This window comes from Cheilinus undulatus, linkage group 21, assembly GCF_018320785.1.
Source record: "Cheilinus undulatus linkage group 21, ASM1832078v1, whole genome shotgun sequence".
In the NCBI taxonomy this organism is placed as follows: Eukaryota; Metazoa; Chordata; class Actinopteri; order Labriformes; family Labridae; genus Cheilinus; species Cheilinus undulatus.
Genome location: NC_054885.1, coordinates 15960491 through 16062274, shown reverse-complemented (window position 1 = coordinate 16062274; position 101784 = coordinate 15960491). Strand labels below are relative to the sequence as shown.

At 38.9% G+C, this 101784-nt stretch overlaps 1 protein-coding gene across 1 annotated transcript; it reads left to right on the top strand.

The window, feature by feature from the left end:
- The first annotated feature begins 14694 nt into the window (after positions 1 to 14694).
- On the top strand, positions 14695 to 99622 carry mybpc2a (myosin binding protein Ca). Its single transcript, XM_041777731.1, has 29 exons — positions 14695 to 14764; positions 38338 to 38373; positions 38503 to 38511; positions 48049 to 48132; positions 48234 to 48382; positions 50228 to 50345; positions 50582 to 50630; positions 57184 to 57240; positions 58669 to 58838; positions 59108 to 59240; positions 63007 to 63131; positions 71315 to 71420; positions 72433 to 72602; positions 75710 to 75875; positions 76333 to 76439; positions 76517 to 76546; positions 79165 to 79304; positions 79547 to 79706; positions 82289 to 82393; positions 82514 to 82702; positions 82842 to 82976; positions 85340 to 85507; positions 85832 to 85920; positions 89545 to 89740; positions 90723 to 90862; positions 94632 to 94791; positions 96694 to 96830; positions 98796 to 98982; positions 99246 to 99622. Exons 1-29 carry the CDS (start codon positions 14743 to 14745, stop codon positions 99278 to 99280), a joined length of 3372 nt encoding a protein of 1123 aa, XP_041633665.1. The 5' UTR covers positions 14695 to 14742; the 3' UTR covers positions 99281 to 99622.
- The last annotated feature ends 2162 nt before the right edge of the window (positions 99623 to 101784 follow it).

Sequence of the window (101784 nt, the reverse complement as noted above, 5' to 3'; positions counted from 1 at the left end):
CTACCTCTCCCTTTGTGAAAATAATACAAAACATTCTTGCACACTCAGATGTAGTCAGTCTTGTCAACTTTAAACATTGGCCAAGCACCAACAGAGGATAAGAAATGCAATAATACATTTCTAAAAGGAATAATATTCCACGCCTATAAATTTGATGCCGATTATGAAGTTAAGCAACTCAAATCTACCAATAACTAATACCTCAAATATTTGAAATGTCCAATTTCACCAAGGGCTAAAGAAGTACAGTTTAAAATGATCAACTGTTACTACTCTGTAGAGGAAACACTTCAGAGGAGATTCAGATCTGAGGTGGACAGTTGTGTTTTCTGTGGTTATGAACCTGAAACAATAGACCATCTGTTTTGTTCTTGCTCAGTTACATCAGATTTCTGGCACAATGTAAACTAGAATGGCCGTCTGAGGCAGCAGACCCACGCCTAAGCAGCGCCACTGAGAAACTCACGCTCCCATTGATTACTATGGTGTTCAAAATCTCGAAGTCCAAGAAAAACCGAACAGGTGCGAGGATCATCACCAAAATCTAACTGATTCTTCCCTGTCAACCTCCCAATATTCCCTGAAAATTTGGTGAAGATCCGACTTTCCGTTCTCAAGTTATCTTGTACACATACAAACAAACAAAGACATGGAACCCTTTCCATAATCCCCTGCCTGCCCCCTGCTTTCATTGGCGTGGGTAAAAACTGGCAGCAAAACACTTTAAAAGAACAACAAATTATACTGTAGAATGATGGCATAGCTAGTAACATTTCTACTGTAGTAAGCATAATTATATTCATAGGAAAATATCACATCTGTATTTGCAAATGGAAAATCATAAACCTTTCTTGAAAAATTATAAATTTTAAGAATTATTTTGCATCATTACAAATTCTGATTAATACAAACCGGCTGGTGAAGATGGTGTATGACAGGGGTCATCAACTCCATTTACAAAAGGTCCAGCTTTTTCTTAACAGATGCTGTGGGGGCCGGACATAGAAATAAACTTAACTAAAATTAATATTTTGGTTAAATTAAAATATTCTTGTAAAAATATTATCTCTTTTAAATATGAACGGAACTTTAAGCATTCTAACAGAGGCAATATCCTTATCACCTCTTATGTACTTATCAGCTATACTGAAGCCAGCCTCAAGGTGGTGAGTGAGATATTCTAGCTACATATTTCTATATGTTTTTAGCTATATTTTCTGCCCTCTTGGTGTCTATCACTGAGTTTGATGCTAATAAGCTTTTGCACTCTCAAAGAGCCTTAAAAAATACAGCTTTAATCTAGACAGGAATGATAAGTATTTATTTACCATGCCAAATTACAGAAGGACAATTTCTATTTGCTTATTGTTGGAAAGTCTCTGAGTTGGTGGTTTTATTTAAACTTTTCAACCTTGTCCTCTGGGGGCCAGATGGAAAATCATGGGGGGCCTGATGTGGCCCCTGGGCCTCCAGTTGATGATGGATGGACTTAAACGCCTTTCAACAACCTGTTTTCTGTTTTATTTTTGCTGTAGACTGACACAAAAGAAGAAAGCTAAAGTTTGGTGATGTCAGTGGGTCACAGGCTTGATGTAGCTATTGTAGCTAAATATTAAGTCTTTTTTACTTCAATCTATTTTAAGTGTATTTGGTCCAACATTTTTGCTCATCTAAAAATGAAGTGTTCCATTATTAATAATGCTGTCTTCTAAATTATGTTTCTGATCCAGATGTAAATACCTGGAAATAAAAGTTGAAATCTTAATCTCTTGTCTCATATTCATATTTTGATGGCAAACCCAAATATTTTAACCTGACATACCATACATCCATCTGGAAAACCTTCAATACTATGCATTTGGTAAAGGGCAGAGGATTTGAAAAAAACTCGGAGTGTGATTGGATAAAAGTTCTGTCTGTCGCATCTTTACGGGCCAATCAGAGCAACAAAACATGTGACGTAGCTGCGACCGAGGAGCGCGTACGCAGCTACTGAAAAGAGTAACGCGAACCATGGCGACTATAGACATGTCAGCACACGACTTTTGTCATTTTTGAAAAGAAAACAACTCACTTCTGTTCTTTGTTCTTCTTTTAATAATAAAATGTCATCAAGTTCTGATAAAACTGGCTTTTTAGCAGCATCCACGCTAATCTCTTCCGCCATAATTGCACAGGCCTCTTGTTGCTGCTTGCTTACGTCAGGACTCCGCCGCGCCTGAAAGTACTGCCCCTCGTCACTGATTGGTCCTGTCACTTTCTAACCAGGCCCAAACAGTTCAGATGAGAGCTTTGCAGGATGGACTCTCCAGTGAGAAACCAGGAAATGGGCGTATCCATCTGCTTTACAAGGTTACAAATGTTTTCAGTCTTCAGCAAAAATAAAGGAATCAGCCTCACTTTTTCAGTACTTTTGGAGGGGAGTGTATGTTGTAAAAGCTCATTTTGAAGGTTAAAATGTTTACTGGCTCCTAAAGTGCCCTTTTGAATCTAGCTGACTATTAATTTCAAGACATGTTCTCAGTGTTTTACAAGCAGGTTTATCTGAAGCTCCTGTGAGTAACGTTTTTTGTCAGAGGGATTTTAGTGACCCCTGTGAACAAAGCATTTATTTCTGTAGGTATTATTAGGGGTCAGACACTTAACGGACGGCAGGAACGACAGACATTTTGAAAACCAAGCTCCCCTCTTATAGTCTTATTTGTAGTTCCAAGCCATAAAGAGACACCAGATTTAAGATCAGTCTGTTTCATTCGCAGCTAAAACGCCTCATAGGAACTTTAAAGGTGAAAAACGCCATCCAAACACTCTCAATGTGTGCAGGCTGAGCTATTTCAGATATGACGACCTACTTTTGCACACTTTGTTTACAGATACCTTAATCTACATCAAATTGCATTTGATTTTCAGTATTATCTGTCACTGAGTGGTACAATGTTGTCACAGCTGTCGTCTTTGAATTAGTATATTTAGCATTTTGCTCTCACAGTAGGTTCACGTCTGCTGACAGAATTCAACTAATGAACCAGGTTATGAATTTATGCTGCTGTCTTGTAACCTGTCAGAAGAAATTTCTGGTGCATTTTCAATTTCTTCCTCTTCTTCACAAAATGAAAAGGCTGATTTCTATTTTGGGCCTGCTAAATTTCAGCTTAGTGGTGCTCCATATTCTGCCTGTAGCAAAGAAGGCAGTATGAGATGAATAATTCACCTCAAAGACAAGTTAAGTTGTTCAAGTGCCTAAAAATGTAATGTGCTCATTTTAGTTTTAGACAGAAAAGTAACATTTTGTCTACAGAACATTCACGTCTGTAAAGTTCATGTTGAACCAGTGGTTTAATTTTAGTCCTATAGCATATGTTACACTGTTGTACTCTTCTTTCAAGTCCAGTTGAGGTGAGTAATGTTGAATTTCCTGAATGCACTGACATTAAGCTGACCAGCAGAGGCTGCTAACAGACCACAGATAGGCTTTAACCTTCTACTCACTCTCTCCCCCCCCTCAGCCCCTCTCCAAGTGCCGTGTTTTCAGCGGGATTATAAATATTTATGTCCTGTGATGAAGAGGATTGCTGTGTTCTCTAAACTCTTTAGTCAGCATTCTGCACTTTACTTCAGCTGGGGTTTTCTGTTACCAAAATGTCTATTTAAGGAGTAAATGTGCAGCGAATCAAACAGAGCAGAAAACTGTAGATGCACTTTTAATCTGTGGACATGGAGCATGTCTTGTCTTTATAATCGACTTCATTGTCCTGCTGGGACAGGCTGCCCTTCATTACTGCAGCACAATGCAATCCAGTTTGACTTTCACATTACGACTGTGATTAAAAAACAGACAAAAAAAGCAAAACATTCTGTTGTATTTGAGCCATAGCTTCTGTCCTCAATAATAATAATAATAATAATAATAATAATCTTCATCAATGAGGATTAATGAGCCCATCCCAGAAGAAGCCATGCAAGCTCAAGCCATGACATTACCTCCAAGGATCATGAGCAGATCCTTTCTTTCTATAAACTTTAGTCTTTCCATCACATTGGTAAAGGTTCATTGTTGTCTCATCAGTCCATAAAACTTTGTCCCAGAATGTTTGAGGCTCGTCACTGTACCTTTCATCAAATTCCAGCCTGGCCTTCCTGTTCGTATTGCTATAATGAGTGGTTTGCATCTTCCGGTGTAGCCTCTGTACTTTTGTTTATGAAGTCTTCTGTGAACAGTAGATTGAGATACCTTCGCTCCTGCCCTCTGGAGGTTGTTGCTGATGTCACAGTTGTTTAGGGTCTTTCTTTACAGCTCTCACAATGTTTCTGTCGTCAACTGATGCTGTCTTCCTTGTTCTACCTGTTCAACATCTGTGACTGAGTACACCAGTGGTTTCTTTCTTCTTCAGGACATTCCTAATGGTTGCATTGGCTATGGCCAATTTTTGTGCTGTGGCTCTGATTGATTTTACATATTCTCTTAGCTTCACAATTGCTTGTTTTTTTTTACCCATAGACGACTCCAGTTTTAATCATTTGACAGCACTAATATATGTAAATATAGATATACATATGGTTCAGACCTGAAACTTCAGTCTTTGGGTTGTTTGTGGACGAGCCGGTTCAAAGAGCCGGCTCTTTCATGTGAGCCAGATGCCTTTTCAGAACAGTTATATATGACTTTATCACTTGTATTAATAATCATTTTTATAAATGTTATGTGTGTCTGTGTGTTAGGGATGATATTTTCTGTGCATTAAAGACTCATGAGAAATGACGTAATTAATGTTTTATGTCATGTGGTTCATACAACCCAGCCAGTGACCAGATTTCATCTGACCTGCAAAATGTTTTCAGGAGAATGTACATTTTGAAAATAATAAGATCAACTTTTCATCAAGTATAGAGCATAGTTGGAGTAAAATACCTGTCTAAATTTCAATCATATGTTGTGGTCACTGTTAGAGTTGGCAGGTCAAACGAAGCCGCACTTTTACCCGAATGAAGAGCTGTTTTGGAGCTGAATGAGCTGCCTCTTTTTGCTGAGCTGAGACAAATAATCCATGTCACTGAAAAGAGCTTGATTTCCCATCACTAGAGCAAATTTCAGTCCTTAAAACACTCTTTAAAATGTAAGGATTGATGATGAATAAGTAAAAGACTTCAGCTAACGTAGGTCAGTTGGTCCAGCCTTACACCCCGTGAACTTATTCATACATACGACAAATATTTACAACTATTATAAGCAGATCTCTAAAGTGTAAATATCTGCTCTAAATATCAGCAGAAATTTTATCTTTTTAAAATTTTTATCTGCCAATATGGATAATTCACTTTTACAGCCAATCTGTCATGGTACTGACAAGCTTTACACTTTTCAGTTTGGGAATTTAATTTTAAAGCACAAATCTACAAAAGAAGGGGAGTGGTGTAAAACATACAACTGTAGGTGTCTTAGCCAACTTCTCCAGTCATCCCTGGTTTTATGGCAGCAACTGAGCTCACTTAGTTCCCAGCATTCCTTTAGCTCAACAGGATCAGTAAACACTGAAACCAATGAGAGGAACTCTGCTCCTCTGGTGTCTGCGTGCACTGAATTCTGGCAAATTCAAATTGTTACCTCCGCCAAGGAGGTTATGTGATAGGCAGAGTTGTTAGTTTGCTTGTTAGTTTGTTAGCAACATAACTCAAAAAGCCATGGACGGATTTTGATGAAATTTTCAGGAAATGTCAGGAATGGCATAAGGAAGAACTGATTAGATTTTGGGAGTGATCTGGATCACCATCTGGATCCAGGAATTTTTTAAGGATTCGTTACTATTGGGAGATAGGGCTAATGGTGGAGGTCAGCGCTCTCCGAGTTTTTCTGTTTTCCCAATTTTCTGTTTAACAGTCTAAGAGTCAACTATGGGACAGGATGTCTGACCTCAATGGCAGGGAGCCCAAAAGTATGAAAGTAGAGCAAAAAAGAAAAGATGAAGAAGAGGGTTTGTACTGAGTTTGATTGATGTGATCTGTTTCTAGATGCTTATTTCTGGCTGAGGAGTTCTGCTGACACGCAAGAAAAAAACCCTCTGTGGGTGCAAGAGAGAGGCATCCATCATTTTCAACTTCAACATTTGTGCATCCAATTGCTGAAAAGTAGGTTTGGATCCAGGGTGTGATCCTTTAGAGTTTGGAAAAGTCATGAATTACTGTAAGTTTTCTCACAAGTCTCCCACATACACTGTTATTTCTGAGTGCATCCTTTTCAACATTCAAGGTCACAATAGAAGTTATTTTTTAAAAGTTTTTATTAAGCTTTAAGTCTTCAGATCAAACCACATGCCTTAAGTTATAGCTTCATATAATATAACTCTATCTAATATCTATATGAGGCAGCCATGATTTCAGGAAATGCATGCATTTTTTCTGATATTTACACCTTAAATACCAGTAATATAATATGTTTTTGAAGTTGAAATTGTTTTTGATGGGCTTGTGTTACAGTGCATCTCTGCATGGCTCCTGTTGTTCAGTCTGCATGGAGCATATGGCGACTGAAGCATGTGGTTCCCCGGGGTTCTGCCTTTGAAACTATGCAGGCCAATTCAGTATGTGTCCCCCCCTCTTACTGGGACAGGCCATTACTCTCTGTCATCGCCCCAAACAACGGTGTCACCTTACTATTCTTAGTCAAAATATAGAAAGCATCAATGTATTTATGTGATACAGCGGCATGAAGACTTTCACTTTGAAGGAAGATCCTGTCATGGCCCGTATCAAAAATGGAACAATATGAGAAACGAAGACGAGTCAAAATATTCAAAACAAGATGATGCTTCCTCAGTTTGCCAGTCATGACCCAGTTTATAAGAGACAGCCTAAACACAGAGGGACACTACAGAGACACTCATCCCTTTGAATCAAGCAGGGTTATAAACACTGGGCAAAAAATGTACCTTTTTCCTTTTTTTAATTTATGTTGAATTAAGTGAACCTCAGGTTGGTTTTATAAACACAGTGCATTATTTAATCCCCTTATTCTTTTTCAGCTTTGTTAGGTTGCAGCCTGATGCTACAGTCAAATAAAAGTGTTTTTATTCTTGTTGATCTACACTCAGTGCCCCATCATGACAAAGTGAAAACAGAATTTTAGAAATTTTAGCAAATTTATTAAAAATAAAAACTGAAATATCATATTGACGTAAAAATTAATACCTTTTGAAAACACTTGAAATTTAGCTCAGGTGCCTCCCAGTTCTCCCAGTCTTTGCTGAGATGTTCCTACATCTTGACTGGAATCCACCTGTGGTAAATCAAACTGATTGGACATGATTTGGAGAGGCAAACACCTCTCTATAGAAGGCCTCACAGCTGAGAATGCAAATGAGAGCAAAAACCAAACCATGAAGTCAAAGGAACTGCCTGCAGAGCTTAGAGGCAGGATCGCTGCAATGCCCAGATCTGGGGAAAGCTCCACAAAAGTTCTGTTGCACTGAAGGTTCCCATAAAAACAGGGGCCTCCATAATTCTCAAATGGACAAAGGACAACCAACACTGCAGCCCGCCACGAATCTGGGTTTATGGCTGAGTGGCTGTCCTTCGTGCATGAGCTCCTATACTCCCAGCTGCCCTTTAGCAACCGCCTTATACAATTCAAAAGTGGGGCACTTTTTAAATATATTTTATGTTGTAGAAAAATATGTTAAAATCTCTTGAGCTCATGTTCACCACAGACCTTATTTCAGGGATTTACAAAAAAAAATCCCATATACCAGGGGTGTCTAAACTATGGCTGGGGGGCCAAATGTGGCTGTGGACCATTTTTGAGGGGCCTGCAGCAAATTCTAAAAAATCAAATGGTATCTTGCCCACACACATGAACCTGAAACATGTGCTTGACTGTATTGTACTTCTTAGTTTCAGTACCATGCTAATCCTGTAAACAAACATTTTAGAGATTTATTTTTGAGGACTTTTTATGTCTTTATTTTAGAGAGGAGGATAGTAGACAGAGTTGGAATAAGGAATTTTAGACTGGAGGTAGAGACCAGTGGGAAGGGTGCCACAGTCCAGACTTGAACCCAAGCCACATGCACATGGTGGGCAACCTAACTGCCAGGCCATCAGGCCTCAGGCTTGGCCATGTAAACAAATATTTTGACCAGAAGAATTTATTTATGTTTTTTTTTTTTGGACGCACACTGTTGTTAAACATAATGAAACCAAAATAAAGACTGTTTTTTGATTTATTGTTTTTTTGAATACAGCAGCAAATGGCCAGAGGGGTCAAAAGTATTCACATTCATTACTCAGGTAGAAGTATAAATACTAGGGTTTAAAAAGATTTCTGTAGAAGTTGAAGTATCAACTCAAGATTTTTACTCAAGTAAAAATATAACAGTACTGGTTTCAAAACTACTTAAAGTATAAAAGTAAAAGTAATGTAAAGGGGAAAAAATTCCATGAAGGACAAAAGCTCAGGCCCGCCAAAGGGGCCAATTCCATTCTAAAATTCCATTCCATTCTACCATTCCATTATACATTCCATTCCATGCCATTCTACCATTCCATTATGCATTCCATTCCATTCCATTCTACCATTCCATTATGCATTCCATTCCATTCCATTCAACCATTCCATTGTGCGTTCCATTCCATTCCATTCTACCATTCCATTCCATTCCATTCTACCATAGTGCACTACCCCACCTCCCCAAAAAACATTTTTCTAAAGGCCATAATGACTATAAGTTATATTAAAATGTTAATGTTGAATAATTTGGGATGCACCTGTTTCAGCCATATTTATGTCCATTGAAAATGAAGGCATTTTAGTACAATGCAAATATATTCAAGAACCATATACAGTATGTGTACTACCAACCTCCTCGCTGGTGCTTGGTTTGGACATTTCGCTCCAGTTCTCTTGAGTCTCTGCTACGGACATCTTTGTACTAGGCTACATACGTCTGCTATTTCCTTGCTGGAATGTGACGTGATTTGTCATGTTCGAAGGTGCAATGGATCACGTACAAACCAATAGGCTGTCAGAATGGTATTATGTTGATACTTCTCATCCAACCACAGTCAAATTCACTCTATCCGGATGGCGCGATTTATCTGGATAGTTTTTTGTTTTTTTTATTCATGTTTTTTAAACGATGCCAAGCCGGAACGTAAACAAGCTGAAATGAAATAAGAGTAACAAGGCTATTTTTAAAATGTAAGGAGTAGAAAGTACAGATAATTGAGTGAAAATGTAAGGAGTAGAAGTAAAAAGTCAGCTGAAAAACAATTACTCCAGTAAAGTATAGATACCCCAAATTTCTATATACGTAAGGTAACAAAGTATTTGTACTTAGTTACTTGACACCTCTGCAAATGTCAGAACCAATAGCGTTTCAGAGGTGGAGCCAGTGGTAGCCAGGGCCAATCAGGGCATCCCCAGCATTCCTAAAATGATTGGCTATTTCCTTGTCAGCTGTTAAGTAGCTATTTGAGCATACTCAATCACTAAGCATATCTTAACCTATGTTAAATTGGTTTAACTAACTTTAATATCCTCAAGGTGAGGTATATGAAAGTAGGCCCACCATCTCTGTATATTTCTGTATGTGGCCCTCAATGATAACAGCTTGACACCTCTGCCATAGACATCCAGACAAGGATCTAGAAGTGGTAAAATAGCAGCTCACTTCCCCATTTCGGGGCTCATTCTTACACCACTCTGCATCACTCTGTACCATTTAGCTCACATGTAGCTATAGTGTAACAGCAGTTTAATCAGAATTGGATCACATTTCTTTATTGAATTAAGAGTAAAGAGCATAACTGAAATATTACTTGGATAACTATGGCAATTCTAGAGCTAATACATGCAAACAAGCACTGACCCCTGGGGATGCATGCATTTATCAGACCTAAAACCCATGCAGGGTTGCCGCTTTGGTGACGCTAGATAACCTTGAGTCGATCACTGACCCCTGTGGTGATAACGTCTTGATTGACTTTCAAGGGTACTTTGTGTGCCTACCTAACCCGGGTCATAGGAAAATCAGGGTTCGATTCCAGAGAGGGAGTGTGAGAAATAGCTGCCACATCCAAGGAAGGCAGCAGGTGCCGAAAAGTCCCAACTCGGGCAGGCACATATTGACAAACAATAATGGAAAATACGTTTTGCTCTTCTACTGAATTGCTTCAGACTGAATTTTATCCACCAACAAGCTCCATCTTAAACTATAACAGCTTCAGCCCTGTGAGCTAAGGCTATTACCGGAGCAGTGCATGCTTATTTCTTCTCTTTGTACTTCTCTGATTGTCCCATCACAAGTGACAGACAGAACATTCGTCCAGTCACCTTCAGAGAATGTTTTAAAAAGCTGTGCCCTTCCCAAATGTTTTGTCTAGGAGGTTTCCTGGATGAATGTGAAATATATCCCATGCAATGGATATTTGAAACAGTTTTTCTGGCATGCCAGGTTGGTTCCCCTCTGCTGTGATTGTGCAGTTAGTCTCACCTGTATTTGATTGTCCCAGATTCACTTGTGTCTAATTATCCCTGTGTATTTAGACTCTGTGGTCCTGCCCTTCTTTGTCAGTTCACTGTACAACTCGTGCCTTTCCCAACTTTTGTTCAGAGAAATTTTTGTTGGATTTTCAAAGTAAGGTGTTGCCTCTTTGGCCTGTTTTTAGTTCAAATTATTTACTTGAGGGTGGTAGAAAAGGGTTTTATTTCTATATGGAGGTGGTACCACATCTAGCTTAAGTGCACAAAAACACATTTTAAAAGCTTCCGTTCTTGTATGATTTCACTTCTACAACCCTTAAACACTTATTGAAACACTATATCTTTCTTTTAACTATGTTTTGACATATTGAATTTCATCCCAATGAACATGCTAGTGACAGCTTGAATTTGTAAGCCTGTGTGTATCATTCGTGGGAAAGAAGCTGAAGGAGACCTGCTTCTGTAGGCTTAATATGTACTTCAGTGAGGCTTAACTAATGCAGGCGATAAATAACTCTGGTGTCATCCTGTACACACAGGATCACTGGATCATGTGGGACACCTATAGTTAGTCTCCTATCTCTGCTTTATACCCACAATATAAGAGTCATTTCAACCTTTTCAAGGCATTTAGTCACAGTATAAATCACCAGGGATGAACCGTGAAGACATCAAAAAGATGTATTTGAGATAATTCAGCTTAAATATCCAATAATGTAAAGTTAGAATGTACATTAGGAGGAATAGACTCAAGGACCTTTTATGTCAAACAGCCCTCTATAATCTTCCACGAGGGGATTTTGCTCTCCTTCAACATCTGAATCTCAAGTTGCACTTGCCTGAAATAGCTGTTCTTCAATCTCTGCCTGTCTTTCTGACTTAAGTTCTCACTCAAATTAAACCCTGAAAGACTGTTTATTATTATTGCTAAGGTTAGGGCATGCAGGAAAACAGCACAGAATTAAAAGACAGCTAAATGATTTGAATTCATAATTTAACACTGATATTAATTTGGCATCAAAGAAAGAAAAATGAAGGCATGCGTGTATTCTGTTTTTGCTGTGTCATGAAAATACACAACTTGCAAATTCCTCGCATAATCATACACTCCTCAGGCATGTCTGCGATGGTAGAGAGGTTCAAACCAATCTAGGGGCTCCTGAGGTCACGACCTGCTGCCGGTGTCTTTGACCTTGTTCTCTCACATCCCTGCCGAGGGCTTTCAGTCCCATAAAATACACCCTGATGACAGCTACAGCTACCGCAGGACAAATGGGATTGTCAGAGCCTGCAGGAATGCAAGGCTGCTGCTGCTTTGCTCTCATTTTCATTTCTCTCGTTGTTTCTCCCCCATGCTCTTTAGCTAGGGACTGTGCCAAGGTTTCTGTAGTGTGGAGGTGGGAGGGGGGGTGATAACTTTTTTTTGACCCCACTGTGAGTTATTGGCAGTTGAAAGGTGTTATGACTAGTTTCTATAATGGATCCAATCTATCTCAAGCCACCATAACTGCACAAAATATGGGGCAAACGCATGAATTCTACACAGCACATTACTAGATGCCATTTAAATTAGGTCTTTGATAACATTAGAATTACTGTCCTTTTAATTTGCATGGAAAGGGTTTTATTTTCCTCCAAATGGTTGTATAATGGCTCAGCATCTCTGCGTGCTGATATTTGCACCTACAACATGATAAGGGGAGCATTAAAGCTGTGCCTTTGGACTTATGTAAAAAAGTACACTTAATTGTGCAGCTTTGACAAAGCATCACACTGTTTGGCTGCACAGAGATGGATACATATTCAAAAATGTTTACGCAGAACCGCCAACTATAACCATCAAATAGCAGCCTGGGTTTGAATCCGGCCTGAGGCCCTTTGCCGCATGTCTCTCCCCCACTCTCGTCCCTGTTTCCGAGACTATCCATTGTCCTCCTCTATCTAATAAAGGCCCAAAAACAAATCTTAAAAAAAAATCCATATCTCTTGTCTCTTTGGCATTTGTTTTTTGTACTTTTCATATAATATTCTGGTTTCCCTATACTATAAGCCCACTTGCATTTGTAAGAATGACTTTTTGTTTCTGCTAAAATCACTACACCAGTAACAAATGGACAAGTGAGGATTAATCCTTAAGCTGCTGCCTGAAGCCTTTGTTATCAGTGCCACTGTTCAGCTCATGTCTTTACAAGTAAGGCATAAAGTGCTGCTTATGCTCTCGTGATCAAAAGTTGAGAGAAACTTTGAGTTTACAGCACCATTCAGTGCTGATTAGGATGACACAGAGTAGCCTGGTAAGCTAACTGTTGATGCTAACTGCTAGTTAGCCTGGTGTCGTGTGTCAATTAAGATTGGTGTTACTGTAGTGTTTTACCTTCTTACAACTTACATGTCTCATGTCCTCCTGACTTTCTAGCTTTTGCAGAAAGCCAAAATAATCCAGTCTATTTTCTTTAAGCCTGGTGGCTGTGAATAAACATTATGATCCAAGTTACTGCTCTGAGTGCCATTGTTTTGGTTGCTCTGCATCATGCAGTTTTACAACTGCCACCATCTGCTGGCTATTTTGGTAACTGCACCATGGTGGTATGTATTTTAAAACTGAGTCAATGCCACACCCACTCATGAGAAACAGGATCCTCTCAAATTAAAAATAAAAGCTAAAACCTGAATAGAGGACTTATCGGTCTGCTATGCAGCTATGTTGCGTTTCTATTTTTTAAGCCACCAGAAAAACAATCACATTTATGTCATGACAGGCAGACAGTTGGAGTGTAAAAGTCTCAGTTTCATTTTCTCATCATGTATTTTACTCTTCGGGCATTCTTCATATTTTCTTTTCTGAGTTATGTGAAGTTTTTTGCTTCTATATATCAAAAATCTTTGTTAGGTTGCTGCTGAAAACACTCCATTTCCTGATACTGCTCTTCAAAAAAAGCCTTCAATGATAAGCATTGGTAACTTGACATGCCAGATCTGGAAAACCTTCAATACTAAGCATTGGGAAAGGGCAGAGGCTTTGAAAAAAAAAGTCGGAGTGTAATTGGATGAACGTTCTGTCTGTCACATCTTTACGGGTCAATCAGAGCAGCAAAACACGTGATGTAGCCGCTACCGGGGAGCGTGTGTGCAGCTACTGAGGAATAACATGAACCATGGCGACTATAGACATGTCAGTACACGACTTTTTGTCGTTTTTGAAAAGAAAACAACTCACTGCTGTTCTTTGTTCTTTTTTAACAAAGAAATGTCAAGTTCTGATAAGACTGGCGTTTTTGCAGCATCCACACTAATGTCTTCCGCCATAATTGCACAGGCAATTGTTGCTGCTTGCTTACGTCAGGACTCCGCCGCACCTGAAAGTACTGCCCTTCATCGCTGATTGGTCCTGTCACTTTCTAATCAGTTCCAAATGGTTCAGACGAGAGCTTTGCAAGATGGATTCGCCAGTGAGAAACCAGGAAATGGGCGTATCCATCTGCTTTGCAAGGTTAAAGCATTGGAGTATACCTTACAAAACTTATCATCGCAATGCTAACAGACAGGAGAGGTTGAACTGTTGCTTTGAGAGAGACAAAGCCAGAGTATGCTAATTTAATCATCCAGGACTAAAGACAAGTGAAATATGGATTCTAACACATGACTTGCACTGGAAATGGGATGTAGGGGGTTTGAGGGGTGTAAGCTTGTTCTTTATTTGATCAACAAAAAAGAGACCATCTTTTTTTCAACAAAGAGGAAAAAGTGTAACCACTTCACTTTTCTGAAGTGTACCTACCCTCAGTAAATATTTCTTTGCACTCCCTTGAAAAAAATATTTATCATGTCAAGTCTTTGGTTAAACACAGAATGTGTCTGAACTTCAGCCACTGTCCCACCTTTCAAAGTTCAGACTGGCAGAGGTGTTGTTAATGTCCATTTTGCAAGGCCTAACGAGTTAATCAGCTGGCAGGTTGTCCAGTGGATCGGACTTTGCCTTATAGCTCTGAATCATTTTACCACTAATGGTGTCTTCCTCCTCCTCAAAGCTCTGCAGCTCTAGCCAAGGTTTCAAGTGACAGCTATTCTGTCGCTCCTCTCCTTCCTTGTTCCACTTGATGGGGGGCAGGATAAAGTGACTGGCAGTACTGGTGTGTGTGTTTAGGTGGTGTGTGTGTAGGGGGGGTGATGAGGTGATAAAAAGGGATGAAGGCGGAAAGCACAGAGAGATCCACAGACAAGGAGGGAGGAAGACACGTTCAGAGGAATCACTATAAACAGACACAGAAATGCCTGAGCCCCAGAAGCCAGGTAAGCTCGTCGGACCGGGAGGATCACACTCAGAAAACTGGCTGATAAAAAAAAAATATGTGGCAGCTGAGGGTGCAGAGAGATGTTCAGATGCAGAACAGAGAAATCGACAAAGATACTCTAGCCCAGAATTTGAAAGTATTCCTAGTACAAACGTGCAGAAGAATCTTTGCATCACAAAAACATTTGGCTAAAATTTTACAAGCTCGTTAACAGGTTATTGGTATTGCATCAATGCTAACATAATCCCACATGTCAAAAAAACCTTGATATGCAATTTATTAGCTGGCATGGAAGTCAAAGCTGTAAACTTTAACGAGTTGCATGTTTTTTAGTTTTCATTAGCCATTTAAAGCTTAAAGATGTCTTTAAATTCAACTTCATTGCTTGTTACATAAATATAATTTGTATTTTTTAGGGTTTTTTTTTGCAGATGATCAAGTGATAAAGTTATTTATGTCTATTGAAGCCAAACTCCAAATTAACCTTATTTTTAAGTAAACCCAGTTGTTGGGAAATTAATTTTCCTGCTGTCTCACATATTCCTGGTTGAAGTCATGAATCTTGCAGCATAGACTACTTCAAAATTGAAGTAAAAGACCCCCTCTTTCCTCACTGAGATTTCAGCTGTATAATGTGGCACAGCCATATGCAAAATAAGTTAATATCCTCTGCACTAAAGCATTAACCGACCGTTGATAGAAGCTGTAATATGTGCCATTAAACTGTACAGGCTGACGGCGCATGTCGTAATGTTTGTGTCAGCCTGAAATACGTTCTGCTGCCTCTGTCAACAATGACCTCAAAGTGCCGTAAATCAACCGCTCGCTCGAAACCAGAGGAATGAATGCATGCATGAGGGACAGGAGGGAAAGCAGGCAGGAGGAAGAGGAAGAAGAAGAGGAGGTAGCAGATAAAAGCAGAGAGATGAGCAGGATGATTTGTCAGAGGAACCTCTGCCAAGTCAGGTGTAACTACCTCGCGTCGTATCTCTGCACCTCAGACGCCTTATCTATCTGACCCTGATTGCCTCTCTCGATCTGTTACACCGTCTCCCCTGCTGGCATCCATCTCCCGGTGCCAATCTGCTGGAGGTTCTCTGTATTATTGTGTGAAAAGTCAGATCTTTTCCTTTTTTTTTCCTTCGGAAGTCTCTCTGTCATGTGCTGATGAAAATTCAGACATCTTTTTTTTCCTCTTCGAAACTGTAAAACAAAAGCTGTCGTTCTTAGATCCTGGGAAGCGTTTCCCCTCCAGAGCACTTACACCCTTCAGTAATTCCACCCCTACATTTCATTACATCTTACAAATGTGTCACCAGTCCAGTGACCTGACATCACACATATCAGGTTCCTAACAGCACTTTACTACCTTCACACCGGCTCCTCTTGTTCTTGTGTTTCCACCCATCCCGAATTGTTGGCCCTGTCTTGAACTTCATCACACTTTCTTAGCTTTGGAAGCCCTCTGCCCCTGTTGATCAGCTGGTCAAAGGCTCATGTGATCCCACCACCACCCCTCTCCAGTTGTGTCACAGTTTTCTGCCTCAGGAATCAAGAAGCCGAGGGGATATGGAGGAAGCACGCATCCCAATAAACAGCCACGAGAATAGTGGTGGGACGGCGGCTGTGGCCTTGCAGATCCACAAAGGGAAAGACGCCTCTGGGAAAGGAGGGGTGCATGTCCGCTTTGTTAGCCCCTACTTGACCTTTTATAGTAAAAAAAAAAAAAAAAAAAAAGCTTATCCATAGCAGAAACAACAGACTGATTTTTAACTTTCTGTTACACTACCAGAGGCCATCATTCCTTTTTCACTCCCATGCCTCAAAACGTACTACAACATTTCACTTCTCTGCAAAATAAAACCAACGATGTCCTAGTTTTAGGTAAGTGGGCTCTATTTAAATTTCTTCCTCCATCATTACACAAGCCTCAAAACAGAAAGTAAACCACAATTTGTGAGGCATGATTTGTTCTCTTTTGTGTAAAGTAGGCATTGGTCTGCCTTGAAACTTGACATAGTTCTAAATAAGTCTGAAAAGAAGGAGACAAATGAGCTTCTAGTTAATCAGAGAATAAAAATCATAAAAGTTGCAGTGTGGTAGGATAAACCTCCACCAGGGAAGTGAATGCACATGTAGCTGTCCAAAAGTAGACACAGGCAGAGAGATGTTGGTCATCATAGATGCTGTGGCATTCGTTTTACCAGATTATGTGCTAATACACTAGAGCAGGGGTTTTCAAGGTGTGGGAGTGGTGCCTCCTTCATGAAAACATTCTAACGTAGCAAATGTAGCTTGTGTACCTCATTCATCTATGTTAGTAATATCTATGTTTGCTAAAGCTCACATTGCTAAAGCTAACTTACAGTAGCTACATTGGTTTATGTCCAGCCATCCATCCATCCGTTTTCTATACCACTTATCCCGTTCGGGGTCGCAGGGGAGCCTATCCCAGCTATCATTGGGTCAATCGCAGGGCTGACATATACAGACAGACAACCAGGCACACTCACACTCACACCTACGGCCAATTTAAGTTAACTTTACAAGCCTTCTGGGGCTGGCTGCCTAGGAGCATCCCCACATCATGATGCTGCCACTACTGTGCTTCACAGTGGTGATGGTGTGTTTGTAGTGATATGGCAGTGTCTGGTGTCATCAGACATAGCATCTTGTCAGGTGTCTGCACCATTTTGGGCTCATTAGACCAAAAGACTTCCCTCCACATGACCATGGAGTCTCCATCATGCCTTTTTGTGAAGTCTTGCTGAGATTTAATTCAAGTTTTCCTCAGTAGTGGATTTCTCGTTGCCATTCTCCCATAAAGCTTAGATGAGAGTAAATACTCTAAGAGGGAAGAATACTTTATCTAGTCACTGGCGGACTTTGTCTATGGATAAAGTTGAATTTTAAAATAAACTTCTAAAACAAGACATGTTGCTGCTTTTCACTGTTGAACTGAATTGTGACCCCAAACGGAGGTAAGACCTCTGTGAACCATCATACCTCTACTTTGTAAGCCTTGATTCCTCCTTTTTGATTGAAAACAAACGTCTTCTGCCATGATCTGCTGTCTAGTTTCAGATGTAAAAATATGGAAGAAGCTTTAACTAACACAAAATTCATTCTTATTCGCTCCTAAGAAAGAACTAAGCAGCTTTTTGTGCTGCAGTTAAATTTAGACATATATCTGAAGTCTGTGGTTTGAGTAACCACAGACAACAAGGCCATCTTTTTTCATTTTTGTTTTTCGGCCTAGCAGTTGTTTGGCAGAGATTGAACCTCCCGTCTTACTGTCAGCGAAAGGCTAGAAAGAAGCCAGTAGCCTGTCAGCCCCTGCGTCTCAACCCCTCAAATCCGCACGTCTCACAACGGGTCCCGTGTAGCATTACCTCATACCAAGGCCATCATCAAGTTCCCACAGGTATGCGCTCGCTGCTTGATGGATTACAAGCAGATGTAGAGTCAACAACTGCGCCATGAGGCTCTACAAAGAGTGCCAAAGTGAACTGATCCATGATGTATCATTAACAAAGACTCACTGAACATGGACCAAACACTGCTGCCTGAATCCTTACCTTATGCTAATAGCTTCCTCTTTGGTTTAAGAAAGGCCTTAGCCTATTTGGAGCACACGCTGGAGGACAAAAGGGAATGAATGGGAGGCCAAGTTTAATGACAGCTTAATACGGCATTCAGAGCCGCCTTTGTCTTCCGAACCACACTGATTCTTCTTACCTAAATTGAAGTTGCACTAAACAATTGTTTTCCTACAATGAGACTCCTTATTCAAATAATAAGAGCTTGTTCAAATCAGCAGCAAAGTTTACAGCACTCATAAAATCTAATCTTCTGTTTCACACCCCTTTATTCCTCTTCCAGGCCTATTACCAAATCCTTTCCTTTCTGCTCCCTTGTTCATCCATAAATCCTCCTCCTCATGTGTGGCGCAGAGCAGAGGGGAGGCAGGGGGAGGGACACATTACCGGTGGAATCAAAACAAGCCATAATTCTTCTCATCATCTCCATAGCTCTGTGTTATATACAGTACAGCGCTTCCATCCCTCACATTCCCTCCATAGGCTTGCGTGTCTGCTCCCTTCGGTTGTCCGTCACAACACACTTATTGCACGACCCTGACGACATGCATACGGACCGAATAACGCAGGAATGTCAGCGCCTTTAAAGGTTTATCAACTTGTCCCAGCGGGAGAAACATTATGAGTGACCTTTTTCTTTGTAGAAAGGTCTCACTGGAGCTTGGCGCACGCTCCTGGGATCAAGATCAAACAGAGAGAGAATGCAGATCAGAATAGTGTCATAAAAATTTTGGAGTGTATCCACATATGCTAAAAATATCAGAGGCTGTATTCCTCAAACTTCTAAGCTTAAGGTTTATTTTAGGATAGGAAGACTCTACATGAAGCAAGAACTCCTTGAGTTGAAGAAGCTTCTTTTTTTTAACTCAGTTAGGAAATCTTTACTATTCTTTCCAGAAGTCTGTAAATTTACATACACAGTTAAGTTAAGCTACTGTTACAGTACTTATAGGAAATATTCACCCACTTAAATGTTTTACCCTTTCACTGATTTTATAAAACAATCATGGTTGATATAATTTGGCTTTGTTTGCCCAATTTTTTTTATAAATCTCTCATTAATGGCATAGTGAAAACAGATGATTACAAAGTAATGTCTATTTAACAAAAAGATGCAATGTAAAATATGTGACTGCATAAATATTCACCCCTCAATTATCATTATTTATAATTCTATTCGGTTCTTCTTTGCAAAACGGTTCAAGCTCTGTCAGATTGCATGAGGATTGGCTGTAAACAGCCCTTTTCAAGTGGAGCCACATATTCTCTTTTGGATTGAGATCTGGGATTTGACTCCAGAGCATTCCCCTTATTGCCTTTAAACCGTGTGTGTAGTGTTGAGTCTTGCTGGAAAAATAGTCTTCTCCCAAGCTGTAGTTCTCTTACAGACTGAGTAAGATCATCCTCCAGGATTTTCCTATATTTGGTCGCATTCATTTAACCCTCTGCATTTACAAGTCTTCTGGGGCAGCTGCCAAGAAGCATCCCCACAGCATGATGCTGCCCGCAGGCGGGGCGAGGGGGTGACTAATACTGCTTTCCCGCTAAAATTAGCGTGTAAAAACGGGGTTTTTAAATGTGGGTAAACCCGCTAAAAATCGACAAGTGACTCCTTTACCATTGCCAGCAGACCCAGGTCTGCTCGCCAGCAGACAAGCATTGTTTACAACTAGGTAAACAATGGAAAGGAGCGTGGAAGCCATGGACAACCATTTTTCGTACTTTGTACTTTTATCCTTCTTTCAAAATATACAAACTCAGCGCAGACTGAACGACATTTGAGGGCTGATGATATGAAGGTGGATGGAATTTGTTGCTGAGATAGCAAAGAGTCGCAGAAAGAGGAGACAACAATCGGAGGCGAGCCGATAAAAATCCATGTCCATTGCAGGGCCAGTTGACCCGGGTCTGAATGCCGATTAGAGCCTTTCCAACTGCCGACAGGAGCAGGTTGTTAGCGTGTTTAAAGTGTGGGAAAGGGGTATAATGGGGCTTGAGCCACAAATGTTTTCTTAAAAGCCCCAAATCTTTTAGGTTGGTTTAAAGTATGCTGCTGATAATTGTTATGAAGGAAAAATGCAAAACAAAATAAGTTAGAAACATTTGGGCCTTGCTGATTATAACAGAGAAATTTAATTCTTAAAGCCAAACTTTAAAAAGATCTTTTTACCAGTAAGAACTCATGCATTAACTGCAGTAATAAAAGTACTTTAAACATTGTTCTAAAAATACAAATCTCTGCATTTTTGTGAATAAATTAATTTCCATGATTCTTTTGATACTTTGTTTGAAAAGTGCAGTTTTGGTTGCAAACTTTTACAGTAAATAACTAACCTATTCTACTTATAAATCACACATCGGACAATTTAGCACGAGTGTGAGACATGAGTTTAGAATGATTATGGCAATTTTAATGCAATTAAATTAGGAAACAAACTATGTAAGACTGCAGGAATTTTTTTAGGTTGAATTGCATGATTTTTGTCAAAAATAGGAATTAGGTTTTTGGCAATTTAAATCCAAATATGTGTTTAAAATTGCAAAAGAATTGTGCAAACAACTGCCTGATCAGCAAAAACTTTCTTAGGAAGTGATCCCCTGGACCGTCTCTCTTTTGGCTTAGTCCAGGATATTAAAAATGTCTGGCTCTGCTCCTGATGCAAACACTACCGTGCTCCACAGTGGGAATGGTGTGTTTAAAGAGATGTGCAGTGTTTGGTGCGTCTTTTCAGATGGCCAAAAAAAGCCTCATTTCGCGTTTCATCAAACCAAAGAACTTTCTTCCACTTGACCATGAAATCTCCCACATGAATTTGGTGAACTCTAGTCCAGCATTAATCTGAGTGGTTTCAACAGTGGCTTTCTCTTTTCCCTTTTTATTATAAAGCTTAAACAAATCTGGACAGCAGCTGTTGTATGCAGAGTCTCTCCCATCCCAGGTGCTGAAGTTTGTAACTTCTTCAGAGTAGTCATGGATGGTGGGCTTTCTCAGTAGTTCACTTCTTGCACAATCACTCAGTTTGTGAGGATAGCCTTTTTTTTTAATCTCCAGTCTTATTCTTTTCAATCACCTTTCTCTGAGTTGCATGGAGTGTTTTTTTGTCATCATGGTGTGATGGTAGCAAGGAATACTGACCTGAGACACATTCACTGCACCAATTCAAAATTTAACTCAATATATCCAAAAATAAAAATGCTTTTTTAGTCAAAAAATACTGATAACCTTTTCAGCTGCATCTATTTTTACACAGCTTATCTTAAAGCATGGTTTAAATTGTTTACAGATTCTAAAAATAGCCTGAGATAAACATGCTTTCCATCATTTTACTGTTTCATTTCTTCTGCACAAACTCAATAGACATCAATATTTAATTTGGATAAAACGACTTCATACAAATTTCAGATATTTTCCTTTAATCCATAAATCCTTCAAAAACATGATAGAGGATGACATATTGTGGCAGATTTCTCTGTTGTTGTCTGTACTGGTGAAATAATTATAGCTTGAGAAATATTCCTGCCAAAACCTATTTTCTGCAAAAACACAAAGCGTAGAGTAGACAAGTTGGTTGAGATTGTTATACCATTGTTTTTTGGAAATTCACAAGAGAAGAAAGCCCTTAAAATATTTAACACATTAAATATATTCCCCCTTTCCCCCCCAAAGTAGCTGAAGCTCAGCAGCCAAAAACAAAAAGTAGGTCATGCAAATATGCAAACATCTCTCCTGCTTCATTCCTGGTCAGCATATTTAGAGCTGGGAGTGCTCAGCTTTTACACTGTGTGTAATAATAAGCTTCTCAACATGAGAGGCTACAATGTTTCTTCATATGATGCCAAATTACAACAAAAGCAACATCATGACAGTACATACAGACCAATTTTAGACTGTAATATGTTATACTGTGTAATTTCTAGAGACCCAGTGTTAGTCCCCAATAACCAAGCACATGGCAGTGACGGCAAGACAAATCTTTACTACTATCAGTAGAACCAGACTCAAAAGTGAACAGCCACCTGGGCTCAGAAAAGTATTGAAGAAGAATGACTAGAATTTCTGTTTTACTTTTAAAGACAATGTGAGAGTGGCTGATAATCATAGTCGTGACATCCGGAGTAAAAGCACGCCCACAACTGTGACAAGGAAGTAGAATTAACCAAAGCCTAGTTACATACATTATTAATTAATACCTCTGACTGTGTATCCACATGGACAAGCATTTCCATCGACACCACTGTACATAAGTGAAGCCAAAATACCCCTCGCAACAGGAGTTATAATACGCTGGTGATGTAATTCAGAACTGAGACATGTCTACATAACCGGCACAACATAACTGGCAACTGATCAGAAGCATTAGAGCAGGGGTTCTCAGCAGGACCCCATTGGGGGGTCGCGAGACACTGAGAGGGGGTCTCCAGATGCCTTAAAAAAAAATAAGAACATTTTTGAATTACACTGTTGCCACTTACACCAATTTTTCCCAATTTTAACCCATTTCATCACTTTTTCCCACCAGCTTTACCAGTTTCAACACAATTTTGCAACTTAAAACCAGTGTTAATTTTGTTCACTAAAACTATGACTAAAACTATCTGTCCACAGACTTTTTTCCATGACAAAAACTAGACTAAAACTAAGAAAAATAGATCTGTGATGACTAAAACTGACAAAACTAAGTTTAGTTTTTGTCAAAATGACTAAAACTAGACTAAAATGTAATTTAGTTTTCGTCTGACATTCAAAACCCATGATATTTCTCCACTGTGGGTAAATGTGTCAAAATGCAATGCATCTGTAGCTATTCTGTCTCTCAAGAGTTTTAGTCGACTAAAACTAGACTAGAACTAAAAATGATAGAAATTACTAAAATGGGACTAAAACTAAAATGCATTTCATTTAAAGACTAACACTTAAACTAAAATTAAATATAGCTTCCAAAATTAACACTGCTGAAAACCATTTTTTTGTCAATTTTAAACCCTTTTGCCCACTTTTTTTGCCTGGTTTTGCCACTTCTAAACCAAATCTTGCAACTCTCTGCCTATTGTTGGCTCTGTTGGCACATTATTGTCACTTTTAACCCTTTTTACCACTTTATAAGCCACTTTTCATAATTTGATATGCCCATTTTTGCCAGTTCATGACTTTTTCTACCTCAGCTAACCCTTTCTTGCCAGTTATTATCAATTTTCATCCCATTTCTCGAAATTTCCACCTATTTTTGACAGTTTCAACCACTTTTGAATCCCTTTTGCCACTTTAACCCATTTTTGGTTTTCTTTTCTTTTTTTGTAACTTACTGCTGTTCTTTGTTCTTCTTTTAACGAAAAAATGTCATAGCTGATTGGTCCTGTCATTTTCTAACTGGGCCCAAATGGTTCAGATTGGAGCTTTGCAAGATGGATTCGCCAATGAAAAACAAGGAAACAGGCGTGTCCATCTGCTTTGCAAGGTTAACTTACTACACAAATGAATTAAAATTTGTTTCTTTGATAATAGTGTTTATTTTTCAGGTTAAATATAAAATTCCACAGCTTAATTTTACAGTGGACCATAATTTTGCTGGCCCCCAGTTTGGCTGGGCCCCAGAAAGCTCTCCCATTTTTCCCCCCTAATGGGCGGTCTGGTCTGCACATGACTGTTCTTGAATGTTCATGGCTGTGTTCAGCCACCTTCAGGTACAGGGGGGTCGATGGTCTCTGGCACCTTCATTTTGGGGGTTGCGAGCTGCAAAGTTTGAGAACCCCTGCATTAGAGAATCATATTTGTTGTTAGTAAGCGTGGCTTCAGCTTATTATTCCACCCTAAAGCAGATTTTACTGCCTCATTTTACATGATTTTCAAGCTTAATTTAAACAACTTAAAAGATGTTTTTCACAACTGAAATTTGGTCTGGTGGTTCAGAACATAGCCAGGTGCCACACAACAAACCTAAAACAAAGATTGTTTATCACTTTACAGGGACTTTAAGAAAACTACAGGTATGAGAAGCCATGCACTCTTTGACTCTTCATGTTGTGAAAGTACACAAACAAGTGTATGGGATGTAATGACGCCTGATCATTAAGAGAGGTGTTAATTTGAAGAAGGCTTTTAAATTCTGGGGAGGATAATACTGGAGAAAAATGATCTCTCTCTTCTGTCTATCAGTACATGAGCTGCATGTCAAGCCACCATTTAACTGTTACTTTAAATTTATCCTTTTACCTTCTCTGATGACGCACTATTAAGAACGCGCTGAAATCCTGTGTCACATCATCAAGACAAATTGGCTTGGCAAAAGATGGAGTCAAAGTGAGGGCAGAGGCTTAAGGATACTCCAATTCTGCCAACAGCGTTGCTCTTGATCCTCGTCGTAAAAATGGTGAAACTCCATCAGTCACGCTCGGCCTCCCTTCATGAATGCCAGCCAACTTCCAATAATACCAGTGATACTAATCCACACATTCAGGATATAAATAGATTGTTTGAATATTAATCTTTTCTTTATACTCTACTGCTAATATTCCCCAATTTTGATGTACGTTTTTGTATTATGCAAATACAGAAGCAGATCTAAGTCACACCATTAAAGTACAGCAGTGGCAGCAGCTTGGTCACATGTGATCATTATGTAGGAGCGAGTGGCTTTTACAGAGGGATTAAGGTGCTTTTAAACATTCAGAGCGTCCCTGCTGAATAGTGCTGTGTAAAAATGGAAGCAGAATGGAGTTGAAGTTACTAGAGAGATCACTTACAAGGAGAGCGTCTCCTTAAACTAAAATCTAAAGAAAATCTAGTAATAAGAAGAGTCATTTTCTTATAATTTGGGGCCCAGAAAACCCATGTGTCTGTTTAACTTAGAACTGGTTTTCTGTAAAAATGTTCTTTCTTTAGAACAAGGCCAGAGACTCCACTGTGTCTTAGATGTAAGAATAAGCTTACTGCAGGGAAATGATGGATATTTTCCCACCATATTTGATTAAAATTGCATTCCTTCCCTGTTGTTTATAGGTATAATTAGTGCTCTTTTTAAAGGTTGTTTCTCACCAGGCCTCAGTGAACTCAAGTATAAAACACTTTATATAGTAACTATAAAGATACCCAGGTTGATTGTAAATCTTTGTGAAGACAAATTATCTGGGAAAAAAAATATGATTTTTAGAAGAGAGTCCATCATAGGTGTTTGACATTTTTATTGTTTGATGTTACTTGATCACCAAAGAGGCAGGACTGTCTCTTTTACTGTTTATGAAACAGAGCTACTCTTGTTTTTACAAAATATTCCTCTTTGGTTCGATTTTCTGAGCTGAGTGCTAAGAAACAATGGTTTAAAATTAACGTAAAGTCATATGAGAAAAACAAGTGAGCTATTAAAGTCCCCATAGAGTGAGAAAAAAAATCAGTATTTTAGGTTTGTTGTATGACAGGCCACAGTGTTATGAACCACCAGGCCAAATCTCAGTCATGAAAATTATCTCGAAGGTTATAAAGTGAAGCTTGAAAATCATGTAAAATGAGGCAGTAAAATCTGCTCCAGGATGATGTGGGCATGTCAGTTGAATGAGCCGAAGCCACGCCCACTCACAGGAAATACTGTCCTCTCAAATATAAAAAAATGCCCCATCAGAGCAGTTCTGCATGGCTCTGCGCCAGAACACAGATAGAAATTGTGGATTAAATTAACTGTTTTCTGGCACAAATCTCTCAGTTATGATCCTATGAATGACCTGGATAAACCATTCATTATTACGACCTCATATAAGGACCAGTCTGGGAAAAAATAAATACATAAAGAGGATCTGTTGGTTTTCAAGAAAAAAATTGTTGAGTTAAAAAGTAGTTAATATCAGAGGGAAAGAAATTGATGCGAAAAATTTACATTTTGAGTTTCTAATGTCAAAATTCATGACTTTTTAACCCTGATATTCCTATTTTTTTAATTGAAAATATAAAAATGGAGACACATGTTTGGACCTAAATTTACTGTTTTCTGGTACAAATCTCTCCATTTTGATACTTTTAGTAACTCGTAGGCCACCGCGGCTGATAGATTTGGGAAATTTACCTCACAATGAACAAAAACGCGGCATGTAGCTGGCTGTTAACTTTCAGTGAAGGCATCAGTTAACAACAGACTGTATTGAGATGAACTGCTTGGTGATCTTATATCAATTTTTATTTGGCCTGCTCAAATAGAACCAAGCCAGGAAAGAGGCAAACAACTTTCCAACAGTCTAAATCAAAAATTCAGTCACAAATAGATCTCAGTGTTTTCATATGTTTACAGCTACCTTATTCCAACATAGCTAGTGTGTTAAGGCACAAAATTTGGATTTCACTTTATACTTTAAAGAATATATAATGTAGCTCTGGTTCATGAACTTTGAGGGTTGACAGTCTTTCAGAGCAGCACTGACTTTAACAAGTTACTTGCTGTAGCTGTCGTCAGCTACACTCTCTCAAACGGACAGTAACATGAGCTCATAGTGTCACCTGTGACTGACACACTTGTCCAGTGTGGAGGGGTGAAGGGCACCAGGCTGCAGTAATAAAGTATGAGCAAGGGGAATATGTTACCACCAATTGGTGTTGTGCTGAGCCCAAGAGGAGACTGCATGGGCCTCAGTCTCTAGTTAACACGTCTGCTGTTGCCATAGCTTACGGTTGTAGACGCGCTTAAGTGACTTAATGCATTCAGCAGTCCTCCAACATCAAGATCAGGCAGTAACAAAACCACTTAAGTGGTGCAATTCTCAGCAGCAGCATTAGACATCTTGCAAAGAGACAGCTGCTCAGTATCTACCATCATAGCATTCATAGAAATACATATAAGGAGCACCGCTGCCCACTTTGGCTTCGTTCAGCCATGAGAGAGGTAGATTTTTGAGATTCAAATGTTTGGCTTGGCCAGACTCCTTTCGCTTAACCGACTGAACAAGCAGAAGACGAACGCAGCAAAGGAAGACAGGGAAATGTCAGGAGAGATTAACGAAGCACATTCCACAGAGGTTACCCTTCAAAGCAACACAGGAAGAGAGAGCAAAAGAGAGAGGGAGAGGAAGTGTTGCTGTGCAGAAGATGAGCACAGAAATGTAAATTTCATTGTTTTTTTTCTCTTTCAGTTGGTATTTTATCACGTACCAAGAATAAACAGGAAAGAAATAGAAACGTGCGGTTCTCCTAAGGATAGTCAAAGGAATAAATTATAAAATCACTACAGTTGATAGTTGTGATTAATCAGTGTAACTGCATGCTTCAAATTCAATTCTTAAGTCCATGTTGAAAATGTATCGACAAAAGAAACTGTACATACTGTAATGACATGAATTAAAATACATGTACTTTAATATGAAGTTGCCCACCTTTTGCAGCTACAACAGCCACTCTTCTTGGAAGGCTTTCCACAAGATTGTGGAGTTTTTGTTGGAATTTATGCCCATTCATTCTGTAGAGAATTTATGAGGTCAGGCAAGACGAGAGGGCCCTGTTCAAAATCTCTAGTCCAACTCAAGGAACCATTTGCTGTATAGTCATTTCGGTACTTCGTGGTCTCCCCCTACTCTCCGTCATACAGTAGAACCAGAGTGATTTCTCTCAGCCAACAAGTGCCATGGAAATGAGATTTATCTTGACAGAATTTCTTTGGCGCATAGACTGTACGGGGAGATTCTGAGACCGAGGACTGACTTGTCCGAGCAACAGCGGAATAAACCCCCCCATGGAGTCCGGATACTGGTGGTGGTAGCTTGAAGAATTGCAGATGTTTAGGACTTGATGGCTTATGATTCTGCAAGACTGGTGGTGATTGGGGTGGTGGAGGGTCACGCGAGACATCAGCATGAGAGAAGGGGAAAGAGAGAGGCATTTTTAAAAAGGAGAGCAGAGCGATGATTGGCTAACGATGAGGGAGATGCATCATGCAATTAGTTAGATAAGGCCATGTGACGAGACAGCTGATTTCCCTGTGTCATCCCACAATTAAAGCCCACAGACAGTGATGTCCCATTGAATGGGCAGCTTCAGCAAATATAGTCGTGGTGAGTAATAAATTAGAGAACTAAGATTGAAAATGTGAATTCACATGGGCCTGAAATCCCGATCAAATGCTCTTTTAAACTGTAATGAAGCCTTACTCCACCAGTAGCCTGTAGCTCCAGTTAATGAATATCCAGATATCAATAATTAGGTAAGTTGTAGTGGGGAGAATTAGTTCAAGAGTACTGCATGAAAAGCACATCTGTGTGATTCAAAAATGATAATGCATACAAATCTATGTTGCTTCCAATCACTGATATATCCCAGGCTGTTATAAATCAATGCAAAAATTTTGCTTGACATGTAGTATATTGAAAATATTTAATTTTTCCTGTAATTTTTCATCAAAAAATATGGTGGCATCACGACAAAAAAAATGTCATTCAAAGGGTTAAAAACTTCAATAATTTAGTGATGGGTCATTCATGAACGAGCCGGTTCAAAGAGCCGACTCTTTTATGTGAACGAGAAGAGCCGGATCCCGTTTGAGAGGCGTTTTATATCATAACAATTTTGTTTTTTTTTAAATGTATGTTGTTTGTGTAATATATGATTGATTAGCAGGAATGCTCTTTTCTCTGTACACTTCCACAGGCACATCTCGCATTAGGAATACAAGCTAGATGGCCCATCCAGTGAGCAGATTTCATTTGACCCACAACGGGTTTTGGGGGGGGGGGGGGCAGTAAAGTATATTTAAAAAAATAATAGCATGATATTTTCATCAATTCAAGAAACTGAGCACAATTGGACTATACCAGCACAAATATCAGTCGTATGTCATGACATTGCTAAATCTGGCCGGTCAAATGAGCATAACTGGCACCCGACTGAATCCCTAAGGGTTAAGCAGATATTAATCTGCAAGAGGAACACAGACTGGTGGAGCTAACTGCTAATATTAGCCACACTATACACAGCATATTAGGGTCATACTATACCTGCTGCCCCAATGATCCTGTGTTGAATTTACTGTTCTCTAAGCATTTTCTCCTTTTTAGTCTGCTAAATGGAATTTAAATGGGTGTTTAGCTGAGTGGGTAAATAGACACCTGGGAACCACCTTAGAAAATACCACATGAAGAACATTAACTACCAAACCTACATCTGGTGTATTCCTCCGGCTTCACTGCCCGAAGAGAGAAAGTCAGAGGAAACATTCTCCTTCCTACAAGTCACAGTATCATTCAATGATTTGGAAGCTTTTTTTTATATTTAAAATAGTAGCCTTATATTTAAATGATCACACTGATACACTATCTTTCAAAGCACAGAAAGTGTGCATAAAATATGACTAACTGTGTAATCCAATGTAATATAAATAGACCTGTCCATGCCTTTTAGCAGATGCTTACATCCTAAGCACCTTGAAGACTGAAGAATGCATACATCTTTTAGTATCCATGCTTGGAAACAAATCCCCAACCCAGACAGTGTTAGCGCTCTGCTCTACCTACTGAGCTTTAAAAACCAACGTATACTTACTTCACACACAAAAACCATCCACATGTCCCAGCTTTGGTATTATGACTTAACCTTAATCACTTTATAGCTGGAGTCATATTGTAAGGCACTAAAGCTCTCAAGTTTAAAATGATATCAGTGATAAGCTTTGGGAAATAAAAACGGTCTATAATTATGCGCCTGAAGCATCCAGTAATGTGTGTATTTAAGGAAGTATTGACAGCGATTGGTCAGCGAAAACGGAGTAAATAAAATCCTCTTTCAACAAGCATCTCGAATGGTATTAGGTAAATATAAATGGTATGTCTCATCCCCTCTTCTGAAGAACCCAATCCGGGGGCTCTTAAAGTGAAGCTTCACGCCATCCTTGACCCCAGCTGGCCTGAAACATTCTTCTTCTCCCTCCCGTTTTCAGTTTCCACCTCATGGCCCTCCATCTTGCGTAACTTTTTTTTTTTTCCCTTCAGAAGAATTAGATTAAAGTAGGACAAAGAAACGGTGGGACAAAAAAGTGCTGAGAGAGGGGATTTGCATTAAGTGAAAAGGAAGAAGGAATGGAGACCGCCAGAGACATTATCCATTTAAGAGATACCTGGAAGACAGAGAAGCAGACGGCTTTAGAGTGAAATTATCTAGGACAGAGAGGAGCGCCGATGAAGCGTGGACGGTAATGAGAGCGGAGATGGATCCACACGGACAGAGTGTTCATCAGCCGTGCATTACCTTCAGCATTAGAGCTGAAGGTTCAACAGTCACAGTCATCCTGGTTGGAACTTTTCTCACAGCTTGTCCCACACGATGAAACAGTCAGGCCTTTGAGACGAGAAGAGACGCGAATGGGACCTCATTGAGAGTTCTGAAGGAGAAATGGGTAACTCACAGATAATGAGAGGGGGAAAAATACATTTTTAAAGCAGCACTAAGCAAGATTCATTTATTTTGCACCTATCTTATCACTCAGGATCACAGAGTGGAGCTTCAGCACAGAATGATGACACCCTTACTAATTTAGATGCTGAAGATTTTGCTTTACAATGCATTTTGAGCTCTGAGTATGAAGCTAAAGGCCTCAGATTAATCTTTCTACTAATCATACCCACACAGTCCCATTTTTCTCTGACGTCAAACACAAGGTGGCCAGCTCTCAAAATGTTGCAGGCTATTGCTGTGTTCAAGTTATCGATTATATATTTGGGCTAGGCCCCTCATCTCCAGGGAAGGACAATCTTAATGCTTCAGCATACCAGGACCTTTTGGACAATGCTATGCTTCCAACTTAGCGGTCTTGCTAGGGTGTTGTTAGTTAGCAAGTGATTAGCATACATACTGGTAGTTGTAGATTAATCTAGTACCTTCCTTTATAAAACAGCTTCTTTTAATTTATCCAAGCTGATTTTAGAGTAACTAGTAAGAATTTGAGAGCTAATTTTACCGCTTCATGTTGTTGCATGATACCATAGAGATGGCAGAAATTCCTAGCTAACTTAAATGCATCTTCAGATGTTATAACTGTTATAATCTCTTTCTCAAGCAAAGTTTTTGCCATTGAAAAAATGTTATTTTTATTGCCCAAAACAGTCTGTTTTCCACACTATTCCATTATTTCTACCATAATCTTTCATATTAATGCCACCTAAGGTAGGCCAACTTAAGTGACTACAAGTGACAAGTCCTCTTACATCATGATCAGTATACCTTATATTGTGCATTATGGTTGCTTACCACGGATGGGCCTCTTCTAACTGAGTCAGTAACTTCACTCATGGTGCATGAGTGAAGTTAGGTTTTTAATTTAAAACAACTCCACTGTTCAGTCTTCAGTAAATGCCTTAAACGTGTGTTTAATCAAGATAGAAAGATGCTTGAGTTGATGCCCACAGTCAGGACTTCTCTAATTCAGTCAATAACTTCACTCATGGTGCAAAAGTGTGTTATGCCCAAAGGTAGTCTGGGAAACTTCTGCAGATTAAGGGACAACTGCCAAAAATTTGTGTAAAATTACAAAAAAAAAAACCTTTAAAGTATTGATTACTTAAAACAAAAAAAGGTTCTAAAAACTAATAAAATAAAGCTGATATGGCTATTATAGATTTTTAACAACCTTAAACTGTACAGTCTTACAGTGACAGATTAAAGGGTGCAGACTAGGAGAAAGTGCACTTCTTGAGAGTCCAGTTCCTTTCAATGTTGTTAAATCAGCAACTTCACTCATGGTGCAAAAGTGACTAATGTCCAAAGGCATTCAAGAAAAACAGTACAGATCAAAGTGCAAGTGAACCCCAAGCTCAAAGCTAACTCCGCCCACTTCAAGATTTCAAAAAATGCAAAGAAAGTGAGCAGTTTGGTAGTGAGGAGGGAGGAGAAAAACCCTTTTTTGTTTGTTTTTATCGGTCGGGTTTTGCCAGATGAAGCGGAAAGATAGTAGGTTTCTACATCACGTAAAGCCCCGCCTTTTCAGAAAAGATGTTTCAAAGCAGATGTTCATTCAAACTCATTAAAAGTCATAATATGCAGATTTTAATCATTTTGGTCCAAAAATAAAAATAACACCAGCATTGATGTGTTTTACCACAGTTCAGTCAGATACTTCAGTCCACAGCTGAAAAAAAATGTTAAAGTGTTTACTTCTTCTTTAAAGACCCTGTAAAGTGAAATCCAAAACTGGTGTCTTAACACTCTAGATATGTTGGAATGAGGTTGCTTTAAACATGTGAAAACACTGAGATCCACATGTGACTGAATTTTGGATTTAGACCTTTCCTGGCTGGGTTTAATTTGGGCGGGGCCAAAATGTGGGCTTGTGATGTCTTGAGCCCACGGTGGGGAATGACTCCGCCCCTCTTACACTTCAATATAAAATCACAGGGCAGTTCATCTCAGTACAGTCTATTATTAGCTGATGCTACTGCCTTTATTGAAAATTAATGGTTAGTTAAATGCTGTATGTTTATTGTGAGGTTAATTTGCCAAATCTATCAGCCACAAAGGATCATTTAAAACATCATAATGGAAATTTGAGCCAGAAAACTCACTTTGTCTCTTCTTCTAAGGTCAGCAAAGGTCAAGAGGCAGGCTAATGGTGTGAGGGCTTTCCTCAATTCAGATTTCAGATCAGATTTATATTTGAGAGGATTGTATTTCTCCTGAGTGGGCCTGGCTTTATCTCAACAGACACGCCCACACCATCCTGGTGCAGATTTTACTGCCTCATTTTCATGATTTTGAAGCTTAATTTTATAAACTTGGAGATGTTTTATTTGACTGAAATATGACCTGGCCCTTCATAACACAGTGACCTATCATACAACAAACCTAAATACAGATTCATTTTCACTTTACAGGGTCTTCAAGCAAACACCCAAGCAATCCTGATGGGCTTTAGCTAAGCTCCTAGTTCTACATTAAAGAAATAAGGTGAAATACTACTGCCACCAAAATACAAAACTGGATTAGACTGATGCAGAATATGACATTACTTCGACAAACAAATACAGTTTTAGAGTGTGAAGATATAAACGTCAGTCTTGTGTGTATTTTACTCTTTAGACTGTGGTTTATAATAACCATGATCTGCACATTGGAGTTTATACATATATCCAAGACTCACCTTTACTCGACTTTTTTCTCTTTTTAGCTTTTCCATTGCGCTAACATTGTTGTTCATCATTAACTTTACAGCAAATTAAATTCCTATTATTTTAGGACATTCAAATTCATTTCTGTAAAAAGCTTTGTTGTAACTTAGAACAATTTCTCTTGGATAACTTAAAAATAAATATATTAATGCGCACATATGTGGTACTTTTGATCTTGTGAGGAATTTGCATTTTTTGCATTAATATGTTTACCAGATTCCATGGCTGACATTGTTTACTATTTATATATGAAAATAGCATGCTGAGAAGTGGAAAGCTTATGAAATATATATGAAAGAAGGATCCCGATAATGAACAAAATCTCTTTGTAATCCAAAACTCTTTTGTGGAAACTGAATTTTCCTGCACACAGAACACTGCTGGAAGTAAAAGGAAAATCCACAGTGATGGCTGGGAATCTCACATCTTTCCTTTTTGCAGTGAGACAGCCGCCTGCCGCGGAGTACAAACATCTTACATTACATCTAATGTTTGTTAGAGTTGGCCTATGATGTTTTGTCTGCATATTTTTTAAGTTTTGATGTAAAGAAAAAAGGTTCAGTCTGAATTTAAATGAGGTTATTTTTTACTGTCTCAAAGAAATTAGCAAGTCTAATCTCCTCCAGCTACTCAAGGTGCTTTTACAGTGAGTGTGACCGAAGTATTTGTTTTATTCATGCATTGTTTGGAAGAACTTAGAATAATTTGGAGAGAATTTTGCATCAGCAGAGTGGAAGCTTCCATCAACACTGTCAAAGAGTGATTAAAACGCTTCGTAGAGATTCTCCACGACCTTTATTTTCTCTAAAATCTGCATGCTGTTTGTTAAAATGATCTTCCACTGTGCGGCTACTTGACAGTTAATAAATAAGCTTTTAGTGAGTGTTAATTCAGCGATAACTGAGACTCAAACATCGGAAAAAGTAAGATAAAACCAGTTGCATCAAAGCTCCCGAGAGGAACTGCTCCCCCTGAGTGAGATTCCTCTCTTTGCCAATCCTGAAGAGTACATGTGGGAGTAGGGGTTTCTAACTAGTAAATCTCAGCCTCTGTGGCTTTGGAAATTTAAAGAAGAGAATGTTTCTAATTGTTGATTAATATTTATAAAAAAATATTCATTAATTTTTGGAGATTTAACCCTCTGAATGCAAGGTTTTGTCATGTTGCCACCATGTTTTTGACAATTAAAAAACAAAATAATTATTTTCACTACATGCAAAGTACATTTTTTTGTGTTTAGTATGTCAATGATTAGCAGGAATGTTGATTTTTATGTATTATTATTTTTTGCATGTTCAGCATGTTTTTTTGTCAAATACCAAATATGGTCATAATGATGTCATCGGGTGGAGAGTTGTAAAAATTTTCCATTCCCAGACAAAAGCCCAGATTGACACCTAGATATAATAAAATACATGTATTATACTTTATTGGAAGTGAGAGCAAAAATGAGAGTTTGGATGGGTGCCAATGGTGCATTTTTTGCACTTAACAGCTTGAGTGTAACTCTTGCTTGTAAACAGCGTATTTTAAACTTACTGTAGGAGCTGAGCAGGAAAAAGCAAATAGAAATTAAACAGTCTTGCCAGAATTCATGCCATATACATGAACACAGCCAAAGTTATCAAAAATTAAGAATGAAAAGCGTGTAAAAAGCCCATAACCCCTCCTAAGGGTTAATGTTGCTTCTGACTCTTGTTTTGAGCTTCTGGTACCCCCAGGTGCTGACAACCAATGACCTGATTTGCACCTGATTGTCATCAACTGTGAACATTGGCCCTACTGCAGAGGTCAGTAGGTTAAGATCAAGGATATTTTTTAATAATTTTTAGTATCCCCAAGGGGTGATTTCACTTTCAACTCCTATTCACCTTTAAAATGTGTCAGTTTCATCTTATCATGGTTAGTGATGATCTAAGGACTGTTTCCTTAGGACCAAAAGGGGTGTATTTTGCAAGTTCTGGAGGAAACCGGGAGTTTAAAACGCCCTGGGCCATTGCTGATTGGCCAGATAGTGTGATGTCACTTTCCGTAACGTTGACTCATCTCCAGTGACTGGCTGAGAAAAATCCTTCTGGTTCTACTTTATCACAGAGAGTTGGGGCACTTTTTTGCACATTGCAAAATTCAAAGCACAATTATTTTTAATAAATGCTGACATCACTTTTTCTCAACGTTTTACTTTGATGTGTTTTTTTGTTACCACAGTAAATATCATACTGCGGACTTGTTACCGAGGTATTATCGTACCATAAGGTTTGGATAATGTTACATAATCCCTATAGTTCCTTTAATATCCTAACGCATTTGTCCCTAAGGACAAAAAATGTCAGCTTCCCAAAAACTGTCATAAAAATAAAATATATAATTTTTTTGTCCAACTTTAAACAAGTTGGTATTTTAAAACTACTTCGACCTGAAATATACATACAAAATATTATTATATTTTGGGGGATTTTAACCCTTTAAAGCCAGGATGTTTACACACCTCCACAGTTTTTTTTAACTGATTAAAAAAACGTTAAAATGTCCATAAAATACATTTCAAGGATTTGCATATCATTTTTATCAGGGCCTGAGATTTGTCAATGATTGGCAGTACCACTGATTTTGATGCATTGTTTTTTTTTTTTTTTTTTGTTTTTTTTTTTTTTTTGCAGTGTAAGATTAAAAGAATGCACTTGAAGTCCTTACAACAACAAAAAATCGGCTTCCTAAAATCATCTGTAAAAATACTATATATTCATATTTTTTCCGCTTTAAACGAGTCAATCTTTTAAAACTACTTAAGTCTGAAATATATATATATTAAACATTAATGATATTTTGGGGATTTTAATCCTATTAAGGCCAGTATGTTTACACACCTCCACTGTTTTTAGTAGGACAAAATCGCAAAAATTAAAAAAACACTTTTTTTTTTTTTTTAAACAGACAAACCATTATCTAACATCAATGTTGGCATATGGTTATCATTTCCATAGCAAGGCACTCTGGTGGACAAATATAAAATTACAAAATTAAAAGCTAGTAGTCCAAAATGACATTTCAACATAAAGGAATGCATTAGTTTCTGTTAAGATAAATGTGGGATCAAAAATGGCATTTTCAATGGTTTCCAATGAAATGTTTTTTGTCGCGAGGATCAATTGTGTCATTTTTTTTTGCATAGCTTTGCTATTTTAAGATTATTTAAGGAACTGAGACAACAATTATATTTTTCTTTATTAATATCCTCTGGCAAATTTGAGCTATGTTCATTCAACACAGCCAACATGGCTTGAAAATAATAAAAAAAAAACTGAATGGGACATGATGTCCCTAGGCTCTCTTAAGGGTTAAAACATAGTTTTTTTTGTATGTAACTGGAGCAGAAATGGGCCTTTAATGTAAAGCTACAGTTTTGTATCAAAAACAACTTCTTTGCAGAAAACTAATGCTGCTTTAAGAACCCTTGACATAAAGGGGAATCAATCATAAAAACAAGAGGAAACTGAAATTTACCGACTGATTGCCCTCTGGTTTACAGACGAGGGGGAAGAAAGATGCTTCAGCAGGAACCCGTATAAAGTGTTTACAGCCTGCTGCATCACGGATCCCCACATGGATTGAAGTGCTGAGAGAAGCATTAACAGATTGCTGCCTGAAAAACAAACCATATCCAAAATAGACGTGTTGCCTCCCCCCACCCCTCCACCCGCCAGTATGCCAGACATAGTGTGCCAGCCGTGAGTGCCAAGGCCGGGCCTTGATATCTTAGACCCACTGTTAAGTAGACTCATGGGACTTTGCTCTTCAGTGCCAGTTGTGGCTTGTTGTTGGTGGTCTAAGAGAGACGATGGCTGTCAAGATGATATCCTCATTCACATCCTGGTGTAGGCCTTTTAATGTGCTTTGCTGCATTGACAGAAACCTTACTTTAACGTTTAAGAAGCGGGTCTAATGAGGGCATAGACCTGCCGAATTATTGAATACACGGTTTCAAAGTGAATGCTGCCGAAGCTGAATTATTACAGCGCAGCTGTGTGCTTTAGTTTGTCTGGCAGACAGAAACTCACGCCTAATCTGCCATCTCATTAGACACCCTTGAGCTTCTGCAGTAACCTAGATCTGGGATCCTGGAACTTTGATGTACTTATCCTATCAAAAGCATTTTTGTCTTAAGGCTGCCCCTCTCAGAATTTTTTAAGCCCAATTATTCTCTCATGATCTCTGAAAAACGTACTTATATTTATCTCAGCCACGCTGTTTCTGTAAACCATGCCTCATTTGAATCATGCACTATTCCCCTGGTGGATTCCAGTATTCTCTCTCTTGCCAGAAGCAAACCCTGCAGAAATCACAGAGAGGTGCAGAAAAACGAGGTTGCCCGCATGAAGCTTCCCTTAGCGGATGCTTTTGAATGTGTGTTTATGTTGTTAAAATTAAGCTGTTTGCTTTAAAGTGTATATTTTGTGCAGGTTTGTATTAGTTAAGGTGTTTCCCTTCTATTCCTAAAGTCTATTTGTGATACTATGTGGGTGCCACATCATATTAGCTGACAGCCTTCATCCTCACATAAAACTGCTCAGTCCACACTTACATGAAAATGCCTTCATTTATATAAATTCAAAGCAATGTGTCTGAGATAAAACAAGCAGTGCGTAAGTGCCCCTTGTGATATAAAGAAATTATTATTAGTTCTGGTCTCCTGAGGATTCAGATCAAAAGATGCAGCTCTTCAAACAGCTTAGTGTGCCTCACCTCTAAAAGCCGTGACTATCCAAACTGCCGCTGCTGCTGCTGTTGGTGTTGTATGATATGAAATAATGAGGATGTACAAATTAATTTACATAATTGTTGTTAATTGCAGCAGCCGAGGGCGATGAGGCTACAGCACCTCCTGCTGGTAAGTGCCTTCATGGCATCTTAATAAGCAGATCCAATCCATGCACATTCAGTGATCAGCTTTTAATAAAACTAAAACAGCTGAATAGACAGTTTGTAATAATTTCTGTTTTCCTTCTCTCTTTTTCAGACCAGAAAGGTAAGAAGCTCAACTAAATCCACTTTTGCTTTGTCCATTTTTCATCAATTCATCCTCCTCTTCATCATTATCTTCACCATAACAACCCCCATCCTCTGAATAACGTGTGTCATTCCACTTGTTCAGAGAAGTCAGCTGAAGAGGAGGGTAAGACTTGCAAATGAAACAAACACAGAAGCAGTGAACTTCTGTGGTAATGGGACTGAGAGTGGAGACGCATGCTCTAAGACACATACATAATATCCTTTTATTAGCTCTCAGGGCATGTTATACGTTTATTTTAAGCACCAGAGATGCTAATTAAATTAGGTGTCGAGAGCAAAATAGAAGGTGTTTAATTTATGGGTGAGGATCACATGGTATGAGAGCATATGTGAGTGCGGTTTCTATTTTAGCAGCGGTAAAATTTTATTCTGCCCATGCACACACTACATGCAAATTAACTTTCACATTTGTCCTTCAGCAAACACTATAAAAATGTCTTAGCATCCCTCAGTTAAACCTTGTGGGAATTGATAGATAGACGCTTTGGCTGATGCTATTTTAGTTACAATGAAGTAAAATACACAAAGTTTCTACTACATGTAGACAACACAGGATACAAACTAGAATGTATGAGTCACGCAACTTTTCAGATTGTTTGAAGGCTTCCTTCTAAAATATGGCTATCAATCAGTGATTGGCATGTACCTTGTACTATAATATAACTATAACTATAACTATGTATACACAAAAGAATGTGTAATTTATCTTTATGTACAGATATGAATCTAAAGTAACAAGATGAACACAACGCAGTGCAATATGCTATTGTGTATTATGCATTGATAATAAAATTAGCAAAAAAAAAAAATGTGTTTGGCAGATTAAGTCTTTGTGTTAACAACACTTCTTTGTGATAAATCATATACTGTTGGAAAGCCTGTTTATTTCCCTTTTAAGTGGTGCCACATTTGTAAAGAGCATGAATTTGTGGGATGAGCAGCAGAGCTGAGTATGTGGGTTGCGCCCATGAAAAATTTGCCAAATCTTCTCTGCCAGTGCCAAACAGCTTGGATGACTTGGATGAAGCCTAAAGAAACAATAAATATTGCACATTTTATGATCTTTTCATTTAACAAACAGCCTCAATACTGTGTGGAAGACCCATATGCAGCCACAACAGCCTGGCACCTCCTCATGCAGGTCAAATTCTGGAGGTAGTCCCGATAAACCCAGCTCTGTAGGGGTGAGCGTTGTCGTCTTGGAGGACAGTGTTCAGACCGTGGAGATTTGGGGTTGCCACTGGTTGCAGAATAACATCTCCTTATCTCTACGCATTGAAATTGACTCAAGCATTGTTATTCCAGTGAGGGAGATGCCGCCCCATACCATCACACTGCCTCCACCAAAAGTGTTAGCCTATCGGTGCAGCAATCAGCATGGCGTTTTCCTACAATCCAACTACCGTACACAGAATCTGGGCTCATCGCTGGCACCTAATTATCAGCAGCTGTGGGTACCAGATGCTAAAAGCAAGAGTCAAACGCAACAAAGAGGGTAGAAAAGATTTGGAAAAATAACTCACATACTCAGCTCTGCTGCTCATCCCACAAATGTATGTTCCTTATACACGTGGCTCCATTTAAAAGGGGAAATAAACAGGCTTTGTTTAGATATTGTTACAACAAAGAAATAATATACCAAACACAAGTGTCCGTGCTTTTGTACTAAATGGACTTATGTGATGATAGTAACCTTAAAAAGTGTTACTTAATGTATTTTTGGAAACCCAACATATAACATAACATAACACTGTATGGCATACATTAATGTTATGTGACTTATCTTTACATGAAGTTATGCAATATATCCTACCATAATGAATGTAAGTTAAAGTAATGTACACAGCATAATGGAACATAACTACATTAAATCTTACGTCACCTACACTATAAAATTGAAAATACACAAAATATTTGTCAGAACTGATGACATAAAGGTTTTTAAGTAGTCGAAAGAAATTATTTGAGTATGACTCAAGTTTCATTATGTGATTTACATGTTTCTTATTCACTGCAGCTTCCCCATATTTTAAATTTTGAACAACCATGCCGCCCAAAGTAAGCTAATTTGATCAAAAGTCATATATTATGTAAAATACACCTTTTCAGGCTTTTCTAACAAAAATATGTGCCCCTGGCCTGATTACACCCCCCCCCCGAATCAGAAAAACCCATTCCCTCCCCCTTCTCTTTCTCTACCTTTCAGAAAATGTGTGCTGAAACAAGCCGTTCTCAGATTTTCCCCTCATGATGTCATGCGGGGAGTTAGCATCGCCCCCAGGTTCAGTTGGCCCTACCTTCTTGGGAGAACCTCGAGCCTCATTGATTAAGCCATATCCATTTCCTGAGAGGGGCGGAGTCAGGCAGCTCACTAACATTTAAACCAAAGACTCATAAACATCTCATTCTGAGCAGGGCTGAAGACAGAGGGTTTTTCAGACATGCAAAAATCAAACACTTCAGTGTTTTTTCAGCAGCAAACTTCCCAGGTATGTTTTGTGGACCTCTGAGACCAATATAGTCTTGTCTTAAAGGGGTAAAGTATGTGTCCTGTAACAACAAGTAACAGAGTAGTGAGGTTGCTCCCCAAAGGTGGAACTTGTCAAACTGAGAGGGTAACTTCACTCATGATAATAATCTGAGTACAATAACAAATACAACTTAATAAATCTTTATTATACTCAATGCACTTTTAGTTTTAAATAACATAGTTAGCAAGGACTGTTTACTTAAAACCACAAATTAGTTCAGCCAATTCAGAAAAATAGAGCTAAAATCACTATTTTGGATTTTTAAGTTGGCACAGCTGATTTTTAACAACCTTTTACTGTTTGGTCTTTCAGTGTACTATAAGACCCAGGTAGAAGTACAGGATTCAATTTTTATTAAACTAAGTGGAAGTTTAAGGGAATTAAAAAGGTAACAGATTATTTAATTTAGGCTAATCTTAAATTCAGTGAAACGCAGGAGAATAGCATTTTAAATAATCCTACATTCACCAGTCTATGTACATATCAGACATGAAAGGAAGAGACAGGAGATAAACCAGGTAGTTAGCTGTCATTTGCTTCTCTACAGCCGTTCGCCACTTCTTCAGCTACTCGTGTCAAAGTGTTTCCAACCTGCCACATGATACTTTACTGTTCTCTGAGTGTGAGAAAGAAGCCTGAGATGGATTCAGAATGGCAGCTTGAGCCTCTTCTTTCAGTTCTCCATGTGCCTGAAAGCCTGACCTTTAAGACAAATGTACAGTTGAGGGTAATGCATCCAGCTAAATGTGTGGAATAATTGTGCGTGGGTGTAATAGCCTAAAGCAGAGTGACTACATGATATGTGAGATCTATAGGCTCCATGTATGTATAAATCAGGTAGAATCATGTAGTGCACTCCAACATTGCACATATTTATTAGTCAAACAGCAGAGAACGATGCATATGTATGATTATGTTGATTTTCCCTGCTGGAAGCATGCATCTGTAATATGTAATGAGTCCCCAAAGAGTGAAAAATACCATGTTGTTGCACATCCATGCATAGAGTCTATATGTGAGTGTGTACACTGTTCAGTTCACCTTTAGGGTTTAAATGTCAAGCCACATTATGCAGCAACTGCACAAGAGTGAATAAAGAAGTACATGCATTTCTTGCACAATGCTGAAAAGGCCTAAAGCTTTTGCCATGCTGATGTGTTTGGAAGTGAACACCAACCTGAAACTGCGTTAGCTGCTTTGCTAACCTGTACCCTGTTCTCTCATTGTGCTTCTGTCCTGTTTTTCCACCTGTTAACACTGACAGCATGATATAAATAAGACATTTGCTGATAGAGCTGTACTCATAGTGCTGCCTCACTCCTGAACTGAAATATAACCCGTGTGTTCAGACCGAGGTGTGAGTGTGAACATTTGAACGTGTCAAAGTGGCGAATGTTGTAGAGTTAAATGAGTGAAGTGATGAAGGCCTTCTATTAAAGTCCCTGTAAAGTGAAATCCAAAATTTTTGTCTTAACAAACTAGATATATTAGTATAAGGTTGCTGTAAACATGTGAAAACACTGAGATGTATTTGTGAGTGAATTTTGATTTAGACATTTAGACATTTTTTACCATTTTCTTGGAAATGTTTTATTTAGGCAGCAGAAATGCAGCAACCCATTAGGTCACTGGATGCTATGGGGATTTCTCCACCTTCTTAAAGCTACACAGATATAAATCACGAGGAGTTTATCTAAATAAAGTCCGCTGTTAACCAATGTCACTGCCTTCACTGAAATGATTGTGAGATAACTTTCCCAAATCTATAAGCCATGGTGGTCTACAGGTCTTTAAAAGTATCATAACAGCAAGATTTGTGCCAGAAAACAGTAAATAAACGCCCAACTCCTTTCCCTGCTCTGGCACAGAACCAGGCAGCTTCACTCTGGCCATAGTTCACCATAAGGTCAGGGTGCAGGCTAATTGCTGGAGTGTTTGTCTATTTTTCACTTACAAGGTGCAGTAGGAACAAACATCTTACCTGCTGAAGGTGTGTTTTAATCCATATTTCACTTGTCTTTAGTCCTTTAGAGGGTTAGAAGTAGCAGACTGTGGCTTTGTCTCTCTCGAAGCAGCAACAATCCAATCCCTCCTGTCTTTTAGCTTTGTTAAAGTAAACCATCCAATATAGATACATTCTATTCCTGCCTAGTGTATCAAAATAAAAGTCTCCAATTCGAATCATAGAAGACTTTTATTTTGAAGAGCAACATCAGGAAATTGAGTGTTTCCAGCAGCAACTTATCAAAGATGTCTCATAAACTGGAGAGAGACATTACTGCGCATAACTCAGAAAATGAAACATTAGGAATTTGTAAAGTGTTAAAATACAGGAAGAGAAAATGAAAATGAAACTTTTTAGCTTTAAACTGCATTGTTTTAAAAAAAAAAAAATTGAGGATATTTCTCATGAGTGGGCGTGGCTTCAGAGCTTTCTGATGATGGGAATTGACACGGTTTCATGGCGGCCGGCACTAAAAATAGACCTGCAGCGTATCACGAATAAAACAGAGTGGAGTGGTGCTCCGAGGCACACCACTGCTGGACTGGAGCGCCCGCAGTGGGACTGCTCTGATAGACCAAAGAGGGCGCAATTTGCTCCGCTGGTGGAAAGTGGCGTGGTCGCTGTATGTGAAAATTGGAGGTCAGACATCCTGAGGGATATGGAAGAAGAGCCTCTGCTCTTTCGCCTTAAAGGAAACAAGTTGAGGGGTTCGGGCATCTGATCAAGATGCCTCCTGGTCGCCTTCCTTTGGAGGCTTTCTGGGCCCTTCCAACTGGAAGGAGACCCCAGGCCAGACCCAGTACCGTTGGAGGGATTATATATCTCATCTGGCCTGGGAAAGCCTTAAAATTCCCCAGAAGAGCTGGAAAATGTTGCGAGCGAGAGAGAGATGTCTGGATATTCTTGTGAAGAAAATGGATGGAGGGATGTTTTGATTCCCGTGCATTTTTTTATGCTTCATCAGTCAAACTACATACATTTTCATCACCTTAATTTTTATCAGAACTTTTTGTTACATTTACCCTCCATAGTCTAAGATCCGCTGTTTGTTATAGTCTAATAAGCTTTGACTTTGTTCTTGCTGTTTCAACATTAATCTTGAAATGTATTTTAACCTTAAATTTCAACATTTCGACTTTATTCTCCAAGTCACAGCAATATTTGTTCCTTTACCCTTGGCTCTATTCCTCTTATATAACAGTGAAGATTATTCTATGGCTCTTTCACCCCTTAAAAAGCTCAGTTTTTTAACGTACGGAAATTTCAGCAGAAAAACCGGACTCCATGTGTGAAGGCCTTAAGCTTGTTAAATTGGTTGCTGTTCATATACAGCATGCATATATGGACGGTGCTTGGATTGCATTAGATTTGCTCTCCCACTCATTTCATCTGCTTAACCTGAGCTCATTCTTCATTAACAGATCCGCAGCCTGCACTAGGTAAGCGCTCATGGGTAGTGCGTTTGTCTATTTGTCTCTTTGTATAACTGTGTGTGTGGTAATGGCATTTGTTTCACATTTTCCTCACTCATAATCACACATGCACACATTTCTACAGTCCAAGTTTTCCTGATGAAACCAGGTTTAATTCTTCATTGTCCACCTGACTAATTTCCGTGTTCCAACTGTTTGTTGTTTTTTTCACTCAGCGAACAATGAGCCTAGGGATGGTAAGGAAGAGTCACAACATGCTGCTTGGGTTTTTCTCTTTCCGTGCCTGTCTTTTTTACAACCACATTGTGTGTTAGTGGACATGTGGATCTGTGACTGAATGTGACAGACTGAAACTGTTCCTCCCAGAGGGCTGAGATTGCTCTGGTGACGGCCATCATTTACGCTTATGATCAAATGTTTCACTCAGCCGACAGACTCATTTGGGGACGATCAGTGGTGTGGAAATATAGCTGTGAAATAACTTTATTTATGTAAAAGAAAAAAGGGCCTCTCAGTGATTTGATGAAGGAAAGTCAAAGCAAAAAAACAAAAAAACAAAGACACAACTTAAAAGCAGCTCAAGTCACAGATAATTCATCAGATGGACTGTCAGATGAGACAAGGTGACAGTGAAATGAGTAAAGCAAATACAAATAGAAGAAAGAGATGTCTATGAATAAAAAACACTCTTTTAAACCTTTGATTGCTTCCACCAAAGCATCTGAGAAACGTTTCAGAGGGAACTCTGGAGTGAAGTGTCAGTTGTAGAAAAAAGGGATATATCCTGGATATATCATTCATGAGTGTGATTTTTAAGGATACTACATTATAACACTGCTGTATAATGTGACCTCTAATACACTTGACTTCTCACAAGGTTGAAGGGATTTGAGGATCTGTGTTCTTTCTGGTACTGATCTAATGAGAAATATATACATATATATATGTAAGACTCAAAAAATAACTGTAATAACACAACCAAAATCCACAAGGGTGTATATGTAGGTTACAGTTTTGATAGTAGGAGATGGGGTATTTGAAGCCTGCTATTTTTCTGCAGTGCCTCAGTGCTGTGATTGCAGCCAAAGGTGAATCTACTAAATACTGACGAATTGAAGGGGTGAATACTTCAGTCACTGATTTTACATTACATGCATATAAATATACAATTTTTTTTTGTCAAAAAAGCCAAAATATATTGACCATGACTGATTTATAAAATAATAAAAGGATATGGAGAGGCCTATGAATATAGCCAAAAAAGAAATGCAGTTACATGTCGAAACAATGCAAACAAACATGCCTTCCAGAAATTGAAGAACATTTTCAAATGAGTTCAAATGGTATTTTTTATCCATTTTATAAGAAGTATGCATGAAATTTGTTAAATGTAAAAAGAAGTTAATTTAACTCTGAATAGTTATTGTTAGCATCTATTTGATGCATTTCATTACTGTAAAATGATAAAAACCAAATGACAGATGTAAATGGTGACCAAAAAAAAAAAAAAAAAACTAAAACCATGCAAAATGGAGATACAAGGTTTTCGTCAGACGCCAGCAATATAATAAAAAAAAAGGTTAATATTCCAGTCTCATGTTATGGTTGTACATTGTTTTTTTTTTGTTTGTTTTGTTTTTTTGGTGGGCCCCAGAAGATTCCCAGGTCTTGAGTTGGGCAGCAACATACAACGTTTGGGAAAGGCTCACCTAGATGAGAGGAAAAAGAACACTCAATGGCTAAAAACTTAAGACAGTGTCTATGAAAATGACAAAAGTGGGGTTTGCATGAGTGTTGGAAATCCCTTGGAGTGGCTGACTGCACAGCTAAGAGACCAAACAACACAAGGTTCAGGGACATGGATCTTTTGAGACACAGACCTTTGTATTTGAAGTGGACTTTGACTGTGACACCAGCAGACAGGCCTGTGCAATCAAGCCTCTTCACATGCCAGTTGAAATTATTGCCATGTCCTGATTCTTCCCAGTCATCAGATTAATGTTAGCATACTCAGTGTTGCTCTGTGAGAAATTCGAGGGAATTAAAGGACGGGTTTTATAAAATATTGATTAATATTGGGTTGATATATAAATTGCCTTCATTATCCAAAATATGAACAGTCTGCAGGGGGGTCTGAGTCAATTAGTCCCTCAGGGCTTTAGCATAACATCTGAAACTTCTATTCCCACAGCCAAGGACAGTGCCTGGAGTTAATTTCCCAGACACAACAAGAGTAAACATTCATAGGTGTCCCCTGGGTGCCATTCTGGGGATCAGCTTCATCCACTTAGCATTTTAACTGAAAGCTTTTAAATCATGCCGAACACCTGAACCAGGATCTGTCCTCAAGGACACTTTGATTAAAAGATCAAATTAACCGAGCCCATAAAAGCAGAGAGGGAGGACGAGGCACTGCCGGTGTTGCTCTCTGAATTTATGGAGGTGCATGACCTTATTTGACACGTGACCCTGGATCCATTCTCTCCATACTCTCGTCCAATGGATGCCCACCCAGGGGGGCCTGCTCACCGTACTTGATTGGTGGACTCTGTCTTTACCTGCTTGACTGTAACACTCACAGAATGTCCTTTTTAGGATGCGAGACATACAAGGTTTTTTTGTCCACTTAACAGCGTCAACAGACGTGATTCTTGAAGATGACTGATGGAGACATAACTCATTAACAGTTGTGTGTTTGTTGAAGAAAACTGAAGATCTATTTCATTAGAGTCAGAGGGAGAAATATGTGTTTCTGGAGTGTGAGCGCACGCTGATTTAATGTGCGAGTGTTCCTTACCTACAGTCAGGATTATCATTGAGCCAATTAACGCCTGCGTATTACAGCACAGCAAAGATACAGTACAGACTGACGTGTTCCCCACTCTCTCTCTGTCTGTCTTCCCCCTCTGACGCAGAGTTGCCTCCTGATGGTAAGACAAATGAATACGTCGACATCTCTGTGTAGCATATCATCTGACAAGCAAACACCTTACAGAGGTTACATCAATTTAACTGCGAGAGAAACAAGGGAATGGATGAAAGAGCGAACTTGTTTTTTATCGGCGAGATAAGAGCGTGCAGCTTCAGCGTATGTTCTGTCAGGGTGGTAGAAGATTGCTGAAAGTCAACCTTAATGTGATGCCTTCAGAGGAGATCTGAGGTGTTTCTTTATTCCCAAAGGGCCAGTCTGTTCTAGGGGCCTCCTTGGTCGTTTGTCAGAGGGTCCCTCATGGTTAATGCTAGAGTAAAAGCAAAGGAAAAGGCATTACGCAAACTCACTGGATGAGTTTGCTTCACAGGAAGACTGCTGCTCAGTTTTAATGCTTAAAATACAACAGGAAAAATCCCTGTAGTGGAATCTAATGGTCTGAATAGGTTTTGGAAAGTAAAAGCTCCACAATAAAAACAGGCCTACTGATTGGGACGGTTTGCTTGGTCTCCTCTCGTAGTCTCCAATCTGTTTGTCGTGTCTTTATCTGAGTTCCAGCTTTAATTTGTCCACATTTACCCCTCCTCCATCCCAGAACATGTGCCAGGGGAGGATCCTCAGACATCTGAGCTGTCTGGCCTGTTCGTGTTGAAGCCAGAGAGTGTGACGGCAACCAAAGGTCTGGAAAATTCAGGAAGAAGAATCCAAAACACTACATTAAACGTCTTTAGATACAGACTAATTAACTGCTGCTCATTCTTGTTTTGTTTTTTTTGGCAGGTAAGGACATCACATTTGTGACCAAAGTTGACTCCTCAAACCTGTTGAGGAAGCCCACCATGAAGTGGCTGAAGGGGAAGTGGCTGGACCTGGGCAGCAAAGCGGGGAAGCACCTGCAGTTTAAAGAGACGTACGACAGAAACACTAAGGTTTGTATGTTGTCACCGTGTGAGGCTATAAAATCATGGTAGATCATTGTTTTAGATATCATGGAGGGCTGAATATGAAAACCTGAATATAGCAAAAATCAAAGATTTTGTGGATTTAAACTCCATCTGGATTCGTTGTTCTCAGCTCTGTGTTGACAATAAAAAGATAGCATTTTCATCAGCTTGTTTAGATTTTACTCAGGGTTTATTTTTTGAAAACCCCATCCTATCTGGTTTTTAGCCTTATAACTATGCAGGGAAAAGAGAGAGCTTACCAACCCTGGAACTCTGTCTGTAGGAGCATAATGACGCTGAAACAACATCTACAGTGCTGTGAAAAAGTATTTGCCCCCTTTTTGATTCTGGATTTTTTTGCATATTTATCACACTTAAATATTTTGGATCATCAAAACAATTTTAATATCTCACAAAGACACCCCAAGATACAACATGCAGTATCTAAATTACGATTCCTTTTATTGGGGGTGCTGCACCTTAACTAAGTGCTTAGCAAAAGGGCAACAGTTGATAGAAACAGAAATTGAAAACAAAGGAATACAATTACGACATAAAAAACAAAAGAGGTGAGGGAAAATGTAAAAAATGAGAAATTAAAGATAATGTTGATGCATTGAAAAATTAAGATGTGTATTAATAAAATTATTTAAAGTCTTTGTCCTTCAATTTTGAAGCCAGACTGAATTTTTAGTAATATGTTTGTAAATGCAGGAGGGACTGCGGGAATATGGGGGCCAATGCGTGAACCATCGGGTATCTAAACAACCAAATTGAGAGCTGTGTCCACTAAAATGAGTTAAGAATGGGTTAGAAGTGGCAAAATTGGCAGGAAAAGTGATGAAAAGGTGTTAAAGTATGGCAAAAATGGATTGAAAGAGGCAAGAGGGGTCAAAGATGATCAGAAATGGGTTAAAAGTGTGTTAGAAGAATGCAAAATGGGGCAAAAATTGGTGGAAGGGCAGTTAAAAGTGACAAATGGGCAAAAAGTGTTATAAATGTTGTTAAAATTGTCAGTAAAAAATAGTGAAAGGAGGTTTAAGAGTGGTAAAATGGGAACAAAAGGTGCCAAAATGGGTGTAAAGGCACAAATGAGATAAAAGTTGTAAAAAAAAATTGGTTAAAAGTTGCCTTAATGGGTTTGAAGTGGCAAAAATTTGCAGGAAAAGTGGGGAAAAGGGTTTATAGAGAGGTAAAAAAAAAAAGTATTGGAAGTGTCAAAAAGTTTTAAAAAATGGTCTTTAAGTGGCAAAAATGTTGGAAAAAGACACATAAAGTGATTAAAATAGTCAAAAACAGGCAAAATTGATTAAAAGAGGCACAAATCAGCTACAGTTGGCAACATTAATACAACAAAGGGGCAAAATCCATGGAAAAAAATGTGGCAGGAGTTAAAAAAAGGGGAAAAAAGTATCAAAAATGGTTTAAATGATTAATATGTTGCTAAAATGGCCAGACTGAAGTAGTGAAAAGGGGTTTATGAGTGGCCAAATGGGCAAAAAGTTGTAAAATGGGTTAAAAGTAGAGATTAAAAGAGTCAAAAAAGGAGGGAAAAAGTTGTCAAAAGGGATTAGAAGTGGCATAAAAAGGCGCGAAAAGGGATTTAAGAATGCACTTTAAAGTGGGAAAAGTGTCATAAATGAGGAAAACAGTGGGGAACAACACACATGCACTGATATTAATAAATCACAGCCGGGGAGGGCCTACTCTCTGGGTTTTTCCTGGGCTCAGTCACTTCTCTGGGCATGCCTGCTTGTACGTGTATGCTGGTGTACACTTTCATTTGTTCCTCACACATTACACCCCCTCCTCTCCCTCTCTTTCTGTCAGATCTACACTTACGAGATGAGCATCATCAAAGTAGTGGATGGAGACGCAGGTGGCTACCGCTGCGAGGTCACCTCCAAAGACAAGTGCGACAGCTGCACATTCGAAGTCTCCGTGCAGGGTAGGTCTGGAGACACGCAATCTCATTATTGTCATCTTCCATCCAGCGTCTCCAGTGTTAGTATGTAACCGGCTTTGTCAGCCAATAACTCAGTGAGTGCGCTACATATTAGGTCCCATCATTTAGCGGCCTAGCGAGGTCATCACTCCATTATTCCTCCGCGGCTCGGGCCCCGCTGTGTAATGAATTAACCTCACCGAGCGCTCACCAGGCTTTCTCCTTCTGTCTGGTTTCAGCCGTACAAGAGGAGCAGCAGGACAACATCTTGGAGGCGTTTAAGCGATCGTGAGTGTCGGTGTCGGAGAGGGTCTGCTCAACATGTCACCCATCACACTGTCGCACATATGCTCTTCTGTAGATTGCCGCCTCTGGGCATCTGTCAGTCTAAACCAGCGTCTCTGCCTGTGTATTTGTCCGTCTGTCTGTCCCTCAGCTGCAGTCGACAGTGTGCCCGCCATTTTCTGTCTTTTACGTCTTTTCTGCTTCCTTGCTTTTCACCTTACCTGGAATTCCTCATAGTTTGGCAGCTTATCTTGTGGTCACTCTTTTTATAAGTGTCTTGTTTCCTTGATATTTAGTCTCTGCTTTTGTGAAGTCTGTGTGTGCATCTTTGTTTTTTTACTAGCAGTAAAATCAGCAGCACTGACACCTTGAGACCTACATTTGTAATGTGTGCTTAAAAATATAATTAGGGCGTGAGCAGAAACTCAAAGTTAAGTGAGAGACACAAAAAGAAGGCATCACACTGAGCTTTTGACAGGATGTCAGAGTGCTTATTTGCAGAATGCTGATATAAAAAGAGAGAGAGGGTGAAGCAGAGATAAAAGAAGTGAGAAGTTTGTTAAATCTCAAATAAGTTCTTGGAAACAAACGGATTAAGTGTTCAGCCTTGTTACGTGGAGGTCACCCTGCCAGGAGGTACGTATGGAGAATCCAACTGGATACTCGTGTGTCTTTCTTTTAACATTTATGCCAACAGCACAACAAATTCACTCATTATTCCTCTGGACTTTTTTATTTAAAATTCCAGACTAAATTGTCTATTTCAACTCAGCCGCTCATGTGCCCGGGGCAGATCAGGCTTGTTTTTTCTTCTTCATGTTGCCGATTAGCTGACTTGTTGGACGGCTTTAAAAGGGCTTCAAAGGGAAACAGAAAGTAGTCCGTGAAGTGCATACTGTGCAGCGCTGGCATTATAGACCGCGAGCGTTTCTTGCACCATATGAAGAGCAGCATTTCCTCTCTCGTCTGTATTCATATACTTTATGTCATGACACTACTACAAAGAGCTGGGTGCTCAAACATGTGGTCAACTCTCTCCGATACAGTCGAACCAGTTTTTCTCAGCCAATCAATGAGATCAGCAGTGGCCCAGAGCATCTCAAACTTCCTGTTTCCTCCAGAACTTGAAAAATACAGTTCTACTTCCTTTTTTTTGGTCCCCCCAGAAAATGTCCTGGAAAATCCTAACTAACCTTGATAGATTGATGTCACACATTAGAAAAGCGAAGAGTAGTGGTAAATATCATGATTGTTTTTTTCTGTAGGGTTTCCAGCAATCCATTGAATTTTAGCATGAAAAATGTAGGAACTGTTTTTGGACATACACCCATTTAGGGGTGTAAAATGTTGCCTGTTTTAATAATTATTAATAATAAGACATATGGCCAACTCATAGCAGGCCATATTGAGGATAATTTCTTGACAAATATTTTATTATTATGTAGGATAAAAGTACGCTTTAGTGTAGTTGCATGTTGCCACAGGTTTGTAAAAAAATTAAAGAGTAACCCAGTTGGTAATATGACTATTGTAAAGAAATTTTCAAGGTGTAAGTGATGACATAGGTTCATTTTTTTGGTCAGTTTTATGACTTTATAACAATTTTATTATACTTATGTGGTTTATATCAGTTTTTATTTTTACTCTGAGCTTTGTTTTGCTATATTTTTTTAGAAATCTAATATTTGTGATTTTTTTTTATGTTTTCTGGTGGAATTCTAAAGAAAAATAAGTGGTATAAACAGTGAAATATATGCGATTTTAGTCAGTTTTACAACAGTATATCCATTTTAATAAACTTAGATGACAAGAACAAAGCCTCATAGTGTTGTAATGTGTATGTATGAAGAGTATGCACTATGCGTCTTATTTGGGCACCTAAAGTCACAGGTGGGAACTCTAACTCAATGTATGACTCAAATGCGAATGTGTCTGACATCAATAATGACAACAATCCACCAGACGCATGAAGAAAAGAAGCCCAGCAGGGATCACTGATGAACTGGCAACATCCAAACACAACTAAATGCTTTATGCAATACATGTAAATACTTTGCCCAAGGGCATGATGGGAGAATTCCCCCTAGACATCCCCTAGAATTGAAATCAATTGGCTCTTTACAGAGTTGAACTAACACTGGCGGATCAATACTGTCAAATGACTCCAACACTGAAGAGTATTTCATTCAGAATGGAGTTAAAATCCCACTTAGGGAGTCAAATCAACTCTAATATGTTAGACCCTGAGATATCAACACTCCAGTTCTTGCTGTTTTAGGATGTTATGTGGAATCATTCTCTCACTATGAGCTCCAGTGTAGTCAACAGAGGTGGAAAAAGTACAAGAGTATTGTCCTCAAATGTCATGTCATGATTGCCAGCTCTATTAAGAGAAAGATCACAGAGATCTTTGCTGTGTGTGTGCTGTAGGAGGCGAGGTGTCCGCTGGTTGACTTAAATTATGTTACCAGCACCGGAAGTGGGGATATTTGTCTTCATTTTGTTCAACAGAAGGAGACAAAGATCCTGTTTAGCTCTTTCATTAACATTTAATCCATTAATTTCATTCTGGGCATTTGGATACAAACTGGTCATCCTTAATGCTGTGTGTGACCTTGTCGCAGTGCATACTGAGGGCAGTTTGTTAGATAGGGTATGAAGATGATCTCGGATTCTTCATACAGACTGGTTAGGTAGTGTTGACACATCACATACTGGCATGCACTTTGAACAATAAGTACAGCTTATTTTTATGTCCATACAAACTCATTCGTAATAATAGGAATTATGTCTTTTTTCAGAGATCTGTATACTTTTGCTCAGCACAGTAAAGAGAGTTTTCAAGACCTAAACGCTTCTTTATGTGGTAACAATTTTATGTCTTTTGAAAAAGAACAAAAATGAACTAAACGAAACCAGCTCTTGGACAGGAGCCCACTCCCATCATTCATACAAAAGAGACAGTTCTTAAAACCAGCTCTCTTACAAATCACACATCACTACTTGCTTGTCACATCTCGCCTTGAACTGGGATGGCATTTCAATCTAACCACAAGCTTTATTTTCTAAACAGTCTACCAGCAATAAGTATGTTTGTAACAAAATGAGGGGGAAAAACTGTTAAAGAGGTGCTACTAGCCTCTTAGCTCATTGCTGATCCTGCCCAATTAATTCATATTTCCAAATTCTTTACAGCACACAAGTAAGGGATACAAACCTACAGTGAGCCTGAGAGCCAAGTAAATTATGTATCATTACTGGTTGTCATTGAAGACGTATAGAGCTCAACAGTGCCCACTCACTTTTTCAGTGGCGCTGGTTCCTGAAATGGAATTCACCACTCAAATCCTCCAATCAATTTCATACAACCCTTATTACAACGTTTCTAAAGTATGAACCGAGCTAACCAGCTACCTGAGCACTCATCGCTATAAAGCGTTTCGGTGCAAAACCTGCGTTTGAAATCGGACGAAAAGGCAAAGATACAAGACTGTGCGTATTTGTTTACAAGGAGGAAGGAACTACGTGTCCCACAATCCATTGCAATTTGTTTTAATAGCTGTTAATAATAGCTTTTCCAGCTTTAGTACCACATCTTGTTTCTACACTTATCTTTATTGTAGTGATTATATTTGAAATGACACTCGAGGATTATGGGTATTGTAGTATTTTTGGCTGAGGTTGCAAATAAACCATAAACATATTGCAAACGTTTTCCTCTAAATGAGCATATACCATTGATTTGCAATCAAATCTGCTACGGAGAATATGAACGAGATTTTTGCTTCTGGAACCAAACTGTTGAGCCCTGTTGTTAGTGTATAGCGTGAATGGACGTACTAAGTGCAGTTAAAACGCAAAGTGCCCCCTCTAACTGACTGTTACTGTGAGATGGCGTCCCTGTCAGAACAAAAGTTGCTAGACATCATTTTCCAGTTTTAGATTTCTTTTTGTTAATTTCATCTTTATGCAAACACAAAGTCTGGCAGTTACATTCATGAAATAGCTACATTGCAAACAAACCACATTAAGCAACATTTCATAAATATAACCCTGGGGTAAATTACGCATATTCAATAAGTAAAATGGTAGCTCACTTTAGCTTTAGCTACTGTAGCTACATAGTTAACGTTACTATAGGGTGGCAGGACGTCCCTGATTTCCAGGGACAGTCCCCCTTTTCAGAGACCTGTCCATGTCCCCGGTTTAACCAGTGACTTTTTAAAAAATCTTCCACAAAGTTCAGAAGATGCTGCAGCTCTGATTGTGATTGAACACAGTTTATCAGCTTCTTCCTTGATGACAGGCTAAATAAATTTCCCTCTGAAATGTTTTAAAACTGTCTGCTTTGAAATAGTTCAGAAAGTGTTCTCAAGTTTGTCCGTAGTCTGGATGCATCGCTTGGATAATGAGCTGGTCGGCTTTCGTGTCAGTAGTCTAATGTTCCTTTGAAGGAAAAATCAACTTACATTTTACGAGCTACACATTTTTTAAGCTGCAACTACCGGAAATGTTTGGCTTTCATAAGTGACACATTGTCATAGTGCCAAGGTAGCTCCTTATAAAAAATATAATAATAAGAACAAGAAAACCCTAAATAAAAGACAGTAAAAATTGCTGGATTATTCCCAAACATGTTCACATGTGTGGAGGAGGAGATGAGTTGACAGTTATGTAGCAAAGTTGTGTTAATAACATTTTATTTAATCATTTGATCCTGTCAGTTTTCACCCAAGAAATCTGGTCACCTATGTAAGCCAATGTAGCTATGTTAGCTTTAGGAAAGTGAGCTTTAGCAGACATAGCTTATACTTTCATAGCTACATAGACAATGTAGCTACATAGATTAAGTAGACAATTTTAGCTCCATAGCTTCTGCTTTATTTATCATTTTGTAATTAGGCTTTGCAGGTCAGGTTTTTATTTTTTTTATCTTTGTGAATCCAACCTATACCTTAAACCTTAATCTGACCTAACTGGGGTTTATTTTTGAAAGTTTTTATGTTCTGACAGATGCCATGACTCACAGTAAAGTTCTGCAAAGGGGGCATCTACAAGCTACGGTTTGCAGCCAGACCCCTTTTAAATGTAATGTAGAAGCACTGCTCATATTAATATACTGGCAACAGTGGCACAGCCATTGATATAACCTAGTGCTGCATTTTTCTCATGACTGCTCAGCAGTTACTCCCCTGGGCAGACCCACAAAGAAATAGCGTGTAATCATTGTTTTCCCATGTCAAGATGTCTTAGATCTTTGGTAAGCCAAAGCTGCTCGTTACCTCTCATTCTTTTCCTGTCATGGGTGTGCGTGCAAAGATGCATGGAGGCTGCCATAACCCAGAACCCCAACCATGACCGAGCCAGAGTTGAAAAATATAGTCACACCATAGGAAATGTAGTAAACCCTGTGGACGAACTCAAACTGCACCTCTCTTTCTTCAGTCATTGTTGGACATTGGTCGTAATCTAATGCAGCATTCAACAATTCTTCAAAGAGTGCACAAATTGGTTGAGCTTAGCTTTTGTCACGGCTGCAGTGCATGTAGTTACATCAATTTTCAGCCCACCCAGCCATGTGCTGATCACATGTAGGACAGCGTTATCACCCCAGGGAGAGATACCTCCCATCAGGATAGCAAGGACAACACGGATGGATGTTATCCTTGGATGAACCGCTCATCCGTGGGACATAGACAATCGCACAGAGCTGCTTTGAATTTATTGGCGTTTATGTTGGTCTCTGAAGGGTTCAATGAGCCTCGAACACGCCAGGAAAACACACTCCACACTGCAAAGGAGATGCCAAAGCTGCTCACAGCAGGGGAGCAACACACATTCAAGCCCGTAGACTGTTACTGGCATTTGCCACACACAAAGCACTTGTCACCTTGTTGAGCACAAGAGGGGTGACTGATGACTCGGGACCATGTGAGTCAGACATGTGTGTGAGGGGTAATAAAAGGTTTATGTAGCGACACAGCTCAATTCTTTACATATTATTCTGCATGAAAATGCTTTTTTTTCTTCTATTGTGTGCACATCAGACCTTCATATCTCAAATAACGTCCATGCTAATGACAGCTTAGCCATCCTTCAATCAGGTTACATTCATCCACATTTAACTTCTTGTGATATTTTCATTGTTTGATGCTATTTCGATATTTTCAACCTGTATGTTGCTTTTATGTGTTTGTCTACTGTGATTTCTGTCTGTCACCTGTATTTAGGGCATGATGCTAGCTTTTAGTCCTCATCAAACGCTCTGCTCTATGTTCTCACTCATCCTATTTTTGCATCTATCTGAACACAGGATGAAAAAAGGGTAAGCTTTTATTCATTAGATCTGCTGTATACTGCTGGATTTGCTCATGTTGCCTTTGTTGGATTTATAATTGTGCCTTGTAATTGATGTTTCTATGTATTTATAGCAGTGGTTAATGGGGGAAAAGGGGGATTTATTTTTTTAATTTCTATGTACTAATGATGTTTTGTGTTGTAAATAGCATGGGTTTATAATCCTACCAAGATAATTTCTCAAATCTCTTAATTCCAGTGGAGATGCAGGTGAGGATGCGGGCGACCTCGACTTCAGTGCCCTGCTAAAGAAAAGGTAAGATCATCTTCATCGCTCCATACATAAAACAATAAATAGCAACTAGTGAACTGATGAAAATCACCAAAGTTTACATTTGAGAGGATGCTCCCAAGAGACTTTTTTCCCCGTCTAGTCATGATGCATATGTGTACCAATTTTCATGCATATTGCTCATACCTAGTCCCTTATCTTGTATTTGGGGCCACTGTGGGCCCCTGGGTGATGGACTTGCACTAGAATACCAACATTTCCCCTGGGGCTGAATTTCTGGGAAAGTTTGGTGAATTTTGGGTGATGTTAAAGCCTCTAAAAGCAGTTTTTTGTTAGGATAATAATAATAACAAATACAATTTCAATAGGGTTCTCGCACCCTAACCATATAAATGAAATTCTTTACAGATAAGGACAATTTAAATCAATTTGGCACAAGAATACAATAACAAATTCACTACTTGTGATATGTGGATATTTATTTTATTTAGGGTTTGTTTGTAAGCAACAACATGTATCTTTAACACCTTGAAATTGCAGTTCCAAAGTTTATCCAGTACACTAACTTTCACAGGAAAAAGGGCATCTACAGTATTGCCACAAAGTGCTTTGGTCATGTGTTTTCAGCACTATATAACTTGGGCAGCTGGCCATGGTTCTCTCACCAGAAATGCATGCAGCTTTAAGGGTAGTTCATGCACACACCCTCAGCTAAAAAGTTTGCCTGTCAAAGAGCTGTTTGACTCTTAAGCTGGGGCCAAGAGAAAGAAGAGAAAGGTCATGTAAGAAGGTAAAAGAGGATGACTGATCAAGAAGCCAGACAAAAGGCCTGACAGAAGCGTATGCACCCCTGCAGATTGTGGTGTAATGCTGGGCTGTTACCTGTGTCATCAACATTTCATTTGTAGAAGCTTTGCTGAGAGTAGAGGCCCATTTCATAAAGCAGGTTTAGCCAAACCTTGAGTCTATTAACCCTGAAATGAGAGAATCCTGAAGTTTTCCTTTCAAGGGTGAACGGGTGAACTTTATGGCTGAGTTGCTGTTGTTCCTTAATGCTCACACTCTCTAATACTATCACTTACAGCTGACTGTGAAATATCCAGCAGGGATGAAGTTTCATAAGCAGTCTTACTGAAAAGGTGGCATCCATCACAGTACCACACCTGAAATCACTGAACTCTTCAGAACAGCCAGTTTTGTTTTACAAATGTTTGCAAATGGAGACTTCATGGCTAGATGCTTGATGTTATACACCTGTACCTGTTATACATTGGGTCTGATTGAAACGACAGGTGTGGCAAAATACTTTTGTCCATATAGTGTAAAATGTACATTTTATGTCTTAATAAAGGTTATAATAAAGTAATATCCCTTAATGAGTTGAATGTCTGGTTACTTCCCATAATAACAACCTAAAATTTCTACTTCTATCTCCTTCATGATCACATTCAGGGAGAGGAAACAGGTAGAGATCACAGAGGATGTGGATGTTTGGGAAATCCTGAAGGCAGCAAAGCCCTGTGACTATGAGAAGATCGCCTTTGAGTATGGCATCACAGACCTGAGGGGCATGCTGAAGAGGCTGAAGAAGATGAAGAAGGTGGAACCCAAAGCCAGTGATGGTGAGGAGTGGGGGAAGAGACAGTAGAGGGGTGAGGTCAAGAAGGGGAAAAAGAAAACAAGCTCTAGGAGTGAGATGGCTTGCGAGGAAATGAGAGCCCTGTAATGCAGCAGGTTGTAAATACCAGTGGCGTTTAAAGGCCTCATGGGAGAAGTAATATTGCAGGGACAACAGGTGGAATATGTGTTAACATATGCTGGCTTCTGGTTGGCACTTATAGATTATTTGGCAGTGAAAGCAGAAGTATACTAATAGGATACTTTGTGTCAGCTTTTCTGAGGAAGTTGGATCCAGCCTACTCAGTGGATAAGGGCAAGAAGATCCAGCTCACAGTGGAGGTGGCTGACCCCAATGTTGCTGTCAAATGGCTCAAGAACGGACAAGAAATCAAACCATCAGCCAAGTAAGCACTTTCCAACTATATAAGCAATGCAGGGAAACTTAACTGTGTCTTAGTGTTTTTCTAACTCTTTCGTCTGGAGGCATTTTTATTCGATACTCTTTGAAGGCTTGTGAGGCCCACTGATGAGCACTATTGGAAATCTCTAACTTTTGATTAATTCAGACAGGCAAACAGACTGAACAGAGGCAGGCCTCATAGCTCTAAGACTAAATTAAGCAAAGTTGATGTGTTATTTTAAAAAAAAAAAAACGGCCCCAACTGTGTGTGCAAATGAAGAAAAGCTGTATAGATGCCAATTTTTTTTTTTTTTTTTTAATCCAGGCTGCCAAAATTTTTACTTTTGCTTTGAACTTGAGCATTTTAACATCAGACTTAATGGGGGTCACTTTGCTTTTGGAGCCCCCCTCTTGTGGGCGCTTGAGGAACTGCAGCCTTTTTTTTAACTTGAGCTTTCCTCAGAGGCCACTGCTCGGTTTTTGCTGATTATGGTCTAGAAGGAGTAGGAAATTTCTTGTTTCTCTTTTAGTGTTTCTAATTAACTGAGATACTGAGATACAACAGCTATCAGGCACAATTTGGCCTTTGTAGCCTCTTTCATAGGCAAAGCTGAGGTGCTGAGGTAGCATGATTGAACTGAACACAAATAGATGGTCCTACCTCTATATAAAGACTTCCTTTGTGACTTTCAGTGCAGACTTTTGGACCAAAACAAATGCTGTCTTAGACACGCCTTGTGCATCCCTCAGAGGCTGTGAAACGGCTGCCATGTACTGCTGTACATTTAAAAGAGAGATTGTGCAATCAATTTCAAGGAGAGGGGTCTGGCTGCAGACTGTACATCTCCAACAGCCACTCCCACAGACCATTCATTTGAGACACTGTATATCTCAGAAACTCTAATTTAAATGTTTAATAAAGTCGTGTAAACAGTCTACTTTCAGAAAATAAGCATGCCCTCCAGAAAAACATTTCAACACTGCAAGTGTAGCTTACATAGCTTTGTTAGCAGCATAAGCTATGTAAATAACAGAGCTACATAGCTAACAGAGCTAAAGTTAAGCTCACAATATAAGCTACGTATCTATGTAGTGAAGCAAACTCATTTACATTTGCCTATGTTGTAAAACTAATTATGTAGCTAGTGTAGCTATGTTAGCTTTAGATAAAGCTAACAAAGCAAAACCTAACCTCACAAAGCAGCTATATAGACCAATCCTACGGCTGATTTGTGGGCGCCACCATCTTGAGTGGCTGCCATTACAGCGGTGGAACTGCGGTGGAACTGCGGTGTCCACTGCCACCTGCTGGCTGTGACAGCAGCAGATACGTTTGGAATAAAAACGTTACAGAACCACATAAGAACCGAAATCAGAGGGCTATGACTTCAGTTATGTTTTACCAATTAAATATATATTTACCCATGTCTAATATCTATTTCAGAAATACAGTATTAAGATGAATTTAGGTCCAGAGTTCATGCCAGACTGTAGTAGCTGAGACCTTGAGAATTCCACTAACGGACATAATCCGCATTAAAAGTGACAACAGACAAAAACACAAACACTGTGATCCAGTATCACGTCTAGGCTGTACAAAACCTGACCTGAGTCCAAAACAGTAAAAACCGAACTGAACCTTAATCCGGGCTGTCCATCCTGTCATTACAGCCTGTCTTTTAACACAGATTACACATGACCGGAACTTGAAAATGACTGAGAAAAGTCATTATTTCATTTATTTGCATGCAAGTCCAATAGAAAACATCATAAAGAGTGACAAGCTGTTCCTTTCATATGCCGTTTGTTATGTTTGACACATTAAACACGTACCTTCACGTTAGCTCCCTTTAAGCCTTTAGCTCATTAGCCACCATTAGCAGCTTACAACAGCCAAATATGCTCCACAGAAAAAAACAAGAAATCATAATACCGAACCGCTAACCAGCAGCAGAATAATGTCAGAATAATGTCACAGCTTTAGCTAAAGTTGACAAAGCTAAAGCAAGCCACCATTTATGTTATTACTTCTAAAATGTGTCTATACATAATTTAATCCTGGATTAGACCTCTGACCCTTCTTTATGTTTTATTTATGAAATGTTTCCTAGTCTGTAATGTTTGCACTGTTGTTATTTCATGAATGCGACTGCCAGATTTTGTTAAATCATCTACAACTGGAAATACTGCCAAATAAGCTAGACTGTCTTGATTTCAAGTGACAATGTAAATCCCAAATTTGATTCAGTTGTTCTGTTTGTTTGAATCAGCTGAACAATATTCTGTATTGAGTTGAATGAATATCTTAGGGAGCAGCATATATGTTTGACTAAAAATTAAGCTTTCTCTGCATGCTGAGCTAGTGTCTCTGTCAATCTCCCCTCTGCTCTTTTCCCTTCTCCTTCAAAGACATCTTTTGGTGTTTTATTGAAGAGGCTACAGCTGTTGCAATTGGTATTTTTTCAATGGTTCCACCATCTGCCATTTTGAGGAGCTCCATGCTGTTCGTTGAGAGCTGCGCAGTCCTCTTCCTCTTTGATTAGACGGTAGCTAATGGAGAGGGGACATTTATTCGCCCAGAACAGCGGCTCCCAGGAGGTTCTCCCAGAGTGTGCTCTGTGACCAGTGAGATCTAACAAATCAAATGTTTTAAGAGCTTAGAGTTTTGGGGGATTAGGAAAGAAAGCCTGAAATAACAGGAACTGCTAGGATTCAGGATGATGAAATATGAATAAAAATCCAAAGAATTACCTTTTTTATAAATCTGAATTTGAGTTCTCATGTTGAAAATGGGCAGTAATTGTCTGGAAGATAAAGCCTGCTTTATTTAAAAGGCCATCACAGTGATATAGAAAATGCTATTTATGCATAAATTTTCTTTTAGGTAATAAGATTCTAGGTTTGATTCTATTTTTCTCATAGTAGTTATGTTTGTCTTTGAACACGATCGAAAGGGTTTGTTGATAAATTTACCATCATATGGTAGTAAAATGTAATTGCCCCACTGACAAAAACTAGTCACTTTCACATGAGGCCATGCAGGGTTTGATGCCTTTTTTATAAAACAGCGTTTAAAAACTGCATTTTGTATTTATTGGGGGCAAATAATTTTTCACAGCTCTTTTCTGACCCTAAAGAGTGGAGCTGGTCTTGCTGCAGTCCGTCAGTTGCTCAAAAGACTTCATTTCCTGTGCGACGGCGGTGAGAAAGGACAAACACTGGGGTACTGGTTAGATTAAAATGAAAAGTCAGCAGATAACTTTCTTGGTGCCTTGTGCTGCACTTTGCGCCCGGATGATTCATCCTTTAAACCAACAACCAGTGCAGTCCACACTCTCTTTATGCACATGCATCTTGAAATCAGATCAACTCTCAGCTCCCACACACTCCTTACCTGTTGCTCAGCCCTGCCGCAGGTAACTCATCCAGATAGGCGTTCCTCCTCCCCCTCCTGCCATTGCATGTGATGAATCTGTGGCACTGTAGCCCTTTGATTGTTGTTGCTATCTTTGCACGACAACTGGGATGTTCATGTGTGGGAGAATACTTGTGAGTGTGCAGGAACAGGTCTGAAGGTCTCTACGAGAATATGTTTTTTCTATAACTGTGACTCACTCTGTTGTCTACAAGCCCTCATTTCGGGGCCTGTTTGTCACTGGATTGTCATGAAGCAACTTTTCATTACTCTCATTCTCTTTTTTGGTGTCTTTCCCTACATGTGTTCCTTATCCTCTCATAATCTTCCTCCCCATCACCCCCTGTGCATCCAGGTATGTGTTTGAGAGCGTGGGCAACAAGCGGACACTCACTATCAACAAGTGCAACCTGTCTGATGACGCTGCATACGAGTGCGTGGTCGGGGAAGAGAAATGCTTCACGGAGGTTTTTGTCAAAGGTAGATGAGTCACTGTCTTTGGAGGGATCCTTCTTTCAGGAGGGAGAGGCTTTTTTCTGCTCAGTTTAGCAGATTCTGTCATTGGAGCGCTGAGAGGCCTGACAGCTCTGTTACCATCTTGTGTCTGTTTATCTCAATGTTGTTACGCAGCACAGTAGCATGCCGCTCTCTATTGTCAGCTCACTTATTTTTAATGGCTATGTGGCAAGTGAAATTTTCATGTTTTGTTTACTGTCATGTCATGTTGTGTGCATTGATGTGCTGTTATATTTGTAAGAGTTTGATATGTGTGTTTCTGAGTCCACTTTGAATCCTGTTCAAGTTAAATATTATATTTTTGGAAAAAACATTACAAAATAATTTCGCAAAATTTTTCCAAAAGATGCAAGCATGCAACGTTTTGTTTTATATTTCAAAATATCGTCAACAACGCTATCAGACAAACTCTGGTGCTTTCATCTGTGCGCCTTTAATGAATGTAATTAGCTCTATTGCTTCTATATTAATCCCATGCTTTACTCTGTGTGCCCAACACTGCTTTTACATTCTCAGAGGCCGCACTAGAGGGTAAGCTTTCCACCACAGGCGAAGCTTCATGCAGCTAACCTGTGTGTCTGTGCGTGCTTATTTGTATCCATAAAAATATCATCCACATCGCTCTTTGTAAACATCTTCATCTGGTCCTTTTGTTGTTGATTCATCTTGACATCAGTGAGGGGGTTCAGCAGATGACAGCTAGTCAAAACTAGCAGTCCCAGTACTTTGAATAAGACATAAAGTACTTAGGCAAAAGCTCAGGCTTTTGCTGTGTTGTGTTTTGAAGTGATTACTGGGGAAATGTTTTTCCCACAACACAATCAAATTCACTCACACTCACAAAGCTCTGTGAAATGAGTATAAAGAAGATTTATTTTCTTGTGTAATGTGCTTACACTGAGTCCGTTTAAATGGGGTACACGCTGTGAGATACTGGGCTGATTTTTTTTTTTTTTTTTTGCCTTTTTTCTGTCCTTCCACAAAACTAGGCAGAGTCCCATTTTTGGTTGTACTAAAGATTATCCTGCCAGATTTTCCTGTGGTGTGAGTTAACAGTGATTCAGCCTGTTCTCTGATATTCAACATTGTTCTTCAGAAGAGCCCATAACTAAATCCCAAATTTATATATGTTAAATAATTAAGCAGATATCACCATAAGTTAAATCAAATTGATAGGCCTTCATACAAAATCTGAATTTGGCTTGTTTGTACGAAACAATATGATATGATTTATTTCAGTACTATACAATACAATAGGATGTGATCGATATGATATGATACAATATAATCAATACCGAGATGCGTTCAATACCTTCAATACAATACTTTACAATCCAATACAATTCAATATGGTCCGATACGATGCGTTATGATACGATTGAATTTTTGTTACAATAGGATTTGGTACAATATAATACAATATATTACAGTACCGTACAGTATGATATGATACTGTGCAATATGATTCTATAGGATATGATCCTATATAATTCTATATATGATATGACACTATATGATACAAATAATGATTTGATTCAATTTAAAATACGATACAATAAGATACAATACAATACGATACAATTCCACATGTTTTAATCTGAGTAGAGATGGGGATCAAACCCGGGTCCAAACGGTGTTTTTCAAATACCTGAAAATCAATAACGTTTTGGCTTATTGATACTGCTATTGAGTCTCACAGGCTCTGTGATGTAATGTCATTTTGAGATACAACTGATGTAAAAAATACATCAGTTCTTCCAAAGGAACCATAAACTGAAAGCACATCAGTATTGTGCATCACATTAAACCAAAATGTGGTACCTTCAACTGTCAGCTTGCGGAACAAAGAGACTCCAGCTGTGAGTCGCATGCAATCATATCGGCCTGTGCTTGAAATAAGAGACATTCACATCTCTCTCTTCAACTGCTTCAGGACAGTTTTCTTTTTCAACTGCTGAGATAAATGCTAAAAGGGCAACAAAATTTCATAGCAAGTCCTGTTTGTTAACGATATTAATCCGGCGTAGAAATCTGTGGTGGAATTGACAGAATTAAAGTTAATTGGTGAACTTAACAAGCTAAAAGACAGAAAATATGATGCATTCAGGTAACCTTAGTAAATCACACGACTGTATTCTATATGTAATGATGTGTTCAAATGTCTTATAAAAATGGGAAAATTTAACTTTTGATGAGAGACTTCAATAAATACAGTTGTGAATATGAAGAATGTGTTAATGTTTGGAGGATATAAAATAGAAGTGACAGACTGAATCATAGCTTTAACTCAAGCACTACTCAGCTTAGACCACTTGTAGTTTAAATATTTGTCTTCATTTTGTCTTTCCACCAAACTATAGAAAGTATTGGCAGCTGTATCAATAAGAGTATCAATATCAAAAAAATTAACAACCCCTATCCCTAAATATTATACAATAAAATTGATATGATACCATATGAGACATTACAATTCAGTACGATATGATACAAAATTTACAATTCATTATGATATGATTTGGTACAATGACCTACATTATGATATGATTCAATTTGATTCGATAAAATACAATTTCATATGATAAGATACATTACATACATTACAACATGAAATGATATAGTTCGATTCAATGCCTTACGATTCAATATGATACAATATGATTTTACTAAATACGATTTGATACAAGACATTATGATAAGATACAATTCAATGCAATTTGATATGATACATTACAAATAATACAATACATTATGATATGATTCCATCCAATGCAAAACATTATGATAGGATTAGATGCGATATATGATATTATGCAGTCTGATTTGATATAACATAATACAGTACGATTTTATTATGAAATATGATACAATTGGATACAATATGATATCAATATGATATCTACACTCAGTACCCCATAATGACAAATGAAAAAATATTTAGAAATATTTGCAAATTTAGTAGAAATAGAAAACTGAAATAACACATTGACATTCAGACCCTTTGCAAAAACATTTGACATCTAGCTCCTATTTCTCTTCATCTTTGCTGAGAAGAGTCTACCTGTGGTAAATTAAATTGATTGAACATGATTTGGAAAGGTACAATGCATGTCAGAGCAAAAACCAAGCCAGGAGGTGAAAAGAACCATCTCAGAGACAGAATTGTTGCACAGATCTGAGGACCGCTTCAAAAAATGCTGTTGCACTTAAAGTTACTAAGAGTGCAGTGGCCTTGATAATTCTCAAATGGACAAGTCTGGCATCACCAGGACTCTTCCAAGAGCTGGTCGCCCAGTCAAAATGAGCAATCAGGGAAGCCTCTTCTCAGTGCAAAACACATGAAAGCCTACTTGGCTTTTTACAGTGTTTTTTTTTTTTTTTTTTTTAACTCCAAGCAAGCTCTAAATATGTAGATGAAAGATAAATGTGGTAGATACATGGACAAGGTTATTTATTTACAATGGTATCTAGTCATTTACGTGTCACTTTTTCCGGCTGGGGCTGGACAGAGGCCAAAATACGCACTTTTAGCTAGATAGGGTAGGCAATTGCCAGGGGCCTAATGCTTTAAGGGGCCCTTAAGATGTAGTCATATAGGTTGGATTAGGAAATTCCTCATGTTTTTAAGTTTTTAAAATATGTTTTGTTTCATTTTGTTTTTGAATGCCAAACATTGTAGGCAAACTCCTGAACACTGTCTAAAGTACACGAGCGTGTTATCAACATTTGGAAGCCCTTGCTCCCTACCATGTCCACCCACTTTTCCAATTATTGCTAACATTTTTGCCTCACATCCATTTTTCCAAATGTTGACAACTTATTTTTGCAGTTAAGACAGTAGTCTGTCTTGTTTGGTTTAACTTATGGCTGGATCGGGAATTTTTTCCATTGATTACTAAAACAATGGAAACACATGCAAAAGTTGACAACTTCAAAAATGAAAATATTGCCATTGTTTTTGGAAAATTTAGACAGTGTAGGACTTTTTTTCCTGTAGATTCTTAGATTCAAAAACATTGTATTGCCATATATCCTGTATCTAGAAATCAGGTATTGTCAACATTTGATTTTTACCAGTATCTTCATAAATGAAGCAACACCTTAAGGCAAAGGTGTAGTAAAACCTTTTCTTGCTTATGTGTTTTTTTTTTTTTACCAGGTTTAAAGGAGAACAGACATTGTTTGTTTTATTTCCTCTTCATCTTACCAAGAACTCCACTCAAAAAAAAAATAAGTTTGCAATTATCACAAACCAGACTTTATCATAGGATACATGGAATAAGGAAAGCACATCAAGTATTATATTGAACTTTTCGATATATGCATTAAGTTCACATTAGGGTTGCAGGTAAACCCAGCCTTCATCTTCTCTACATACTGTTTTGACCACACACAGTGCTGCATATACATCCCCAGAGTCAAACTGCAGCTTTGTACTAGCTGTGTCTCTCTGTGCTCCTGAGGGAAAAGTCATTTGTCACCTAACTTTCGTAAAGGCCTGCAGCCATATTGAACATGTTTCTGTGGCGCTATGGCTGTAGTTTAGAGAGTTTCCGGACTCTGCAGCTGAGGTTAAAGAGAATTGAGATGTCCGGAGGGGGACCGGATGCTGACAATGACAAATAGCTGAAGCTGGCAGAGCATCAAAACATCACAACATGTGGTTACACAATGTGACTCCCACCACCTCTGGAGACGTGAAGTACCTTCCGCCTCTACATGACAGGTGTGTTTTGTGGCATTGATAAGGAAACCAACATGATATTGTGCTGTTAATCCAAATCTAAAAAAGGCTTTTCATTGTGTAAGTGTTTTCTTTTCTGAGAACACTATAAAAATGCCACCCACCACCTATCTGCAGAGGAGGGGTGTACAAAAATACCTGAAGTACAGCTATGTTTACCCGTAGAGTGTAGTTGGGAAATAATATCCTGTTAAATTAAAGCTGCAGCTACTAGGGCTGAAAATCAACCCATTTTAAAAACTAGAAAAGCTTGGAGAGCGCAGACCTCCGCCATTAGCCCTATCTCCTAATAGTGAAGAATACTTTAAAAAATTCTTGGATCCGTCCCCATGTGCCCCCCACCATGACATTCACTGATTACTCCCTCCCCGGTGGGGTGGAAACACGGTGAGGCAAAGCATTGGCTTCACTACAGGTGCCAACAGATGCACCCATGGTCTCACTGGCAACTGGAAGTCATGGCAGAGGGTGAATATTCCTCTATTCCTCCCAGCATTGTGAGTATTCTTGCTACAATTCGCTGTCTTTCTCTCTGTTACGCTCCGACTCGTCTCCTCTACCAGGCGTGCATCTTTCAAACTCTATAAACTCCAAAACTTTAAATAGAAACACACCCAAAATGCTGCTGGGATTGAAGTTACTCATGTCCGCCATCTTCTGGTTTAAAGTGGTAACAGCGCAGACCTCCGCCATTAGCCCTATCTCCCTATAGTCCAGAATCCTTTAAAAAATTCCTGAATCCAGACGGTGATCCAGATCACTCCCAAAATCTAATAAGGTCTTCCTTATGCCATTTCTGCCATTTCCTGAAAATTTCATCAAAATCCGTCCACAACTTTTTGAGTTATGTTGCTAACAAACGAGCAAACGAACAAACCCACCAGATCGCATAACCTCCTTGGCGGAGGTAATAAAGATCAGTCAGTCAGTTTACAGATAACTCATTTTGAGGTGAGTGTTGAACTCCTGAAGAATTGTAGAAAGCATATATTGTTCATAAAATCAAGATAAGTCAAATTTAAACAGAAAACAACAATAACAGAACTCTACAACAACACAAGAAGTACAGTGAGTCATGCTAGCTTATGGGTTTGCTTCTTTCTAAGTGCAAAAATGGCAAAAATAGGAGATATTTCTGGAGTTTGACAGAAAGAAAACTTAATAAATTAGATCACACCACTCAACATTCAAGCGAAACTTTAGAGCCCACAATTGCATAGCAACTAGCATAACATTCGTTAGCTATGCTAGTACTAAGCTAGCTTGTTTAATTGCATGAACAAAGCTTCACAAAAGTGTATACTAAAACACACGACTCAACATAAAACAAAAACTGTGACAGAACTTTAGAGACTTCAACAATTTTGCAAGAGTTAAAATTTTTGTTAGCCTTATGGGTTTATGAGTTAGCGTGTTATAGCACACGATCAAAAAAGGACCAGCTAGAAAATATTTGCACAGTTTAATTTAAAAAAAAATGTTGTAGAGTCTCACTACTGAACTTACAAAAAAACCACAAAGAGCAGACATCACAGCAGATTATGTAATTTAAGTTAGCTGGTTTAGTTGATGGGGTTATTTAAAGCACAATCCTGAAATGCCACGATGACGTATCTGCACAATTTGACAAGAAAGAGAATGTTGTAGAATCACATTAATCCCATAAAAACACAAACTGTATCAAAAACTGTATTCTACAACACAAAACACTCTAAGTACTGAAACTTTCAGTAGCTAGGTTGGCTCATAAGCTAGCTTTCTTGAGGGTGTGGATTAGCGGGCCAAGCTAGGAGATATTTGAAGAATTTGATTTAAAAAAAAACAAAAACAAAAAACAGAACAAATAGAACCAAACAAATCACACAAATGAAAAAAACTGTAATTGTCGAGGATCAAAACATTATGTTAGCTAGGCTGGCTAATGAGCTAGCTACATTTTAGGGAATGGATAAGACAGACCAAACAAGGAAATAGTTGCAGAGTTAGAATCGCAATACAACATCGCTGACATGGAACTCCAGAACCCACCAAGATAGTCTGGCTCCAGACTGTACATCTCTGACAGCCATTCTCACACACCGTTCATTTTAGAAGCTGTATTTTTCAGAATGGAATTTCTGTACTCTGCTGGTACGGCTGGGTGAAAATCAAACCCAATGGCTGATAAAAACTAGCCCAAAACCAAGCACAATGCTGAATTTCAAGCCAATTAAAACCTCTGCCACACCATATTTATTGCTTGTGTGCGTGCAGGTGTGCTGCTTCTGTACGTCTATGTGCCAGTGTAGCATAGCGGATCTTTGGTTGTGTGTCATGTTGTATGTTTTCCTACTTCTATGCTGGTTAATTTAGTTGTATTTGGTTGTAAATAAAGTTTTTTATTCCGCTTTGGATATCAGATACACATACACTAGACATCAAAAATGGGTCTACTCAACCCATGGACAAAAAATCTACCCGCGGCAGTACGTAAAAAGTAGCCCAATTCTGCAGGAAAGCTGTGGACCTGACATCTCTTCAGAATTTTTTTTTTTAAATTAACTTTATTCATGAACGAAGTCTCATAGTTACGTTCATAAAATAACTACATCTAAAAGGGCACTTCCATGTTCATGCTGGAAGCGGTTCCAAAATGCACATGTGCTCTTGGTTTCGATGCTCTGGTGTCACTTTTAGTTTGAACGTGGAAGTGCACTGCTCATTTTTTTCTGGTAATTTTTTGACAGCTGAAGAGAGACAAGAAATATGGGGAGAGAGAGGAGGACATGCGCCAAACAGCACAGAGACTAGGAACTGGTCCCGCAACCAGTGTTTCGAGGATCATAGCCTCTGTATATGGGCCCTGATCTACCAACTGAGCTAAACCAGTGCCAGGAATGGTCACTTTTTAAATTAATGTAGACATTGCAATGCAAAAATTCTACATATTGCATCTATGAGAAAAGGATAACATAATACTTATAATATAGTTACAGGCTACATTCTCTGTTTAATTCCCTGTTTTTCCAATAACCTTTGAATATTCATTAATGTAGACATCTAGCTTCTCATTTAGCAAAAACATTTTCCACTCATTAGTGTTTTATTCTGACTGTACAGGCAGCCTGTTTTAAGAGCATATCAAAATTTTGCATGTGCCAGAATTTGTCGTCAAAAGAGACCATATTTGTTTGTGTGACATGCCGTGTATGAAGGATAAAACCTTACTCACTCTACTCAAGTACTTGTAGCCTACAGTTGTTTGCTCACCATGCCTCTTTTATCCTCCACTCATGCTCCTGGTCAGCTTTACTCTAGTGAGTTAGAGACGTGATTCACACAACACTACAGTGCAGTCTTTCAATGACTCAGTAAGCACTTTGCTGTTTTTCAAGTTTGACCTCAAGCTTTGATGTTTGTGTTTTAGAGCCTCCAGTCACCATCACCAAGCAGCTGGATGACGTTCTCACCGTGGTGGGTGAGAAGGTGGAGTTTGAGGTGGAAGTGTCTGAGGAGGGAGCCAACGTCAAATGGTGAGCCAGGAGCACCCTCTGGATCACTAAGATGGCAATTAATGAGTCACTGAAACATCTGTTAGGCCATACTTTTCTAGTGAATCAAACCAGGCTTACAGTGTGTACTTTATCCATATACCTAAGAGTAATTCTTAAAGATTGTCTTGGAAAAACTCAAAGATCCCTTGCCATCAGCATCATTATTAAACAGCATTCATATAATAAAGACATTTAACATTTAGATATTTACATAAACCATTAATCTCAGAAAATGGAAACAAAAATGGGAGGATGTTTGAGTGCTTATGATAAATAAATGACACTAATATTTCCTACTAACTGCTTAAGTTTTACGTTGTTGTGCCTCTGCACCAGTGATGGCTGAAACCGGTGGCGGTGTGTGATTGGGTTGTCCATCCATGACCATCCATGTGAATACTGCATCCCAAGAACCCTTTGAGGGATTTTCTTCAAACTTTGTAAAATGTCCATTATGGCTCAAAGCTAAGTAAGAGTCAAGGCCTTAGGTTAATTTACTAATTGTAAATGCAGTTTTTGATAGCACTTAATTTTAGAGGGCCCTAATTACCTAGTATAGTAGTAAATATCTAGCGATTTCTTAAGAATAAGTTGGTAATGAACAGGTAATAAGTTGGCATTTTACCAAGTAATAACGCTGTAATATTAAAGAAGTATCAGCTAGTGATAGTGTATTAGTTGTCAGGTAATTCATTGTAATTTTTCATCAGTTCTCTGGTAATTAGGTGCTTTTTTATTCCTTTTATTCCTAAAATATCATATTCTCCCCAAAATAGCTATAAGATTGCTAAATGTAGGCCCTTAAACCACAAGACATCTGAAAAAATGTTCCCCCACTGCTCCATTTGAAAAATGTGCCAATGCCTTGTGATCCCTGAAGGCTCCAGTCATGTAGAACATTACAGACATGTCAGTCAGCTCTTCCTTCCCTCTTCTGTGAGCTGAAATGTCACTGAAGCATGTGTATGTGCCTGTGTGCTTTCCTCTCCAGGATGAAAGATGGAGTGGAGCTGACCAGAGAAACAGCAGGTTCAAAGTACAGGTTCAAAAAGGATGGGAAGCGGCACATTCTGATCATAAATGAAGCCACTAAGGAGGATATTGGAATGTATCAGGCCCTGACTAACGGTGGAGAGTCCACAGCAGAGCTAGAAGTTGAAGGTATGATTTCCACGGTTTATGTTTTTGACATTGCTGCAGGTGTTTTATGGTTTTGAATAAGTGACTGGGCTTGTAAACCAGCTTGAGGCATAGCAACTAACTGTAGCACAATCGGAGGCTTCCAGAGCTTGCAATGTATCTTATGATCTTAAGCCTTTTTAAAAGTTTTGGGTTATTAAATATAACTGTATCAGAGGCAGTAATTTATGGGTGATCAGCTTGTGCACAAAGTTTGCCAACAAGCATTTCAGACATGGCTGCTCAATTAGAAACGTAAAGAAAAATTACACACCAGCAGATGATGATGTTTTCCATTTTGACAAGCATGAAAAGCCATAAATTAGTGATTACTCATGTCTTGATGAATATTACTGCACTTATCCCTGATATCGGGGCTTCATCTCACTGTTGGTCATGCTCATTTTGATTTACACCTCCAAGTTGGGGTCATTTTTCCCTGTAATAATTAGGCTGTGCCTCAAAAGCAGATGGAGCCTGAAATCAATTAGAGTGTGGGAAAGTGTGCAGCCCTGTCTGCTCTGATGTTGTCAAAATGTACAGTACATGTATTTTTTAAAAATCATGATTAAAAACATAATGTAAAAAAGCTTACTGGGGCCACCTTAGAGGATAAAAAGAGTATCCATTAGTTTTGGAGATAAGAAACTGAGGAAAAAATAAAGTTTGAGGGGAAAACTCTATAATTTTTAAGATTATAAAGTCATATATTTATAAGAGTTTAAAGAGTTCTGTCGCACCTGCTCAAGCGAGTTTAGCTTCATGTTTACAAGACAAATGTATCATTTTATCTCTGCCAAAAATGAAATTTTTTTGAAAGCCAAGCCAGCTATTTCCATTCTTTGAGCTACAGGTAGCTAAACTTGTCAAATTACACCATTACAAGTTCCTAGTAATTTTATAGTAATAAGGGATAGTTATCTGGATATTTCTCAAGAATAAGGTTGTAATTATCTTGTCATAACTTGGCATTTTACCAATAAGTAACTTGGAAAAAATAGCAACATCTGCAGAGAATGCCATAATATTACGAAAGACAGGGCTTGTGTTAGAGGGTTAGGGTAAAATACCACCTATTTACCAAAGAATTGTCGCAGTGTTTCAAGAGTAAAGGGTTAGAGGGTTAGGGTAAGAGGGTTATGGAAAAAGGCCACCTAATTACCAAAGAATTGTTGCTATATTACAAGAGTAAGGGGTTAGAATTAGAGGGTTATGGTTAGGGTTAGGGTTAGACAATTACGTTTAGGTTAGGATACCACCTTATTATCAGAGAAGTGTCGCAAAATTATGAGGGTGATGGTTTAATACCACATAATTAACTGAGAACTGTTGCAATATTACAGGGGTAAGGGTACAGGTTAGTGTTCGAGGGTGTGCCCAGAGGTGTCAAAAGTATTCACATTACTCAGGTAGAAGTATAGATACTAGGGTTTAAAAAGACTCCCGTAGAAGTTGAAGTATCAACTCAAGCTTTTTACTCAAGTAAAAGTATAAAAGTACTGGTTTAAAACTACTTAAAGTATAAAAGTAAAAGTAATGTAAAGGGGGAAAAATGCCAATAAGGACAAAAGCTTAGGCTGCACCACAGGGGCAAATTCCACTCTACCCTTCCAATTCATTCCACCATTCCATTCCATTATACTTTCCATTCCATTCCACCGTTCCATTCTACCATTCCATTCCATTATGCTTTCATTCCATTCTACTATTCCATTCTTCCCATCCATTCCATTCCATTCTACCATTCCATTCCATTATACTTTCCATTCCATTCCACCGTTCCATTCTACCATTCTATTCCATTCTACCATTCCATTCCATTATACATTCCATTCCATTCCATTGCATTCCATTCTACCATAGTGCACTACCCCACCTCCCCAAAAAACATTTTTCTAAAGGCCATAATGACTATACTGTTATATTAAAATGTTAATGTTGAATAATTTGGGATGCACCTGTTTCAGCCATATTTATGCCCATTGAAAATGAAGGCATTTTAGTACAATGCAAACACATTCAAGAACCATATACAGTATGTGTACTACCAACCGCCACGCTGGTGCTTGGTTGGGACATTTCACTCCAGTTCTCTTGAGTCTCTGCCACGGACATCTTTGTACTGGGCTACATACGTCTGCTATTTCCTTGCTGGAGTGTGACGTGATTTGTCATGTTCAAAGGTGCGATGGATCGCGTACAAACCGCGATTTATCTGGATAGCTTTTTGGGGTTTTTTATTAGTGTTTTTTTGAATGATGGCAAGCTGGAATGAAAACAAGCTGAAATGAAATAGCAGAAACGAGGCTATTTTTAAAATGTAAGGAGTAGAAAGTACAGATAATTGCGTGAAAATATAAGGAGTAGAAGTAAAAAGTCGGCTGAAAAATAATTACTCCAGTAAAGTATAGATACCCAAAATTTCTACTTCAGTTAACGAAGTATCTGTACTTAGGTACTTGACACCTCTGGGTGTGCCTTAGGGTAAAATACCACCTAATTAAAAAAGAATTACAAGAGCAAGGCTTAGGATGAGGGTAAATATCACCTTATTATCAGAGAGTTACCACAACAATGTGAGAGGGTTAGGCTTAGAGGGCAAGAGTTCGGGTTTGAGGGTAAGGATAAATATCACCTCATTATCAGAGTTGTCACATGATAATGAGAGTTAGGGTTAGGGTAAAGTACTAATTACTAGGCAATTTACCACAATACTATTCAGAATTACTTGAAAATTTTTACATTATTATTAGGTAAGTTCTGTCTTAAGATTACTTAGTTTTTACTTGGTAAAATGGCAACTTATTACCAAGGAATTACCACCTTATTCCTAAGAAATAAGTAAAATTACTTGGCAATTAGGGCCCACTAAAATAAAGGGCTAACAATTTTTAATACACCAACATGCATAAAAATATTGGCAAGTTACAGAAATTGATTTAAGTTTAATTCTGTTACTGCTCCTCACACTCACTGCACTTTATTTCAGACCTACAGTTAAAAGTAATCAGACACTGGCTGACTAGAATAAACTGTCTTCAATGATATGTGTTCTACAATACTAATAAAAACTGGTTTCTTTGCTGCAGATAAGGAGCTGCAGGTCCTGCAGAGCATAGCTGACCTGACAGTGAAGGCTACTGATCAGGCTGTATTCAAGTGTGAAGTGTCTGACGAAAAAGTGACGGGAAAATGGTTCAAGGACGGCGTGGAGGTCCAGGCTAGTGATCGCATCAAAATGACGCACATTGGAAGGTATTACTTTAGACAGCCGTGGGTCCATGTGTGAATATCTTCCACATTCAAAGATACAAACAAACACACTCACAGAATCCTGTAGCCGTAACAATTCACACTGCCTGCTGCATGGGTTGGCAAACTATTTCCAAAGGGTTTTCTTAGTTATGTGACCCAATTTTTTGGCTGCAATCTGTAAAGCTCCAACCTCTAAACACACACAGACAAACACTCTCAGACACATCGCACACACCCCTAGGGTCTGGGGTTTCTTGCAGTAATCCCTCCATCAGAGCTGCCCATGGCAGCAGATATGCCAAGGCAACAGCGGTCACACAAGGTGAAAGCCATTTAGTATGTTTCTCACTCTGCGATATTGCTTCACCAAGTGTGTTGCCAGGGCAACTGCCTTTTGCATAATTGCGGGTCACAAAGAGTGTAGTCTCCTTGGTAACATCTGGTAACATGTCCCCAGGACTCACAAGCTGACGATTGATGACGTGAAGCCCTCGGACGCTGGGGATTATACCTTTGTCCCTGATGGATACGCGTTTTCTCTCTCCGCGAAACTCAACTTCCTGGGTGAGAAAGACAAAATATGAAAGGTGATATTTGTGAAAAATTAAAGAAGACTAAATTCCTATTTTTTTGCCCCTCAGAAATCAAGATTGACTATGTTCCCAGACAAGGTAAGCAGTATTTTCTTTGACTTGTGAGACAATAATCATTAGATCTGAAATAAGGTGGATGGGTAAAAGTATACAGCGCCTAAAAAAAAAGTGTTCACTCTCTTGGATATTTCACACTTTATTTTATAAATCAATCATGATCTACATAATTTGGCTTTTTTGCCATAAAAGGACAAAAACATCTTTAATGTCAAAGTGAAAACAGATTTCTACAAAGTGAAAAATATGCAAGGTAAAATAAGTGACTACATGAAAATTTACCTCCTTTAAAGTGATTAACCTAATTCAATACAGGTCCAGTCAACTGTTGCTCATAGTCTCACAATTCCTGGCTACCCTTGCCCCATGAAGACAAAAAAACACTCCAAGGAACTCAGCAACTTTAAGTAGATTTCTTCCTATTTGTTTTAAGAGTAAGTTATAGTAATTCCTATGTTCCTGTGAGTTCTGATCACCAGTATGTCCTTCTCTGCACTTCAGTCAATGGTTGTCATTGTTTTAAATACTCTATGTGCATCATATTTCCGTATTTCAAGGAAATATCATATAGAAGACCCACTGACTATGTAATGGCCTGTGTCCAAAGTTGGCTTTTTTAGCCAGGTGTTTGATTTTATACCCCAGTGGCAATGGGTTTGATTAAAGCACCTTAATTCAATATTTACCAGGTATGGCTAAAAACTTGTGTCCATTTAATGTATGCTGCTTCCTGAGAGGTGCACGTGCACGTGTAAAATTGCAGTCAATACCCAATTGTTCTTTTTGGTAACTTAAGTCTCTTAAGGCCCGATGATCTAAAGGGCTTGATTTGTTGGAATGATGAGGGAAAATATCAGCAGACATCTCCAGAGTTTCACAACCAATGAAAACAAAATACTTCAAGAACTCCATTCCAGACTTTAATTTGAGGATAAACTACTTTTTGATTTGCCCTGGAAATTGGATTAATTGGTTCTTGTCTCTCTCAGCCCTCAACAGTGACACTGATGATATCAGTGCACGTGTGTTGGATCAGAAGCATTGGTGCTGGCATCCTGGCTAACGATAACCTCATTTTGGAGCTGAAAAGTGTGTCAGGCTATAATTTGTTTCTGATGTTCAAATTTTATCCATTTAACTACATTTTAACACGACTGTTTCTGCCTATTTTGACACTTTTTGTTTCACATTAAACCCATTTTTGCCACTTTTGGCCAATTTTTGCTACTTTTAACCCTATCCACTACTCTAGCGGCCCATTTTTGCTAGTTTTTACCACCTACAACTCTTTTTTGCCACTTTTTAGCCTCTTTTCACCATTTTTACCAACGCTTTAGCCAGTTTAAACAAACTGTTTGCCATTTTGAATCAATTTTTGCCACTTATAGCCAATTTCAACCCTTTTGTGCCAACTTGTTACTGCTTCTCAACATTTTTACCAACCATTTTTGTCACTTTTCCCGTCTTAACCCATATTTGCTGCTTTATCCCTTTTATGCCTCCTTTAACCTGCTTTTTCTACTTATGGCAGCCATTTTTTGCCATTCTTTTCTTTTAATCCAATTTTCCTACTTATAACTCTTTTTTTTCGACTTTTTCTAACTGATTTTTCTTAATTTTTACCATATTTTGCCACTTGTAGCAATTTTTTTTGCCACTTTCAACCAATTTCTGCCTCTGTTAACCCATTTTTGCCACTCTTTCACCACTTATTTCCACCAATTTTGCCACTTTTAAACCATTTTGCCCCTTTATAACTGCTTTTCACCATTTTACAGCCCATTATGCCAGCCAACTTTTTGCCATTTCACACCCATTTTTCCACTTTCAGACATATTTGCCACTTTTTAACTGCTTTTCACCATTTTAATGCCTTTTTCCACTTAAAGCCTATTTTTGCCTCTTGTAATCTATTTCGTCACTCTTTAACCACTTTTCACCACTTATTTCTGCCAATTTTTGCCACTTTTAATCCATTTTTGCTAATTTTTTGCCTTTGTTCTGCAATTATTTAATTAGTTTACCCTTACAGTTATTTCAGTAAAGCACTTTATGCTCTGGTATCTTGACATTTGTGAAAATCATGACTTAGCTATGAAGTCTGACATTACTTTCCAAATGGTTTAATTTAATGTACCCATCCACACATTACCCCTAAGAAAAGGTAATTCTGTTTCAAGAAAAGGGGTTTACATTTTGAAAAGGCTATATTGTACCACAGCTTACATATAAAAATCCTTATCTATTTTCTGACAGAAGTAGTAATTATTCAGGTTGAATGTAAAATATGATTTTCACAGCATAACTTTACATTTGATCATAATTTTCCTGACCTCCGTGGGCCTCCCATTTGGCTGGGCCCCAGAAGGCTTTCCCCTTTATCCCCCCATATGGGTGACATGGCCACTATGAAAAGGCAGCCATACTGTTGAATTGATGCCTACTGTAGAAATGATAAAGATAAAATATCATATCACCCAGAATTAATTCAAGTTAATTCAAAATTGTTTTATAAAAGACACAAACTGAAAAATACTGACTTGTATCCTTTAAAGAAAATAACTACATTGATGTTTGGCTGTGCCTCTGACCTGACTTGGCTTTTTTCTCATATCCTCCTCTAATTCTCTTCATGAAAGACCCTCCCAAAATTCACCTGGATACCAGTGGCGGCGGCAACAAGAACATCCTTATCGTGGTGGCTGGGAACAAGCTCCGCTTTGACGTTGAGATCTCAGGAGAGCCGGCCCCCACTGTGTGCTGGATGAAAGGAGACGAAGTGAGGAAGGATAGAGGATTTTCACTTTATTCACACTCAAACATAACGTCGCAGTCTTTCCACTGCTGTGCGTCAATCAGAGTATCCAGCCATTAGTCACTCAGGCACAAAAGATGAGTGAAACATGAACTTGAGTGGGAAGGTTGAATCATGTCATTGTGGCGGCTGTGACATCGTCACCACTCTCTTCAAACATCTCCTTTGTTCTGTTTGTCTCCGTCCTGCCCCGTGTGGTGCTGTAGGTGGTAGCTGAGGCCGAGGGGAGGGTCCGCGTGGAGACCAGGAAGACCCTGAGCAGCTTTGTTATCGAGGGGGCGGAGAAGGCAGATGAGGGCAAATACTCCATCACTGTGACTAACCCAGCTGGCGAAGACAAGGCTGAACTCATAGTCAAGATTGTGGGTTAGTGCTTCATTTTGCTTTTTCACCCCTCAGTTTAATTTCTTTTGTTAGTCCCACTTGAATTTTCCTGGCTGGCTCTGAGCTGTCAGGTAGTGGAGGGGAAATGATAACAACACAAAAACAGAGAAAATTTCTAAAATAGTGCTTCATTTCTTATTTTACATCACAGAAAGCATTCATGCAGGGAAAAAACCCTTAGATCGAATCTTACCTGAATCAGCCAATGCCGTACAAACACTACCAAGGCACTAACTATGAAATTTATTACCTAAAACGCCCTTCTGGGGGTCCGTGTTGTCATGATTGTAATGTTTTCAGACTTCTGCATATTTTTTCAATCTTTTCTCTGCTCTGAAAATGTCAAATTTTGTGATTTTATGTCTTCACCTTTCTCAGAATTCTCCCATCAGAGCTTATGTTAAAAAAATCTATACTAGTTATTACAAAATTTAGCTGAAGTCTCAATTAAATTAGATTCAAGTGTAAAATCCCTATTTGTCCCCAGGGAAGGGGGAATTCTAGGCACTTAGAGCAGCACTATTATAAAAAGCAGAGAGCAAAGTCTGAAAAAAATTGCAATTGCAAATATAGAAAATATATGAAGAAAAGTAAGTTAAATTCAAGTTTATAAAACATAGAGTATGTATATCTATACAAAAATGAACATTATAAAGAGACTATTTTAAATATAGGTCTCAGGTATTGGTAGCACAATACAGGCATTGTCATATACGACAAGAAGAGGCACATGTTATTCAAAGTTAAATAACTTTGGGACCAAAAATCATAGCTACTTACTGCTTTACCCTCTGAAAGCCCTCTGTTGTGCCACTTTAAAGACACTATCGACACCTTCGTAGTCCTTACTGAAGGTTTTCCAGTGAGCCTGAAACTTGGGTGACTTTCCAGCGTCTTTAAAGATCAAATCCACACCAATAACTCTGATATTGATCATCTCTATCCATTTTATAATCCATTTTTCAATCATTCCCTGAGCTAGCAGCTAATGCTGTCTGCCAAATTGTTTGTGTGCATCCCAGAATGCATTGTGACTGGGCTGTGACAGCCAATGGCAGGCTGTTCTGTTGTCATATCATGCTTTGCCAAACAACACATTTGGAACTGGAGAAGAGAGCCTGAATGACTCGTATTGGAGAGAAAGAGACACAGGGAGGCCGTGATGAGTCCCTCTGTGTCACTGCAGACAGGAAATGCTTTAAATAATGACTCAGATTCCCAAAAGTGTGAGGACTTTTGGGAATCAAAAAAATGGGAAAGCAAGCTTGTGCAAAAAAAAAAAAAAATCTCAGTCATTATTGTGTACCATGTGTAATACAAAAAAAAAATTTAAATTTTAATTTCTGTTTAGCTATTTTCTTATTGTCTTCATAATCAATAAGAAAATAAAATTCAAGTCATTGCTGCAGCACACATATTTTTAAAGCCCAGGTTGTAAAAGGATGTCTGGAGCTTGACAGGGTTGATATTTTTCAAGCTTTTAAAGACAAAAAGTCCAGGTGAGACACAATAGTTAAAAAAATGGGTTAAATATAAGAACCAAGCTGTACAGTAAAAGAACTGAAACCAGATGGAAAGAGGGAAGAATGGAAGAAGTTTGGGTCAACCAGGACTTTTCCAAGAGCTCGTCCCCCCGCCACAAGCCCAGATCAGTGGTCCTGGATATCAATCATTTACTTTTTACTGTTCTGTATTTCATTTCCAGTCCATAAGAAGTTCCACTTTCTGTGGATAAGTTCATGTTAAAATCTTCCATTAACCTATGAAAGCAGGTCTGTATCAAACAAGACAGTTACTCTTGGTTTAAGACAGCAGAAAAATCTAAAAAGACAAAAACAGACTTAAATCCAAAAAAGAGGAATTTTAGAATGAAATAGAAAGGATGTGATTTGTTGCTCTTAACTTACTAGTTTGTGTGATATTTCAGTTTTTTATTATTAGTGAGTTTGCAAAAAATCTAAAATTGCTTTCAGTTTGTCATGATGGGGTCCTGAGTATAGCTAAAAGTTTGGATTCAACCACATTTTGCTCCATCTAAGGTCCAACCTGCTACATCTGACATTAAATATATTTAACTGGTTGAAATTTTGCTGAAATTTAGGTATAAATCTCTTGGGCACTAGTGGGTTCTCAGGCTAAATCAGTCAAGAGCCACTGATGTAAAGGAATCATACCCTGGCATTGGCAGCAGCTGTTTTCGTGTATCCTTGAAAAGACAAGTCATACTAGATTATTGTTGACAACAAAAATTTCTGAAGTTCTCGCCCCTTCTTGATTTTGATTGGTCAGTGACATGGATAATCTGTTCCAATAAATTTTGACTGAGACCGCTGAAACTCCAAGGAGGTTTCTCTTAGGAGTATGAGTATTACTGCTGGTAGAGTTTTTGGCGGTTAGATGTACACTGAAGAAGAACTGCAATTATAAATTTAATAAAAAATATAAGGTATGGCTACCCTTTGAATTTAGAATTAAATTAACTACCTTAAAACACCCAACCATACTAACAGTCATATTTAATCTCTCCTCCTTTTTCCATTTCCAACTACAACCGGCTTTTCCAGATGTGCCCAACCCTCCTGAGAATGTCAAATGCATATCAGTTGGCGAGGACTCGGGCATAATCACATGGGACCCACCCTCATTTGACGGCGGCGTTCCCGTTAAAGGTACTGCTGGATCTGATATTCACATCTGATGTCTGCGTCTCCAGAGGAAACAGCAGTTTTCCATCCTCTCTGTGTTTTTGTCTCAATAACATTTTTAATGACTCCACTGTATCCTAAAAGGGTACCTGATGGAGAGGAAAAAGGTCGGCTCCTCCAGATGGACCAAGCTCAACTTTGACGTTTACGAGTCCACCACGTACGAGGCTAAGAAGATGATTGAAGGCGTACTTTACGAGATGAGAGTGTTTGCAGTCAACGGCATTGGCATCTCTCAGCCCAGTGAAAACTCGAAGCCCTTCATGCCCATTGGTGCGTTGCCATTTATCATTAGCAGAATGGTTAATTAACAGAGGCTTTTCAGACAGTGCTCATTTTGAGGGAGCTTAACCTACCTCCCATCCCATTTAGACTGGGTATTAACGTATTAATTAGCTCCTGTCTCTCTCAGCCCCCACCAGCGAGCCCTGTCGTCTCACCGTGGAAGATGTGACAGACACTACCTGTGCTCTCAAGTGGCGTCCTCCAGAGAAAATCGGAGCAGGCGGCGTCGATGGCTACATCATTGAATACTGCAAAGAAGGATGTAAATATGTTAATGAACTTCATGCTAACATACTCCCCATATTCACACAGCAACCATTTTCTCCTGGAACGACCTTCAGGGTAGTGTGCTCTAATGCTTTTTTAATGTTGCATCTTTTTGTTCCAGGTTTGCAAAGCGTAATAATAAGGTGATTCTGACAAAGTATCACCTTTTTTTTTTACCACTTTGGATTCAGCAACCACTGAAAAGACATTAAAGTGATAGTCCAGAGGGACATTAGACTGTATTTCAAGTAAAACGACATTTTAAGATCCATAAATTCACAACAAAATGACAACAGTCAACATACTCACTACAACATTTTCATTAATCAGAACATCCGTTTAGTTGTATCCGCTCTTCTAGCATTTTCTTTATTGTCTGTTCAGCTGGAAGACCACATTTTAGCTAGCTAACAACAAAGCTAAAAATACAGATAAGGCTAGGCTGCACTATACCAGGCAAACACGTCATTATAAACTAGGAAAAAAGTTGCTTCTTTTTCACTTTTACCACCTACTCAGCTGTTTAAGCTAAAACTAGCTTAAAAGCTAGCTAGCTGTTGATAAAAAGATACTTAGCAATGTAAAAGTAAAAAAAAACAAACAAACAAAAATATAGTGTTATAAACTTGGTGATAAAAGCTATTCTTTAAATGACCTGGGCCATTTGCTCGGCTGTTTTGAGCTAAAATTAGCTTAAAAATTAGCTTTAAATATTGATAAAAGCAGCCGGTGAGTTGTTATCTAAGCTACAAAACTACGAAACTCAAAAAATCCCTCTGCAAGGGTAAATTCATAAATAATTAAATGATAAAAGTGGAGATGATCAAGACTTGGGAATTAAATATGAAGTGATAAAAATGTATTTGAATTAAAAAAAAAAAGTGAAGTGCTAAATTATGGATTTATTTGATTAATTTGAGGTTGATTTGATTAGAATTGTTGCAATATGATGAAAATAGTGGAGAATTTTATCAATTTGAATGTGTTTTATTGATAATTATCATCAACAGCACAAAAATGTTATTTATCATTCAAGGAAAGAGGCTTCAAGTTTTAAAGTCACAAAGTGCGATGATAGAAAGTAAGGTGATGGAAATGAATGTGATTTGACTTCTAAAGCAGTTGTGCCTAACCTTTTTTGCCAAGGGCCTCCGTTCTCATATCAATTAAAAGCAAAGTCAAATTCACATCAATTTGAATTCTTTTCATTGACTAAATGTGAAAAATGGCCGGCCTACTCTTGTTCTTGACAACAGATCTATAAACTATTCATTATTACAATGAAAAAAAGAATAAAGAGGGTCTGTTAATATTCCAGAAAAAACACAAAATTCTCAAGTTTGAAAGTTTTTAATTCACAAGAATAAAATAGATTTTTTTTTATATTTTAAGAGTTATGAATGTAGTTAAACCAAAACTTAAAATTTTTGAGATTGTAGAGTTAAAAGTCAAAAATCCAACCTCTTTTTCAGTTTGGTCTCTTGAGTATTGACTCTACGTTACTGTAAAATAACGGTTTGAAACCGTTGTAATTTTTAGTTGAAAATATAAGGGTTTCTGAACTTCAAAATGGAATGTATTTTCTTGTTAATTTTCAAATTTTTAATCTCTAAAAATCTGAGTTTGTCTTCTTGTAAATATACAACTTTATAATCCCCAAAAAGGTTTTTCCCAAAATTTATTTTACCTGTCTGCTTAAAAGTTAACAGATTCTCTCTTTATGTTTTTTTTTCTTCAAATCTTTCAGATTAGCCCTAATACACTATCATATATGTTTCTAATTATGATTTGAGAAAATATATTTACATATAATTTTGAGAATGATCACAGAACTGCCACAGTTGAGCAGCCATAACTTCCAATAAAGAAAATATTTATAACTGCAATTCATGAGTGGTACTGACCGAGTCATATTTCATGATAAAATAAAAAAAACACAGCAGCTCTTCAAGTTTTCCTCATCTGTTGTTGTACAATAACAACAGGTTTATTCAGCATAAAGCCAGAATTTTACATGATCTCTTGTTTAACCGTAACACCAGTCTTTGAAATGAAACAGACAATGGATCTTTTTACTTATCCAAGGATTACAGAATCCAAAATGTTCTTTATTGCTTTTGCCAATGAAGGCGTGATGGGCTGAATGTCTTCCTGCTTCACTGACACTACAGACAATATGTTAGAATGTCAGACTGTTATACATTACAAAATTTACATAGGAAAATAGAAATAATGTTTAAAAAAATCCTTTTCCAACATTTTGAATTGTTTCAGAACTGTAGAAATCAATAGTTGTGACCTGATCCTTTCACGTATTTTCCAATTGTTTCTTCTCTTCTATTCTGACTCATTCCTCAGGTGATGAGTGGGTACAAGCAAATAAGGATTTAGTGAGTAAGAACCAGTACAGGGTGAAAGATCTCCCAGTGGGTGAGAAGATGCTGTTCAGAGTGGTGGCTGTCAACATCGCTGGGCGCAGCCCCCCCGCCGTCCTCTCCCAGGCCGTCACTATCAGAGAGATCATGGGTCAGGAGCATGCTGTGCAAATGACACCCCCCCCCCCCAACATTTTACCAATAATTTGGCAAAATTTAATCTATTTAATTATCAAACTTACCATTGTGCTGACTTTCTAGGCATTTATAACCAAAGCCACTTTGTCCTTAACCACATTCTACATAAAATATAACTCTGTTGTGTATAGTCAGACGTTAATGATCTTATCTCTGGCATATATTCGTCGACAAACTCAAAATGTATGCATTACATCTCACATCCAGTACACTTACAGTATATTCCCCCTAACCAACAAGTCAGTCATTGACCTATTCTTTGTTTTTTCATCCCCAGAGCACCCAAAGATCCGCCTGCCTCGCCAACTTAGAACCAAACTCATCGCACTTGTGGGTGATAAAGTGAACTTGGTGATCCCCTTCCAGGTTAGAAAAAGTGCAGCCAACTGTTTTTTTTTTAACCTAAGTCGCAAGCATTGACTATATGTTATATGGACAATACCTCACCATTTCCTCTGTTGTACAAAAGTGAAGCCAGAATACCCCGCAACAGGGAAAATATTTTGTTTGGGTCACGTCATTGGATCTAAGGCAAAGGCATGCAAATGAAAGTTGGATGGTGAAACAACAGAATTGATTGACAATGTCCCCTCTGCTTTCCTAATACCTAATTTCAACTTAAGAGATCCTTAATGTTTGGTACAGTCCACAGCAGAACAGATCCACCCATGATTATAGAGCGTTCAACGACTTGTTGGTTTTGTTATGCTAATTTTTTCTTCTTTACTCTGCTTATCTTGTTGGGAACGCTGCTAAATCAGCAGAGCTGATACTGTTAATAGCATCAAATAGCTATATAAAACAAAACAATACTCTAAACATAATGGACATGAGTCAGCATAATGGAAACTATAGCAACAGATCCTAATTTTGACAACATTTGATGTGTATTTTAACTTTATTGTTTGACTGGTGCTCCATCTGTCAACATGGACGCACCATGGTTCAAGCTCTTCATCTTTTGGCTTTACTCCTTGGCAGCTGTAGCTCCGTACATCTTAATATACAGTCTACAGTTTGAAGCACTAAAATTAGGTTTTCAAAAACTAATTATGCAGCTCCACCACATGTACAAATCTGGTGCTAAGAGATGACTTATGCCACATTGACCTTGTACTAGAAAGCTGTTTTAAATTCTAAAAGCATGCTCTTAAACTTGGCTTTTTGAAGGGCTTTTTGAAAAGCCAGCTAATTTTCTTAACTTGGGTAATTGCAGAGGGAGTTTAGTGATCCCCTGAGTAGTTAATTTGAAGAAAAAAACCCAAATGGATGAAAGCGAAAAAGGCAAGTGGCTCTTCTTTGAAACCTTACAGCCTCTATATTTTATGGTTGCTAAAGCCAGTTTAATGCATCCAACTGCAATTTGCTTGTGTTCTTTGGTTAAAGGTATTAACCAGAAAAATACCAAAGATTTTTCTCATCTGCTCTCTTTAAGGACCCTTTTTTTTTATCTCCCTCTGAAATGCTAATCAGATCTGTATGCTTTGCTGGTTACTGGGAGGGCAAGAGCTGAAAGGGCATAGGGAGCATTACAGCATTTGACAGCAACGTTCAAAATATGGTGGAAGTAGAAAGAAGCTAACCATAAGTAGCAAAGGGGAAGCCACTGCTATGAATAAAAATAGACGAGGAAAAGTGAGCTGTGGTTCAGCGTGCTTTTGAAGAAGCAGATGAAAAGCCCGTTCTGAGACAGAGGACACGGCTACATGATGTTCCCCTGTGAGAACAGAGCACCCACATCTCTGTCATCTTATCCAAGTGCTGGACAGAGTCTTCTCCATCTGCTGCTATCACACTGCTGGGACACGTGGTGTCATGAGGAAGTGGAATTAGCTCGGTTTTTTAGGCTATGATTTTTCCATTGGGCATCATTAAAAGGGTCTTTAAAGTGGAGCTTCAATGCTGGCAGAAGTTTCCTCCTCTTTAAAACAAACACAACTGTTTAATAAATCCTGTAAAAATCAGTTTCATAATAAAAATCAGTGCCTGTCCAAGATTCATCAGGAGGTCAACATGGTAGGTTTCTAACAAAACTTCCTGCTTAATCAAGAGTCATTGAATTTTTATTTTTTACTACTAATTTTCTCATATTTAGAGTTTTCTCTCAGTCTTTGGCCTAAAGCTCAAATAGTGCTCTGGAGTGGAGAGGCAGAGCGTACTGTGTTTGCAGGCAGAAAAAGTGCTGATATACTGGCCATGTTCATTTTCAGATCAGCCTTCAATACTGTCTAAAGCTGGGGCGCTGTTTGCTATATAAATAAAAACAGAAAGCCATGTTTGCAAATCTCATTAACCAGTATTTTATTCACAATATAACATAAACAACATATCAGATGTGAAACTGAGATATTTCATGATTATTTCATGAAAAATATTATCTCATTTTGATCTTGATGTCAGCAACACATCTCAAAAAGTAGAGACAGGGCCGTGTTAACCACTTTGTAGCATCCTCTCCTATTTAACTAGTCTGTAGCTTAGGGAAGTGAGAAGACCAGATGCTGGAGTTCTTGGAGAGGAATGCTGTCCCATTCTTGGCTGATGAAGGGTTCTGGCTGCTCAACAGTCCTGTGTCTTCATTGCCTGATTTTTCCTTTTATGATCTGCCAAATGTTTTCTATTGGTGAAAGGTCTGGGCTGTAGACAGGCCAGTTCAGCACCCGGACTCTTTCAATGTGAAGCCATGCTGTTGTAAAGAAATATGTTAGGGGGTTTAGTGTTGCTGAAATATGAAAGGCCTTCTCTGAAGGAGACATTGTCTGGATGGGAGCATAAGTTGCTCTTAAACCTCTATATACTTTCCAGCATTGATAGTGCCTTTCCAGATGTGTAAGCTGCCAACACCATGCAGGCTTTTGAACTGTGTGCTGACAAAGTGGTGGATCGTCCCTCTCATCTTTAGTCTGCAGGATACAGCATCTCTGGTTTCCAAAAACAATTCCAAAAAGAAAAAGTCATATTTTAATTCATCCAACCACAGAACAGTTTTCCAGTTTTTCCTGAGTCCATTTTAAATGAGCTGTGGCTCAGAGACAACGGCAGCATTTCTGGATCATGTTGACATATGGCTTCATCTTTGCATGATGCAGCTTTGACTTGCATTTCTGAATGGCATGGCAAACTGTGTTGACAGGCAAAGACTTCTGGATGAAGTCCTGAGCCCATGCAGTGATTCCAGTACCAAATCATTCCTGTTGTTATTGCAGTTCTGCTTGGGGGCCCCAAAGACACAAGCATCACACATTGACCTTTGGCTTTGTCCACGACACACAGAGATTTCTCTAGATTCTCTAAATTTTTTGATGATATCATGTACTGTAGATGATGGGATATTCAAAGTTTTTTGCAATTTTACGTTGAGGAACATTTTTCTGAAGTTGTTCCACAATTAAACTGTTTTTTTTTCCACAGATTGGTGAACCTCTGTCTATACTTCTGAGAGGCTCTGCCTCTCTAAATGCTCCTTTTATACCCATGCTCCTTTTAAATGTGCCTTCAGCTGTTTTTCAGTACCACTTACTTTTCCAGTCTTTTGCTGAACACTCTTTGCTATTCTACCACAAAACTTTGACTGGTGAAGACAACAATTGTATGCAGAGTCTCTTGCCTTCTTGATGATGGATTTAACTGAACTTTTGGGGATGTTCAGTGCCTTGGAATTTTTTTTGTATCCATCCCTGACTAAAACTTGTCAGCAACCTTTTCTCTGAGTTGTTTGGAGTGTTCTTTGTCTCCATGGTGTAATGGTAGCCAGGAATACTGATTAAGACACAGGTGTCTTTATTCTACAACCAACTAAGACACATTCACTGCACACAGGTGATCCCCATTTCATTGTGAGACTACTAGCACCAATTGGCTTGACCTCTGTTGAAATAGGCCGGTCACTTTACCTTAGATATTTTTATGTAAGGTACAAAAAAGTCTTAAGCCCTGTCCTGGTTGTAACTAAAGTTGATACTTCTTCCCTTCTTATTTCTCCATCCTCAGGGTAAGCCGCGCCCCATCGTTACCTGGTTCAAGGACGGCGTTCTCCTGGAGGACAAATCAGTAGGAACTCGTACCAGCGAGGTGGATTCCATTCTTTTCATCCGCTCTGCAGAGAGAACCCACTCGGGGAAATACACCCTCTCTGTCCAGATCGAAAACATGTCTGACAACGCAGACATACACATCCAGGTAGTAGGTCAGTATCACAACACCTCTTTGCTCTTATTGCATCTCCCTCATTAGGATTAAAACTCTAGTCATGGCTTATAAACCTCAGTCTAAATTGGTGACATGTCAAGGGTTCTTTTTTCCCATATGATGATAATTCCTAATTTCAAACTCCTCTGGATCTATGACTCAAAGCAGTAAATCATCAAAGAGCTGATTCCTCTCTCTCTCAGAATAATCCTTGCTCCTGCGCTGCCACTGTGGCCGCCAGCTCATTCCCCCGCTAACAGCTCCTCTCCTGGGGTCAGGGTGCTTGGTGGATTATTTAGTGGGGGGCTCTGCTGGGATTATTTGTGTGTAGCCCGGGATTAGTTTGGGATTTTTAGGGCTACTCTGTCACTTTCCTCCGTTGAGAAGGTTGAGCTAATGAGAGGCTGATGTGTCACCGCAGCGTTTGAGCAGAAGACAGTACAGGAGGGATTAACAGGGAAAAAAACCCAATGCTTCTTGCTGTTTGTACTGTACTTCACAGAGGAGAGCACGCAGGGGAAGATTAATGACAAATACATTACTATGTTGTACAGTATTTCTCTCCTGTGCTTTGTATAGCACAGGCCACACAGAAAGACGGATGATAAACACGCTGCATTCTCCTGCTCGCTAATCCAAGCACACAAAGAATACTATTTCTCAGTGAGTCACTTCTATGCCAACACAGTTTTTCTAGAAGTGTATTCATCCACCGCCGCCTTCTCTTGAACCTTTGTCTTTGACTCTGCTAATCCATCAATCTTTGCCAAATCTCTAAGCTTCGAGCGTTGATTTCTTTCTCTTGGTTTGACTTTCCTGCTCCAGATCTGTTTATCAATCCACCTTTCTCTGTCTCTCCCTCTAAGACTTAAAGCTTGCCAAAACGTCTGCCCAAGCAGGGAAGAGAGTCAGTTACCCTATTTGCTTGGTTTTACATCCTCGGAGGGCTCTCTTGTTAAGCTCTCTCTCTGTCTCCGCAGACAAACCCGGCCCTCCCATCTCCGTTCAAATCACAGACATCTGGGGTTTCAACGCTGCGCTGGAGTGGAAGCCACCAAAAGACGACGGCAACTGTGAGATTATCGGCTACACCATTCAGAAGGCTGACTTGAAGACGAAGGTACCTTTGTTTGGAAAGAAGTGTATTGAGAGATCTGAGGGATAAAAAGTCATTTGAAGCCATTTTGGAACTACACGTTAGGCTGCTACACACTACATTGCATTCCAAATTAGTATACAAATGATATTTTTCTCTGATTTTCCTAAAGAGTCAATGCAAATGACAGTCATTATAATTTTCAAATCATCAACCGTTAGAGTTTAATTAAAATTTTATTAAACAAGCCTCTTAATGAAAACTTTTTTTTTTATTAAAAAAATTTCAAAATGCACTGTTTCTAATTATGCACAACAGAGTTTCAAAACATTTTATAGATTCTAAAGAACTGAAAATGAGTTTCTCTCCTTTTATGCCCATAGCAGCCAATGACACAGAGGTATTCTTTGCAGCATGAGATGGTGCATTGTCATACATGAAGATAATTTTGCTACAGAAGGCATGGTTCTTCTTTTTGTACCATGGAAGAAAGTGGTCAGTCAGAAATTCTGTATACTTTGCTGAGGTCATTTACACACCTTCAGTGAACCTAAAGGGCCTACCAGCTCTACCCCCATGATTCCATCCTAAAACATGACTCCGCTCCCTCACTGACGTCACAGCCTTGTTGGGATATGGTGGCCATCCACCAACCATCCACTACTCCTTCTTCTGGACCATCCAGGGTTGCACAGCGCTGATCAGTGAATAAGACTGTTTGAAAATTAGTCTTCATGTATTTCTGGGCCCACTGCAACGGTTTCTGCTTGTGAACATTGGTTAGGGGTGGCTGTTTAGTTTAGCACAAGTTTAGCACAACTGCAGGCCTCTGGAGAATCCTACACCTTGACGTTCGTGACTCCAGAGGCACCAGCAGCTTGAACATTGATGAAACTTCCAATTAGGGTTTGAGCTGTTAACTAGTCTTGGCCAAGGAGAAACAGTGACATCAACACAGTGTGTGGTTGAAGCCAGATTACTTATGAATCCCAAAGTAGTTGATCCTATTATGTGTTTTGGTCAACCTTAACCTTGTTCATAACTGTTTGTATGGTTCCACAGACTAACTGATAGACGTCAAGTGCTAAGACGTTCTGGAGTCAAACTGGGGAGTTTAGACTAACAGCCCAGGATGAGAGGAGAGACTCCGAGACCTTGGGCTTTGAAGTAACTTAATCATCCTTGGAGTATGTGTGGAGACACAGAAATATTTGAAATATTAAGGCACTAAGGGTTAGGATACCAAAAGTTAAAAGTAAAAAAACTACCTTGCAAAATCTGTTTCCAACTGTCTAATGAAGCCAAATAATCTGTAATAAGGTTGTTAAAACACTCTAATAAACTTAACATGGCTAAATGTTAAGCTAACAAACTACATTAGTTACACAAACTACATAGATAATTTAGCAATATTACCTACATTAGCCTCTGCAATATTTGCCAAACCTAAAGCCAGTTTCAGACTGGGAGCGTGACGTGCGTCTCGACCGTGACGTGTGGATTTTCAGTTGAATTGCATGTTAACAAGTCAGGGCTTTCAGACTGCCTGCATGTGCGCCTCAGTCGTGGAGAGTTTAGAGATTTTAAGTCTCGCCTATTTTTTCCACACACCGCGTGTGGCTGTGGACCATATTAGAAAGGAAAATGATAAATGGAGTGCCATATTTACATTGTTGTGGCAAAAATGTAACCTTGCAAATGTAAATCTTGCAAAGCTCCCATCTGAACTGTTTGGGCCCGGTTAGAAAGCGACAGGACCAATCAGCGACGAAGGGCAGTACTTTCAGGCGTGGCAGAGATGTGACGTAAACAAGCAGCAGCAAGAGGCCGGTGCTATTATGGCGGAAGAGCTTAGTGTGAATGCTGCTAAAGCACCAGTTTTATCAGAACTTGCTGACATTTCTTCGTTAAAAGAAGAACAAAGAACAGCAGTGAGTTGTTTTCTTTCCAAAAACGACAAAAGTCGAGTACCTACATGTCTATAGTCGCCGTGTTTCACGTTATTCCTTGGTAGCTGCACACGCGCAGCTTGATAGCTGCTACGTCACGTGTTTTGTTGCTCTGACTGGCCCATAGAGATGCGACAGAACGTTCATCCTATCACACTCGGAGTTTTTTTCAAAGTCTCTGCCTTCTTCCAAACGTTTCCTATTGAAGCTTTCCCGGATGGATGTGTGAAACAAATCCATCTGGCGTGTCAGGTTAGCAAATATGCACATAGAATATGTTTACAATGTGTTTCTTGATAACCCTGAGGAAGGCTGCAAGCTTAAATGTGACTGTTTGATAAAGTTGTTCTCTAAAGAGCAACTATTAGGGAAGCTTTATGTCTCCACACTGGTTGAATATGTCACAGGAAAGAAAAACACCGTATGAATGCTTTTCTGGTTTGTGCTTTTCACAGTAAAAGCCCGGTTTAACATTTCTATAGAGAAACTCCGTTCACTTGTACAGAGTGCTTTTATTTTGAATAGTTCCCGACAAACTTCCACTGTACTCTGAATCAAGTCGCTTTTAGGGGGATTAATTGAGGTAAAACTTATGAAGGACAGGGCTTTGAGAGCAGGGAGATGTGGCTGACACGCAGAAAACTTGCACGCTGTGTGAAAGCTGCAACGGCAGGAGCCGAAGCAGACATGCACGGCACACGCAAGCAGCAAAACACGCTCCCAGTCTGACATAGCTATGTAGTGAACTCTAGCTATTTTAGCGTTGTAGCTACATTAGCTTTAGGTACTTTGCCTACATACCTTATGTAGCTACATTAGCTTTAGCTATATTTGTTGAAGCTCACATAGATGAAGCTAGTATAGCTACATTGGCCTACGTAGTGATGAACTATGTATGCACAACTAATTAGAAAACAGGTGTATACATAATTTAATCCCCAATTAGACCTGTGACACTTTTTTCTGTTTTATTAATCAAATGTTGTTTAGTCTGTAATGAGTCTTAAAATACTTTGTACTGACAAATTACATCACTTGTCTGAGATCTGTGGCCTGCAGTAAGACCACTCTTAAAGACAAACTACAGTGGCAATCAGTAACCTTAAACATTCAAAGTCTGAGTTGTGACTGTACGTGATTTCTTTAACCTTCTGATACTAATGAAAAAGAACTATTTTGATAACTACTGGGAGTCTAAAGAAACTAAAAATAGAATTCCTAGGCACTCAGTTTTACTTAATTTAATGCTTTGATTACCAAAAATTATAGAAAAACATTGCTAATACAATTTGCAATTAATACAGTGCTCTCTCTCTCTCTCCTCCCTGCAGTTTCTTGATTTGAAATATGACTGAAGATCCGATGTTTTTCTTTTAAAACTTCCAATAATTTTCAATACTATCAATTATTAAAAGATGGTGATTGTATCAAGTAACAAAATATTGACAACCTCAATACAATGCAATTTAAGGTCCAGTGTTGCTTTTACACTTTAATTTACCTGTTTCCAGAATGCCCACATACAAGCTAAGTATGGAACATTTTTTTGTGTTTTTCATTAGACTAGAAAGACAGAACTGTTGACATTGTCACTTTTTTTCAAACGTCCACAACCTGAGAGCTGACCTTCATGATGGTCTAGCAAAGGCTGCTGGGAGATTTGTCACAGGGCTGCAAAGCCTCACTGTAGCGTCACAGTTGTTATGTTGTATGAATCAACAGAAAGGTGGACTAGAGGAACATGGATGCTGTGGATACAAGATTCGTCAGCTTATATAGCTCTCATCTCTAAGCCTCTTTGAACCTCTCTCTCTTTCCCTCTCTTTCTCTCTCTCTCACGTCAGGAATGGTTCACAGTCTATGAGCACAATCGCAGGCCCAGCTGCACTGTGTCTGACCTGGTCATGGGGAACGAGTATTCCTTTCGAGTGTACAGCGAAAACATCTGTGGCCTCAGTGAAGAGCCTGGCGTCAGCAAGAACACCGCCATCATTTCCAAAACGGGTAAAAAACCAGAATCCTGTATTATGATCTTATTTTGTTTGATGCCAAAGCCCACTAAAGACCATTCAGTGTTAATATAAAGACATCAAAACGGTACATAATAGGTGCATAACAGAAGAATTAAGGTTTTCTAAACGGTGAGCACATATAAATAGCCCTAAAATTCAAACTGTAACACAATATTACCATAAGACCTACATGGTATTAATCACAACATCATTTACAGGAGAATTAATTCCACTGATTATGCTGAACAGAAATGATATCTTACAGAGTGTAAATAACATTTAATACCAGCCTTGGATTATGAAAACAACCAGGCTGGGAAATTAACACCTGCTACCAGCCAAATGCTGCTACTGTTGTTGTTGTTGTTGCTGTGTTGTTGTATTTGCTTACTCTACCAGAGGATTTGGCTGCCAACCAGCCCATCTCTTCTGTGTTCCAAGCAGCCGTCTGGCCTATTAAATTTGGGGGATTGTTGTCAGTAGTATCCACCGCATATCATGTTGAAACACAGAGTTAGATTTCTGTCTTGTAGTGGTAATCTGCAACTTGAAACAGTTTGCTAGTTTAACAAGATGAGAAGTTGAAAGGGATGAATGTGGATTACATAATCATTTCAGTTAATCCTGAAAAGAATCCTTTAACAGATTTGACATCAGGATTGTGACATAAACCCGCTCAGTTGTCCAGTAAGAGGGAAATAGTTATTGCTTGATAAACAGTCAGTATGCCACAAATAATCTCTCCAGTTAAAAGCATTTTTGAAGTGTTTAGAGTCGTCATCACACTAGTAGCTGAGGCCTTACTGAGGCTCCATGCCCATGATAGCTGAGACCTGAGGCATTATGTTTCTGAGTTGTCCATACCTACGTACATCCATCTCTTTCTCCATGTCAACCATTATCTTAAGACCCATTGAAGGGTTTTCTTCACACTTAGCACAAATGTCCCCTCTGACTCAAGGATGATCTGCTATACTTTGGGCATCATAGTTCAATGGACAAGGCCTCATGTGCATTCCTTGCTTGTGAACCATCAGCCCAAGAACTCTTTGAGAGATTTTCTTCAGATTTTGCATAAATGTCCACTCTGAGTCAAGGATAAACTGATAACATTTTGGAGGCCAAAGGTCAAGGTCATTACCACATGTTCATCCTCTGCTCATGAGTGCAATACCTTGAGTACTCTTCAAGGGATTTTCCTCATATTTTGCACAAATGTCAACTACAGCTCAAGGATGAACTGGAATTGTTTTGGAGTTCAAAGGTCAATGTGGAAATAATGGGTCCCTTGAAGATTTCTACAAATCACATTACCATAATCACCATCCAGCCCTTCGTCTTGACCAACCACTGTAGTTTTGACACTGGCACTTGTACACTTTGTTGAGGCACAACCAAGCTCTAGTTTTATTTTATTACAAGTTATCTTACAGTTCAAAGCTTTTTTTCTAGATTGGTTTTAAATTAAAGTAGAAGTTAATCAGCAAAGAAAAACTTACACATAAGTTTAATTTGGTGGAGACTTTTGAGAGACATTTCAAACCAGTGATCATGATACCTTTGGTTGACTTCTCTTTCAAGTAATAGACTCATTAAATATGGGGAAAGGATTAAAATCCATGTTTTGCTACACATCTTCATACTGCATCAAATGTCAATATCTGTACTACTGCACAGTCACATATGATTGCATTTCAGGATAATCACATGAAAATGCTGTCTTATGTCTTAACCCATAAATGTGTAGCAGACATTTTAAATAGATGCCTCAGGTAACTGACAGTTTTGTAAAATTCTGTTTGACTGGATATGAGTTGTGTGACTTTTATTAACTTAAAGCTAACTGTGCAACTCTTTCTTGTATGTGTTATTTGTACTTCCACCACCTGTCCAGGCTTGGCCTTCAAAGCTCCACCCTTCAAAGAAAAGGACATCAAGAGTTCCCCTAAGTTCACAACACCCCTGGTGGACAGGAGTGTTGTTGCAGGATACACTACCGCCATCAGCTGTGCCGTTCGTGGCCACCCCAAGGTGCAGTATTGAAGTCTTTACCCATGTGTGATGTCATAGTCTTGTTGGATTGAATACTTAATACTTAATGCAATTTAACATTATGTCAAGTTCCTTATTCCATTTATTCCACCTAGTTTTTAGTTACTCTACTTACTCATTTTTAACAAGTTACATTCAGGAAATAACTACACTGCAAATGTTTCAAACTAAGCAACATTTCATAAATAAAACAGAAAAAGGTCAGGCGTCTAAGCTGGGATTCATTTGTGTATAAACCCATATAAGAAGTAGTAGCTCGCTTTAACTTTGTAAAGCTATGTTAGCTACAAAATTAGCATAACTACACAAGTAATGTAGCTGAGTTAGCTTTAGCAGTGTAGCTACAACTAATGTAGACACATAGATAATGTAGGTATGTAGCTTATGTAGCTGCTTTGTGAGCTTAGCTTTAGCTACTTTAGCTATGTAACTCTGTAAGCTCTGGCTAAGTAAGCTTAGCAACATGAGCACTGCCAAATGCCATTTAGCTATATAAACTAAGTAGCTCTTTTATCTAAATAGCCAAGTTAGCTTTAGCAACTGAGCTTTGGCAAACGTAGCCAAAGCTATCTTTACAATGTAGATGATGAAGATACGTAGTTCACATAGCTGCTTTGAGAGTATAGCTTTAGCTTAGTTAGCCATGAGCTCAGCTATCTATAGCAAAGTTAGCTTTAGCAATGTGAGCTTTAGCAAATGTTGATAAAGCTAGCAGAGCTATGTTGATAACGTATCTATGTAGCTGTTTTGTGAGTTTAGCTTTAGCTCAATAGCTTTGTAGCTCCATTATCTACAAAGCTTATGCAAATATCTACCCTGACTTAAGGATAAAGTGATATTGAGGGTCATAGGTGAACATCAGGGTCATTGGGTCTGATATTGGTTTGAGGAAATTTTCTTTAAATTTTTCAAAAATGTCAACTCTGACTCAAACAGAAAAGTGACATTAGAATGCAGAAGTTTAAGGCAAAGAAATTCTGCCTTTTATTCAGCATTGCTCATACAATTTCTACAAATCACACTACCCCAGAAAACCTTCTTCTTCTCTATCCACCACTGTAGTTTCACTTTCCACAGCCAAGAGCCATATTATCTACCAGGTGATAGTTCTATTTTTTTCTTCTTCTGACCCATAATTGGTTTTGATTTGTTTGAGAGCAGTGTAACTCTCAAGATTGATGCTGTACCAATATCAGCATTCAGCCTACAGCCTTATATTTACACTACCAAATCACAGCAGTGCCCTTCCCTCTTAGTGCGCAACTATGAAGCCGACAGTTTACTATGACAGTTCAGTCTTTCTTCATGAAAGAATAAGCATTTTTCCACAGTCTATTGAGATATATGAAAGTTCTTTACTTACACTTCTTTGAATTAATAAAAAAAGTAGTGGAATATTTAAAACTTAACACTTGCACAAATAGGAGAAAAAAAGCAAGGTCTCCAAAGTGTTTTTCTGTTTAAATATCATAAAAATGGGTCTTACAAAATTCTGGTATTGTCACCTCGGGAAAATATCCCTACTGTATCTTGTAAATAGAACACTATGCTCTACTAAACTGTAACAGCACCCATCCAGCATCCACTTTACCTGCACTGGCCCTGTTAGCATTGCTGCAAGGGTATGCAGCACAAATTTCATGCTTTGTGTTTTCAGAGCGAGCATTCAAGTTTGGAGAGTCAAACAGTTGAGTGTCGAGCAGTCAGGGAGGATTTCGAGTGTATTTTTATGTCTGAAGCTAGAACAAGAGGTGGAGCAGAAGGATATCTGAATGCGCATGTATTTCTTTTTTTTTATCCCGCCAATTGGCAAAGATTTGTCGACCCGAAAATGTTGACCTAATTTCACCCCTTCCCTTCGCTCCCCTCTCCCCTCCTCTGTCTATACACCCCGCTCCCCCCTTTTCCGTTCTCCTTTCAAATCTGCTTTCGCCTCCAACACAGCCAAAGATCATTTGGATGAAGAACAACATGATCATCGGCGAGGACCCCAAGTACTTGATGATGAACAAACAGGGCGTGTTGACTCTTAATATCCGCAAGCCGAGCCTGTTCGACGGGGGCCGATACTCCTGCAGGGCTGTCAACGACCTCGGACAAGATGAGGTGGAGTGCAAGCTCGAGGTTCGAGGTATGTTGTTGAGAAATTCACTGCTCTTAATGCGCAAAGTTTGAGAGAAGGAAGTAAGAACCTGGCCTGTGACAGTCTTCAAAAAAGCTGAGCATGACAAATCTTCAGCCTCATCCTTAACCCTCTGACTGATCTCTTGAATTTAAAGTCAGCTTGCTTTGGCTAAAAAGAAATCACCTTATTGCATTTGTAAGTTTAAGATGTCTGTGAGAGCTGGTCCACTGGCCTCACACGCTGATTCACATTTCTCTTTCTCTCCCCAGTCGTTCAAGAGAAAGGAGAGGAGGCGAAGAAATGAGCGACAGCACGAAACAGCCGAGGATACAGTCGAACAGGAATAGTAATGGATTATGTATAACGGGATAGTCATGAATAAATATGATTAGAATAGATCACTGGTGAAGCTCTAAAGCCAATCCCCCCTGCTCAGCCCCCTTCCCCTTCTACACGCTTTGCCTTTCAGCGCCGCTATGACAAATGCTTCATCAGTAATATGCCGTAAATTCTTCCAGCGAGCTGCCACCTTGTCACATCCTGAGTAAGAGAAGCTGCAGAGTAGTATAGTAGCACTGCCCCGCTGTGACCACGCACAGATGGATCCCTCTTATCTGTGAAGTGGACCTGTCACTGAACACACTTATAAAACAGCCTTTCATCCATTACGGCTCCCTGTGTTGTCTGTTTTGTGTGTGAGACGTTTTTATAGGATGGGATGAATTTATGATTGTGATGCAGCTGGAGGCAGTGAAACTTCCGCAGTGTGACCCAGCGGCTGCACAACTCTGCTTCCTGTGATGTTTGAGCGGGGACCCCCGTCAGCCCCGCGATGGTTCGATGGAGGGAGATCACTGCTCAGCCAGGCATGGCTGACGCTGCTGAGGCACCAGGATTTAAAGGGTCCATATACACACATGTAGACCTGCTGCATGCTACCACAAACACACAGGACACACGTGATAGCTCATATGTGTAATATGCCAAGAGGTGGGGAGTGCTTGAGGCTGAAAAGTACAGCATTACTGAAAAAGTTTTGTCAACATAAAAGCATCGCCCTGATAGTGCTGACAAATAGGATTGAAAAACCTAATCATCAATCAAGGTTGCAAAACCTTTAGATCAATACCTTCAAGATTAAATATCATGCAGACTGCGTATTACTATGGTATAAATGATACAGTGCTATTAAAATAGCAACAATTACAAGATTTAAATAAAATGCAAAGTTCCCTAGTGAGAAGGATGAGTAATACAATATTATTTTGATACTATATTAAGAAGTGAAACCCAATACAATAATATACCAGTGCATTTTCATCTTATGTAGCAGTAAAATACAGCTACACTCCCCTCCAAAAGTATTGGAACAGTGAGGTCAATCTACCAACACATCTGAATCTGACACACAACTTAGAAGATAGCACCTTTTGTTCGAATCCAACCATTTTTTATTTGAGCTAAAGTACTGGGACCTGTGACTGACAGGTGTGTTTTGTTGCCCAGGTGTGTCCCATTACATTGATTATTCACACAACAAACAGCGCTGAATTTCTATGCTCAATGTGAATTGAACAGGTAGACCAAGGAAAACAGCAGCAGTTGACAACAGAAACAGAGCTGTAAAGAAACACACTAAAACAACTTTTAGTGACATCAGCAACAACCTCCAGAGAGCAGGAGTGAAGGTATCACCATCTACTGTTCACAGAAGACTTCATGAACAAAAGTACCTTTACAAAAGTGATGCAAAGGCTAGAGTTTGGAGAACGAAAGGATCTCTTCATGATCCCAAATGTACAAGCTCATCTGTGAAACACAGTGGAGGTAATGTCATTGGCATGGCTTCTTCTGGGACAGACTCATTAATCTTCACTGATGATGTAACACATGATGGTAGCAGCAACATGAACTCAGAGGTCTACAGAAACATTTTGTCTGCCATTTTATAGAAAGATGCAACCAAACTGACTGGGAGATTATTCATCACGCAGCAAGATAATGACCAAAAACACACTGCCAAAACAACAAAGGAGTTCATCCGGGGCAAGAAGTGGAAGGTTTTAGACTGCTCAAGCCGAACTCCAGACAGCTGTTCTAGGTCTGGTGGATGCCAGGAGAACGTTGCCTGTCCGACTACATTGTGCCAGCTGTGAAGTTTGGTAGAGGAGGGATATGGTATTGGGCTGTTTTTCGGGCTAGACCCCTTATCTCCAGTAAAGATCAGTCTTAATACTTCAGCATACCAAGACATTTTGGACAGTGCTATGCTTCCAACTTTGTGGCAACTGTTTGGAAATGTCCTTTTCTATTCCAACATGACTGTGGAAAGCTTTTCAAGAAGAGAGAAAGTTGTTACAGCTGCCAAAGAGGGACCAATTCCATATTACTTGTAAAGCTTGCACCTGATCATATGATATATGAATTTAACCATTTAGCCAGATAACTGCGTACATCCTTTATAAAACTGCCAAAATGACAGCACTTCGAATGGGCTGATTTTTATAATAAGCTTAAAACAAAAAGAAAGGAAGTTTGTGTTTGGTACATTATTTCTTTGTTGTAACAATGCTTCTTGGTAATAAATCTTATACATTTGGAAAGTCGGTTTATTACCCTTCTGTCAGAGACAGGTCGCGAAGTGGGCGTCCCAAGAAGACAATACCCCAAGAGTACGGTTTTCTCACCCTGTCAGCAAGAACTCTATCCTCCAAGATGATAACACTCGCCCCCACAGAGCGGGGTTTATCAGAGACTACCTCCAGAATTTAGGAGTGGAGAGGATGGAATGGCCTGCCAGCAGTCCTG

Excerpts from the sequence above, each read along its gene's own strand:
- mybpc2a (XM_041777731.1), top strand. The coding sequence starts at position 14,743 with ATGCCTGAGCCCCAGAAGCCAG. Across the intron at positions 63,132-71,314 it reads CACGGAGGTTTTTGTCAAAG|AGCCTCCAGTCACCATCACC; the intron begins GTAGATGAGTCA and ends TTTGTGTTTTAG. Across the intron at positions 71,421-72,432 it reads GAGGGAGCCAACGTCAAATG|GATGAAAGATGGAGTGGAGC; the intron begins GTGAGCCAGGAG and ends TTTCCTCTCCAG.